The sequence below is a fragment of the Pteronotus mesoamericanus genome, unplaced genomic scaffold (genome assembly GCF_021234165.1).
Source record: "Pteronotus mesoamericanus isolate MK-2021 breed Mesoamerican mustached bat unplaced genomic scaffold, CSHL_Meso_final contig_164, whole genome shotgun sequence".
In the NCBI taxonomy this organism is placed as follows: Eukaryota; Metazoa; Chordata; class Mammalia; order Chiroptera; family Mormoopidae; genus Pteronotus; species Pteronotus mesoamericanus.
In genome coordinates, this window is record NW_026555065.1 from 25669938 (window position 1) to 25814116 (window position 144179).

At 40.6% G+C, this 144179-nt stretch overlaps 2 protein-coding genes across 2 annotated transcripts; one reads left to right on the top strand and one right to left on the bottom strand.

Annotated features, from left to right (window-relative positions):
* The first annotated feature begins 19534 nt into the window (after positions 1 to 19534).
* On the top strand, positions 19535 to 97956 carry RASGRP1 (RAS guanyl releasing protein 1). The gene is made up of 18 exons (XM_054564072.1): positions 19535 to 19684; positions 19798 to 19958; positions 23893 to 24077; positions 65259 to 65364; positions 71623 to 71685; positions 72577 to 72708; positions 74630 to 74783; positions 77856 to 78029; positions 78987 to 79103; positions 81371 to 81646; positions 83062 to 83142; positions 84448 to 84552; positions 85358 to 85467; positions 86188 to 86332; positions 87054 to 87090; positions 87813 to 87965; positions 89899 to 90284; positions 97437 to 97956. Exons 1-18 carry the CDS (start codon positions 19535 to 19537, stop codon positions 97569 to 97571), a joined length of 2670 nt encoding a protein of 889 aa, XP_054420047.1. The 3' UTR covers positions 97572 to 97956.
* Positions 97957 to 101896: 3940 nt separating this feature from the next.
* On the bottom strand, positions 101897 to 132291 carry FAM98B (family with sequence similarity 98 member B). Its single transcript, XM_054565601.1, has 8 exons — positions 132180 to 132291; positions 124351 to 124496; positions 123108 to 123242; positions 118380 to 118558; positions 115108 to 115188; positions 114336 to 114452; positions 106772 to 106939; positions 101897 to 103949 (listed from the first exon to the last, which is right to left on the bottom strand). The coding sequence occupies exons 1-8, from the start codon at positions 132248 to 132250 to the stop codon at positions 103596 to 103598; spliced, it is 1251 nt and encodes a 416-aa protein (XP_054421576.1). The 5' UTR covers positions 132251 to 132291; the 3' UTR covers positions 101897 to 103595.
* Between the last annotated feature and the right edge of the window lie 11888 nt (positions 132292 to 144179).

Below are 144179 nucleotides of genomic sequence, written 5' to 3' on the forward strand. Positions count from 1 at the left end.
TTAAGTAACCTGACCAAAAGTCTGCATTTAAACTCAGGCCATCTGACTTCAAGGTCCAAATCTCAGGCATCCATTCTCTAAGATTTACTGCACTGAAATGGCAGTTCAATTCGTCACCCCATCTCCTCCCTAACCTCAAGAAGTGTGTAAATTTGAGTTCAATGGGATTCACACACATGAAAAATTAGAGAACGATATAATATAGCAACAAGTGACAATCTCAGTGGTGTAGGAGAGGAAAGAAGTAACCGATGTGTTGAGTGTAAGGAAGGCAGTGGCGGGGGCGGTGACGCTGTCAAGAAGGCAGCAGGAGTTGGACCTCAAAGGAGGTGTGGGTTGGGGAGGCAGTGGAGAGCATGCTGACTGGTAGAGCACTTAGAGTTTTCGGGAAGAAAAATCTACTGGTATGTGACTTGGGCAAAGGGACGTGGCTTGGAATCCACTCTGGAGGAGTAAAGGGCTCCAGCCACATTCAACTTTAGGAGAGACTTTGAAGGTTGTTTTACCCACAAAACCATGCGTTCATGAGCTGCATTACAGTGGACTTCATGAGTCAAAAAACTTCTGAGCAAGGGAAACCCAATCCCATTGATAAACTTTAGAATTTTCCTAATGTGCTCTTATAACTACTGTCTGTGAGCTCCAATCTATAGCATTGTAAATGTCCAAGAGATGTTTACTATTGGTGGATTGGGAATTTCCCCTCCAAAATCATGGCAAGATCTCCTATAGATTTGGATTGGATGAAAGGTGGTGCTAGAGTTCAAACTCAAGGTAACGATGCACAGACCCTCATGTCTCTTCGCCCCCTAACCTCCCCAGGGATTACATCTCCATGCCTGCAGGTTGGGTGCCCAAGTCTTCTGAATGACTCCGTAGACTGGGACCTAAACCTCACGATCTCATGACGAGTGCCCGGGTTCCCCATCAGAGAGGACAGTGGTAGAATGGTGAACACTCGATGGCATCTCCCAGAGGACCCCGACTCGAGGAAGAGGGTTTCTCTTTATACCTCACACCACTACCTGTAGCACCAACTGTCATGCCGAGAGAGGACCTCTAAGGATGTGTTCTGGGCAGGTTTTCAGGTCATAGTCTCTTCCTAAATTGATGGGTCTGAATTAAATTGATGTGTTTATATATTATTTAGAGTCCTTCTGTCAATAGGTTCTTATTCCTCTTTTACCTTATTTAGTCTTAATATTACTTTTCAAATTCCTCTGCAACCCAATATTTAGGCAGCCGGTACCTTTCTAGATTAATACAATATATCTAAGTTGGGAAGGATGGCCTTTGGATAGAGAATGAGTTTAGGTTGTTGCAGCATCATCACTTACTGCTGACGCCTCTGGATCGAGGACTGAACTTGTGAGGACCTCATGTTCAAGGACCTCATGTTCCAGACTGCGCAATGTCCGTCCTGACCAGGGGAACACAGTAAAGAGAAGGTGCCGAGTTCATTGTCTGGCACATAATTGGTGTTTTGAATGTTAGTTTCTTCCTCCCTTCTGTCATTTTCCCTTTAGAAGGGGAGGGGAGGAGAATGTTCAACGGGAAAGCAGCGTTTTAATTCTCAGCATACCTGATTACGCCACTAAGTTACTGTGAGACCTACGGTGAGACTCTTACCTTCTCTGGTTCCTTTTTCTCATCTATAAAAATGAGAGGTTAGATTTGATATTCCCAAAGTCATCTGTATATTTAAAATTATGTTTTTATTATATACTGTCTACAGTATGTAAATATACAAATTCTGAGTCACAGGAATTCCCCCAATTCGTCTGTCACATCCAGACTCCCGAGTCATCTCCCTCAAGTGGGTGTAGCCCCGTGTCTTCCCTTTCAACTTGGCTTGCGGGATCCCTCCTGCTTCTAACCTGTTGTAAGATGGTTGCTATCTAAGATTAACAAGTACCTACTGCCCGCTTAGGGAGGGGGCACGACAGAGACCCAGCGATATGATCTCAGACCTGTCTAGACAGCCAGCCGTTCAATCAAAGCATCTGATAGCAATGATGTCATTGGAAAGGAATATCATGTCACCTCACCCCATGGCCTGCAAATTGTGTGCCTCAGAGACCTGAAGGTTCTTCACGGGCCCTAGCAGCTGAGGGCATGGGGAGGCAGAAACAGATCAGCCCAGCACCACTTCACCAGAGTGGGCTCACCTCCAGCTCACTTACTTCCCAGGTTTCTGCTGGGAGAGTCTACTGGCTAAAAAAGAACAGGAAGGAAAAACGCTTGAAAGTCACTGATTTCATCTTACCCTTTCACTTTACAAATAAGGAAACTGTACTTCATACTTCAAAAGCCTCAGAATGATTCCCGTACTCTTTAGATCCAGCAGTTCTACTTCAGGTAACTTTTATCCTAAGAAACTATTTTTGGATTTGGTACATAGTTTCAAGAAGGCACATTATACCGTGGTTTAAAATAGAGAAAAAAATTGGAAGCACCAGTAAGAGAGGAGTAGTTGGACACATATTGGTACATCTGCAAACATGAAATACTAGGAAGTTCCATATATCAGAGAAGGAAATAACTTACATGAAAAAAGCGTTCATAATATATTGCTAAGTGGAACACACACACGCACACGCACGCACGCCCGTCTGTTCTGCCTCTAATGCCTCCATTTCTTTCTTTGGGAGGGTTTCTGGGAGCCTCTAGATGGGACAGAAATGTGCCCAGGGTCATCTGCAGATCACCTGTGGCGCTCACCTGTCCCTGCTCTCACCTACCAGCTCTCTTTCATGCGCAACCTCTGCCACTGTAAGAACAAGCATGTCCATGTGACATGGCCACTTCCAGATGCTTCAGTGTTTCCGTTACTGCTACCTCAGGAGTCTGCTGGTTTCCTAGCAAAATTAGGTAATTCTGAGCCACATTTTCCCCTGATCCTAAAGCAGCTCTTCCTGTGCCCAGAGCCACACGGCCTTTCTGAAGTGGTTCCATCCCTCTCCTGCCATCAGCGCCAATTGAGCAGGTCTTAAGTCCACGTCTTCAGCCAGAACTCGAGTAGACATCACAGAACTTTCTGTTCACCCTTTCTGCTTTTCCCTCCTCCCCCTCCTGCCCACACACACACACACACAAACTCTTCACTGTTCCTCAGTGTATAACAATAAACATTTGCGTGTACAAAAATGGAGGTAAACGGATAATGGAATGTGTTTTTAGTTGCAAAGGTGTGATAGAATAACGGATATTCCCCAGATGTCCAAACCCTAATCCCTTACCTATGAATCTGCTGATTTACACATCAACAGGGACTTTGCAGATGGAGATGAAGGATCCTGAGATGAAAAGATTATTTTGGTAGGACCAATGTGATCACAAGCGTCCTTCTAATATGAGGCCAGAGGGGTAAAGTCAAAAACAGGAGATGGGACAATGAAGTAGAGATTGAAGTGCTATGCTTTCACCATGGAAGAAGGAACGGCAAGCCAAGGGGGGCTGGCAGCTTCGAGAAGCTGGAAAGGTTAAGAAAATTGATCCTTCCCTGGAGCATCCAGAAGGAACTTAACCCTGTCAACACCCTAATTTTAGCACCATAGGATTCATTTAGGACTTCTGACCCAGCAAACAGTAAGATTATAAGTCATTAAGAGTAATTGTTACAGCAGCACTAGGAAACTTATACAGGAATACAGGAGGACAGGAATAATATCATCACGCTTGGAGGAGCCAAATTATCCTATTGCGTAACAGCTGGGGTGGGGGTAGGAATTTTTTTTGCTTATCTGTATTTCTTATCTTTACTAAAATGAACACATGACTTTTATAATAAAAATGGGAAGTTGTTACTTTTAAAAAGAGAACTCTGGTGAACCATTTCCCTAAGTCCTAAAGGAGAGCAGGCCTGGAGTCTGGCATCCGCAGCTTAGTGGGAGATTCTCACACGCAGTCTGGAATGTTTCCAGCACCCACTGGTTGATCCAGGGCAACAAGGTCCAGGAACTTTTGAGAGATGGCCAAAATGGCACTCAGGGACACCAGGCTACCCCGAAGTGAACTGAAAGAATGAATTCAGGAAGAAAAGGGGGAAAAAGAGGGAAAAAATACATTAAGCTAAAAAAGAAACATCAAAATACACATGAAAGTGAATCCTCAGATGCTTTAAAAGTCTATGTGAAGGAGGCAGACAGCAAAGGCCAATCAACTGGCCTGCACTGAGCACACATATGGCATAGCGGGATGTTTATAGTAACTTCTTTTAGAAGGCTCTTTAGGCCCTCCCAAGAAGCAGCCTTTTCTGAGGATTTTTCCTAGCCTTTTCTTTCTGACCAAAATATGCCTATCTTATTCTAAGGACAACTGCCATAGACATGTCACTAAGTCAATATCATGAGGAAAAAAGAAAGGCACATTCTAGAATCAGCTCTGCCCAACAGAAATACAATGCAAGCCGCCTATGTCATTTTTAATCTTCTGGTGGGTTACATTTTTTAACAAAATAGAATAGATGAAATTAACTTTTATAATATATTTTATTTAACTCAATATAGCCAAAATATTATTTGTAACATTTAATCAAAGTTACAGTTATACTAATGAGATATTTTGCATTCTTTGTTTTTATGCTAAGTCTTCAGAATTTGATGTATGTTTTATACTTAAAGCACATCTCAATTTGGACTAGCAATCTTCCGAGTGTCCAACAGCTACATCTGGCTAGTAGCTGCTGTACTAGTCAGTGCAGTTCTAGGTTAAAAGAAATTAAAGAGATCTAATGACCAAGGTCAGTGAGTGATTCCGGTCTGTATCCTAGTTCTAAAGGATAGAGCTATAAAAGATAATTAGAGAACATTTGAATGAGCAATTGAGAACATTTGACTAAGAACTAAACAACTGGAAAAAAGAATTATGAGCTAGCTAGCTATTAGAGATTATTATAGAATGATTGTTAGTTATAAGTGAAGTGTGGGTATGTGGGAGAGTGTACTTATATTTAGGGGACTTCGACTGAAGTATTTAAGGGTAAAGAGTCATGATGTCTGCAAATAATATTTGATAAGAATACTTTTAAAAGAAAGACAGGAAATACGGCAAATTCCTAATAATTATTCAAGCTTAGATAGAGAGTAGATGGTAGTTCTATGTACTATTCTTTTAACTTCTCACTGTGTCTGAAATTCATAATAGACACTTGGGGAAAACAAATACACACATAAACAAACACACACATACCCTGCTGTAGATCCCATTCCAAACAGGGACCATTTATCTATTGAGTTCTGTTAACCTGCTGAATTAAATGTGCTAAGATGTTTATAAGATAGAATATTTTATGGAGGAGGCAGTGTGGTTAGTAGTAAGAACACTAAATTGAAAGACAAAAGAATCAAGATTCTAGTTCTAAATTTACCATTTACTAGTTATCTAATCTGAGTAGCCCTGTTTTGGAAGATGTGTATGTGTATGTGTGTGTGTGTAATGGAGAGATATATAATTATATATAATATCATTATATTCAAATATTATATATTATATGTAACCTTATACAATATGTATCTTTATAAAATGTTATAAATAACCTTATATATGTGAAATTTTATATACATGCATATATATGTATGACATCAAATTACTGCACGAAGAAAAACTAATATGGCCTTTCAAAAGGAACTTTAGAGGTCAACGGCTCTTTCTATAGGAATTTCAGGCCTTGGAGCCAAGTGAACGAGGAAGCTACTTTTGTTGGGAGGAATCCTGATGATAACAGTTCAGTATCTCTCTGGTTCATAGAGCCGGCATCCTGGAAAGAGAAATGTTCTGGGAAGCTCGTGTCCCTGGCCACATGCTCCTGAGCTGTGCAAGAAAGCCCTTGTCCTGAGCAAGTTTCAGCTCTGCTGCTCCAATGTTGACAGGCAGGACCATCAGCCAGAGATGGATGGGTGGGCTAGACTGACTGATAGCTGGACAGGGCTCTGAAACTATGAAACGCCAAATAATATCCGGAAGTAGAAAATTATAATATGGGAAGCAGGCATGCCTGTGGATGATGAACACTTGATCCGCACAAAAATACTTGTTTGGGAATAGTGTCCATTTACCCTCAGAGCACCACAGTCAGCGCAGGACGAAGAGAAAGCAGGCATGTGCTGGCCACATCTGTCATTTCAAACTCAGCCTTGGGGGAGTTACGCAATTTGTCAGCATCACAGGGCTCGTAAGAAAGACTACCAACCAGACTAAAAGCTCCTAGAGGAACTTTGCATGTCTATGTTCTTCCTAAAAACTGGTTGAATTGGAATTATTTTTTTTTACTCACTACCAGAGTCAGAAGTAGAATACAGGTCTCTTGTTCTAAGACACAAATCTCAGAATTCATGCGTTATCCCAAATATAAACACTATGCCAATGTAGAAATAACCATCTGCCTCAGAAATTCTACTGTGGTGGGTTCCATTTTTTTTTATTTGGCTAAAGATCTTAATATTTATGATGAAATAATGCCAGCTTCTTACATTCCCTTCTGTTTTTTATACTGTGAAGTCTTTCTTTCTTGCTCTTACTTAACTTCAGAATTCTCATATGATTTTTTTCCTTTTTCATAGAGGTAACTTCTGTTGCCTTGCTCTTGACCCTGGGTCTGCTTCCTTAAACTCCTTTGGCACTGCAATTTACCATCATAACCCACACACCTGCAGGGCACACACACTCAGACACATATAAACATGCACCTAAACAGACTCACACATTTGAAGTCCACACTTAAACCCAGAGGTTCTTAGATTGCCCTCAAAAAGTTAGGCTCCTATAAGTCACCCCAAACTTTGTAACATTATGACATCTAGTTAAACTTTTCGAGTTTGGACCATTTTTTTAAGTCTACAGAATGTCTTTAAGGATATGGAGTTTTGTGTGTTTTTATTTTTTAACTTCATAGAACATCATATATTAATTGAAGATTCTTTCAGAATGCTGCTCAGTCTACTTTGCTAAACTTCTCTGTAATTAGGTTAAAAGATATTTGCATCCTCAAAGGTAGTTTTCTTCTTAGCAGGTTAACTATTTGCTCCTACAATCATATGCTTAGGCTTAATAAACACTTTCTTCATATATGCACTAAGCTTCACCTCCTACCTCTGGATTTACTAGTCTCTAAAAGTATTGAGTCTGGATTAGTGATGCATTACTGTACCACTTATTTAATTGAAGAGCATGGAGTTCCGTCAGATTAGTAAGGTGAAAATTATCACCGATGCTACCAACTAGAGCACCTCTGGGGAGACCAAGATTTCAGAAGAAAGTGACTTGTCTAGTGTGTTAAAGAAACAAAGAGTTGAACTAAAAACCTGACACTAAATGTTTACTTAAAAACTGGGGGAAACTGCAAAACTCAAAGTCTAATGGCCCCTGACCCCTAACCAAGCCTTATCCCTTTAGAAACTACTTTACGGGTGTCCTGGCTGGGGCAGCTCCTGAGAAGGCAAGAGAAGGGACTAAACCTCTGAGCTGGCCCTTCCAGAAATTCATCAGATTCCTCATCTATGTTCTCAGGAATTTTTTCTCAGCAAAACAAGCTATGAAATTCAGACTTTCAACATTTATATTCATGGTAAAATATATGTATTTTCAGCTTATATTAAAAATCAAAAGTGACATATTTAAGATCAACATTAAAACTGCTGTTAAGAATCAAGTACCTGCTTCCCTAAACTATAAGACTAGATGCAACACAGAGCAAGTTGTTGCAATGGGGATGATTTCCAGGATGTAACAATTTTGATATGCTATTTTTATTTATTTTTATTACATAGATTCCTGCCTTTTTAATGAAACAAAATAGCTCAGCAGAGAGAGAGCATATAAAAATCAAATTGTATAATGTGGATCAAGTGCCAAGACTAATCAGGCATTTCAGATAGTACCTGTCAGAAACCAAGAAACAGAAATGAGATGAAGAAAGGCAAAGGCAAATGCTTTACTGTGTGTGATGTAATCATTTCAAGAAAGACTTGATGCTGTTCTGTCAAAAAGCCAAGCTAGACTTTGAAGATATGATACAATTCTCAATTTGTTAATGACTCACCCTGTGACCCAAAACAAAGCACTTGTCTCTGTCTGGGAAGGGCTCCTATGAGTAACGAACCAAGAACAGGCATGGAAAGTCCTTTGTGAATGAAGAGGAACCACCTGTCTACTGAAATTCCTGGAAGAATTCAGGAAGGTTTGGCATTTACCAGTTCTCAGCCTTGAAAGTCTGGAACTGCCCAGTTTTAGTCAGTCCCCTGTCATGAAGACTCGGTCTAAGATGTCTCCAGGGGACTCTCACAACCCTAAGCCTCTCCAGGGAACCTGTCCGTCTTAAATGTCCCCAAGCCCCTTGGAGGTCTCAGGGTGCTGGGCCTTTCCAGCCATGCCCTATGCAGGATCTCCTCCCTAAGGCCCATTCCACAATTGACAAGACCCTGCTGAGTTCTCTAGATGAGACTGGAGTTAAACTTTCTTAAAAAACAAGTAGACCTCAATAGCTTTCAAAATGAGTTAGAGAGAGAGAGAGAGAGAGAGAGAGAGAAACCTGGTAAAGTAGAATGATACTGTTTTCTGTTTGATAGTTACCTGTAAACAGCCACACCCCTCAAGAAATACAAGATGAGAATAAGTACAGATAAGACAGGAAAGGGTTACCTATTTCTTCCCCTTCCAGATAAACTTGATGCTGAGCAATGAGCACTTCACATCCCTCAATGGTGGCTAACCTCTCAATCCAAGTGTGCTCAGATTCCAGACAGCCCAGTTTCATGTGCTTGCTCCCTGCAAAATGAGCAACCTTGGTTCAGTGAGGGATGAAACCCTGAATACCAGGGGCTGAAAGGACTTTTGTTTTAGACCATCTTTTGAAACCTTTATTTTCTTTAGCTCTGGTCCTATTCATGTCACTCAACAATGACTTACTGTTCAGAAGGAGCTGCATCTGCCAAAAAGCATCGGGCCTGAGAGTCTGAATCAAAAGCTGTCCCTGATTCTCAGAAGCCTTTCCTAGGTTTGGGATATCCAGAGCCTTAGTCAAGTTAAAGTTATGGAATAAAAAATATTAAGACTGTCGTCAATCTTAGGCAGTTCAACCCCTGAGCCCCGGTGACGAGGACAAAAACACAAATCTGAGGGGAGAAAAAAGCTTTGCCTAGAAGAAAGAGTAGGGTGGGACGTAGTTAAATAATTGTGCAGAACCTGACCCTATCATGCTTCTTTGTAGCAGAAGCTAGAAAGCAGGTCAGCCATCCTACCTGCTGCATCTCCTTGCATTTCCTTATCTCTAGCCCCCTGTCTATTGCATAGGCATACAGGATAGTTGGCCATCTGACCCTTCCTTCATGGATTCCAGTGTTTGTAGGGACAGGATTTGGTATGCACTCTTGGGGCTAACAGAGATACCAGGCATCAGGTTACACAGCAGGTGAAATAGAAAGTAGTCCTTAAATGTTCTGGAAGAGAAAAAGAGAAAATGAGACACTGATGGACGAGTGGGAATAAAAGCCTAGGTGTCACCTGTGCGCCTTCCAGAGAGGCTGGGAACCAGGAAGGAAAGCAGTTCTGCTGAGCCAGGAATTTCCTGGCATGCAGTTTGCCCTGGGTTGAAAGCAAAGGAAGGAAGAGACCCCTTTTCTTCAGTGCTCAGATCTGTATCTGAAGCTGTGAGCAGGCTGGGGAGGGCAACTGGAATGAAGATGCTGAGAATGCTGGTTTCTGAGACGTTCCAGGAAATGACAGCCCAGGATGGGAACTTATGGGAGTGGACAAAATAACCCAAAAACCAGAAAAGTCAAAATCAGTCTTTACTCCTAATTTCAACACATTACTAAATGTCTGAATTTATATCTGTATATCAGAAAAAATGTTTGTACCTCTTAGAAGTGGAATTTGAAATTGGAGTACAATTGCATTAATAGCGTAGTCATGACAACTGTTTTAAAAGTACACAAGAGTTTCCCCTTACCCACGGCTTTTCCTTCTGCACTTTCAGATACCCGCAGCCCACTGCAGTCCACAAATACTAAATGGAAAATGCCACCTCACTTCGTTTCATTATACAGGCATGATATCACCTCACATCATCACAAGAAGAAGGGTGAGTACATACAGTATGACAAGATATTCTGAGAGAGAGAGAAAAACCACATTCACGTAACTTTTATTACTATATATCATTATAATTGTTCTATTTTATTATTACTTATTATTATTAGTCTCTTACTGTGTCTAATTTATAAATTAAATTTTATCGGAGGTACATATGCAAAGGAAAATCATAGCATATATGGGGTTCAGTAGTACCCACAGTTTCAGGTATCCACTGGGGGGCATCTTGGAACATATCCCCCATGGATATGGGGCTGGGGGGGCGGATTGCTGTAATAAAGAGCTAAAACTCCTGTTAAATAAATAAATAAATAAAACCTCCTGGGTTACAGCAAGAAAACCCTAAGGGATAAAACTTGAATCACTTCAGCTAATAAATCCCCATTTCTTAAAGAGAAAACACCCTAAAAACCCCTAAAAACAGAATCACAGAGAAGATAAGGTAGCAGGAACCAAATTTTCAGCCCAATCTGTTAGGGAAACATTCACACATGTAGATACTCACACAGGATGCGTACTGGTCACATAAGAACTGATACATAAAGGTAACATGACCCCGACCAGCACATTAATAGCACATTGACAACACTGATACTTTCACTTTTCAAATGACTGAAAGTGAAAACTTGGGGTAGGGTCTGAAAATGCCTCAAGTCAGTGGCTCTCCCTCCGCCACCAATGGCCAAGTCTTTTCAGAGGCAATTCTAGCTTGAGCTGGGCCAAGGAGCAGCTGCAACCAGACAGAAATTTTGACCTCCTAGGATGGTCTGGTTTGTAAGTTATAGTTAATTGAATAGTTAAAAGGTTAGCACCATTGAGACCATCAACAATATGCAGTAGTTAGTGCTGTTTATACCCTCTTTATCTCACCCAGATTTCATAGCGGGTAATACCTAACAAGCGCAACTGTTTTGGATACAAAATCTAATATATTATGAGCAGGCAGTGTAGCAAAATGGCGACCAGCTTGCCCTCCAGAATCACGCTGACTTGAAACCCAGCTTCACTGTTCCATGGCGATGTGTCCTTGGGTGAGTTACTCAACCTTTCTGAGCCTGAAATCCCCATCTCTAAAGTGGGGACAACGAGGGTAAATCATCATCGTTTTTTGTGTGGATGACATGAAGTAACGTACACTGATTTCCTGGCACAGTGCTTGACATGCAGGAAGTACCCAATATGTTAGCTCATATAATCATCATGAGGAACTGTGGGTAAACACACAAGGGATACAGAGAAACAAGTAAAAAGCATTCTGTATGATCCAGCGCAGCACAGCCTAACATGCTGACTACCGAGGGCGTGCAATAGTCCAGCCTACTTTCCTCAGTAGCCCCTGGGCTGTCAGCTTTATTCTCTCTGGGCCTCTGGGTAGATGGCTCCGAGTTCAAGTCTGACAGGGAAGCAATAGGTCCTTACTCCAGGACAACGCTCCTTAGTCACTGCCAACAGCTAGTTGGTCAGTAGGTACTACTTTTTTGGCCCCTCTATGCTGGCCCCTCTATGCTGGCCCCTCTGGCATTGAATGACCCTTTAGAGCCCCTAGTTTTAAAGGGGACCATGTGTTTATCTCTCTTCCACTGACGGGCCTTTGTTTTGCATCCCCTTCCTCACCTTACTGCTCTCCAGGCAATTGTTCATGTTCCTCCTTACCCCTTGTCCAAAAGAGACAGAGAGGGAGCACCTGTTCAAAATTACCTTTTCCCTTATTTTACACCATATATCAACACATATACACACAGAAAAAAACCTTTGTCTTTCCTGAAGGAGCAAGCCAGCCCCCAGGGCTGGCTAATCAAGGAGGTGCATTGCCTGGAGTCCGTAGTAATTATAGGGGCCCACGAAAATGTTTGAACTTAATTCCTTTTAAAATCTGAAGAAAAAAATGAATATGATGCGAATGAATGCATAACAATGAATCTAGTCCAGATAATATTTGTCTTTATGCCAACACAATGGTAAAATCTATCTTTATTATATTTTTATGGAGGAAGGGAACCACGACTGTCAAAAAGTGGCCCTCCCCCTCCTGCTGAACGCAGAGTGTTCCTAGCTAAGCGGGAGGGCCTGAGGCAAACGCATCCTCCTCCTACCTCCCACTTGACCTAGTTACTTTCTCTGGCTGGTGCAGTACAAAAGTCAGTGTAGATTTTTAAAAGAACTGTTTTAAACAATCACCAACATTGATTATATAAGACCTGTCTATTTCTGTCGCAAGTCTAACCCAGAGTTCATCGAGCCCCCACCCAAACACAAACTAACCACGTCAAAGCAATCATGCAACAGCAGGATCGCACCTGCAGGAGCCAAATGACGATCCAGCGTGAGGTGACCTTCCTCAGGGAGCAAAGCCTCACTTCCGAAGCACTTGAAAATCACACATATATGGGTGCTAACTGGGTTTATCACAACCTGTGGCGATGTTTTTCAGCGACTAATTTAATTTAAAATCAGTTAAGGTGGACACTTGGTTCACTATTTTGATTGACCAACAGACTTGGCAAGCTGTTATGCGGACTCCTCTAGCTCCACACTTTGTTCAGAGTTGCGCTCTGAGTTTGATACCAGATGTAAAACGAACAAACACACACAAAAAAACCCAACAAAATAAAAAACAAAGAAAAAGAAACATTTCTTTTACTGTAAATTTTGCCATCATTTGGATGGACTCTGAGAAATTACTTCGACCAAAATATTTTACTCAGTTGCCAGTTACACAGGGGGGCAGATCAATCTTGATTGATACTTGCAGCAAACTTAAGCTTTCGGTTTTGTTTTTAAATCACTTGGTGTGACTTTATTTTTTGTGAAACACAAATTCTGTACTCAGGGAGCACAGTTACCCATAGGGTTAAGACACACCCTCTGTAGTCCAGCTGACAGGGCCTCGCTTCCCACTTCCAAGGCCAGAGGATCATTAAAGATTATTCTATCCCAATGTATACTTTCCTAAGGCAGCTTTCTGGCCAGAAGAGTCGATCCCTATTCCTATGACAAAGAATCAGACTGAATACAGAGATACTCACACCCATGTGGTTGGGGAAGACTGGGCTTTGGCACAGAGGAGTGGGATGGGATATTAGAACTGCATTGTTAAAAGCAAGAGGTAAAATGCAAGTTGCATGTGAAATGGCCTACTTTAGTATTTCTGAGATATGAGTAAAACATGACCCCTTTTAAAGGGAAAAAATTTCTTTTAGACCCTTAAGGGTGCATCTGCAGATGATCCCAGTTTGAGAAGCACTGCCCATATTAATTTACAAGGATTTTCTCCACCGCTCACATGTAACAGTACCTATTAATACTTAAGAGTTTTCATTTCAATACAATGCTTATCACAGTACTTTCAAAAAGGCATGTTAAACAGTTGTTGTACCCGGAAAACCACATCCTTGGGCTGCTCCAGGCCATTTAAATCTTTCTATGAACGGTTTGTTTTTTTTGTTTTGTTTTGTTCTTTGTTTTTTCCCCCCAGCTTTTCCCAATGTGTCCTTGTAGGTGTTAAATTATTTAGTGTTAATGCTAGTATGGTGCTGGGTGCACACTAGGAGTTTCTAAAACAGTGGTTGAACTGCTGCTGTTTGATCACAATCCCAGCCACTTGAAAAGAAGCCCAGTGCTGAATATTAATTAACTCAGTCCTCCGTTCAGCAGCACTCACCTCAAGCACCCAAGAGCACACCTGAGAGTGGTGTTAATTAAATCACATCGAAAGTGGAGTGAGGGATCTAAGGAGCCCGTGGGACTCCTCAAGGTGTAAACTAGCCTCTTGGATTCTGCAAAGGCAATAAGATCAAGTCAGACTTGAGAACCTTATTTATATATTGATGGGGGTGGCGGTGTGGGGGGATCGGAATTAAGTTCCTGAGTCTTGTAGTTCAGCAAAGTACTTTGCTCTTCTCTCTCCTCACTTCTATCCATCTCACTCTGTCCATCTTAACCCATACACTTTACTTCCTCTGAGAAGTTGGCACCCATATCAACCAAGAACTAAGGTAAGTGTCCCTTGGATATGATCACATGGCATTCATTAGGTTCCTGAAACACACGTTGTGTGCCCACAGCCTGGCACAGAGTAATCACTCAAAACATTAACATGTCTTCAGTGGTTGTGACCTCCTACCATGGACACCACATGTCCATATAATCATTAGCAAAGTTTCATGAGGTAGGCCTTATTTGTACCCATTTTTGTAGATGTGGAAACTGAGGTTTAGAGAAGTTAACTTGCTCAAGGTCACACTCCTAGGAAGAATTAGGGCTGAAATTCAAAATCATTCTAGCTCCAGAGCTTTTAACCACTGTGCCATTCTGCCTTCCAAATATTTGTAGAAAAAAATATTGTTTGATATATTTTGATAAACTTGAACAAAGTAAATCTACTCACAACTTACTTTTGCCAGCCCCAGCCTCTGGTTTTGTAAAGCCATTCAGTTTGGAATTGGAAAGCAGGAAGGTTTTTGCACACTAATAATTTAAAATAGGATTTATTTATTGAATAGATGTGTGCACATAACACAAAAATAAAAATTACAAAAGGAGAAACAATGAAAAATGAAATGTTCCCCTACTTGACGCCACCTGGGTCCCATTTCCTGGGGTAACCATGGAGATCTATTGTTACCGTGAGAGGCTGACCGAGAGCTATTATTTCATAAACTATGAGCCCAACCCAGTAACGTATCACTTCAGTAGGTCCTGACTAGTATTTACTTTTTAATGTCACTAAACAAAGTTAAAAAGACTTCAAAGGATCAGCATGAACCACATATAGCAAGGGTGCTGTTGTTTCACATAGCCTGTGTTTCAGTTTTACATGTAGGGCAAACATACGTCTGAGTCAGAGAATGTAAAATGTGACTCGACTCTTCTTACCATGGAGTAATGTTCAAAACAATTTGAAAGCCACCAACCTGGCAGATCCACCCAGTTGGAAATTATAAAGGCACTTCCACCTAGAGGCTTCTGCCCTTGCTTCCCATGAATCGTGTTGGAACTCAGCAGCCTGAGGGACCCAATAAAGCAGAAGTCATATCTTGTCCCTCATCTGTTCCTAGGCCTCAAGGGACTCCCATCCTAGTACGAGTAAAAGCCATGAGACAACATGTATTTCTATTTGTTTGCTATGTTAGCATCTTAAAAAAAAACCCAAAATCAAATTTGAGGGCAATCTAACCAAAAATGTGGGCTTTGCGATAGGACTCTAGGAAGGGACTTCAGAGAGACAGGACACACCCTTTAAAGCAGCTGAAAACGAGAATGCATATTCACATTTAGGGTCTATATATAGGACTATCTCTCTTAAAATGAAATTTATGGGACAATCATAAAATTCTCTGTGGAGAATCCTGGGGATACTTCAAGGAAACAGACACTCTTCAGGACGGCTGGCCCATTGATGGAGAGACCCAGACAGGCCTGCTGCTGCATCCACGAGAAGACACCCAGACAAAAACAAGCGGGCCTCCAACCGCATGCCCACAATCTACAGGTACAGAGCCAAAGGAGCCGCTTCTCACATGGGAAGTTCCTCTGGCCTTGGTGCAGGGTTGAGCAGCAGCAGGAACTTGGTGTTCCATGTGCATCTATGTGGGACAGACAGTCACAATCATAAAATAACAGGGCCAATTCTGCCCGTCTCAGAAATAGGAGCAGGTCTCAGCAGGAGAGTGAAGGATGGTGCCCCACCCTCTCCCTCCTTTCCCTCTCCATTTCTCTCCAGTCTCCTCTGGAGCTATGTGCTCCTAAACGTGACAGCTTTGTTCTCACAGGTCCATGGAGAGGCCCCAACTGGGACATGTCCTGGTGCCCCCATGAGGGCAGGAGTGACGTGACTCTAAGGTGGTAGTTTCTGGAAATCAGGGCGTAAAACTGTGGTGTATTTGTTTATTTGTTGGCTTGGTTACTGTCTGTCAGATACTTAAACTGTTATGAACAAGGACCTTATGTCTTGTTCTCTACCAGATTCTCAATGACAAGGATAGCATCTGACACTAAGTAGGCACCAAGTGAAGACATCTTAAATGAATGAATCAATCAATGGCCGACAACAGAGTGGAAGCTGTGGTAGCCACAGGCAGGTTCTGAAAGGTGAGTCGGCACGCCTCTGCCCCGGGAGGCAATCCTGTGTGTGCCCTCTCGGGTGGCTTACCAGTTTGACATGTGTTTGGCATAACTATTTTTGTGTGTTTACCAGGCGAAAAGAGATGGCAGGCAGAAGGAGGTACACGGGCAAAAGCAACAACACTTGCAGGGGCTCAGGACACAGCAATTACCAGGAATGACCAGGGTGTAACCTAAGACGGCAGGTGCCTAGGAGGGCAGGGCTGGAGGCCAGGCTGGGCGGGTGAGGTCTAGCTGTGAAGATGCACAATGTTAAGAAGTTTGCACTTTATTCTGTAGGCAACTGGAGATTCTGTGGCAGTTTGGAAGCAGAGACATGACATAATCAGGTAAATCTAAAAGCAGCATGAAAGAAGGATCAGAGAAGAGGAGGTTCTGTAATTAGGGAGGCTAGTTACGAAGCTATTACACATGTCCAGATTCTGAGATAATGAGGGTCAAGGCCAACATGTGGCTGTGAAGATAGGGAGGAAGTCCTGCAGGATAATTAAAGCAAGTGACCGGCTAGAAATGTGGGTGTGGATATTAGATACCGAGGTTGTATATTCAAACATTAGAGTCATATGGGTCCTGTTGAAGCTACGGAGGAAAATAAAAACACCCAATTGGAGTAGTAGGGCATTTTGGAAATCTGATGAAAGCATGTATTTTAGTCTCAAAGGCTCCACAATACACATCAAAAAGCCAAATAAAAGTCCGTGGATATTAGTTAAAAATGCCTGATCAAAAGGAAGAACGACAGAGAAAGAATGCCGCAGAATCTCACCCAAGAGGCAGGCAGAGGCAGACAATGGCCTCCAGTCTTTCTCAGCTGCTACAGAAACATTGACAACTGCCCATGAAAGAGGTTAGAGACACAGAAGAGGGGGTTAGAGGAGAGAATGAGAGAGAAAAGAAGAAATGTGTTCCTAAGGTCGGAGGTGCCTCAGATGACACTCGGAAGACTAACCGCATGGCAGAAGATGACGGAAGCAATGGAGCTAACTTCTAATATTTTAGATGTCTGGAAAGGACAAATCACTCAAGTAGGAGCAGCCAGAAAGTGTCATCAAAGCTCAGGTGGGCCGAGAAATAGAATGAGGTGCAAGTGGAGTACAGAGTTCTCAGGAAGCCGGAGAGGAGGAAGCTTCCAGGCCTGAATCAGGCCTCTTTCTTTACAAAACTCAGCAAGACTTGTTTCTCAAATTCATAATAATGAATTATTTAGTTCATTATTAATGTACTAATAGTTTCTATACTTATACACATAATGGACTGCAGGTATATAGGTGTGTGCAGCTGCCTACATGTGTTTAGCATTGTGTGTATTCACCAAATAGTCTGTCTACGTATACAGACATCTACATATAGTTATGCACATAAAGAAAGGCATATGTTTATCCACTTGGCATGCAGACATATGAGTATAGAGTGTAATTCTAGAAAAGTGTTATTTAATATTTATTAAATATCCACATGCCACTTCTATATATATGCTATGACTGAGGGCTTAGTTTTTTCTATCACCCCAAAGTTCATGGGGATTCTTTAGATAGATTTCTTTCTGGTCTCAGTATCAAGAAGAGTCCATCTTCTCTTGAGCAATTTTCTTTTCTTTTCTTTTCTTTCTTTCTTTCTCTTTCTTTCTTTCTTTCTTTCTTTCCTTTTTTTGTCTTGCATGTGACAGGAATTGAACTTTAGTTGGCCTTCCTTTTGAACATGACTGCTAGAAATCCAGGTGAAAAGTTTTTGTCCTACTTGAAGCAAGTGTATTGGACTCTATGGGGAGCATTTTTAGAGAATGACTTTCATTTATGGCTCCATTTTATGTATCTTATTTTTCACTGTACATTTCACATACTTCTCTTGTAGGTTATGCAGATAAGCTATCTTGAATTATCTTTTTTTTTTTAAGGACAAGATGGTGTAAACATAAGGCAATGTATAAATGAAGTTGCAGGGGGAGGCTTGAAAGTCCAAACATTATGGCTAGGAAGAGTCCTATTGTTGTGGCTGGAGTTATGGCATGTGACAATGACAGCGGGTGTCTTATCAGGACAGTCCAGCAGTGATTACAGGGAGTCCGATCTCAGCCCAGTCATAGTTCTCTTTGCTGTTTACTAGTTGTGTAATGGGAGGCATATTATTCTCTAATCTTTAATTTTCTCATCTTTAATATAGTGACCTCTTGGTATTTGGGGGAGATGGAGTCAATGAGGCAATGTACAAAAAGCATTTAGCAAAACTCTCTCAACCAACAGTAGCTCTTCCTAGCATCACTTGCAAGCAGGGGCTTAGGCCGCCATTCCTAGCCAGGGCTGCTGAAACAAAATTCTCTCCGCCCTTCCCCATCCCTGTCCCCCTCTCCCCACAGCTACACCTACAGATGCCAGGCAGCTGTCTCCCACTAGATCACGCTCCCAGAGTGCACCTCCACAGCCGCTGCCTCTTAAACGGTACTGTACACGTATCTCCAGCCCAGTCTTGCAAATTGTTACCAAGAAGACACCCAGAGACTCAGACTAAGGCATATCCACAACTTTGTATTAGTTTCTTACCCCGCCCCAGCTCTGAACTCTAATACATTCAAAAGAGGCCTGCCAAGGGTCAAGGGGTTGTCAGGATCCGGGACTGAAATGCAGGCCTGCTGGGGTCGTGGTGGTGGTGGTGGTGTTCTCCCGGGAGCCGAACTGCCGGGCTAAGCCGGTTCCCTTAGGCTCACACCTGCTCTGCAGGCTCGGGTTTGGTGGGATATAGGGCACCCGGAGCCTTCCCAGCCCTCCAGCTCCCCTTGGGACCGCAACCTTGGGCTGGGAGAGGTAGAAAGGAAGAGTAGAAGGCGAGGACTTGGAGAGGCGCTGGCCTCGGCGCACTACCGAGTACTGGGGGCAGGTTTCAGAGAAGAGCCGAAGAGCGCCACACATTTCCTACAGCCGATAACATCAGCGGGTGTCAGGTGGTTGGTGCCGGAGAGTGTCAGTGCGCGCGTGCGCGCGCGGGCAAGGCGAGAGGCCCTGTACTTAAAGTTTGTGCCTGCGGGTGCGCGTCGGGCGGGCTCGCCCGGCTCCGAGAGCGGCAGGTGGGCGGCCCGAAGGCGGAGAGGCCCGGGGCGAAAGGGCGCGCTGGCAGCAGCAGGGGCAGCGCGGCGGCGATGCGATGTGCCCCGCCGAGCCCGTCCAGCTGCGCTAGGTGAAGCGGCTCACGAGAGCGGCTACAGCCATGGGTACCTTGGGCAAGGCGAGAGAGGCTCCTCGGTGAGTAGGGGCCCAGGCCCTGGGAAGCACCTATTTCCTTCCTTGGGGCGGGGGCCATTGTGCGGGCAGCCCCCTGAGGCCTCTCGGGGATGGGAAGTGGGGCGGACGACACGGGGCCCTCCTTTACGGGAAGTTGGGGGCCGGACTGCTGGGGGCAGCAAGCTGGGACCTTGGCTGACCACCGGGGAGTCGCGCGCAAGGGACACAAGCTCAAGAGACGGACGCGCCTGGAGTGTCCAGCGCGTCGCAACCGGGAAATGGGGGAATGATCTGGGTTGTGCGGTCCGCGCGGCTAGCGTTCGCCCGGCAAGCTCCGGAATTGCACTGACAGACCTCCTCCCCCAACTCCTAGCTGCCACGCACCTGGGACTCCCACTCGCGGACTTTCCAGGTCGCCAGCCGGCACCTGCTGCGGGGGGCAGGGCTCCCGCAGCGCCACCTGGCGGCCTCTATGGCCCTGCGGATCCCGGAGGGCCCTGAAAGGCCAACTACGCTTGCAGCAAGCAAGGGGAGGTCAGCGAGTCATATAACCTTCTGGGTGGGAACGTCTACCCCACTGTGATTTTAGAGAGATGTTTTAGGAGCGTCTTGGCGTGAAATAAGGTGAAGAGTGACAGTGAGTGAAAAGGTTCTTGTCAGGAGAGAGAGGCTTGGAGGGGCCGGGTAATTTTGAGTTTATCCCCCAAAGGGCTGGAACCAACCACTGCTTAGACAGCACCCTGGGCTGGGCACGTTGTGCACTTCCCCACCTCCTTCCACATGGACCCTAGTGTGACTGTCGTGCCCAGCCCTCACAAGCATGACCAGTAGAGGCAGGAAGCTTTGCCCTGCTGGACTTTATAGAGCTAAAGGTTCTCTGCGTTTTTTTGCACCTGCCTTGTGTCCCTGAGCGCCCAACACTGTATCTTGCACTATATTGGGGGTGGGGGGAGCTTCAGTAGGTTAAACTGAGCCATTAAGGAGCTGGGGAGGGGACAGGACAGGAAGGAATCCTCACTAGAAGCCACCTTCCACTGCAAAGAAAGTTGTGGAAGTTTCCATTATAAGTTGAACTGAGGTAACTTGTGCTTTGAGAGGATTTCACTTGAACCAGTCTGAATTTTGAGGGTCTCCTTCAGCAAACTTAATGGAGCCTTTGCCAATTTTAGCCTCAGAAAACACCTTCAAGTTAATTTATTTTTCCTAGGGGTTTGTTTGTTTGTTTAATTCACCAGGGAGCTGACCAGGAAACATTTGGCTACTATTGTTTAAAAATACGCCTTTGCAGACTAGAGGCTGTTCGGTCCATGGATTAAATTACCTTCAAGAACTGCCTATAATAAAGCATTTTATAAATCTCTGTCTATAGCCATTTATCCAGAAGAGACAGTTTTGGGGGTTTGTCACAAGCAGCAGCCAGTCAAGGAATTGCACGGCAGAAGAGCTGAGTTCCCTAGGTTATGGTGCAGATAACCCCCACCTACCTAGACCTTTCAGGTTGCAGTTTGGTTTTTAGTAGTTTCTCTTATCCCTGGTTTCTCATGCCGCAGACCTCGACTCTGTCTGGGCTCCATAGTTCCCAGGTTGCATCTTTCACCAATCGCCAAATACTCCCTTCCAGTTCTTTCTGCTTGAATGTACCGCAGTCCCTCCTAGTTCTGGTGAAAGCGTCTCATTTGTGAACCAAAGTGGCCTCCCCTACTGCTGACATGAGGAACCATTACTAGAATTAGAGCCAGGGCTGTTTTTGGAGTCCTCAATGGTCAATGCCACGGACTGAGAAAGTGGAATTTTCCTTCTATGCACCGACTGAGATACTGAGGTAGACGCCTCCTGGCCCCATACAGAGGAAAGAGCTGTATGTGGAGGCTCCACCTCTGGTTGCAGGTACCTCTTCTCCAGGGCCAGGGAGAAGTGATGTGGAGGGCCTAAGAGAAAAAGAGACTTGTGCTGAGAAGACCTTTATTTTTCTCTTTTCCACCTCTGCCTTGGGTAGAGATCTTAGTGATAAAAAGGCAGCAGGTAAGGCAGAAAGCTAATTACTCCCAGCACCTGACAACCAGCCCCAGGTTCTGAGATTGTTGTTGCTTCCGGAAGGGGAGGGAGCACAGGTAGGGAGCAAGACAGGGGCACAGGAGGCCTGGCTTCTACTTGTCTCGGCACTGGTGGCCGATCCCATGGCCCTACTGAGCCTGGGTCCCCGCACCTCTAGTGGAAGGGTTTGGATAATGACCACGGAGAGTCCGTGCAGCCCTCGGGTCTGAGGACTGTTCCAGAAACTTGCAGAAGGAATAGAGCCCAAGACTCAGCCTTTGTATTATCAGCTATGTTTTAGGAGAATGTTACCTTTGTTTTAAGCTGAATTGACCATTCCAGCCTCTCTTGCTAATTCTGATGTAGTGAAAGGTGCACAGTTCCAGGCACAGTAACTATTTATTAAGCAGATAGAGCCAGAGGGGCTCTCAGTACTAATCTCAGATCTAGAACACACGAGTTGTACTAGGCTATGTCATTTACCTCTTTTAGACTCAGTTCCAACATCACAAAGTGGAGATAAAATCTCTCTGGGGTGTAAGCTTTAAAGAACACGTAAACCCCCAGCACAGTGCCTGCCTGTCCTCGGCACTCCGTCCACGGTGGCCATTATCCTCTCATTTTCAGCTACCGATCTGATCCTGGGGCTATTGCAGGTGCCGGGTAAAAGTCAGTAACAGCCTGAAGAAACTCGATCACGTCCTGTAACACCAACTTCACCTTTTGGAAATCACTGCCTTGGAGTAGCAGACCCCCAATAGCCAGTTGCTGGTTCTGTCTCATTGGACCCACCAGGTCAAAACAGAGCCCCACAGCCGCTGCAGCCCAGCACCCCGGAGCGATCCTGAAATGCCACTGGCAGGGCAGGGTGTTCCCTGCACAAGTCCGGCTGTGCACTGAGTAGCCCCACAGTTCACTTGTCTTTTCGCAGGGTGGTCTCCAAAGTCCCCTGAGTGCCCCTGCATTTTATTTTGATCTCAGCACTTCTTCGGCCCCTTCTGGGTGAGATGATATCTTGTCAGAGCAGCTTTCCCCAACACTCCACCTGCAACCGATTCCCCCTCCTCTGAGAATATCACACCCCTTACCCATGGCACTTGCAGATTGATAGTTATCTTTTCATGCTCTGGGTTGGATTCTCCAACTAGATTTTTGTATTAAAGAACTATGACCTCTATACAGCAACAGCTAACATGTAATTAGTATGTTTTACAGTTTGCAGAGTGCCTCCTTATAGGCTGTCTCACTGGTCTTCTCTGACCTATGGAATGAGCAAGTACTGAATAATTGATGCCCTCATGTGTCTATCAAAGTATATAGTGAGTAGCTAACGTATAGATCTGAGATGTATTTACTTTTCTCTTTTTCTTGACTCCTTTTTGTAAACTATGAAATAACCAGGTCACAGTAGGGAGAGGAGAATTGACTATGTGCTCAAAGAAGTTTCCAGTGACAACACCTGCCACTAATAAACCTTCAAAGATTGCACAAATGTGTCTCTGTGTGTTTATCTCTTCTAATGAAAACAAAATGCTTAATCAATCTTCGTGTATCATTTTGCAAACGACTTATACTGAGAGGTCACGGCCAAAGGTAAAGCAAGGTGAGCGTGGACAGCAGTGACCGATAGGACCCCTGAGCCGTCCTATACCCAGGCTCGCTCTTTGGGATTCAGTTCTGGAATAAAGCTCTCTTGAGCTCTGCTCCCCACCCCCACCCTGGCCCCCAATAGGTAAAAACCCAAATACAGACTTGATGGACTGATGTTTAATGATAAAAATGACTCATGGTGGTTTTCTGTATTATAATTAATGAAAAACCGAATCTTCAAACCAATAGAGATTTGTCAGAAAGGCAGGACTAACTTAAAATCTAAATACCACCACCCTCACCCCCTGCACACCGGTCCTCAGTCTTTGACATTTCCCCCCAAAGGCCTTTAAAGATGTTTCTGAGGCCAGCTGGGCTTTTACAGCCTCTCTGCAGTTGTTCACATGAATGAATTTACCTGAAGATGGGACCACTTGAAACTTAATTCCTAAGACCCAAGTCCATGACGCTGAGGCTAAAATTTAAAAATTACTGTTAGGAGCTGAGGACGGCCAAGGCAGGCCTGCCGCTGCCTCTGCCTCTCTACTTTGGGAGATGGAGACAGCGGGTCAAAGCAGTCCTAACCCCAGGGGGACAAGCCCTAATTGCAACCCTGAAATCTCACCTTGTTATTTGCTTTGGGAGATGTCTCTTTAACAGCCAACCAGTCAGCTTGGTGCATGTGCCAAGTGGGAGGGGTATGTCTTCTATCAGCCCAACTCCCAGGATTAATTGTGTTATCTCTACTCCTTGCCTCTCCAGTCTGCCTTCAGAGCGTGGAGCTGCCAGTTTGTTGGTGCCCTGGCTGTTCTGCGTGCACTCACTGACTCCTCTCTTTCCTCAGGAAACCTTCTCATGGCTGCAGAACTGCCCCTAAAGCAAAACTAGAGGCGAAGCCAGCCAGCAGCCCCATCCCCTCCCATCCCAGCCTGGCCCAGATCACCCAGTTCCGAATGATGGTGTCTCTGGGACATTTGGCCAAAGGAGCCAGCCTGGACGATCTCATCGATAGCTGCATTCAGTCCTTTGGTGAGTTGGCTAACTGCCCACTTGCATTAAAAAAATCACTGTATTACTTTGTTTTTCCTTAAAAAGTGTGTTATAGAATAGCAACCTAGATTGCATTTTGGCTTTAAAAATAGCTTTTGAGCCTTTGAAACGTTGGAGACAGTGTGCAGTGCCTATGGCACATGACTGTGTGGGCGTAACAGGTCGTGATGAGAGGTGCGATTTAAGTGAGAAAAGTTACTGTGGAAAGTTTGCATTTCCATTTTTCTTTGCATGGAGGTTTCTCTTGTGAAAAATATCATAAAATGCTATTGTGCTTTTGGTACTTTGACTTTTTGTCCTTGTATTCTTGGAGCACACAAGAACTAGGTTACATGAGCAACCACTGTTATCAAACAGAAATTTGAAACTCTTTGAATCATTTGGACAAAAAGTCTTAATAGTTCCCTTTACACTCTGGATGGTCATTATGATGGAATAGGAAAAGATTGGGTAAAGCCAGAATGTCTGGGACTGGAAGATACTGGTTAATAAGAGTTGTGATTGGGGGTCGGAGACCTGGGAATGACGCAGACAGACTCACGTCAGCAGCGAGCTCTCTAGACGCCGGACTCCGTCATCACCTGAGGGGTGCAGATGAAGGATGCAGACCCTGGTGCGTCTGGCAGCAGTTATCTGCCAAGAGGCACTATTTTTTAAAGTCTTACAAGCACTGTGTTTCTTTTGATTGTTATTTGTGAAATAGCGATTGAAAGGTACTCAATATTTGCTCCCTTTAGAAAAAGGAATGGTTAAAGTTGATGGAAAAGTCATAGATTTCCAGAGTCGCTGCTCCCCCCTCAACCCCCCCCCCTTTGAAGCCCTCCTTCTCCCCCCATGAAGCAGATGAGCACCAGTGGCCCAGCGCAGAAGGGCCCGCCCCCAGAAGCCCCCTGGGGAAGCCTGCCCAGGTCCCAGGTAGCAGGACGTGCACATATGCTTGAACTCAGAACTAGGGACTGCTGGCCGGACTTGTCTAGTGCTTGGTCAGGCCTTATTTCTAGAATTGGGAAAGACTGGACATTTCAGAGATGCTTATTTAGTACACTTTATTACAACATGGAAAGATGATTTCCACACTGGTTTAAAACAATGATCTCAAATGTTAGTGCAGAACCACTTGGAGGTTTTCTTTATAACACAATTGCTTGGACGCCTGCCCCCCAAAGTTTCTGCTCCCGTAGGTCGGGGTTGGAGTCCAAGAATTTACATTTCTAACAGGCCACCTGGTGTTGCTAATGCAGCTGATCCAAGTACTGCACTTTGCTGTATTGTTTGTGGTAGACTCTGTAACTTGGAAAAGATGGAGCATTTTTATTGCTGGTTTACCCTTAAGTTTTAGATTTCTATTTACTTACACTTTATTCTTTCTGTTAAGGATGAATTTGGGAGCAGAATGAATGGTTTTCTATTTCAAAGAAATCTCCTTAGAAAATATGCATTTAAGGAGATACGCTAGGACTCAGTGGAGACTGGAGGAAGGGCAGCTATGATAAGTTCTTCTGTCACCTTGTTCCTGCTTCAACAAACTGCAAAGTCCCTTGCACAGGCCTGGTAGTCATATTTACTGGTCGTTAGCAGGGCACTATGACTATTTCATGAATAAAGACTTTTATTCCCTTTCCTTTTCACTATTGAGAAAACAGTGACCAGCAATGTCTTTGTCGCACCTCCTTTCTTTCTCCCATACCAACCATGTAGCCACTGGCTGAGCTCAGGGCTGCTTCCCTAACCTTCAGATAATCGCAACATCGCCCTGAAAACGACATGACCCATTCTGAAGTCCTTCCCGGAAAGGACCAAGCCTAATCCACTCCCTCCTGAAAAAATCCTACAAGGGCAAAAGATACATTATTTCCTGGAGTATGCTGACCGTTAAAGAAGTACCTTAAAATCCCATTGAGTCTAACAGTCTTTTATGCATTATCAGGAAGCGCTGATTAAGTCCCTGTTTGTCCCTGATGCTGTGCTGGGCGGTGCGTAAATGAGGATTACAGGGACTGAACCCCTGTTCCATTATTAGAGTTTAGAATACCTGAGAAGTGCATTGTTCAGGAGAAAAAAAATAGATACAAAAGACAGGGCAATAATAAGTTAAGGGCGGCAAGAATAAATTCTTTACACCCCATAAAGTTTGAGTAAGTTCACTTCAATACTGCCACAGACTTTACAAAGGGGCAAAATAGAGAAGATACCTTAGGTCCGGAGGGAACGGGAGACAGCACTTTGCCTGCGATTTTGAGGCGTTTATCAGTGGACATGTCTAGGTCGGGGAAGGGAGTGGCGCTGAGGCACGGAGGTCCGTGGGGCTGGGGAATGACAGCAGACAAAGAACATCCCACAGCCTCATGCTCCTGAGAAGCAGTCAGAGAATAGGATGGAGTGAGATTAATGTTTCTCTTGAACTTGATCTCACTGGTTATTTTCTCAGCCTTGTATAGAAAAGTTGTTCTATAGAATAAAGTGATCTAGTTTAGCTTTTTTGTTAGAGTTTTAATGCTGTCTGTTTAATAGCCATAAAAAAACAGAGAGAAACAGTACAGGGGTTTGGGAAACGGTGCTTATTTTTCAGTAATCTCTTACTTCAGACCTTGAATTTCGCCACTTCTTCCAACTTGGAAAAGAAAGAAAAAAATTACTTTGGCTAATTAGTTAATGCACACTCTCCTGCTTTCCCAATCTCCCCTTCATGTAGTTGCTTCGAAGAGGTTTGAATTGGCTAGAGCTATGCTGTCCAAATACGGTGGCCACTATACATGCGGCTATGTACATTCCAATTAATTACAATTAAATCAGGTGTAAAAGTTAGTTCCTAACCTCACTAGTCCTATTTCAAGTGGTCAACAGCCACAAGTGGTAACTGCCTATGAACAGAGTCAATAGGAAATATTTCCATCATTGCTGGACGTCCGTTGGGCCTGCGGGACAGGGTAGGTGACTGACTTGGAAGGGAGGAGCAACAGGCCAATTTTTCTGGAAACGGTGGGATTTGCATTTTTCTAGCACCCCTTGGTGATAATCTGAATACCCCTGAAGGCATCATGGGCATTTGGCAGCCTTAACTCTCTTGAGTATTATTAACCATTTGTTACCACCCACACTGTACTCAGAGGATGGACTTATTACAATGCTTTTAAGAATGGGCGATCAGTGTGTACAAATTAAGGGGACTCATGAAGGCATGTGGCAGGCCTCCCAGTGTCACATACAAGGTCACAGATTTGTGATTAGGAACTCAGAGTATTGAGTCAGTTCATTGCTTTAACCATGAAGCAACCCACCCCCACCTCTGTTTTATTAATTGGAGGTCATGCTTTACATTCTCAGCATATTATTACAAATTAAGCCTCTCTTCAGTGGAGCATAATGAGGCAAATCATCACAACCTGGTACATTTATGTCAAATGTACATGAATCACACCATCTGTCTCAGAGGTGGGAAAGACCTATGAGATCATCTAGGCTTTTTAAAACGTTTTCACTCTATGAGAGGGCTGCCAGCATTTGTGACCCAGCGGAAGGCTTCAGATGTCCAAATTCACTAATGTCCTTTTCTGAGTGCAAAACAACTTCTGACAGCCAAACGTATCCCAGAAAGGGACTGTCTGCAAGCAGCTCTCCTGCTCCCCAGCGGCGCGTGGGAGGAAACTCTACATCTTTGTCTTACCTGTCAGTGTGAAGGGAAATGCAGCTTAGCCTAGTATCTTATATTTTAGAATGTTGTTGCTCTTTCCACCCTTGGAATTCCATATGTATTGATTTCTTTTAAACTCAAAACAACTCTGAAATAGGCAGGTGAAGCGTTATTGTCTCCTTCGGAGAAACGACACAATAAACTGGCCTCATGTCCCTAGTTTAAGGAGAGAACATGCTGCGCACATTCTTCTTCCTCTGTCCCCAGCAGCCACCTGCAACCTGAGTCGGGCATGCTGGGGTCCCCCTCCTGGGACAGGCCTCCCTCGGTTCAGGGGAAACCGCGTGCCACACAGAACAGGCCTGCACCTGGGCTCACATTCTCTCCCAAATTAGAAACTAAAATCTATGAAATGTAAGAACCATATATTGGGCCCCATCTTTATACCAGGTGTCTGCCTGAAATTCTCTCTTGAACAAAGTGTTAATTGACTAAAATTATCATATGCATTGTACTAATGCTATCCAAAGACCTCCCAAACCAGAAATACCCGAGAAGTAATAGGTGTATTTCCCACACCATGGAGCAGTGGATGTTTAAAGCATTGTATAGACCTTAATTTATGAAGGCTAAAATGTTACACCTATTTTTAAAATCCAAGCCAAAGAAGGCAAACACACAGTTGTTGGGGCCACATGGTTCCCTCCGGGAAGGTCAGGCATCCCTTACCATTCTGCAACTTAGAGCCTATGCACCAAAGCGAGGTGCCCACAGGCAACAAGAGCATAAGGCCAGAAGCCGTGGGCAATGATATCCAAGGGCACTCGGACCCAAGAAAGGGCAACTCCAAGAAACAGAGCCAAGAGTAGGATCAGGGAGGTGCCCAAAGCCTTGGCCACTGTTGATGACAGGCCCTCCGTGAAGAAGACCACAGTCATCCCAGTCGCCTCCTTGGTGGAACCCCCAGTCACTGAAAGTCATGGCCACACAGTTGCACAAGTAAAGGATGGTCCTCTGGGCACACGCTTCCTAAGGCTTCTAGGCATCAGAGCAGCTCCCAGCCACGGCTGTCCTTAGCCTCTGGAGTGAATTAATTAACATTCTGTGATCAAGATGCTATTTATTCCCAGGAGCCTCTTTGCTGCATCTTTGACAGGCTGCCGTCGCCCCGTGCTCCAGGCTGGCGTGTCTGCCCTCTCATGGGTGTGGGTCACCGTGACAGCCACCCTTGAGAAATGCGAAGATGGGAAACCCCTCCTCTGTCTCATCTGTGCTCCTGTGGGGGGTATTCATAGCAGGCCTCCCACTGTAATAGAGAACAGAGGCAGTCAAAAATATTTATGCATGAGGTTGACAGTGTCTCAGGAATTCTGAGCATTTTGGTTCAGGAAGTTCATCCAGAGAGGCGAGATTGGCTGCTGAGAAGAGACAAGCAGACAGGCGGGTAGTAGACTGATGGTGGTTGGACACTTACTGTGGGCTCTATGGGCTGCTGGGCCTTTACCTGAATTGGTGCCATTGATTTTCACAACAACCCTGTGAGGTGGATGTTCTTTATTCTTTTAATTAATAGGAAATTGAAGTTCAGGGACATGAAAGAACCTAATAGGAAATTGAAGTTCAAGGACATGAAAGAACCTGTGGAAAGTGGCCCAGCTCATTAGTGAGAGAGCCACTGAAATCCGAACTCTGGGCATTTTTCTCTGAGGCTTACATTCTCTCCGTTCTACCGGAGACTCTCCAGCCTTAACGTGAGCAGAATCCTGAATTATGGGGCAGGGGGTGGCGTTCTACGTGCAGATTCCTGAGGGTCCACTCCAGAGATTTCCGTTCGGCCAGCAGCCACTGTGGTTTTGGTGGAGGTGACACGTGATCTGATTCTGAGAAATAGGGTCCCATGGCACGCTTGCTTCCTGGACGCCCCAGAGCATTTTCTTGGATTTTCTAGGAAAACGTGGAAAACCGGAAGGGTACAAATCCACTGAGAAACAACAGAGCCAAGTCGGGTTTTCAATTCCCTGAACTAGAAAAGCACGTGGTGAAGCCAGCCACCTGGGTGTCTCTAAAGCAGGCCCCAGATCTAATTAGACAACCCTGAACAGGCTTATGACCTTGGGCCCACTTCTTTCAGATTCTCCTGCTTTTCTATTCCTTCTCAACTATAGAAACTCCCTTCAAAACTTCCATCTTGTTCATCTTTGGCCATGGAAATAAATAGAATATGGGTGTCTGTTATTACTGTGGTTTCATTCTTTGCATTCAAAGGCCACATCCCTGTTCTGCATTTCTACCTTTAGGTTTGCTGTGGGGCTGTGGAGCCTTGCTCGCTAATGTATGTTATGTATGTATGCCCATCTCCCACGGGTCAGAGGCCGAAAGGAGGGCTTAGCTGCGGGGAGCGGTACGACAGGAGTGGGGGTCTGGAGAGGTGCTTCCAATGAGTACTTCTCCAAAAGTGCCCCTTGTTCAACAGACTTTTTTAAAGCCATTAGTTGACATGAGAGTTACTAAGTTTGTGATGGAAACACATTAGGTAATAGTGTGAAAGCAAAAGCCATGTATGTGCGCAGTAATTGACTGAAACAGCGGTGATTGGGCCACTGGAGACCCCTGGAGAAGGTCATCCAAAGTGCATGCCCCACCCCCAGACCCACCTCCTTGAGGTAGGACCTGCCCGTTTGTGCCTGGAGCAATTACAGCCACTGGGCATGGTGACTTGCTCGGCGGCAAGTCCCCTAGCTGGGGTCCTCCTAGAGTGGCCGTGAGGAAAACAGCAGGGGTGGCGGGCAAGGGGAAGCAGGGCCAGGGTCGCAGACACTCGGCCTGTGCAGACACGCAGGAAACCGCACTTGATTTAATGCTGTCACAGTCTTTGCAGATAGCAGAGTGTTAAATTTTCAGAAATTTTGTGAGCCAGCTATTAAACGCAGTCATCATTACAAATTAAATTGTATAAATTTACAAGATAAATCCTCAAAAATCATTATTTTCTACTATGGTACCATATTTTACTGTCATCTGTGCTCTTGAGATTGTCTGTTGACATTGACTATGTTGGGAGTATTTACATCGTGGAAATGGACAAGTACTGCTGACCAGGGCTTCCTCTTAAACCCCAAGATCACACCGCTTTCCCCGGCTGCACGGGTGCTTAGACAGCGAAGTGTCGAGGAGGGAAGGGAAGCTAAACCTGGAAATTTAATTCTGTATCACCGAATTAGGAGGAGGGACTCTTTGCTATTGTTTTGTTTTTTCATCTAAGTATCTTATGAAACAACTCTCCATGAGTTCTTTGAAAACAAAGAACATTATACCTTAGAGAAAAGGAACATTATACCTTAGTGAAGTTGAGAAATTTTCTTAAAAAAGTGACAGTAGAAGTTAAAAGCTAAGACTGAGATTCTCAGTCTGGAGTCAAAGTTATCACTCTGGGGTTTTTTTGTTTGTTTGTTATTGTTGTTGTTTGTTTTTTTTAATTTACCTCCTCTGGAAAGTCTCCATGGTTTAACAATCCCGTATTTCTGTCCTCCTAGACTTCAATTTTGTGAATTTCTGTTCTACATGTATTATATGCTGTCTCTATACATGTATACATGCTGTCTACATGCATTATATGCTTTGTTTCTGACTCCATCTGTTTAATCATTTGCCTTTATTTCATGCTACATAGTAACAGGTTTGCTAGATAGATAGATAGATAATATATGTGTCTCCAAGCTTTTGTTGAGTACATTTCCATAAGTTTGTTTGCTATATTTCCAAAGTTGTGAACTGTCTGTTCATATCCTTTACCTATTTACGACTTTCTATTCAATGTTTTTTTATTATTAGAGAGTTGCAAAAGCTTTTCATATTAAAAAAAGCTCATAACTCTTTGAATATCACTTGTTCCAAGCATTTTTTCCTTAGTCTCTTTTCCACTTTTATATTGGTTAGTGAATTTCAATGTATAGAAATTTTACATTTTTAATTTAATTAAACTTGTCCAAGTTTTCTGTTACCTTTGGGCAAGTGCACAAATGGCTTGAAAGAGTCTTCAAAAAAAATTCACTAAAGTCAAACACAGCCTCTCACACCACCACCAGCTGGCACACTGATACAGACGGGTTCCTAAAATATTCACCTAGTGGTGGCAGCCTGTGCAACAAGTACTACAAGGGGCCTGCCCTCCAGAAGATAATTCTGTTTTTTGGGGGGGTCGGGGAAGTCCCACCTTGTATACATATTCTTATTTAGTTCTCATTCTTTTCTAAGTTCTTGTATTTACAAAGACCTAATTGTAACTCAGCTCTTATATTTACTTCTTAAATAACTTTTAAAATTACTCATGCTCATTTTAGAAAACTTGGAAAATACAGACTAGCAAAAAGAAGAAAATTACAGCTATCCACTCTGCCACCAAGAGCAAGATAAGCATTGTTGGACCATCTTCCTAGATCCCATTTGTGCATATTCGCATGTACTGTAATCACATTAACTTTCCTATGGTAGATCACTGTAATTAACTCTGCTTTCCATAATTCACATTTTAAACAATTATGCTCTAAAATCAACATTAGTATTTATAAGGAGACATGCTAGCACAGAAAGTTGCTTATTCTATCCTAAAATTGATTTTAAAAAATAATTCTGGCATAATCCTTTCTTATATGGAACATAAAAATGAAAGTTGCTTGGCAACTAAAATTATTCCAATGAGGAATTAAACACATTACAAGAAGAGTAATTACTCATTTCTTCTCAAGGCCAAATGCTAAGTATGATAAGCAGGTAATTATAGTTATAACAAATGAAGGAAATTTTTAAAAAGCGCTTCCATTAACTTAAAATTTGAGGTGTGGGCTTTTTTTATGTATAGGAGAAGTTAGCTAGGTGTTGGGGAAGAGAAGCTTTGTGTTCGGAAACAATGAAAATATCTTGCGCCTTCATTAACTTTCTAAGAGACTCACAAAGTAGCAGCCAGGAAAGATGCATAACAGAGACCGAAGATGCTGCAGGATGCTGCCGTCTGGCGCCTCTCTGGCTGTTCACAGCTGTGGAGGACAAGGTGCGCAGTGGTGAGAGGGAGGCCAGTGGTGAGCTGAGCGCTGGGTCTCAGCAAGTGACGCTGGATTCACTTGATGATTTGACACTGCTTTAAACCCCAAAGAGAGAGCTCCCCACACTGTGCCTCAGGTCCCCCATTCTTCTCTGTCCCCAGTGACTTAGGGCCCTGTTACCTTGTCAGCAACCATCATCATCTACCTGAGGTGGGCATAGCTTCAGTAAACTGAGAAAGTGTGCCCTCAAAATTGCAAGGAAGATGGAGGAGGGTCCTCTCAGCTAAAAGAAACTCAAGGGACATTTCAACCTGTCATAGCATGCGAGCCTTTTTTTTTTCTATATTAGATTAGATTAGATTATTATTGGTACTTGGAAATATGTATGCTGACTGGATATTTGTTATTAGGAATTACTATTTTTTTGTTATAGGCGTGATGCATTGTATTTTTAGAGAGGCCTTATTTTTAAAAATATATAGTGAAATAGTTCCTGATGAAATATCATGTTTGGGATTTGTTTTACAGTAATGTGGAGGGAAAAGTGAACGGGATCACATGGGTCAAAATTGGCCATATGCTGATTATTGTTGAAGCTGGCTGAGTCCATGGAGTTTCCTTACATTGTTTTGCCTACTGTAGTATTTGCTTATAATTTTATTTTTAATTTTTGTTTTACTTTTCAATGACAGCTGACATACAATATCATATTAGTTTCAGGTATACAGTATAGTGGTTATATATCTTATGAAGTGATCACTCTGATAGTACCCATATGACAACATGCATAGTTACTACAATATTATTAACTATATTCCCTATGTTATACTTTATGTCCCTGAAGTTAATTTTATAACTGCCAATTTGTACTTCTTAATCCCTTCACCTCTTTTTCCCAGCCCCCTACTCCCCTCATCTGGCAAACCTCAATGTGTTCTTTGTATGTTTCTCTCTTGTTTTTTGGGATGGGTTTATCTTTTAGATTCCACCTATAAGTGAAATCATACAGTATTTGTCTTCCTCTGTCTAACTTATTTCAGTTAGTGTAACACCCTCTAGATCCCCCACGTTGTCACAAATGGCAAGATTTCATTCTCTTTTTTTATAGCTGAGTAGTATTTCATTGCACGTATGTACCACAACTTCTTTATCCATTGGTCTACTGATGGACACTTAGGTTGCTTCCATATCTTGGCTATTGCAAATAAAGCTGCAGAAAACATGAGGGTGCATATATCTTTTCAAATTAGTGTTTTGGATTTCTTTGGATACATACCCAAAAGTGGTATTGCTGGGTCATCCGGTAGTACTACTTTTAACTTTTTGAGGAAACTCCATACTGTTTTCTATAGTGGCTGCACCAATTTGCTATCCTACCAGCAGTTCACGAGGATTCCCTTTTCTCAGCATCTGTCCAGTGCTTGTTGTTTGTTGATTTACTGATGATGGCCATTCTGACAGGTGTAAGCTGTCTTCTGATTGTGGTTTTAATTTGCATTTGTTTGATGATTAGTGATGTCGAACATCTTTTCATATGTCTGTTGGACATCTGTATGTCCTCTTTGGAGAAGTGTCTATTCAGATCCATATTTTAATTGGGTTGTTTGTTTTGTTTTGTTTTGTTTTTGGTGTTAAATTGTTAGAGTTTATTATACATTCTGGATATTAACCCCTTATCTGATATATTACTGGTGAATATCTTCTCCAGTAGGTTGTTTTTTTTTTAAAAAAAATTTTAATTTATTGAGGCCACACTGGTTAATAAAATTATATAGGTTTCAGGAGTACAATTCTATAAAACATCATCTGTATATTGTATTATGTGTTCAGTACCGAAAGTCAAGCCCCCTTTAATAACCATTTATTCCCACTTTACCCTCTTCTGTGTCCCCCACCCTCCTCTCCCTCAGGTAATCACCCTACTGTTACCTGTGTCTGTGAGGGTTTTTGTTTGTTTAATCCCATCACCTTTTTCACCCGGTCCCCAAACCCAATCCCTTCTTTTGCTCATTACATTCCATATATAGGTAAAATCATGTCACACTTGTCTTTCTGACTGGCTAATTTCACTTAATACCCTCCATGTTTATCCATGCTGCCACAAAAGGTAAGATTTCCATCATTTTTGCAGTCCATTGTGTAAATGTACTACAGCTTTCTTATCTACTCATCTGCTGATGGGCAGTGGGACTGATTCCAAATCTTGGCTCTTGTAAATAATGTTGCGGTGAACATAGGGGAGCATATATTCTTTCGAATCAGTGTTTTCTGCGTTTCTTTGGATATATTCCCAGAAGTGGAATCCATGGGCCATGGGGAAGTTCCATTTTTAAGTTTTTGAGGAAAATGTTTATTTGTTGCTGGTTTCCTTTACTCTGCAAAAACATTTTAGTTTGATGTAGTCTTGTTTTTGTTTGTTTGTTCGTTTGGATAAGGACACATATCCAAAAATATACTGCTAAGACTGATGTCAAAGTTTACTGCCTGTGTTTTCTTATAGGAATTTTATGGTTTCAGGTCTTACATTCAAGTCATTAAATCATTTTTGTTATATTTCTTGTATGTGGTATAATAAAGTGGTTTAGTTTAATTTTTTTACATCTATCTCTTCAGTTTTGCCAACACCATTTATTGAAGAAACCGCCTTTCCCCTATTGTACATTTTTGCCACCTTTGTCATAGATCAGTTGACCATACAAGTGTGGGTTTATTCCTGGGCTCTTCATTCTGTTGAGCAACAGTGGTTAAAGTGGACATCCTTTTCTTGTTCCTGATCTTAAAGAAAAATCTTTCAGTTTTTCATCACTGAGCATGATGTTAGCTGTGGGTTTGTGTTATGTGGCCTTTATTGTGTGGAGGTATGTTCCTCTATTCGTACTTTTTTGAGAATTTTGATCATAAGTGGATGTTAGATTTTGTCAAATGGTTTTTCCACTGCATCTAGTGATGTTGTTCTTGTGATGTTTATCCTTCATTTGATTTATACGGTGTATTATCACATTAATTGATTTACAGACATTGAACCAACCTTGCTTCCCAGGAATAAATACCAATTGATTTTGGTGTATGGTCTCTATAATGTACTGCTAAATTCATTTTACTAATATTCTGTTGAGGATTTTTGCATCTGTGTTCATCAGGGATACTGGCTTATGTCTTTTTTTCATTTGTTTGTTTGGGGGTTTTTTGTAATGTCTTTGTCTGATTTAGGTTATGCAGGTAATGCTGGCCTTGTAAAATGAGTTTGGGAGACTTCCCTCCACTTCAGTTTTGAGAATGATAGGTATTAATTTTTTGAATAACTGGTAGACTTCATCCTGGTTCTGGACTTTTGTTTGTTGGGATTTTTTTAAATTGATGATTCAATTTCATTTCTAGTAATTGGTCAGTCCAGATTTCATGTTTCTTTCTGATGCTGTTTTGGAAGATGCCGTTGTTAGGAATTTATCCATTTCTTCTGTGTTGTACAATTTGTTGGCATATAGTTGCTCATAGTATTTTCTTAAAATGTTTTTTATTTCTGTGGTCTCATTTGTCACTTTTTCTTTTTTATTTCTGATTTTATTTATTCAGGCCACTCTCTTTTTTTCTTGATGAGTCTGGCTAAAGGTTTATCAATTTTGTATATATTTTCAAAGAACCAGCTCTTGGTTTCATTGATCTTTCCTATTGTTTTTTAGACTCTATTTTGTTTATTTCTGTTTTGATTTTTATTATTTTCTTCCTTCTATTCACTTTGGGTTTTGCATTTTCTTTGTTTCATAGTTTCTTTAGGTATAAGGTTGGATTGACTATTAGAGCTTTTTCTTGTTTCTTGAGATTGGCCTGCATTGCTTTGAATTTCTAGTTTAGAATTGCTTGGCTCTGACCATCACGTCCATCAATATTTGCCTTATAAACTTAGGTGCTCCTACATTGGGTGTGTAAATGCTTACAATAGTTACAGCCTCCTGTTGGATTGACCCCTTTATCATTACGAAACGCTCTTTGTCTCTTGTTACAGCCTTTGTTTTAAAGTCTATTTTATTTGATATAAATATTGCTTTTCCAGCCTTTTTTGTTTCCATTTTTCAGGAAATATCTTTTTCCATCCCTTTACATTCAGTTTGTGTTTTTTTCTTTCTGAAGTGGGTCTTTTTTAGGCAGTATATGTATGGGTCTTTTTTTCCCCCTTTAATCCATTGAGCCACCCTATGCCTTTTGATTGGAGCATTTAGCTCATTTATATTTAAAGCAATTATTGATAGGTATGTAACTATTGCCATTTTATTGTTTTCTGATTGTTTTTGTAGTTCTTCTCTGTCCCATTTTTTCCTTGCTCTCTTCTCTTGTATGCTGATGACTTCTTATACGGTTGTGTTTGGATATCATTCTCTTTTTTTCCTTGTATATGTCTTCTAGACTTTTGGTTTGTGGCTACCACGCACTTCATATATGCCAAGTTATGTTTATAACTGTCTATTTTAAGTTGATGGTTGCTTAAGTTTGAACACATTCTAAAATGGCTACAATGTTTTCTCACCCCTCCATGTTTGTTTTTTGTAATTATATTTTACCTCTTGTTTGTATGCTTGTGTATATCCCTTAACTTACTGTTGTAATTACACATGACCTTCCTACTTTTGCCTTTCAACTTTTGTACTAGCTGTGTAGTTGGCCGATCTACTGCTTTTACCAAATTTTTGCCTTTGTCAGTGACAAATCTTTTCTGTTTTCTTACTCATATTTTTGATCATTTCTTTTCTTCCTTAAAAAGTCACCTTAACATTTATTGCAATACTGATTAAGTGATGATGCACTCCTTTAGCTTTTTCTTGTCTGGAAAACTCTTTATCTCTCCTTTGATTCCAAATAATAGCTTTACTTGGTAGAAAAATCTTTTTTGTAGGTCCTTGCTTTTTATCACTTTGAATATTTCATGCCAGTCACTGTGGCCTGCAAAGTTGTTATTGAGAGGTTATCTGGTAATCTCCTTAATTGCTTTTCTCTGGCTACTTTTAAAGTTCTCTTTATTTTTATCTTTGGCATTTTAATTACGATGTGTCTTGTTGTGGGCCTTTTTGGAGTTATCTTGTCTGGGACTCTCGGAACTTCCTGGATTTGTATTTCTGCTTAGGGAAGTTTTCTGTCATTATTTCTTCAAATAGGTTTATAATCGATTGCTCTCTTTCTTCTTCTGGCACCCATGTGCTGCTAATGTTGGTGTGCTTGATGTTGTCCCAGGGTTCCTTTAAATGATACTCATTTGTTTTATTTTATTTTTTATTTTTACTGTTCTAATTGAGTATTTTCTCCTATCTTTTCCTCAAGATTGCTGATTCTATCCTATACTTTATCTAATTTGCAGTTGATTCCATCTAATGTATGCTTCATTTCAGTTACTGTATTTATGTTTCATTTCTGATTGGTTCTATTGTCATGTTTTCTTTCTCTTTGTTGAGGTTCTCACTGGGTTCATATGTTCTTTCCCTAAGTTCATTGAGTATCCATATAACCAGCGTTTTGAACTCTGTATCTGATAGATTGCCTGTTTCCATTCTGTTAGGTTTTTTTTCTGGAGTTTTGTCCTCTTTTGTCTGGAACATGTGTTTTTGTCTCCTCACTTTTGCTGACTGCTTGTATTTGTTTCTATGTATTGATATTGGGTAGATGTGCTACATCTCCCTGTCTTGACAGAGTGTCCATATATGGGAGGTGTCCTGTGGAGCCCAGTGGTGCAGGCCCCCTGGTCTCTTGACTCAGGCGCTCCAGGGGTATCCCTTGTGTGGGTTGTGAGTGTCCTTCATCGTAGGATGAGCCTCAGTTGCTGTTTGCATGTCAGCAGGTAGTGCTGGGCCTCAGTCTGTCTGATTGTGAGGGCTGGGCATGACTGCAGCAGGCAATCTGTCTTGTGGGGGCTGAACCAATGGAGTAGGAGTTGCTTAAGTGGGTCACTTGTGCCATTCGACTCTCCTTCAGCTATGTTGGTTGCAGAGCTGGTTGGGTGGTGCCCTGGTGTGGTCGAAAGCCAGCACACAGTGCCCTTCAGTGTGTTGGTTTTGGAGCCTCTTGGGAGGAGCTTCAGTGCAGGCCACAGTCAGCCATCGCTTGTACTGGGCTTGGGTCTGTCTGGTAGGAGGGACGACTTGATCTGCACTTGGTTACTGTTTGTATTCGACTTGGAGGTGGCTAGGAGAGGCTTTTCTGTGAACCAAAGATGGCTGCCACTTGTGCCAAGCTTGGGACCCTTTGGTGGGCATTACAATGTGGGCTGAAGTCAGCCACAATGTAGTGCCAGGCTTGTGGCCACTTATTTGAAGTTATGTTCCAAATCAAGGCTGGCTACTGCATATGCCAGTCTTGGGGCCACCTGCTGGAAGTTACAGTGCAAATGGAGACCAGTTACTGTTGTGTGTGGGACTTAGGGCCAATTACCAAGAAGTACAGGGCACACCAAAGCCAACCACTGCTTATTTGGGGTTTGTAGATTTGGGGAGACATTAGGAAAATCCTCAGCATGAGCCTAGACAGTTGCTTGTGTGGACTAGCTGCTGGAAGAGGCTTGGGTGGGTTGAATTGAGTGGGGTGGGGTCTCAGGGAATCACCAGGGTGGGGCAAACAGTGTTTGCCAGGTTAATAGAGACCCCAGAATTGGCACCTACCTGCACCAGTCAGCTGGGCGGGAAGGGACTTCATTAAGGGAACAGCGGTGCCCGCCAGCCCATCTGTCCCTGGAGAGAGCTCGCTTGCCCCCTGCCCCTCCCACCGTCTCCCTGAAGCTAGACAATTTAGTTACTCCCTCTGTATTTCTGGTGCTTCTCAAGCTGCATGCCCTGTGCTGGAGCTCAGAGTGAGTGAGCTTGTGAGTGAATGAATATGTTAGCAGGCTCCTCAAGAGGAGCACCACTGTCTCCATCAGCCCTCCATCTCACTTGAACACAATCTCTGCCAGTTTTCACAGCCAGATGTCATGGAGACTCCTCTTCCCAGCATCGGTAGCCCAGGCTGGGGAACCTGGTATGGGGCTGGGACCCCCTCACTCCTCAGGGGGTACCTCTGCAGCTGGGATTTCCCTCCCAGTTCTTAATTGCCACACGCTGGGTATGGGACCTGCCTGTTGCACTTCTACACCCTTCTTACCAATCTTGACATGGCTTCCTCTTTACAGTTATAGGAATTCCATTCAGCTAGTCTTCAGGTGGTTCTTAGAGATGGTTCTATAATTTAGTTGTAATTTTGATGTAATCATGGGAGGAGGCAAACTCAGCATTTACCTACTCCACCGTCTTGACCAAAAGTCTATTAATGTCCATAATCATAAAGAAGTGTCCTCAAAACCTAAGAAAAATAGGTAATTAAGAATTACAGAAAATTCAAAGAAATCTGTTGTTCTTGGTTTTTTTTGGATGATAAAGTCGAGTGCCATGTTTGTAATAAAGAGAGCAGAGTAAGGAATAAAATGGGGGACTTTGGTTACAAACCACTGAAGTAATTTATTCATGTCCTGCATTTAGCATCCAAATCTCATTAGCCCATTCCCTGCTCAACATTGAGATGTTGCATTTCTGGTTTCCAGAAAGACAAAAAATAAAAATAGAAATTTTAATCTCTAATATTATCAGAGGAGGGAGTAGTAGTTAAGTAAGTGAGAGAATGTAATGCTCTCCTCCCCACCCCACCCACTCCACACCCAGTTTTGAACAGGGAAAGGCCAGGGTTATGAGACAGCCTCAATTTAGCAAAGCAGTGAACAGATTGCATAGAAGGCCACAGGAGGCCACGTGGCATCATGGTCTTTGGAATCAAATTCTGACTCTACGAATTACCAAATATTGGCCTTAGGCAAATTATTTTACTGCAGTTTTCTCATTTGCAAATTGAATAATAAGGCTGAAAATGTTTTTATCAGTATAAGGAAAGTTATTTATTTATTTTAATTTTTTAAATTATAGTTGACATAGAGAATTATATTGGTTTCAGGTATATAACTTAGTGATTTGACATTTATAACTTCACAAAATGACCACCACAATAGTAACTATCAATCACTGTTCATACTTATTGTGATATTATTGACTGTATTCCCTATGCTGTACATTATATCCCTGTGACTTATTTTATAACAAAGTTTTTACTTCTTAATCCCCTTCACCTTTTCTCCCAGTGCCCTACATCTCCATCAGTTTCTGTATCTACGAGTTTTTCCTACTTCATTTTGTTTGTGTTTTTTTAGTTTGCACATATAAATAAAATCATATAGTATTTTTCTTTCTCTTTCTGACTTATTTTACTTAACATAATACACTCTAGATCCACCTATGTGGTTGCAAATGGCAAGACTGCATTCTTTTTTATGGCTGCATGTATATTTGTACCACTACTTCTTTATCCATTGGTCTATTGATGGACACTTAGATTGATTCCATGTCTTGACTATTGTAAATAATGCTGCAATGAACATAGGGGTGTGTATATATTTTTGAATTATTGTTTTTGTTTTCTTAGTATATATTCAAAGAAGTGAAATTGCTGGGTTGTACAGAGGTTCTATGTTTAATTTTTTGAGGAATTTCCATACTGTTTTCCACAGTGGCTGCACTAATTTGAATCCCACCAATAGGGCACAAGGGTCCCCTAATCTCTACATCCTTGCCAGCACTTGTGATTTGTTGTCTTTTGGGTAATAGCCATTCTGACAGGTGTGAGGTGATGTCTCATTGTGGTTTTGATTTGCATTTTTTTTTGATGTTTAGTGTTGGTGAACATATTTTCATGTGTCTGTTGGCCATCTGTATTTCTTATTTGGAGAAATGTCTATTCAGGTCCTCTGCCCATATTTTAATTGGATTTTTTTAAATGTTGAGTTTGTATGAGTTCTTTATATATTTTGGATATTAACCCCTTTTTGGCATTATCACTTGCAAATATCTCCAATTCAGCAGATTGACATTTCATCTTCTTGATGGTTTCCTTCACTGTGCAAAAGCTTTTTAGTTTAATGTAGTCCTGTTAGTTTACTTCTGCTTTTGTTGCCTTTTCCCCAAGGACATATCTAAAAAAATATTGTTAAGGCTGATTTCAAAGGGTTTACTACCTTTGTTTTCTGCTATGAGTTTTATGATTTCAGGTCTTAAATGTGTTTAATCTATTTTGAGTTTATTTCGTATATGCTGTAAGAAAGTGGTCTAGTTGTATTTTTGTTTTTTTGCATGTGCTTATCCAGTATTATTGAAAAGATAATTTTTTCCTCATTGTATATTATTGCCTCCTTGGTTGTAGATTACTTGACCATAGGAGTGTGGGGTGTTTTCTGGACTGTCTCTTCTGTTTCATTGATCTATGTGTTTTCTTTTTTGTGCTAGTACCATAGAGTTTTGATTATTAGAGCTTTGTAATATAGTTTTAAGCCAAGGAGCATGACACCTCCACTTTGTTCTTCCTTAAGATTTCTTTTGCTATTTGATATCTATTGTGATTTAATATACGTTTTAGGATTACTTGTTTTAGTTCTCTTGAAAATGCTGTTGGTATTTTGATAGGGATTGCAGTGAATCTGTACGTTGCTTGGGGTAGTATGGACATTTCAACACTATTAATTCTTCCTATTCAGTAGTATTGTATAGCCTTACATTTATTTGTGTCTTCTTCAGTTTCTTTCATCAATGCTTTATGCTTTTTACAATACATGTTTTTACTTCCTTTGTCAAGTGTATTGCTAAGTATCTTATTCTTTTTGATGCAATTATAAATGGGATTGTTTTCTTAATTTATCTTTCTAATACCTTGTTTGTATACAGGAATTTGACAGATTTCTGTATATAAATTTTGTATCCTGCCACTTTACTGAATTCATTTATTAATTCTTTTAGTTTTTTGTTAGAATCTTTCAAGTTTCCTATATATAGTATCATGTGATCTGCAAATAGTGGCAGTTATACCTCCTCTTTTCCAATTTTGATCCTTTTTATTTCTTTTTTTTGTCTATTCCAATACTAGGTTAAATAAGAGTTGTGAGGGTGGACATCCTTGTCTTGCTTTTGATCTTAGAGAAGTAGTTTTCAGCTTCTCACTGTTGAGCATAATGTTAGTTGTGGGTTTGTCACTTATGGCCTTTGTTATATTCAGCTATCTTCTTTTTTATACCCAGCTTGTTAAGAGTTTTTATCATAAAAGGATGTTAAATTATGTCTAATGCTTTTTATGCATCTAATTATATGATCATGGGATTTTTATCATTACTTTTGTTTATGTGGTGTATCATATTGATCGATTCATGAATATCGAACCATCTCTGCACCCCTGGATCAGGTATATGATGTTTTTAATCTATCATTGAATTCAGTGTGCTAAGATTTTGTTGAGGATTTTTGCATCCATGTTCATCAAGGATATTAGCTGTAAATTTCTTTTTGTTGCAGTGTCTTTGGTTCTGGTATCAGAGTAATGCTAGCTTTGTAGAATAAGTTTGGAAGCTTTCCCTTCTCTTCAATTTTTTTGGAATAGTTTGAGGATAGGTATTAATTCTTCTGTGAATGTTTGATAAATCCATCTGGTCCTGGACTTTTGTTTTTTTGAAGTTTTTGATTACTGATGTAACTTCATTTTTACTGATCAGTCTGTTCAAATTTTCTGTTTTTTCCTGATTAAATCTTGGAAGGTTATGTTTCTGGGAACTTATCCATTTTTTCTAGGTTGTCCAATTTGTTGGCTCAGTATTCTCTTATAACTCTTCATGTTTCTGAGATGTCAGTTATTAGTCCTCCTCTTTCATTTCTGATTTTATTTATTTGGGCTCTCTTTTTGTCCTAGATAAGTCTGGCTAAAAAATAATTGATTTTGTTTTTCTTTTCAAAGAGCTCAGCCTGGTCTTGTTAATCTTTTCTATTGGTTTTGTTTAGTGTCTATTTCGTTTATTTCTGCTCTGATCTTTATTACTTTTTCCACCTGCTTTGGTCTTTGTTCTTCTTTTTCTGGTTTCTTCAGATATAAGTTTAGATTATTTATTTGAGATTTTTCTTGTTTCATCAGGCAGGCTTGTATTGTTATGAACTGCTTTTGTTATTTCCTTATAATTTGAGAATGTTGTGTTTACATTTTCATTTCTTTCAAAACTTTTTAAATTTCCTCCTTGATTTCTTCATTAACGCATTGATTATTTAGTAGCATGATGTTCAGCCTCTACGTGTTTGGTTTTTTCACATTTTGTTCTTGTAATTGATTTCTAGTTTTATACCACTGTGATGAGAGAAGATGCTTCATTCGATTTGTCTTGTTAAATTTACTGAGACTTGATTTTTGGCCAAACTTGGACTGTCCTGTAAAAAAATATTCCATGTGCACTTGGAAAGAATGTGTATTCGTTGATTTGTGGAGAATGTTATGTAGATATCTGTTAACTCTTCCCGGTATAATATGTCATTTAAAGTCTCTTTTGTCGATTTTCAGCCTGGATGATGTATCCTTTGATGAAGTGCAGTGTTGAAGTCCCCTACTATTATTGTATTACTATCAGTGCCTCCTTTTATGTCTGTTAATATTTGCTTTATGTGTTTTGGTACTCCTAGATTGGATGTGGAGATATTTACAAGTGTTATATCCTCTTGTTAGATTGATCACTTTATTACAATATAAAACCCTTCTTTGTCTCTTGTTACAGTCTTCTTTTTAAATTCTGCTTTGTCTGGTATAAATGTTGCTACCTCTGCTTTCTTTTTGTTTCCTTTACATGAAATGTCTTTTTCCATTACTTCACTTTCAGTGTGTGTGTGTCTTTCAATCTGAAGTCAGTTGCTTCTAGGTAGTGTATGCATGGATCTTGCTTGTTAATATGCTGGGCTGGCCAAAAAGTCCATTTAGTTTTTTCTGTAAAATAAAGACACATATTTTTTATTTTCATCAATAATTTTATTGATTTGGATATTTTGAGTATGTTGGCTCTCTCCTGTGTGGTAAAATGTTGATTGTTCTCAATTAATGCCTCAGTTTGATCACTATCAACTTCAGCTGCCCTACCCAACCATGGAGCATTGTCCACTGAGAAATCTCGAGCACAAAACTTTGCAAACCACTTTTGACATGTTCAATCAGTCCCAGAATCTTCTCCATACACTGCACAAATCATTGCTTGTGCTTTTACCTTTCTGAAATTAATAAAGCATAATATGCTGAATGTGTTGCATATTTCCTTCCATTTTCCATGTTAAAATGGCTACACAAAAATTCACCAATTTTTGATGAATTTTTTTTTTAATGCACGCTGATATGACAGCTGTCACAGTAACCTAACAAAATTGTTTTGAGTGAAGTTAAAGACAATTAAGCACTGCTAGAGCCATCTTATGGGAGAAAACAAACTTTTTGGCCAACCCATAACTTCAGCTGCCCTACATCTTTTGATAGGAGCATTTAGTCTTTTTATGTTTAAAGTAATTATGGAGAGGTTATGTATTAATTGCCATTTTATTGTTTTCTGTTTGCTTTTTGTAGTTCTTTGTTCCTTTCTTGCTCTCTCTTCTTATACTTTGATGGCTTTAGTGGTTTATTTGCATTTATTTTTCTTATTTTCTTATTGTATCTATTATAGGTTTTTGGTTTGTGGTTACCATAAGATTCATATTTAACAAGCTATGTTCATAGCAGTCTATTTTAAGTTCAATATCATTTAAGTTCAAATGCATTCTAAAAGCACATTTTTTTACTCACCCCTCTTACATTTATGTTTTTGACATTATGTTTTATATCATGTGTGTCTCCCTTAATTTATTACTGTAGCTACACATGCTCTTACTACTTTTGTCTTTTAACTTTAACTTTTTTCTTTGCAGTTTTTGTTTATCTGCAAATAGAATAATGTGAAGAAGTTTAAAGGTCATTTTAGTTTGGGTGAAAATTAACGATTGTCTTATTTTGGTTTTTCCCAAACACAGATCCTGAGACAAAGATTTTAATACAGATAGTTTACTTTGCAAGATGATATTAGGAAAAATTGGCAGAGGGATAGAGAAGGAAGCTTATAAAGGTTGCATTGTCAAGTGAGTTCTACTCTGGCTCAGGGTAAAGGAGTTCAGAACTGTCCTCCTGCCCAAAGCAAAGGAGCCTGGGTATTTATATACCAAGTTTCCCTCAGTCATTGGTTAGGGTTGCTTTTAAGGGGTGTTAATTCTTGAGCATGCCTGGCTGTCTTGCACACAGTTTGGAGTGGAGTATACGCTGTAATGGTAATGCCTGAGAGCACGGAGGAGTACTGACCGGCTCTGCTATGAAGTCAAAAAGTAAATGCTCAGTAAATGGTAGGCAAATATAGACTATATAAAATCTAGATACACAGATTTATAGCTGGTTAATAATCATACTCAAAGTGTAGACATGCAGATGTGAGCACAGGTGGATGTCGCTCTGCAGGTATCAGTATTTATGAGTGGTTCTGTATGTTTTCATCAGGCTTAAACACAATGTTTTTGTTAGACTGACTGATGAAAATGGTGAATACATTACATGAAAATCAAAATTCAGGAAATCAATAAGGGAAAGCAAAGAACTCTGATAAACATCACATCTGTAAGAATAAATGTCTTGCACATAAGTTTTAAAATACTCATATATGTTTTGCATGGAGAAAAACTGGAGTAATTGCCATTCTCATGAAAAATACTAAAGGATTTTAGTAGACTGTAAATCTACTAAATTCAGTATGAGCCAGTATGAGACCATGTGTCTTCTCAAAAAGTTAAAATAACCTGAGATTGCATTAATAGCAATAGGCTCCCCAGGTTAAGGCCCCTCTACCCCAGTTGCACTGAGGCCCAGTTCTAATGCTGGCACACGGTAACTTTTGGCCCTTAGCAATTTCTTAATGTTGCTGAGACTCATGTTCTAGAAACATGAAAATTAATACACATTTTCTCTATTGTAGTGAAAGGTGTTATTAAATTCAGGTTTAGTCTCTGGATTTTAAGATAGGAATGGAAAGTCTAGAGTGAGTATAGAGGAGGTAAATAGTAAAGAAATGATACAGAAATAAAATTATGAGGCTATAAGAAGGCAATACTGAAAAGAAGACAAGTGGGTGCCTTTTTCTTCTTGGTCTTAACGTATGTTAAAGTGTTAAGCATATGTATGTCTTGATAGTGTTAAGAATAAAAGAGTTACTATTGAGTTATTTACCTCCAAAATAATGGGTAAAAAGTCTAAATGGATTCATATTTTGGCAAGAAACTATAGCTTCCCATTTATAAAGGTATTAAACATCAAAACAGGAACTTCCCATCCTGGTCATAATGGAATATTGGGTATTTTAATTATTTTCCTGCTATAACCAACTATAAAACTAGACAAAATAGGCGAAGCAAATATTTTCAGCTATTGTAAAACAGGACAGACTTGTGACTGTGTAGAAAATGAAGAGACATGAGGTAAACTCAAACTATATCTTGGTTTTACACCTGGGGGCACATTACAAATTCTGGTACAGGGAGCTAGATCCTGGAGAGCAGCATCTTGTTTGGCAGAGGAAACAGAGTTTGCATTCAGGGCTTCTGGGATTTCTAGGATTGCTGGAATTTGTGGAGTAGGGCACTGGAGAGGAGGGTTCTCCTTTACTCTTTGGCCAAATACTAAACTGTGAATGAATATGGTAAGACTCCATGACACCAATTAATGAACAGGGGTAAATGAGTCAGAGGAAGTCTCATAGTCTGGGAGCTATCACAGTTCCAACCACCAGAATGGAGAGATAAGATACCTTTGGCATTCAGCTGGGACATGAAAAAGACTGGAGTGTAGGAGCTGGGCTACTCTACCTCTAGAATAAGAGCTACCCTTGACCCACACTAGCCAAGCCTACACCCAAGCCTTGATAGTACCAATTTTAAGGCTCAAATAAAGTAAATGCCTTGACGTTTTATTCACAATGCCTAGCATGTAATATAAAATTAGAAGACATAAAAAAAATCCAGAAAATGTGACCCATAACCAGAAGAGAAAAGATTAATAGAAATGAACTCAGAGTTGCCATGACTCACATGGTTCAGGTGGTTGGACATCAACCCGCAAAACAATAGGTCACTGGTTTGATTCTTGATCAGGACATGTGCCTGGGTTGTGTGGTCCCTGGTTGAGGTGCACATGAGAGGCAACCGATTGATGTATCTCTCGCATCGATGTGTCTCTCCCTCTCTTTCTCTTTCCCTTCCCTTCTCTCTAAGAATAAATAAATAAACTATTTTTTAAAAGAAATTAGCTCAGAGTTGACACAGACATTGGAGTTAGTCCATAAAGAATTTAAAACAGCTATTGTAAATATGTTGAAGGATTTAAAGTAAGGTGAACAGATGTGTAACTTCAACAGAGAAATAGAAACAATTTAAAAAGCAAATGGAAACTCTAGAAGTGAAAAATGAAATATACCAAAAGAAAAAACTCACTGGATGGGCTTAATGCTCATTGGATACTGAAAAAGAAAAGATCATTGAATTTGAAGGCAACTCAATAATTCAGAAAGAAAAGACTGGAAAAAAAAAACCCCACTAGAGTTTCAGGTGATGCAACTGGAAATTATTTGGAAATGAAAGGACCTGAAATAGCCAAAACAATCTTTTTTTAAAAAAATCAATATAGCGGTCTTATTTTTTTCACACTTCTCATGCCACGAATTCCTAGGGAATGGGCTCCAGCGGCTCAGGCTCCTTTCCATTGGTTCTCACACCATGTGCTTCTCTGGGTCAAGCAGGCTGGCGCTTCAGCTGAACCCAGGTACCTTTCTCTTTGGCTTCCTACATTTTCTGATCACGCTTCAGGAAGCTCTCTTGGCTCTTAGAGTGCTTAATATGCTCAATATGTACATTAACTCTCTTGGCAAGAATCTTGCCCATAACTTGTTTGTTTACAAAATGCCCACTGCATGCTGGGTGACAATGTAGGCGCTCCTAGGGTTGCCATGGGAACATTCATGGAGGTTCCTTTTGAACAGCGTCCATTCCCTTGATGTCTACAATATGACCTTTCTTGTAGATTCATGGGTATGTGGCTAAAGGAGCAACTCTCTGTTTTCTAAAAGGCCAAGAGAACATACAGCGGGTGCCTGTCCTCTTTCCCTCTGTGTTAGTCATTTTGGTGAATTACTGGAAGATGGCAGTTCTGGCCAAAAAGCCCAACCAGTCTTGAAAAATAAAAATGAAGTTGGAAAATTTACACTACTGGATATACAAATTTACTATAAAGCTATAATAATCAAGGCCATATAAGGATAGACAAGTATATCAGTGGAGTAGAATAGTGAAATCAGAAATAAATCCACATATATGGGCGTTTGATCTTCACAAAGACACCAAGTAAGTCATGGTGACGGAAGAACTGATACCCAGGAAAAAACTGACAGTGACCTGTATTTCACATCATACACAAAAAACAATTAGAAATGAATCAGGGAGTTAAATATAAAATTAATGCAATAAGGCTTCTGAAAGGTAATATAGGAGAATATTTTTGCAAACTTTAGGTAGGCGTTTTTACACAGGATGCAAAGGACATGATGTAAATGATGTATTTAATAAGTTGGACTTCTAAACAATGGGAAATTTCTGCTCATAAAAAGAGCCTTTAAAGAAATGAAGGGCCAAGCCACAGAATGGGATAAAATACTTGGCAATACATATCTTTGACAAGAACTTTTATTCAAAATACAGGGACTGGCAGAAGTAATGCCTACTTGAATGCGGTTGGTAGGGTAATAATATGGGTGTAATAATTTAGTTTTAATTTGAACATTTCACCTAAAATGTCATATGGTATGCTTGAGCGTGGTAGTGTTATGTTACAGAATTACGTGCTTATGATTTTATACTAAAACGGGGTGTTATTTGTGCCAGACCCTGTATATAAAGTTCTCCAGCAACTCAGTAATAAAATCAATTAAAAATGTACAAAACAGTTGAATAGATATCACAAAGAAAGGTATATAAATGGAAATAAACACGTAAAAATCTTCAACATCATCGTGCACTAGAAAGTATGAATTATAATCACAATGAGATACCCCTGTACGCCCACTGAAAAGGCTGTCAGAACATAGACACCACCAGCTGTTGGTGAAGATGTGGAGCACCTGGAATGCTTAAGCATTACTGAGAGGATTGTAAAATGATACAGTCACGTTGGAAAACTGCTTAGCAGTTTCTTATGAAGTTAAATATTCATCTACCCTATGACCTACCAATTCCACTCCTGCTATTTATGCAGAAGGAAGGAAAACATGTCTGCAATGTAACTTTACAAGAATGTCCATCACAGCTTTAGCTATAAAAAATTTAAAACTGGAACAATGCATATATCAATCACTCAGCATCAAAAAGAATAATCAAAATGTTATTTATTCAACAGAATACGTACACATCGATAAAAAGGAATGAACCACTGATATAGTTAACATTGGTTAATCTCAAAAAAACATTTTGCTTCATGAAAGAAGCATTACACAAAAAAATACTACTGTATCATTTCAATTATATGAAATGCTAAAACAGGTAAAACTAATCTATTTTTTTTTTTTAAATAACGGCTTTTTGGTGGGATTGGTTTGGAGGAACTGACTGGGAATATTATGGAACTTACTGGGTCATAGAAAAATGCTATGTCTTGAAAGAGGTTTAAAAAGATAGAAAAGGTTATTTTAAAAAGCAAACAAACACCAAAACAGGCTTCCAGAAAAACTGGTGGAAGTTGCTTCTCTAGGAACTTTAAGTGACGAAAAATCTAATCACAACCTGTGCCCACGAGGTCGAGCTTGCTAGAAGGCGGCAGCAGGTGACGAGCGACAATGACTGTCTTCTGCTTTGCCTCTGGTTTAATCCTTTGGGTTCCTTTGTGATTGTGTGTGATCAGGTATGTGAGGGCCAAGCTATGAGGGACAAATGTCTAGTAATTCATAAACCAGGGACCCCTTCTGAGGACTCACTTGGTGGGGTCAGATGATAAACAAAACCCTGGGAGAAAGAATATCCTTATGTAGTCAGGTTACCTGCTGCTAATGAAATATTCTTTGGAACACCCCAAGAACTAAAGAGGTGATATGGCAAATTACTTGAAGGCTAAGTCACAAGACCATGCCAGTCCAGAAGAGGGGTTCATTGACATTTACCAAGAACCCACACATTTTAACCATCCCTTGGAGTCTGCTCCAATTGTTTTACCAGAAATACTATAAATAAATAACTGGTGTTCAGACTTCCTGTGGGCCTTCTCTTAGCACAAGTGTTACTAGTCGTGAAAGACCCAAAAGCTGGTGGCTGGAAAAGGAAAGAGAAATGCATTAGCATCCTGGATAAAATGCTCCTGTCCTACGTAGAGCAGAGCCATCTAGGGACAGAGCTTGTGGAGCCCCTTTATTACTGCCCGCAAAGTGACAGACCCTGGGGGACACTTCCTCAGGTAGCAGAGGCCGAGGGAGGAGAAGCCCGCCCAGGCACCTAGGCAAAGACCAGGAGCTGGGAAGGCCGCAGCACAGCGGACGTCTTGTGCTCAGACAGTAGGGAGGGCCTGCATATCCGGCTTCAGGGACAAAATACCTCCCGAGAACACGGCTGCCCAGGCCTGAGAGAGGACAGCTTTGCTCCTGTGGGGAACTCCCTGTGGCCCAGACCTTTTACCTTTGATCGTGGCCCTCTGGTTCACCCCAGGTTGATTTCTGATGTGCTTCTGTCTGTGCTTTATAAAAGGACTAGCCACGCCCCACCGAGGAGTCTGCGATATTGGCCATGTTGGCACCAAATCGCCTATTTGTTAAGTGCTTCCCTTTCATCCAGCCCTGAAAACAATTGATAGACCTCACCACCGATTTATGAAATTGGAAGTATCTTTCTGGGGTCATTTAGTAGCTTGGAGCCCTACCCCAGGGCAAGGAATGAACTAAATGGTCTAAATCAATAAATCAGCCCAATCAAACTTGACCGATTAACAGATCCCTAGAAAGAGTCTGAAAAATACAAATTCTATGCCCCATCCAATGATGTCTTGATGTGCTAGGTATGAAATAAAGACTTGCAGTTAATTTTGGGGGGGAGCATTGTTTGGCTTATTTTTGTTTTGTTTATTTTTAACCTACCCAGGAGGTCTTAAAGTCAATCAGATTTAACATATTTAGTTGATGCAGGATAAGCCTGAGCATATTCATCCTAAGACACAAAACAATTGGTCCTTTTCCTCCTGAAACTCTTCACTAACATCAAGGCCTCCTCACTAGAAAAAGGAGGGGAAAGCCCAAAATTTTACCTATGGTGAATTTTTTCTTTTCATTATGCTCTCTCCTCTCAGAGTGACTGTTATTATGCAAATATGACTTGCAGAATATTAAAGTCTCCAGGATATTAACAGAGGTAGATCTTTCCTCTGGTTTCCACGGGTAACCATGTGGTGTGCAGAAAGGTGAGAGGTAAAGGGGAAAAAAACACACCAAGTAGGGAAAGCATTGAAGTCCTCACTTACTTCACAATCTGCTCTAGACCAATTTGGACTGGCTGCAGGGTCATCGTTTTATTGAAAGCTATAGCATGGATCAGGGACAGATGTACCAGCTGGTGTGGATGAGGGATCGAAGATGAACTAACGGTATTTACCCCACTGTGCTAAAGCTCCTAGCAAAGCAGGGGAAGCCAGAGCCTTGCCAAACTTCAGCTCCTTCTGTGCTGTCTGTTTTCTGTACATTTTGGAGGGTCTGACTTTGAAGGCGAGTGACCCAGCATCCCTGCGATGGCCCCGGGGAGCCCTAGAGGCATTGCTCCCCATAATCATGGATGGTTTTCCGCATGGGTGCTCAGCTTCCAGGCAGGCAGGGAAGGATGTGGACGGTGAAGGAGACTGGAGGTTACGATACTAATGCTGGCAAAGGAAAAGAGTAACTGCAAGTAACCGAGCTCCCTAAATAACGAAATCAGCTGAGTTCAGCGAAACCAACCTTTATTTCATACTCTGATATGACCTCACTCTAACAGCAAGTGCGCACACATGTACACATACGTTCACACTCTCTTTAGCCTTCTCTTGGTGGCCTGTGTGGTTACGGAAAGATGTACAAGTAGAAATTAAAATAAAGTTCAAGGTTCTTTAGAAAGGCGCCACCATGAAAAGAGCCGTGGGGATGAGGTTTTGAGGTGCAACAGCCTAGCAATTTGAATAGAATACTAGGTCAGAGGATACTGCCTTTCTTTTTCTGTAGAGCCTTTGCTTTGGCAGAATTTTAAAGTAAAGATCAGAGTAAGAGCAACTCCCCAATTTAGTATGTGAGCTTCCCGCACTGTGACCCTGATCTACTTTCCCGCACTTCTCTCCCTGCCTAACAAGTGCTCTCTGGTTCAACCAAACTAAACGTTACACATTTCCCAAATATACTTGTAGCTCCCTCATCCAAAAGTAAAAACCATCTCTTCCCCTGCTCAGAACACCCTTACTTCCATCTTGGTCTGTCCAAATTTGACCCCTCCTTCAAGGCCCACCTGGAATGCCACCTCTTTGTGAAGGCTGAGCCATTACGTCTTGTCAGATCTGGCTTCCCTCCGTCTCCCCGCTGCCTTGGTGCTTCGTTTGCACCTCCCTGCAGGCCCATACTGTGTGCTCGACCATATTGTCACCAGTAGCTGCTTACTGCCTGGGACAGCAGCCTGGTTATCGGCCCGCTCCCCACAGTCCCTAGCATAACACTCTTCAAGCAAGGAACCTGGACCTGTGAAAAGAACATCAAGGCCTGGAACTCCGACTTTGCCACTTGTATTATCTATGGCCAGTTGCTTATCGGGGGTGATAGTCAAAATATTTAACTGCTGTAGCACAGGCCCCATCGATCTGAATAGATAGATGCCAGTTGGACAGACTGAACATCTGCCAACATCTGCTTTTGTCATCAGTAACATAGATACAGTCCCTGCCCACCTCAAGCCTGTGGTGAGGGTCAAGTGAGATCACACGTGTGAAAGTATTCAGTGAAGGGAAGCGTTGTGCAGATACAAGTCAGGGCTGTTCAGCGGTACTTCCGGGGCTTGCGCAGTGTTGGAGGCCCTGCCCTGAGCATCCCTCTGTGCTGCTCGGAGCAGGCCCCCAGCAGCGGACCCTGTCTGCTGCTCAGTCGGACAGGACCCGGCGCGGTGAGAACCCTTCGACCCAAACCGTCAGATCCCACAGGAAGTCAGGATACTAGCTTCTTTGAGCATCACCGTGTACATTTTCAAAAGTCCTGGAAATGTCAGTTTTTCAGTAGATAAGTTTTGGAAGATCTAATCAAAACCAAAAGCCTAGAAGAGGTTTTTTGAACTTTACGCATTTCTCACTTAAGGACACCTTGTTCTATTGCACAATGACCTTAGAATTCAGGATCCCTAAGGACATAGAGGAATCTCTGATTGTCATTGTGTGTCAAGGGGCTGCTCTGTCTATATCCGTAAATGGAATCAAATGCCAGTGACACTAACCTAGATCAAAATAAGTGTCTAAATCCTAGTTTCTGTTTTCTCTTTATATCTTCTTGCCTTTTTTTTTATCCTTTCTTCTTAAAAACTATTGATTTCTTTATTCAATTGATTTCTTTCATCAGTTCCCTACCTCCCCTCACATCCTTGGGTCCTACAAACCCTTAGCTATTTCTTCCTTCCAAACACACTTGACTCTACTCGTACTAAGTGTGCAGGGACTGTTTTGTGTTTCTCAATGGCTGCTCGTCGATACCTGATCTTCTGTCCTGTGATCAGAGTGGAGGAGATGGCCCCGGGGTAACGTGGACGGCAGGGGCCTGGAGGCTGCCGGGAACCGATGCGGAACAGACACAGCCTTTTCCTTACCCTCGAAAAGATTAAAAACTATGAACAATAAAATGGCAATAAATACACATCTATCAACAATGGAATCTAAAAAACAAAATAAACAAACAAGCAGAACAGAAACAGACTCATAGGTACCGAGAACATTTTGACGGTTGCCAGATAGGAGGGCGGTTTGAAGGATGGGTGAAAAGGTGAAGGGATTAAGAAGTACAAACTGGTTGTTACAGAATAGCCATGGGGATGTACGGTACAGCACAGGGAATGTGGTCGATAGTATTATAATAACTATGTGTGGTGTCAGATGGTACTGGATTCACCGGGACGATCACTTAGTAAGTTATATAATGTCTAATCACTAGGGTGTGCACCTGAAACTAATATAATATCACATAGCAACTGTAATTGTTTTTAAAGGCAGTGCAGGACTGTCACAGCCTAACATTCTTAGAATGGGAATGCTAAAGCAAGCAGGACAATAATTCGCAGTCCCTTCCTGCCACTTCCTAGCTGTGGGGCCACAGATGAGTTATTTTACTTCTCTTGGGTCTGTTTCTTCATGTGTGAAGCAGACACGTTTACCGAGCAGAGCTGTGGTGAAATTAGAATGTCTGTAACGTGGCCTCGCCTATCTCTGGCCCGCGGAATGCTCAGTACGGGGTGGGGAATACGGTTAGTACTCTCATATAGCATGTAGACTGGCTCCAGGAACCCCAAGTGCTGAGCCAAGGACGTGCCTCCCATCTGTGCAGCTCTCAGGACAAGGGGCAGTGGGATACGGTGGGCAGGGCAGGGCAGGGCTTGTCAGAAGATCAGAACTCAGGTCCCAACACTCACTCCTCTGGTCTGTGACTTTAGGCAGGTCACGTCATCTCACTCCCCATTTCCTTATTTATGAAATGATAGTCCTCACCCCATAGAGTTGTCTTGAGGCTCAAATGAGCTAACATGTGAGGAGAGGGCAGTCAGTGAGAAACCACTAATGATTGTATGCTATTCGTGCTCTAACAATAAGTGAGGGTTTATGTGCCTACGTGACAACTGCCTGTCAGGCAGCCTAGATATTCAAGACCCACAAGTCAACCAAAAGTCACAGTGGTTTAGGCTCAGTTCAAGAGCTTGTTCTCCCTGAAAGGTATGAAGGCTCCTTCTTTTGTTGACTGATTACCTGATTGTCCCTCTGCTGGGAGGGATGGGGGTAAAACATTGTCAAGCTCTCATTCTGCCAATGAACCACGTGAGGCTCAGACATGATCAGAGCTATCCCAAGGCTGTGCAGTCTGGGTTCAAGTCCCAGGTAAAGTTACCTTACCCTGTTTTTGCCTCAATTTTTTCCATCAGATGACAGTCATTCCACCTCCTTCATAGAGTTAACGCACATAAAGACCCTCTCAGGTGCACACGAAGTACTCCAGGTATGTCACCAAAAAGAGGGCAACAGAGAGAGACAGAAGGAGAGAGAATCAGGCTTACCTTTGAAAATGGCTTATTTCTTCAGTTGGATGCTACATGTCCTCCAACAATACCTAATATTTCTCCTGGCTCTTCCGTCTCCCAATTGGTGTCATGATCGTGAGTTTCAGTGTGCATTGGGGCTTTTTCTGTTAGAAGGTGACACAGCACCAATTCGTGACTTGGGTGTTTGGGAACATTCTTATTTGGCTCTTGGCTCCTGAGTAGAGGGCACTTTTCGTCTTTCCTTCAGATAGTAAGAGATTCCTGACCCGCCTGTGCAATTCTCTTTTTCACAGTAGTTCCCCAGGTCCTGTGCAGATTTCGCTCTCGCACTCCAGTAACCTCTAAGACATCCTTCCATCTTCAAGGCCTGAGGGGAGGGTGCACTTGAAACCCAGGATTGGAAGGGATTTGGACGGCCTCCAGCCAACTCTGCCATGGAGTAGGACCACGCTGCCGGGGAGGCCACGTCCAGCCTCATTGGCACGGGCAGTGTGACATGCAACAGTGGACGGCCACTCTTTGAGTTGTGGTTATAGTCACTGTTTCATGAAACATAGAGGTCCCATCTGGAAGAGCTGAAGGTTAACAGGAGCAAAGAGAAAAGCAGCCTTCCAAATTCAGCAAGAAAAAGGAGAACCATTCACTATTGTAGTGTGTCACAGTTTACTAAGCATGTTTCTATATTTAATCAAACATAATCTGATCCTAACTACAACTAAAGAAGGGGAGAGGAGACTTTCAGAATCACTTCTGATTATGAAAGACTTTGCACAGTGACTTTGATTTTCTGTGGCGATATGATGATATGTCTCTGGTGCAGGGCAGGTCACTGCAGAGAACTCTAAGTCAAGAACAGTTTTTATGGTAAAAGCCTGATTTGTGGGGAGGCTGTACCCAGTGTGTTGCTATTGTATGACACCATACCCCATTGCTTCAGTCCTGTTCTGTGCTGGAACGAGGTTCTCTGGGCACGTATGTCTGCTAGGGTGAAGCCACGCAGTGAGAAAAGCTTTCTGAAGAAGCCTGAGTTCGAGGCTGACCGGCCTCAGCGAGGCCTCATGTTATTTCACTTGGTGAGTCTTTGGAAAGTTCCCCGAGTGGCTCCTACCTACTTAGCCTGTCAACAAATATGCAGACAAGGCCCAGAGTGGAACAGATAAGAATGAAGCGATGGCAATGTGCTCCAGTGAGCAGGGAAGGAGTGCTGCCCTGATTTTCCTCCTTGTTGTGTTTGCATTGCTTTTCCTTCGAGCCCACTCCCCCTTTGCTGGCCTCTCTCCCTGCCACCTGCTGGCAGCTCTCCCTGCCCTCTGTGCCCTGCCGCCCTGTTCGCCCTGCCAGGCACATTCCGATGGTGATGTGGCAGGAATGATCACTGCATGTGAGCCAAGTAGGCTGCATCGCCAAAGACTCCAGTCCCAGCTGAACTACTACCCAGCCAGATCATTGATTGTTCCCAGGGAGTTTGATGGGCCCCAAATAAGCAGCCACCCTGGGTGTTCAATGGGTGCTACTGTCCAACAGTGGCTCTGAGAGTTTGAGGTCAGCATTGTCCCAGAGTCAGATCACTGGGTCTCCCCAGGACCGGTCACACCTCCTTCCCTCCTCTGGTTTTTTTGTGCCAGCTGAGCCTCCCAACCCTCACCCCCCGAACTGTAGCCAGTTTGCAGAACTGAAGAGGACAGCTGCCCTCGTGACCTCCCAGTTCCCTGATTCTTCAGACGTGACAGGTCCAGTCCAGATGGCAGTCCCCAAGGAAGGCCGGCTGTCTTGCTCAGCAGAGGCAACACAGCTAAAAGCTCTTTTTCACTTTAGGCAACTCATGCGCTTGGTTAGGCATTTATAGATTGTAGTCACTCATCCAAAAAATCTAGGTCATCCTTTACACAGAGCTTCGTCTTCTGAAGAAACGCCATGCCCGGGGAGGGACGCTCCTGTTGCCGTCTGGCCTGGCAGAGGGAGTGGCGTGTCCGCTGCAGGAGAGGGGAGGGAAGGAGAGGTGGGCCCGCACGCTCTCTGGGGGCTTGGTGTTTTCACCCACACGGCCCCTGCACAGGCCCTCTGATTTCATGTTGTCCTAGCTAAACGGTGCCAGCAATAGCTTCCTTGTCATGATGTCATGGCTTTAAGGGTTTGGATCTCCAGAGAGATTTTTAGAGTATAGGTACCATGATCGCAGTGAGAAGGGTGAAGAGGTTGGTCTGTAAGGGTGTAGGGCTTCCTGGGGAGAAACAGAAGTGGGTGGGGGCTTTAGCTTTGTCGCACGGGTGGCTGAAAGTTCCAGCTCTTCGCTGTACAACTAGTCTACTGTACTCATCTACTAATCCCTAAGGATAGGCAGGTGCCAAGGAAAGAGCCCTGGGCTGGGGGGCCAGGTGGCCATTCCTGTCAGGGGCCTCCACTCCCCAGCCCTGGGACCACGGCCAAAGCACAATACCTCGGTCTCCTCATCTGTAAAACGGAGCCCACAGGCCCTGCTACCACACAGAGGTGTGCACCTCCTGTGTTTAATACAGGCAACTCTTTGTAGAACCTAAGTGCTATAAAAACACAATACACTGCTGTCAGGTGTCCTCATCTCAGGAGAATGGTGGTTCTCCAGGGCTGGCTGGCTTCAGGAACGGCTTGTGTGCATGTATCTAGATGCTGTGCCCCGCAAAACGCCTGCCCTTCCCCCACCCCCCACTTTTCTGACCCAGCAGGACAGTGACTCAATAGCAGTAGAACAAAGGGAGGAGGCACAGGTCCTTTTCCTTCACCAAGTGTCTCCCTGGTTGGCCTCTCTGGGACAGGAGTTGAGCGAGGCCTGATTAGACCAAATCCCCTTCATGTAGGGGTTGATTGGCCAGGCTTTTCCCTCCTCTGAGTCCCTGGCCTTGACCACCATCACCCCCCAGGGGTTGGGTGCGAGAGAGAGCAGAGGGGAGCCTGCCCAGCCCCTTTGCCACTTTAAGGCTCTGCTTGAAGGCCTGTGGCAGAAGTTTGAAACTGCAGGTCATGGGTCAACTGAGGCTTGTGTACTGTCCACCATGGTATCCCCTGGCCATTTCAAATAAACAATTAAAAGCTAATTATAACCAACATACTCAGAGATCCTGGACACTGTACTGAGCCAAGGAATAGACAATGTTCCATAGACATACACGTCCTCACGCACATGGAAGCCCCGCACCCTCGGCCTGGGTATGACATACCAGGGTGTCCCCGAGGGAATGAGAGCTGGGCGAGATTAATGAGGAACTGGGAGCTTTCCTTCTCCCAGGTCTCACCTTACATTAAAAATTTTGTCCTTGGGTTCGAGCACTAACCACTCTGAGAAATCACTGTTGCGATGCAGATGTTCTGGAAGGATTCACCCTGGAGGTCCTTCTGTCCACCAGAGGGACTGGTCAATGGGGTTAACTCCTCCATCAGTCACCAGGCAAGGCCCAGAGGGCATGGGGCTAGGAGTGAGCTGAAGAGCACAGTGGGTTCAGGAGCACCTGGGAGCAAGGCCACCAGGCAGGAAGGAAAACAACAGGAAGGTGCACAAGCACCAACCTTTTGACCTCAGGTCCGCTGCCAGGATGCAGCTGTGGCATTTGGAGACCTGACTACAAGCATCTCTCCCCAGCTCCACCTTCGGTGCCTTCACATTGGTGGCTTGGAACTGTCCTAGTGGGAGAGTTCCCACCACAGAAATCTGCCAATGCCACAAATCAGGGTCCCTTTCACCCCAGCCCCCGGGAGAGCTGTTCCTTAATCTCTTACCAGCACACCACTGACAGCGACCAGACTGATTCTCACACTTACTCTGTGATACTCCAGCCTTAGCCAAACAGTTGCTTTTTCCTGATTGTTCTCTTCCCCCATCTTGAGGGGCTGGGAACATGCACGCGTGCATGTATGAATCTGTCAGGTTTTTCCCGGAGCCAATCTTCTCATTTAGGGAGACATTGACCTCCATTGGCTGCTTCAGCCCTGCCCTAGGTTGCAGATCCAGCTCTGCCCACATGCGTTTCTGACACGCACTTTCCCGTGATCATTTTCTGGTCCCTGGTTTTGACACATCTGTTACTTTGTGTTATGCCTCGTATGCTGAGAACCTGCCTACCCTCAATATACCAAATTCTGACATTGTGCCTTGAGTACACTCAAAATCCATTACACATCAAAAAGATTTCCATGGAAACTAAAACAAAGGAGAATAAAAGACTGTTCTAGGGTTTCTCTGGTGTGCGACACACTTTATGTCCATTCTTCAGAGAGCCGTTGCCCCCTCATCCCCGAGGCGGCCCCGATCGCAGGACAGCCGCCCACCTGCCGTCAGCACGGAGCAGGCCTGGCACGCAGCCCTGGGCAAGTTTGCTGTCACAGGGTTCCGATCATCAGGGAGCCGTTCATCGCTCTCACAGGCAAATCGCTTATTTAAGATTAAACCACAGAAAAGAAAAGAAAAAAAAAAAAAGGTGTGCAGGCTGATTGAGAGGAAGAGGTCTGGGCCATAGGTCCTCTTGAATCTTGAAGATCTGGGTCACTTCACCATGGATATCAGACACTTCCTGAACCGCCGCACCAGGAAGGACCTGAACGTGACCGCTCCTCAGAGTGACCTCCGTGGCTTCACTCTCATATTCACTGCCCGGTTTCCGGGTGTGTGTCATGTTCCCCAACTAGACTGCGAGCTCCTCAGTGACAAGTTTTTTAACTTCTCTTTAGCTCTCCTTGGGGACCTAGGACAGTGCCTTGCACAGAGTAGATTAATTATCTATATTGGCTAATTGTACCCACAACTGGCTTTGATTGTAATAGAATGAAAAGTCGCTTTATGGAATAGGGAGCTCTGTGCTCTCATTGGAAGAGTACATATAGAGGCTAGCTAGCCACTTACCTGTGACACTTTTAGGAGGAAGTATGTATTGGATGGAAGGTTAAGGTAGATTAGATGTCTCCGGTCTTTTCCACCCCAAGTGTAGCTGTGATTCCATGAAGTGTAGCTGTTGCGACCACTGAGTCTAACCATGGAAAATGGGCTGTCGCTTCACAGGCAAATGACTCTCCAGAAGCCACATGACTTTCCTGTCTGTTCCGTGGAGCAAATGGTCCACAGTCTGTGTGGGTCTTTATGAGTATGGTTCTCTAGCAGCCAGTGCACCCCAAGTCAAGTGAGATTGACGTTCTGTACCCCACTGAGGTTTCAACCCTTTCGAGAAGTCTTCCCCTGAAGTGCAAGGAGAAGCAGGTGGTAATGAGAAAATCTGCACATTTACTTATTAAAATTTGTAGTATAACATCCTGCATTTTTAAAAAGCTTCAAGATGCAAACAAAATCAAATTATGCATTGAAATATTTAAATCAGCTACAGCAATCACATCAAAATATCAAAATCCAACAGCTTGGAAGGCAGATTCCCTTTGACTTTCAAAAGAAGTCTCTTCCCCTCAAAAAGGAAGAAGTGCCTGCTTTATGAGGGGAGGTCAGGAAGGGAATGAGTCCTTGTTGAGGTCATGTGAGGGGGGGTGGAAGGTCATGTAGGGGAGAGATAGTGACAGGAATGAGGTCAAGTGATATGCCAAGACATCCTCCTGGTGGGAAAGAGAGCCGGGAAGGGGTCCCTGGACCCAGGTGCAGAGGAGCTTCTTCCTTCACCCCGTCTCTGCCTCCCTTTGCCGGGTGGATCCTCCCGTCCTGGCTTTGCCGTTCGCCGGCCCTCCCTGCCCAGAGAGCATGTGGGCAAGAGGGGGTGAAGGGTAAAATGGAGTGTGAACATGATTGTGAATTTTAGGCGCAGCACCCTTCTTACCTTAAAGATAACTTTAATGATCAGTATCAATTAACCGAGGCTTACAAGAGATTTTCAAAAATCACTGGAGTCCAAATGTGCATCGGTTCCAATCCAATGTCCCTGTGGCCTCTCTTTGACTTGTAGCCCTAAGGACTGGAAGAGACCTTACAGCTCATCCACCTCAGCACGCGCCCCGCCCCCCGCCCCGCATAACACTGGAATCCCTGTCTTGAGACATGGCCAGGCCGCGTGCAGCCAGTGTGGTGGGAAGAGCACGGGCTCGGAGAGCGGCCGGCCTGGAGCCAGAGCCCAGCTCCTGCCCCCATTGTCTCTCAGACACAGAAGAGTGACCTACTCTCTCCATGCTTTACTTTTCTCAGCTGTAAGTCGTGAACAATACCAACAGTGCAGACTTGTTGTGAGAATTAGAAATAACATTGTTAAAAGATGGTAGCCAGCCAGAAAGAAGAGTCACAAGTCTTAGATTCTGTCCATACTGGAAAAGCCCGTGACTCTGTCCATAGCTCCTCTGGACATTCAAATGCATACCCTACAAAGATATTTCCCATTTCTCTTGCTTTTTACCATAGTATATGGGAATATTAACAATACTAGCTCTGTGAGGAAAGCTGCATTATAAAAACCGTATGTCAGTGCTGAATTGAAAACTCACCTTCCTATAATTGCAGGAGACTTGATTGCATAATTAGAGATGTGGAGAGGAGTAACAGTGTATGAAATATGAAACACAGTGGGAACTAGTAGAAGGGGCCAGAACATGGGGAACTCCATTGGCCATCATAAGGAGTTTGTGTTTTATTACTAGTATAATGGAATTCATTAAAGTATATTAAGCACATGACCTGTTGTATGATTTTGAGGAGCTTGCTCCTGACCTCTGGGTGGAGAGGGGATTGTAGGTGGACCAAAGTAGAAGCAGGAAGGTAATTTGAGCTGTTGAATTGTGATCATGGCTACAACTAACATGATGGCAAGGAGGCAGAGAAATGGCAGGTTTGCGATGTATTTTGAAAGTAGAATCAGGACTTGCTGATGGATTGGGTGTGTGGGAAAGTGAGGAGTAAAGGGTGACTCCTAGGTTTTTGGTTTGGATAACTGAGAGGGTGGTTGGCGGTGCCGCTTGCTGAGATGAAGAGTGAATGAGAAATGAACTGGGGGAGGGGGAGGTTAGGCGTTTTGTTCGAATGAGTTGAGTTTGACATTAGACATCTGAGTGGATATACCAGGTATGTTGGACAGACGAATTTGATCCTCAGGCCTGAAGCTATAAGTTGAGCAAATCATCAGCATATAGATGATATTTTAGCCAAAGGACTAGATGAATTCACTTATGAAAAAAAAAAAGTTTTAATTTAAAATTGAAAAAAGTTTTAAATTTAAAAAATTGTTAGAAAAAAAGGCGTGGGAGGAATAAGCCACAGAGCACGGTGACATTTAAACGCTCAGTAGAGGAAGAAGAGACAGCAGAAGAGCCTGAGAAAGAAGCTGAGAAAGTGTGATGTGATGGAAGCCGAGAGAAGAAAGTGTTCCAGGAAAGAGAGGGTTGTTGATGTGGGTTGGGTTGAAAGCAACTTGAGTCATGAAGTAAGATGAGGACAGAGGCATAAACTATTGGATTTGGCAGTGTGACCTTGAAAATAAAATATGTAGTGGAATGATAGAGTTAAAAGTCAAAATGGAGTTGAGAAATTCATGACAGTGAGGTTTTGCTGAAAAGGAGAAATGGAGAGATAGCTGGAGAGGGCGTGAGTTTAAGGTTTTATTTCATTTTGTTTCAAATAGGAGATTCTGAGGCATGTTTAAATGCCAGTGGAAGTAAAGCCGGGGGGCGGGGGGGAGAGAGAGAGAGAGAGAGAGAGAGAGGTTGATAACAAAGGGAAGAAAGTAGACACAGGCAGGATCCAAGTCCTTGAGAGAGGAGACCTGTGCGCAGCAGTGGAGGCCTTGGCCGTGGGAGGAAGCAGGGAAGGCAGGCCACAGCAGAATGGGGGTAGACTGGAGGGTCTGGCAACGCGACAATTTACTTTCCTTTACTTTCAGCTTACTTACATTTTCTCAAGGAACTATGACTTCAGGCCATCTTGTGAGAGTGAGCCAGGACTTCTGAATCCTGCGCTTAAACGCATTATGTCTTTTATTTACCACTTGAACACTTGGGAAGAGCAAAAATGACAACGTCTTTTGTATAATATATTTTAAAGAGCTATCAATGATAAAGCAATTCATGTTTATTCTTTCTTTTGATACTCTACTCTGAGTAATTCCAGTTCCCTGCAGGAAATAGAATTCACATGGTTTGTTTAAATGAAGACGCTTCAATGAAGGAACTATTTGAAGAGATGAGAGTGGATTTAGAGATGCTACGCCCAGAGACTCTCGACAGCCAGAAGTCATTGCCACGCTTAGGGCCCCAGGGAGGGAGCTGAGTGGTGTTAGATCCCAGGGAAAGACAGAGTCATGAACGAGGGGCCAACAGTGCGATGGCGCATGGAAGAGACCCGCAGCTCCTAGCAGGGAAGTGGGACCAAAGCAGAGGGGGACTGAGAGGACATATCCTGTCCTGACTTCTCTCTTCTCCCATCTCTTGCGGCTGCTTCCCGATGCCCGGATGCGGCTGGAAGCCAGCCGACACTGGCAGTACAGTCCACGTGAAGGACAGCGACGGGGTCTGGCAGCGAGCAACCGGCACAGCCCCTAGTACTTCATGCCATAACTGGTGAAAAGATTTGGAACCCCCTGTAAGGGCAGTCTTTATACTCAGTGTCAGTGTATAGAATGCATCTTATTGTGTGGCACCAGCCGGGATTTGGAACACTTAGCTAATCATGTTTGTGGATACATGTTATCGTGGATACCTATAACCCAGCCATAGTCTCCAAATACAATGTTGGTCCATAGTCTCCCTTCTCTACTTCCACCCAGAGGCATACGGCGCATAAAACTGAGGAAGCTTGTGTCAGGACCAGGGAGGAGCCACAGGAATGTATTTAGAAGGTCGCGTGTCTTTGCAAAAATTGCAAAAGACAGGTATTTTAATTGTAACCTATTAAGCCTATAACTTTTTTTACTCTGACCCTAGAAAGGACCCTCCTCCCTCCATTGTATGCGCTTAGGGCCTCACAAAACCTGGATCTGCCTCTGCTTTCACTAGAGACTCAAGCGCACGGTGCAAATTTTATCCCTTTCCCAAGATTCCACCACCTTCCCAGGGGGGGTGCCTAATGGCCATCAAAATGGACATTCTGGGAAGGGGAGAGAATAATTATAGCAGGAGGCTAAGAAAAGCAAAGAAGGGAGGGCCTTCTTTGTGGTGCTAGAGGCCGTGGAAGAAAAGCACTGTGCCCAAAGAACCCACCATCTGGGCCTGCGCCATCCGGGAACCGGGAACCAAGGATCGTTGCCGGGGGGGCCCCCCCAGGTGACTGATTGCTCTCCGGGGCTTTGCTCAGGTGCCGCTCTTTATGTTACAGATGCAGATGGAAACCTGTGTCGAAGTAACCAGCTGTTGCAAGTCATGCTGACCATGCACCGAATTATCATTTCCTCTGCGGGCCTGCTCCAAAAAGTGATCACCCTATATCCTTTCAGAGCATTGACTGGCAATCCCAAAATGGGATTCTTTGAAAAGTGTCTTGACATTGAAAGTATGCTTTTATTTTGATTTGGTTTGGAATAATCCTGAGTGATTAATGGGTTCATATGTCATAAGTCCTCTTACGGATATGGGGGGTGTGTGTGGGTGTGTGTGTGTGTGTATGTGCGCGTGTGTGTGTGTGTACATATGTACACGTATCTTCCATTGGGCAGGGCAACATTATTAATGTTGATTGTTTTGGAAAGTAGTCAAATCAGCAATACAAACAATCTTCTTCAGCATTCTGGCTAGTAAAAATACTTCTCTTGTGGATTCATCAAAATTCATCCTGTGCAGATTGACAAGGGTGCCAGCATGACTCAAATGATGACAAGCATTCTGGCTTTTCTGTCCAATTCTGGAAACTTCCCCAGGTTCTGATGAAAACTTCCTGGTGCCACAGCATCTGGAGGATCTGCTGGTGCCTTTTGCTTCAGGCAGCAAACCCCACTGGATTTGAACCTTCTTACAGGGTGTGAACTGAGTAGGGTGGAGGGAGCACCTTCCCTCTCCCTCTCACTGACGACGCTGTGAGCTGTGGCCCCAAAGAGAAGCTGTAGGTGGGGTGAGACTGTTTAGCGCCTGAAGCCCAGATCCCTGGCACTGAGTCATGACTTGCGGCTCCTCTAATCTTTACCACTCCCCTGACCCCTGCCTTTTCATCTGATGGCGCATGCCCAGTCCCTTCTCTCACCCTGCTTATAAATCTTTTCCTCTCATCTTGGAGGAGGTGTTTCCAGCGGCATTCCAAGGGCAGCGCGTAGGGAGGGGTCTGCATCCTAAGAGAGGCAGGTAGTAAGTGGGTGTCTCATCTACAGAGAATTTTAAAAGCATAAAAAACCCGACTCAACGTTGGTCTGCTTTTTAACATTAATGTCACATACCAGCAGCTCTAAACAATGTCAGGGATTAAGTATTTCTCACTGGAAAAATTGTTTGTTGTTTGGGAAAATTGTTTGATGTGGGGACTAAATTGTACCTGGAGTGCTCACCCACGGGGCGCATGGAACCCCCTCTCCTTCCCATCCTCCCTGCTGCTGCCCACAGAATCTTACCCCCTCAGCGACCTCTCCTCTCTCCTATACTTTTAAACTCTGCCTCTTCAGTGGCACCTAGCCCTTGGCCTGAAACGCATTCAGATCTCCCCAGTCGAAAAATAAACTCCCAGCCCTGCCTCCCTTTCATTCCATTGTTAGGTTAGAAATCTGATGTGCCTTAACGTTGTCTGCGCCCACTTACCTCCAGTCTCTTCCCTCCCACTCGCTCCTTAGTTCAGCTGTGGCCCCCAGCTCTGTACTCCGACTTTCCCCTCATGGCGCTAGGGACCTCCCAGGCGCCAAGCCCATGGCCTTTTCCCATTTCTGTTCACGCTGACCTCCCAGAAGCACGGGGCTTTGTGGACACCCCCCGCCTCTCCAGCTGTCCCTCCAGGGCTCCCAGCCCCGCGGGGGCTGGCCCTCCGCGCCCAGGCTGGCCGTGCTCCAGCTTCCCAACTGGCATCTTCTTTGCATACCCCTTACACGCTGGGATGACATCCTGGCTTTTTTCTCACTCTTCTTTCCCCGGGTGATGTCTCGCCAGGATTTTCACCACCATCCTTCTGTGTTGATGACTTTCAAGTCTCTATTTCTCTAATCCAAACCATTTTTTTAAAATGCTGGGAGTACTTTGTCCTGCAGACACTTCAATCTTTATATGTTCGGAAGTTAACTCATTAACTCACCACCCCCTCTCTCCAACTACTACCCCATTCATTCTGCGTCGACACCTGTATTCTCGCTTTCGGTTTCAGTGAATGGTGTCGTTACCCATTCAGTTGCCTAAAGCAGAAACATCTGAAGTGCTCTCAGCTCTGTCCTGCCTTTCACCTCCTACAGGGGCCATCACCCATTCCCAGGGTTTCGACTTCAGAAATGACTCTCCCCCGGTCTCTGCTCTCCGTTCCCATGCCACTGCCACAGTCTGGGCCCCAAGGGCTCTCTCCGAAGCCTCTGTCCCATGGTCTTCTCATCTACACGCCTCCACCTCCTGTGTATTATCCACCTCTGAAGTTACGTTCCTGAGAAATCAGGTAACCATTGCCTCAGAACCTCCGCACGCCAGAGGGGTAATGTCAGGCGCTCAGTTGCCAGGAAGTGGCCCTCCAGGGCCTCCTGCAGCTCAGAAACGCTCCGCTCCCCACTGAACTTCTCCACGCTCCAGACTGCAATGAATCGTCTTGTAGTTCCCGGGGCTGGAATGCCTTCTCTCTCTCTCAACATGCTCTGTAAAGTCTTTCCTGACCTTTCCACCTCCTACCCCTTTAAAAATACATCTAGTGTTTTAGGCCCTAGCTGGGTAGCTCAGTTGGTTAAAGTATTCACCCAATAGACCAAGGTTGTTGGTTCGATTCCTGGTCACAGCCCACACAACAATCAACAAGTAGACCAATTAATGAATACTTCTGTCTCTCTCTCTCAAAATCAATAGAAATTTTAAAAAATGCATCTAATATTTTAAAACAGTGTTATTGATTTGAAAAACCTATTTAATTTCTGTGACTTTATTTCATAGTGCGTAAGTCAACGTATGTCTCTCCTGTCTCTGGCCTGGCTGTCGTCTGCCTTGAAAAGCTTTTCATCTGTGATCGCAGAAGGTGTGAAGTGTTTCCACTCTGCTTAGCTCAGCGAGTTCAACCTTGTTCACCTCATGGTACACATAAACTAATTACTAAAATTCTGCAGCCCATCAAAAGATAGATATTTTTGCCAATCTGACCAAAAAAATAGGTATAATTTTGACTTGTTCACACCAGATAGCTATTGTTGTGTGGCTGTTATCATCTTTTTATTTGACAGTCTAAGGGAAAAAGAGGTCAGTGCCCCTCACTAAATAGTCAGGTATTGCACATTTTAACAATTCTTGTGGCACACCAGTTGAAAATCACTGTTAGCTAAATAAATCAATCTGCCTAAACTTTAGTCTGTAAATTTTGAAATGTAATACCTATATATTCGGATATTTGGAGATGACTTATTTTAAGTCATCTGTAAATCAAACCTTTGTATCTAGGTGCTGTAGTTTGAATTGTGTTAGTAATACAGAATTTTGCAAGGGTACTGAAAAATTAAATTACACATTACTTTAAGAAAAAATCTATAGTTTCAACATATATACATACATCATGTTGTAGCTTAGCTATTTACGTGTTGTCTCTCACACTAGACTCTCCCTCAAGGGGAGGAACCAAGGTTTATTTATCTTTGTTTCTCAAGAACTAAGTTTAGTGACCACCTCATGGTAGGACACAATGAATGTCACATTACTGTGGGTGCAAAACATTGGGATACTTTTTCTGTATCTCTCAGGACCTTTAGGTGAGAAATCTGGGCTTTCCTCAAGTCTGGCATATGGGGGGAGGGATTCTAAGAAGGGAATATGAAGACTCCCAGTCATCAAAACCCAGGTTAAACACAGCAGGCAAAACAATTTTTTCTTCATGCTTACTTTCCCTGCTCTCTGACTTGGAAGTAACAGAATTGTTAGTTAAATAAGCTAAGATGGTTTCCTATTTTTCCACTGCGAGAGAGAGAGAGAGAGAGAGAGAGAGAGAGAGAATTTAAACATGCTTTGAATAGTTCAGATGCCTGAAAAGTATAGTCAGAATGGCCCTGGCACTTCCCAGGCGCAGTACTAGCCGTGAAGAGAAGGAAAAGGTGTGGAGCCCGAACGGCGAGCCGCAGGGACCTTCACCCCGGGTCAAGCAGACACCTGAGCCTTGTATGGCCAGCCTGTGTTGTGAGCTTTGGCTTCATCTCCTCAAATGACAGAGTGGGTGCCGTGCCTCACCTCAGGCTGCCTTCGCTAGGCCTAGGGGCTCTGGTGACCTTGGAAGGCTCTGCCATTCTGCCTGGCCTTCTGCCTGCCCACACAGGCTCAGCACTGGAACTCAGGCCAACCGGATTTACATAGACCCGATGCCCACGCCCCGATTGCAGCCATGTGCCCTACCAGAAGGGATGTTTGAAGAGAAGGATAAGAAACCACCAGGAGGAAGATAAGCTCCACATCAAGGGTGCCATGTTGATTTATATGTCCATTTGGTTGTTTTAAAAGAGATTGGCTTTTGTGCCTTATTCAATAGGAAGAATAAAAATTTCAACAAGCTGATCAAATAATTAAAAATATAGACTCTAAGACCTATTTATCTGAACTGTGCCTTATGCTTGAATATCTTGGCATCAAGGGGATGCACTTTCTTAGTGATATGGCATAACGATTTTTGTAACCTCATTCTCATTCCTGCTTTTTATACCCCAGAAAAGGCAGGTGTCAGAACCTGTTACTTCATGAAGTTTGCCAGTAGCCTGGGCTTCTTTTCATTTTGATTGCATTTGTTGATGTGTGTGTGGTTTTGTGTTTCTGTTTTAGGGTCCTCAAGGACAGATTTCATAAGCAGCAAATCCATTACAATATGTTTTTAAAATTAAAGTCATCTTATTGAAAGTACAGATTTCACAACCATAGTTTTTCTTTAGGGGTTGAAGTTTAGCTTGTAAACCTTATTCTTTCTATAAGTCTTGCATGTTCCACCAAACATTTTTAAGGGGCCTTGAAAAATGTTTGAATAATGCTAATTAAACACTTCCAATGTTTTTAAACAATTGTGAATTTTACATTTTAGATTATTTTTAAATATTCCAGAGGCCTTTCTGAATTCAAAATAGCTTTTATAATTCTAGTAGTTTGAAGTTATAAGCAGTAAAGCTAACATTATCTTAGATGTTCCAAAGTCATGCATAAACCTAAGATACCAATTTAAAACCACAAGTCTAAAACACTTAATTATACATTCCAAATTGAAGTTTCAAGGCTATCCTTCTAATGTACTCTTACTCAACAGGTATAGATGGATGCATTCCTAATAAAAACATCAGTAATACGATTTGGACTGTCTCTGCTATGCTTAACCCTGAATTTCCCAGGGGTTACAGTGTGCACGCCCACTGAAGGAAGACTGCTCCTGCCCTAGTTAGTAACTGAGATCTCTGCCGGCTTCTCCCCCGATTCATCACGGCGGCCACGCTGCAGTTCACTGAGAGCTGCATTGCAGTTGTCATGGTGGCGCTTTTAGAAGAGGAAGAGGGCAGATTCTTGAAGGCACGCAGGCCAGACACCCCAACTGCTCGTTCTGTATATGGAAGAGAGTAGAGCCCACCCAGGTCCAGTAGAGAGTGGATCGGATTTTGCATTTCTTCCACTCTTAAGTGAATATTCTTTCCATACAGCTCTAGAGCAGCAATTTTCAACCTTTTCATCTCATGGCACACATAAACCAATTGCTAAAATTCTGTGGCACACCAAAAATATATTTTTTGCTAATCTAACCAAAAAAAGTGTATTTTTGATTCACTCACACCAGGTAGCTATTGTTGTCTTGGCTGTTGCCATTTTTTTTTTTTTTTTTTTTGGCAGTCTAAGGGAAAAGAGATCAGTGTCCCTGACTAATCAGGTATTGCCTGTTTTAAAAATCCTTGTGGCACACTGATTGAAAATCACTGCTCTAGAGACATGTGAACTTGATGGAATCTTAATGCTCTTTTATAGTCTTAGGATGGCACCATTCTCATGGAACGCTCCAAGTAATACGGATCCTTAACGTGGTCTCCATTTGTGTTTTGGATTGTTCACATGGCTTTGTCTGACTTACCATCGCACCTTACAAGGTCACGCTACTGACATCCTCTAGGTGTATATTATCATTTTCATATTTTTGTCATGACAGTAAACCTCAGTGCTTATTCCTTCCCCTTCCTCTCTGATTCACTGCACAAATTGTTTATCAGTTACTGGAAACATTTTCAAGACAAGAAGGGGCTGCTCTTTTTAACTTGTCTCCATTGGACTCCTGGTCTCCTGGGCATGGGCAGGGGGTCTTTTGTCCCTTCTTCACTTCCTACTGGTCACCTGTGCTGGGGCTTTCCACACCGCTGACTTCCTAGTCTACTTCTGCAGAAGAGGTGCTGTGGCCTCCCTCCATTGCCGTTTGAGCATGATTTAGATAGAACGTCACCATATCACCCATCTAAACATGGCCGCACCAGTCAAGTTGGTTTTTATCTGAGAGATAAGAAAACATTTTCATTTAAAAGAAATTTCGGGGGTGGGCAATGGTTTTGTTTCCGTACCAGAGGCTTCCATTTCCCTTAACTGCAGCCCACGTATGAGGATGCCTTGGCGAAGAATTCACCAGGGCTTTGCCTGAAGATCTGCTATTTTGTGAGGTAACCGTTCTGCATGCATTTGGGACTTTGTGGAGCAGGGTGCCCCGTTCCCTCCATGGCTTCCCTGCCATCCCCATCCTGAGCGCCTGTCTGTAGATCACCTCTGGGCAGCTGGGAAGGGCAGCCGGGGCTGCCTGCAGAGGAGCAGAGTCCGTTTCTTTCACTGTGCCTGAGCTTATGTTGTATACCAGCGTTTGCCTCTGACAGCACTTTGGTATCCAGTGACATAGAGAGAGGTTATCTCGTTTTTTTTTTTTTAGTCCTAATTATAAAAGTAATATAGCTCAGATTAGTGCATTTTGAAAATACAGAAAAAAAATGTAACTGTAGTAATAATCACTCATCTCTAACTACCTATTTTGGTATATTTCCTTTGCCTTTTTTTCCAAGCAGATTTTAAAAACATAGTTGAGACCAAAACACATACGAAGTTTTATATCCCATAGTGTTAACTTTAATATCATTGAAAACTTCTCTAGTAATTTAAACCTTTTTGTGATATTATGTTCATGGCCATATACTGTTCTAAGATAGGATGAAGCGTAACTTACAGATATATTGCCCCATGACGGGACACTTGGTTTTGTCTGTAGCTGTCTTATTTATGACTATCTTTGATACTCATGACTGTGCCTAACCCTCTGTGGTGGCTCCTTTGATCATGATGCGCCTTATCCTAGCAGAGCATTAAATGTATAGAGGGACAGAGGGTTGTTGACAGGTGGTCTTCTTCCCTCCCTGGCTCCTCCACCCTGGCTCCTTATATTCTATATCCCCAGGAATCTGAAAGGGCAAACCAGCCCCTTTTTCTCAGTCCTCTGTGGGAAGAGCCCACCAAAGTGTGGGTCCTTGCCTTTGGTTTTGGATTGTTTTTTGACTCCCACCTTGCAGGTATTGGATAACAGAATTCTGGATCATGTTTAAAACGGATGCCAGCTTGACAAACACTATGGAGGAGTTTCAGGAACTGGTGAAGGCTAAGGGGGAGGAGCTACACTGCCGCCTGATCGACACGACTCAAATGTGAGTGTCCAGGTTTTGAGGAGTCGCTCCAACCACCTCCCTCCTAGGGCAGCACCCAGTCTGCTCAGCCAGCCTGGCTCCTGCTGTGCCTGCCGCGCAGTCCCTGCTGGGAGATGCCCCGCAGACAGGCAGGTGCAAATCACCTCACCCAAGTGGAAAGCTTGACATTTAACAAGTGAGCAGAGAAGCCCCCTGGTGATAAAGCTGTGGGTGACTAATGTTCACAGCAGAAAAAATGTAAGACTCAGTCAGAAAGAAATTGGATAGCAAGATACTGACTAAAATGTGTTCAGATCGTGAGAAACTGAAATCACAGTGACTAAACTCTGGCTTCTTGCCAGCTAATGCCTGGAGGACGTCCTGAACTTGAAAATGTGGAAGGGACAGCTGAAAATGTATTGAGCAGAGGGCTTATGACACATTTGGAGTCTATGAAAGACACTTAGACTTCAGGAGCTGGGAGAGAGTGTAGGAATATTTCACACTGTTTCTTGGATTTCTTATTTATAAGGTTGGCTCACTCTGGAAAATGAGTGCCTTCCCTAATTTGGGAGAGGAGGGCGCACACGTTGTATACTAAGATTTTCACAGTGTGTGGCCACATTATTTTGGGATAGTGCAGACCCCTAAGATGTAGATTTCTAGAACGTTTTGAAACTCTAGAGACCATGTCATCCAACATCCTGTGAAACTGAGGCTCAGCAAGGTTGTGTGACCTGTCTGGGGTCACACCACGGGGTAAGTAGTGGCAGAGCAGAAGCTGCGCTCTACAGTTCCTCGGTGCACTGTGTCAGAGCCACGCAGGAATGATTTAAAAATCACGTTTCATAGCCCCAAACAAATCAGTTTATCAGTTTGGATTCTCTGCTCCTCTCTGCTAAGAATAATACAATTTGAAAGGTAAAAGAGATTTTCAAGTAACAATTTCCTCATTTTTAAGATGCAGAGCCTAGGCCCCGGGGCAGTTCTCAAACCCAGATCTCCGTCCCAGCACGCCCCCAGGTGGCTTTCCTCTGCTGATGTTTCCCCCAGTCTGTTCTTTAGGAATTAGTCAGTGATATTGCCTGACCAGGTATATTAAACTTGCAAAATCTGCAGTGCACCTCAGGCTCTGTAATTTGCTCATTGGCCAATGGGGCTACAGAATTTGTAGCGTTTGCCAAACTCGACCACAGAACCCTTCTGTCAAGAGACAAGGTTCTCAGCAATACCAGTTTGGGAATCACAGATCTGCAACCCGCTAGCTCTCAAAACAGCTGCCTCACTTTGCTTTAGCGTAATTGAAACTAAATCAGAAACACATGGGTTGGTTATTAGAAAATAGTGGTGGTTGGGGGGTACCCCAGGGTCAGTAGGCTTCCTTGGGGACATCAGCTGCACCAGCTGGGGACATTGAGGCAATGCCCCAAGTCTGCTTCCAGTGCCAACATGTTCCTACACGATTCCCTGCAGCGTGACATCTCGCATGGTTCTCTGTGCTCTTCTGGCGTGAAAACTTACTCCTACCTTGAGATTTCCAACCAGTCAGAGAACCCCTGTTACCCTTATGAGAATGAGGGGACACACAGTAGACATGCGGAGGCACACATGCCAGGCACTAGAGAAAGGAGCCCAGACCAAATGCCAGGAAATGGTGGCCAAGACCTGAGACTGGCCTTCCCATGGCCTTAAAGTGAACACCTTTTACCCAATTCCCACGGCATGTTCAGAAGGTTCATAGGAAACCAGCAAGGCTCCCTAGCTGCAACCATAGGAAAAATTGATTTGGGAAACTGGTAATGCATTGTTTTCACCAAGGAAAGTTAGCTAATGGTTCTTTATATATTCTTGTGAAAAACGTCAGTGGATTGACTTGCAATCAGAAGCAATTTTGATTTATTCTTTTTCCCCATCTTCTCTCTTTCACGTTTAACCACAAAAGCAATTCCCGTGACTGGTCCAGGAAACTTACTCAAAGGATAAAATCAAACACCAGCAAGAAACGGAAAGTCTCCCTGCTCTTTGACCATCTGGAACCAGAAGAGCTGTCAGAGCACCTCACCTACCTGGAGTTCAAGTCCTTCCGGAGGATATCCGTATGTACCCAAGGGGCAGGAGAAAAACTTCCCTGGGGTGTTTCTGAACTTAAGCAGAGAAATTCAACAGTTTGTTCACCTCGTAACCACAGAAGCCACCCCGGGGCTGGTAGGTCTTCCTGGCAGACTTTGTACAGTCCAGAGGGTCAGTGTACTCCGAATTCCTGTGTCCTCCCTCCATCTTCCATGCCCGCCCCACCCCTCGCTCAGGTGACAATACAGTGGGCACACATGCATATGTGAGTGTACATGCACACATGCCCCTTTGACCTCTGATAGTCATTAGGCTGCCAGAAACTTTGTTTTTTAATTTTTCTCCAATAAAGTGGAGATATGTCCTCTACGAGACTGAGTTCATTCTAGGATAGGTTCTGAATAGCTCTAGGACATCCCAAAATAAACCAGATGTTGCCCGTCCAGCTCAGAATATCCTAAACCCTTGAAATGGTGCTGATATGGACCAGCAGTCACTGATGATTCTAGAGATAGTGATGCTCACCCAGACTTGCTCTTTAAAACTTCGTACTTGATCCCAAAGAGGACTGATTCCATACAAAAGAACTTGTCAACATCAGATGCCAACAGGCCCTCAAGGGCCCATATGCTTTCCTGAGAAGTGACCTTTACTCAGCCCCTGTCTATCCTGAAAAATAGTCTTCAGCTTTGTTCTAAATGGAGACTAGTTGCTGCAGGTGTGTTGACCTGTTTCGCCAGATGAGGGAATGGCGGCCCAGAGGGGTGGCTCAGCAAGGTCGCACGGCTTATTGGATTAAGATCTGGGGCTAGAGGCATGTGCCTGTCTTGGTCACTCAGCGCCAACTTACTGAGCCTGGGTCTGTTTGAAAGGAATTCTGCAAACCAGGTTACAGAGGTTATTTCATCTTTTCTCCCATAATGCTGATGTCTGTTTTTGCATAGCTCTTTGCCCAGCCAGCCCAGGACCCCCAGCTCCCATTTGGAAATAAGTCTCCAAGCAGTAATCTGTGCTAGCCCCGTGTTCACCTCACTGGCCCCCCTCAGGCCAGAGCCACAGGACCCTGCTGGGAGGCGCCGCCTGGGTAGTTTCCACTTGGCAGTGCCTCCCCTGCCACGGGGAGGGACACCGAAAGGAGCCATTTATCACGCTGCCGATCTGCGCTGTGCTGGGGCCCAGCTGGCAGGGCTGCCGGGTCGGGCCTGCAGGGTGTCTGCCGCTGCCGGGGCTCACTCAGACCGGCAGGGCAGCCGTGGAAGGTCGGCGCGGAACAAGGCCTCTGGCCCGCGCTGCCCCGCGGCTGAGCCAGTGTTCTGTTTGCAAGAGAGAGCATCACTTGGGACCTTCATTTCTTTTGAACAGCATAGTCTCCTCAGAGAAAAATACTTTTGAGGGGACTTTTTGTTTTTCCTACATGGTTATCAGTTTTCCCAAACAATTATTTTTCCGCCTACATGAGATTGGAGGGACATTTCTCCCTGCTGTGAATTGAGTGACATTTGATCTTTTCTGTTTATTATAATACTTGGGGAGGGGGGCATGGTGGTGATATAACTGGGATAATCCTTTTAAAAATAGTTGAATATGTTACGTTTATAGTGGGAGGGGTATATAAATGAGTTCACTGGAATGAGTCATGGGAATTTTCTCATAGAACCAGTAAGATTTTTGCTTTGTCTGTCTCTCCTAAGTAGTAGTTTTGGTCCTGCTCATAGTTTTCTACTCGTGAGTAATCACAGCACAATAAATGGGGCCCAGTTAATTTGCATTTACATTATTTAGGTTGTGAGGTTTTCTCATCAGTGTATTACTAGTCGGGCAGGATAAAGCACGGATACTGAAGTAACAGCCCCCCCCCCCCCCCCCCCCCCCCCACTCCTCCCCCACAATCTCAGTGGCCTAACAGCAAAAGTGCACCTTTCCACTCACACTACTTGTCTAACACGTGTCAACAGGGGCCTCTGCTGGTCACAGTCGCTCAGGGACAGGATTTGGGGAGCTTCATCTTCACACCAACTTCCATGCTCTCGGCAGCCATGGAAACGCAACATGGCAAAACATTCAGTGGCTCTTGTATCTTCCCCTCAAAAGTCACATCACTTCCACTCACATGCTGCTAGCTAAACTATGCTACATAGTTACACCTGATTTCAAAGGGGCAAATTGAGAAGCAAAGAGCTGAAAATACCTGCACCAAAAACTTCCACAGGCGCACTGGAGCAGGTAGACTGCTCCTCCCTCTTGGTTATCTTACTTGAGCAGAAGGACTGTTAGGACAGGGACATGAAAGCTACAGTCCTCACTTACACAGTGATCTGGGACATTTCCAGTTTCACATATGCTGTTTAATTGTCAGCCATAGTCAGTGCTGTTGTCCAGTTGGGAAACTATGGTCACAGAATTAGCTAATCAGGTTTCTTGTGCCCAACTCATTTGGCCTCTGTTCAAGTTCAAAGTAAATTCAAACAGGTTTGTTTGAGCACGAAGGTAATAATTATCCTATTCGTACCGCCTCACATTTATGTAACACTTTGAAAAGTTAAAGTGGTTTCACACCTTACGTTTGATCTCCATAACAATTCCATGTGCTCCATAGAGCAGATTTTATTATCCTATTCTTAAAGTTAGAAAAGAGCTGGGGGACTAAGAGAGGAAAGGAGAGAGGGAGGGAGTGGAGAGCATGCGAGTGAGGCGGAGAGGAGAATGATAGTCTTTTGTGAATCCCTTTTTCCCCTTCCAACTTCAGCAGCAGAGGTGGAATTAGTACTGAGACTTTTCTTCTATTCTGTATTCTTTAGAATTTAGAAGTACCAGTATCTACCCAAATACAATATTTGAATTAACTAGTGTGTTGGATTAACTAGTACACATCCGCTATGCCTCATGACTTTTGGTGGAGAGAGACCATGCTGTGGGCAAAATCAGGAAGATTTCCTGCCTGCCATTTTTTGTCTGCCAAGTAGAAGACAAACAGGAGAGGAGGGCCAGGAGCTCCTCGGGCCTATGGCAGTTCTGGGCCATCAACTGAAAAGAGGTGACATGCCCTCAGATCTCCCAGAACATCAGAGCAGCAGCCTGATGGGTTTCTTTCCCACCAGTTCTCCGATTACCAGAATTACCTGGTGAACAGCTGCGTGAAGGAGAATCCCACCATGGAGCGGTCCATAGCCCTGTGCAACGGCATCTCCCAGTGGGTGCAGCTGATGGTGCTCAGCCGCCCTACCCCGCAGCTGCGAGCTGAAGTCTTCATCAAGTTCATCCAGGTGGCTCAGGTGAGTGACAGAGTAAGAGTGTGGCTTGGGCTACGAGGGAAACTATCCCCTCTTCTGCAGCCAAGTCTTTCCCCTCCTGAGCCAGGTGAGGTTAGCATGCCTTGAACTGTCCTGGCATCTCATCAATGTTATAATGAAATGATGTTGACTGAAACAATGTTATTCAAGGACCTACAGTCTTATGAATACACGCCTGAAATTTCCCAGAGATTCTAGCTTCTCTATCCCAATTTCTGACCTATATAGGCACTGACATTGAAAAGCAGAAGACAGTCCTTGCTCTCAAAAATGAAACAACCTGGTTAACTCCATATAAAAGATATATAAGAGTATGCTTAATCTTACATTTTTCCAGTTCTAGATGGTCTAGATCAGTGTTTCTCAAAGTTGGTACACAGACTACCTGCTCTGATATTAACTAAAGGTGTATTAAAAGCACAGATCCCTAAGTTCAGCCCCAGAACCGGGCAATCAGACTATCAGGGCTTGGGTATAGAAATCTTTATTTTATTTTATTTACTTTTAAAGAGAGGGTAAGGGAGGAAGAAAGGGAGGCAGAGAAACAATGATCGGCTGCCTCTAGAACCATGTCCCAGCCAAGCACTGAACTACCAACCTAGGCATGTGCGGAACGGTACCCAACTGAGCCATTACTGGTCAGAGTGGGTCCAGAAACCTTTGTGTTAAACAAGTGTTTTGGGCGATTCTTAGAAACCACTGACCTAGATGGTAGTCCGAAGACCAGCAGCACAAAGGGAGGGAGATGTGATGCCTTGCTAGACTGAGGATCTACTGGTCTGGAATTAAGCCTAAGGGGAGAAGTGAACAGTAAATGACAACACCTGATAGCTAGTGTTTGACCAATATAAGAAAGGGGGGGAAGAGAAGAGGCAGCCTCTGAGCTCTCATGTAACTGACATGTTCAGTGACTGTTCTCATCTGTTTTGTATATCATAGAAGCTCCACCAACTACAGAACTTCAATACTTTGATGGCTGTGATAGGTGGCCTATGTCACAGCTCAATCTCCAGGCTCAAGGAGACAAGTTCACACGTTCCACATGAAATCAATAAGGTCAGTGCTACTGTCTCTTCTGAAGCTTCTTAGCAGCATCCCTAGGACCAGTGTCAACATTTCCCCCTTGAGGGGGTGACCCAGGAAGCATCTGCAAACCACACCACCCTGTCAACCAGGAAAAATACCAAGGAGGCAACCCCCAAGAAAACCCACAGGATGGGGACGTCACAGATTTGAAAGTGACTGTGATTCAGTCTTGCCTCAGTGTCACTGCACATGTTCTTGCTGTTTAGTTTAATAATGTGCGCCTCTCTCCCGTGCTCATAGACCGCAGAACATTCAGGCACCATCTTTGATACTGACTCCCTTGCTCCAAAATGTTTTCCCAAAAGGAATAGTGGCTCAGTTTGCCAAGTGTATTTATATAGTGATGCTTTAAAACCCTAGATCTCCAGATCCCCTGAAGAATGATATTCCAGTTGGTTGGATTTTCCCAGATAATTGCAAATCAGCTTTTCAGGTGCCATTTTGTAATAGGGTTTCACTGAGGAATATTTTTCTTAAGTATCCTTTTTCCTACATTCTTAGATTTTACAGACATGATTTTAATACTTTATAACATAAGGCTGTTATAAAGATAGGCCACTGTGATATATTGAAATATCTGTGCAGCCAAGTGTGGTAGGGGTTAGAAAATGACTGCTCTTTGAGCATTTTCATCTCATTTAAGAGGACCAACTCTCCCTTCCTAGATGCACGCTGGCACAAGACTCTCTTCTTAGGGAGAGAGACATCTGTGCCTCTTTCTCCCAGCCATTTTCCCCAGGTGTTCAGCCTCCTTTGGGGTCTCTAATTAATCATCCTGCTCTCATACATGGCTCTGAGAATGCTGACCCACCCAATTCTGGTGGTCTGGTCACCTTATAATTCCCTAATAGTTCTGCTGGGACCTTGTGGAACAACCGAAAAGATTGGCCATGTCTCAGAGGTGACAGAAGGAAATAGTCACAAGATAAACATGCCTTTGTGTCGTTTCACTTATAAGACATAGTTTGCTCCTCTTAAGCTGGGGGACCCCACACTAGTGCTTTCTCGTCTGTAGCTGCTGGCCCCCAGGGTGGTTGGCAGAGTGAATCAGTTAAGTCCACCTTAAAGCAAGCATCTCCCAGTAGTTTATTTCACCTTCAAAAGAGAACAAAAATATATTATTTTTTGCTGTTAATCTCTCATCTGTGAGCACCTTCCATACTCACACCACCTGTGCTATTTGTGGGACGAGGAGGCTCTCCCGCCAGGTCAAAGTGACTGAGGAAGGCTAGCTCCAGAACCTCAAGTTCTTCTCGGGGTGGGGGTGGGGGGAGGGCAGGGGGAAATGGTACATCTTAGGCCACAATTTTATTAAACTAATTTCTGGCAGTGTTTAAGAGGATAATTTTGTGTTGTAACATGATTGGCAGTCTGTACCTCCTGTCTTCGCTTCTGAGAAAGCTGGTCATCACACGTGGGCAACGTGGTTCTGTGAACTGCTTGCTGACACGAGCCAGGCGTGTTTGGCAAGAACGCCAGATCTGGCTGGTCCCTCTTCCCGCTGATTGATGAGCAGCTGTGTGCCTTCCCTGTGCCTTGGAAGAAGAGCTCCCTGGGGCCTCTGCCTCATCCTCCCCATGTCCTTTGCTGGGAATCGATCTATTCAGTCTTTCCAGATCAGGGTTTCAGTCAGTGAATGGAGTATCACCTGCTTCCTAGCCATAGGCCCGTTTTGAGAATGATTAAGATAATAAGGCCCAGACAGCACAGCATTAAGACTCAAACATGCAACAGACTATGGAGGCTCTCCGTGCTTTTCCCCACACCAGCAACCCAGTCAGCACTCCTAATATCACGTTCCAAGTGTTAGGTAATGTGGTGTCTCTGGAAGGGCTCAGAAGCCACCGGGGAAGCGATCTGCATGGCTTGGGGCAAAGGTCAGAGGGACACAGTCACTGTACACTCCTGTACCTTTGATTTTTATATCAGGTGTTTTCTAATTTTATAAAAGAATAATTTTAGTGCCAAAGTGATAAGGCCTCATTTAAAATTGTTCACTTATGTAGTAGAATAAAGGAAAGAACACCTATGTTTTTAAGTACACTCTGTGGCATTTCATACACGCTGGAGTTTACATTTGAGAGTCATAATCTGCACCTTCTAGATGAATCTCCCCCTGCCTGACAGATTGGGGATGGGGTGAAATCATGGTAGAGGCTGAAAGTAAACAACGTGACCACTGCAGACAATACTACCTGCCTGGCAGGTAACAGTGATCGGGTCTCTCCTCTTCACAGGTCCTGGGTGAGATGACTGAGCTGCTGTCCTCCTGCAGAAACTACGACAACTACCGGCGAGCCTACGGGGAGTGCACCCACTTCAAGATCCCCATCCTGGGGGTGCACCTCAAGGACCTCATCTCCCTGTATGAAGCCATGCCTGACTACCTGGAGGATGGGAAGGTGAACGTCCACAAGCTGCTGGCCCTTTACAATCATATCAACGAACTGGTCCAGCTGCAAGAGGTGGCCCCGCCCTTGGAGGCCAACAAGGACTTGGTGCACCTGCTGACGGTGAGGCTCGCCTGGGAGATGACTAAGCGCATTGTGTGCCAGCCACCACTCTCTGTGCCTTACCACATATTAGCTCGGTTAACCCTCATAAAAACTACGAAGTCAATACTGCTGTTATCTCCATTTTATGGATGGGAATAGGGAGGCACAAAGACATGATTTTCTAGAGGATGAGACATTAGTTAGCAGCAGAGCCTGGGTTCAGACCCAGGAGGTAGCACCCAGTGGCTGCATTCCTAAGCAGGATGCCCTTCTGGCTCCTAGGGGCGTTTCCCTCTCCCTGCGAGAGCAGTCCTCGCCTCTCTGGGAGGAGCTGAGAGCAAATCATGATACAGGCTTGGTAAGAGACAGAGACAGCGTGTTCTCATAATAAAGGACAAGGCAATGAGTCAAAAAAGAAAAAAGAAAGAGAAAGAGAGAGAGAAAGAGAGAAAGAGAGAGAGAAAGAGCGAGAGAAAGAAAGAAAAGAAAGAAAAGCAGGTTCATTATTTGGATTCCTGTTCCTGGAAGCCTTTCAGCTGAGGGAAGGCAAACACTTGCAATGGTGCAGGAAACCAAAGCTTGCATTTCAGGTGCAGAGGGAGAGCAGATGAACTCCCTTCCCAACTTGCAGTACTGTAGGTTCACCAGCTGTGTCACTGTGGGCATGAAACCCCGAGCCCTGTTTTCTCCTCTGTAAAATCAGAGGGGTTAGTCTGTGAGATGACTTCTCTTGCAGTGTAAAATACAATTTTTAATGTGCTTCTTTCTAATGGCGAGGTGACCTTGGACTTGGCCTTAGACATTATCATCTGTGGAAACACGCACTGAATCTTAACTTTTGGGGATCACAAATCCTGTGATAAAAGCTGTGAACAGTCTTCCCAGAAAAATATACAAAAGTCATATACACAAAAATACTTTTGAGTTCTGAATTTCCTGAAGGCCGTTCATAGATCATAAGTTCAAAACAAGATTGTAAGGCCTCTGTCCTCTAAAATTTTATAGTTCTAATATGTGTGGAATTTATTAACTTTCACTATTGTTTAATGATACCTGTTACTTAAACTAGGTTCTGGTGCAGGAGTCAAATTTTAATAGTATCAGGCCATGCAAACTATCCTTCCAGACCATCTGTCTGCTTTAGGAAAGAACAAGCGAGGTGTGGAGCATCTGCCCACACAGGGCCTAAGCTCTACATAAGGGCTTAGAGATTAAATTGTAGTTTTAATGAGGGCATTTTGAAATTTCTCCAATATCTAAAAACATTTTAACAAAAAGAGTTAATGTGTGCCCTATTGCAGTAGTAGATTCACCCTCCAGACTTTGTGAACTTAAAAAAGAAACTACTAATAGCCTAGAAAAGTAAACCACTGGAGATAAAAAACCGAGAAATACAGCATCCTAGCTATTAACCCTGTTGTTGCAATCTGCAGTTATCCCTAGATCTCTACTACACTGAGGATGAAATCTACGAGCTTTCCTACGCCCGGGAACCAAGGAACCACAAAGCCCCAGTGAGTTTTCATATTAAGATCCTTGCAGGTAACAGGTGCATTCATCTGAAAGGACAGACTTTTAAGTTTAGTCTCGTAAGAGTATTGTGCTTCTACTGTGTGCCCAACTTTGTTGGATAGTTCCTGACCATAAAGAGCATACAGTCTTCTTGACGGGATAAGACTGATGTGTGAACAGTAAATAAGTAAATGCCATAGAGCATCAGAATGGGTGGTGGAATCAGTAGGTGGTTTGCAAATTAGACAAAGGAGATAGTATTGTGAGCCAGAGTGGCCTCTCCCTCCTATTTATTATAAAGTGGTGCCACATCAATTTCCCTTCTGTGACTCACTGATGATAATGTGAGCAATATGCACACTATCAGAGCTAACTCCAGAGGATTTTCCAGCCTGACAGATAGAAAAGCCCCATCATTCTGTAGCCATCTGGGCAGAAAGAGCAGTCTACTCAGTCCTGTGACCTCCTGTGTAGAGACCTCAAATAGCACAATCCTAGCACGGCATAGTTGGAACATCACAGGTTTTCTGGCCCCACCTCTCCAACAGGTAGGCTTAATAATTCCAGTCTTCCTTCTGAATGACCAATAATCCACCAGTGTCCTGGGAAGCTTCCCAGCCCCCAAACAAGTGGTACCCAAGGGGAGAGAGTTGCCCCCACATAAGAAATTTAGCCACCTGAAAGAAATTTAGCTTACCTGTTCAGGTGGCTAAATTTCATCGTCCCTATACAGAAGATCAAGTTCTACCTTCCTATTGTAATGAAAGATGTTGGAAGGCATTTCAGTGGAAAGGGTACCATCTCCTATCTTTAGAAAAGATTTTAATTTAGGCCAAGTCTTATATACTTAAAAGCAGGCTCTCATCTCAGCTTGTCTAGGCTTCAGGTTTAATTTTCTTATGTGTCTTCCTACCTTTTAGCTATTTTTCTCCTCATCCATAGCTCTACTAAATAGTACGGAGAGAACAGAGAGGAAATTCAAGTGACCCATTTTACTCTTGGTTAATAGCTTTGGCAAAAGGTTTAATAGAGAAGGAACTGAAATGTAGTTAAGTCAAGAAGTTTAAATTATCTGTAGATGGAGATAATGTACAGGCGGAGCATTTCGTAGAGAGCAGAACACAGTCCTTGCGCTAGCCGAGATTACTGTTCTAAATTTCAATACGGGGCTGTCTGCTTCTTGCCACAGCATGTAGTTGGGAGCTGTCTGCCGCTGTCAAGCAGTGGCAGCCATCAGTGGGAAAGCAAGGAGCTGTAGATTATATTGCATAATAATCATGAGAATTTCTCTGATTATTTCATTTTAGCCACTAACACCTTCAAAGCCACCAGTAGTAGTGGACTGGGCCTCTGGAGTATCTCCCAAACCTGACCCAAAGACTATAAGTAAACACGTCCAGAGGATGGTGGATGTAAGTACCGCTGTTTCTGCAGACAAAGGGAGAAAGGGAGAGGGCACAATAGTAGAAACACAAGGTGTATTGAACCTGGTTCCTATGTGAGCTCAGGAAACCACTTCTCAAGCTCTGGGTCAGAAGAGTTCTGAGGCTACACTGTATCAATACACTTAGGCTTTACATGGGGGGAAGTGAACCTCCTCTTAAAGACCTAGCAGGAGAGTATATATTTGACAGTTGTCAGTTGATTTGGAGGCAGAGAGGTGTTGGAAAAAGTTTAAGTGAAAGGTAATGAGAACCTAAAACGGAAAATTTTGGCACTACTTGATTCAGTTCACTGTGCTATGCATGCTGAGGGGGCAGTACATACGTTCATATTTCTGCATTTATCCTGGTGAATCATGCCAGTGAAACGATAGAAAAGGGCCAGAAAATGACAGGACAATGAGTAGGTGAGGATTAAGAGGGGAAAGGGAGCATTTGCAGCTGAGCTGAAGCTTCACAGAGAAGGTGCAATCTGAGCTGAGCGATGGAAGGGCAGAGCCGGGGAACACCCCTCTCGGTGCCGGGTGGAGGGGGCGGGGGAGTGCACTAGGCGGCTGATGTCCTAACCGACATGCTAATTGATGGAAAGCCCCTGGCCGCCCTGCGCTTGTGACCCACCTACCTTTGCAGCAGCCCAATGAGCCTGTTCCCTGGTTCCTTTCATTCAGGCTGAGGAGAGGCTTTTTTGAGCCGCTCCAGCCCCTTTGTCATTTGGCTAAAAGGTGAGATGATTGGTTTCTCTTTGGTAATCACCAAGGAAACCTCTTTTTTCCAGTCTGTCTTCAAGAACTATGATCATGACCAAGATGGATACATTTCTCAAGAAGAATTTGAAAAAATTGCCGCGAGTTTTCCATTTTCCTTTTGTGTGATGGACAAAGACAGGTGGGGACTATGTGGATATGAGCCCTTCCATAAAAACTGTTTGTGGATGTGTCACTAGGAGAACTTGTAAACTTGGATGTGCTGCTGCTATGATCACTTAATGAATATTTGGGCTAAGATATTGGGGCTAAGAGAGCAGTCATCAAATTAAGGCTTCTCTTGCTTTGGTTTGGACCACATTAGACCATGAAGCCAGGTTAGGAATAATCGACTATAAACTTTAAAAAGTTTAGTCTTCCTTCTTGTTTTGTCCTTACAGATTATGAAACATTAGTATGTATTAATAATGTGCTTATTCACTTTTCACAAGGTTACATAAGTTCTATTTGTTTTTCTGTGTAAAACCAAATGTATGGTTGGTGGGTTCCAGTTATATTATGTACTGTCTGAAGTCAGAAACTGCAGCATAAAGTATTTCTCTTTCTACACACATAATTTCCATCGTTTCTTTTTCAAGTCCTTAGATGGTGGTTAAATTAGTTGGAAAAACCTAGTTTAGCCAAAGAACAACTATATAAGAATGAGTAGTGCCATCTCAACTACTCATTACAAGCTATTCATGTGTGCTTATTAAGGGGCGGGTGGGGGGGGGCTCATGGAAGAAATTACCAGGTACTACATACTGTACTCCCACTCGAGACGAAAAAGAAAGGTGAGTTTCTAAGGTGAGAAGGCACCCTTGCTTCCCCCCTCACGTCCTTGTCTGTCATTGGCCAGCAGGGAAGGCCTCATCAGCAGGGACGAGATCACAGCCTACTTCATGAGGGCCAGCTCAATCTACTCCAAGCTGGGCCTGGGCTTTCCTCACAACTTCCAAGAGACAACCTACCTGAAGCCTACTTTCTGTGACAACTGTGCTGGATTTGTAAGTTGTTCCTAGAGTGCTTCAGCGTTGAACTTGGAGAAGAGTATGAGACATGTTAAAATGACTAAGCCGGGCACAGACTTCACAACCCATATCAACACATCCTAGCTTGGGGCCTAAGCAAGCACCTAGAATAGCCTAGTCTTCAAGTGCATGTTTTTGTACTTGCGCTCATCTTTTCCCATTCCTTCCTGATGTTTTCCCTCTGGTTCATGAGGCCTTGGATAAATGTTAAATTTGGGATATTTTTTTTTAAGTGTTATATATTCATATGCTGTTTTAAATGTTAGGAAAAAGAAACGAGAGATCTTCACCCCCAGATCCCCGCCCCTTCAAAAGGAACTACCTTTAAGAAGTCACCTGGGCTCTGTCCCACCCCTGATCAGCAGTTTCTGCCCATACCCAGACCCTGACACCAGGATTCTGTAGATTTGTTTTTTAGTTTGGGGTCCCGAGAAGCCTCTTTGTCCTGTGATTCAAATTCTGGCCTAGAGAAGGCCTGACTCGAATCCTAGGAGTTTCCGGAGAACACATGACTCTGATCAGCACAAACTTCCTGTTTTCAATTTAAGGTCAGGAGGGACAATACATATGAAAATGAGGTTTCCCTCCCCCTCGAGGCAGAAAGTAGAATGAGGGAAAATCAAGAGTGGATGTGAAGGCCTAGCCTCCTGCCAGACAGATGAATGACATATGGTGCATTCTGTCTCTTGTCTCACAGCTCTGGGGAGTGATCAAGCAAGGACACCGATGTAAAGGTAAGGCTCAGCTTTATCAAATGCACTGTTTTCCTTGGTCTTAGGTGTGCTCCTATAAAGCACTGTTTCCCCACAATAGTTGCCCATTCAGTTCACAACTTCTCAGCACAGCCGCATCCTCAAACTGACTTTCCTAGAGGACCCTGAGAGTGACAGCCACCATACAGAAAACAGGAGGACCGTGACCAGTTATGCAGCTGTCCTTTCAAGGTCCTCTCTCTGCCCTGGATGTAGGGATGGCTGGTAGGAGGTGATGCTCTCAAACGGTCATGGAGAGAGGGAAGGCATAGAATCACTTTTGGGACAGAAGCGACTACCAAAGGCCGTTGCCAGCTTTCCTTTTATCAGCAGCTACCTGCTTGTGACTAAAAAAATTCAGGACTGAAGGAAAGGAGACCTTTTAATGCAAGGAATAAAGAATAAGATGTAACTGCTGGGAGCCTCCAGAGGGTCCCCTTAGAGTAGGAAGTATGAGTGGGATACCTCTTCCCCCCAAGGTAAGAGGATGCTGCTTCTGCGTCTGAGTCTCATGGTAAGGGCTACAACAAGACTCTGAGATCCAGGACTGACTGAGTGAGAATGCTGGGTTCATTGGGAATATTAGATGTCCCAGCTCCGAAGATAGGACAGGCATATGTGACTACAGGGCCCTGTACAAATATGGTTTTGAGACACTGGAAAAGACAGGGAAAGATTTTCTGACCAGGCTGTCTTGTCTACAGACTGCGGGATGAATTGCCACAAACAATGCAAAGATCTGGTTGTGTTTGAGTGCAAGAAGCGCGCCAAGAACTCAGCAGCTTCCACAGAGAACAGCGCCTCTGTGGGGCCAGCATTCAACCTTTGCTCACTGGGAGGCAAAGATCTGCTCCACGGTAAGTAGGCACTGGGAACATTCATCTTGGAAGTGAAATGGGAAGGGTGAAGATTTCAGGGAGGAAAGATTACCTTTACCCTTCTCCTTCTTAATGGAAACCAGCACAGATACCGTTATGGAAGACATGCCTGTATGTTATGCACCCTGTATTTTAACATTTACATATCATCTTTGGGCACCACAGTTGTCACAAAAAAATCCAAATTTTCATGAAAGAAAAATGACAGAGAACAGCATAAAGGACTGGGGCCTCAGCGTGAAGTCTGGAAAGGGGGGCTCTGTGTTTTTATACTTTGCTACTTTGTGTTTTTTAAAAAAATTTCCGACTCTTCTGACTTTTTTAACACTGTGCTGTCCTAGAACGTGTCCTTCTGTTTTGAGAACTTGTCCTGTTGCTTTTTTATTTGCTTTCTTCTAAAAAGATAATGCCTAAGACTCTATCCCAAGCTTTTAGTATGTCTAGGAATTTGACTGAATAGTAGAAGAGTTTACAATTTGGGCTGGTAAGAGGAGTATAACTGTGTTACAGAAAAGTTTGAAAACAGAAATATAAAAAAATCCTCACCCATAAAACTGATCCAAAAGAGACAGTATAATTCTTGTAGAGCTAATAGAACATTTTATTCTGGTACTTAAATAACAGTATACTGTATTCCGCCATATATAATGCACACCCATGTCTTTGGCCCAAACTTTTCAGGAAAAAAACTTTTAATTTTTTAATTCAATATTTTGCTTAAATATAAAACCAATTATCATATTCCAGGGTATTACTTTGCTTACAGATATTGTCATTGCTTTCTAGAGTACACTTTTAACATAAGCATAAGAATTAAAAACATATAGATAGAGAATTAGTACTACCCATGTATAATGCACATCCTTATTTTTCCCCTCAAAAATTTGGGCAAAAAAGTGTGCATTATACACAAATATGGTAATTATAGTTTTGAGCTTTATTTGGGTAAATATTTAATGTTAATTTAAATTATGTTCCCCTAAGAAAAAATTAAACTAGGATCCTTATAAGGTTTCTTGTATTAAAACTGTTTTGATTCAGATTACAAATGCTAAGTAGAGAACTTCAGTTGTTGTCCAGAAGCCATTTTGACTATACCAATCCAGTGTCTTGGCTGCAAACTTTGGTAATAGAAATATATATGCAACATTTTAATAGAAAAGCATACTTTAAAATTACAGCTGAGTCTTTGCAAAACAGTAAACATAGATGATCTGCTATCTTAAAGCCTACCACCGATGTTAAATATATCTGCCCCTACTCTGTTTTTCCAGGAACTTCTTTTAGTTAATATCTAGGCCAGGTCCTGGGTTAGGATGCTGGTTTGAGAAAAACCAGAACAGCTCTTCTCTCCTTTTCTAATCAGTATCAGATGAAGGCAATACATTTTGATACACTTCCACAAAACCAGCAATTCCCTCTCAAAGTTAAGCTGTGCCTATGGTACAAATGGGCAAATAGGTGCCACAGAGAATAGGTACCTACCAGCTGATCAAGGCTACCTGAATCAGGACCAAATCCCAGGGCCTACTGAAGGTGTTTCTGAAATGTTGTCTGTCTATACATCAACCCTGCCCTCTTTATTTTACAAAACATTATAGCATTGAGGCAGCAGGGGCATCAGCTTTTCTGGAGAAACAGAAACCCTCCAGGCAGCCGTGGTGCAAATAGAAAACAGATGCCCTTTCCTCAGGGCGGATGGAGCCTGATACCAGTGGCCACAGCATGGCCAGCAAAGCCCCAGAATTTCAGTCCCCTTCACCCCCTAAATTGGGTGCCTGAAAATGAGCCCATTTTGGGCCTGTGGAATTCCTGTAACAATAAGAAAGATCTCATTTGAAGCTAAAGTGTCAATCTTGAGTTCCCTGCTTTTTTGAAGGAGAGTACTAATGCGCCGTGTATCTCCCCACAGCACCCGAGGAAGGACCTTTTACATTCCCTAATGGGGAGGCTGTGGAACAAGGTGAAGAAAGTAAGGATCGGACCATCATGCTCATGGGAGTGTCCTCACAGAAGATTTCTGTTCGGCTGAAGAGGACTGTGGCCCACAAGGCCACCCAGACTGAATTACTGTCCTGGATTGGCAGCGAGGGCCCTTCTGGTCCTTTTGCACTGTCTTCCCCGCGGAAGACAGCCCACGACACTCTGTATGTGCTTCCCAGTCCTACATCTCCATGCCCCAGCCCAGTGTTGGTCAGAAAGCGGGCTTTTGTCAAGTGGGAGAATAAAGACTCCCTCATAAAATCAAAGGAGGAGCTCCGTCACCTCAGACTCCCGACCTACCAAGAGCTGGAACAGGTACCTTTTCCTTTTTTTCCAGACTTTCTGAGAAGTAGGGCTGAGCTGGGGAAGGTCAGGTAAACTGAAGATTCAGACCAGGTTGATTACTAGGAGAATAAAGAAAAAAAGAAAGAAAAAAGAAAGGAAAGAAAGGATTCTGGCTTTCTCTCAAAGAAACCAGTGTAGGCCTTGATTTACCTACAGGAATAGAACACAGTATATACAGGGCTCCCTATCGCCACAGAGGTACCATTTCAAAGTGCCAGTGCCCGTGCCCAACACTGCTCACAGTAGGCTCCTTGAGAAAAAAAAAGTTTCTACTGATCAGTTTTACTGTGCTAGCGCCACACCCCTTTTCTAGATGGAACTTAAAATGAACTTACCTAAATCCTTCTTCCTTATAATTTTTACTGTTCATCAGGGTTGTGTTTTGGGACCTTCATGGTTACCTAGGCATCTTCCTAAAAGGAGGTAGGTGATCTTTGTTACCAGAAAGAAAAAGTGTATTATAGCTCACCAAAGAAAAAGCCTCCCCGTTAATATAAATGAGGGAAATCATTTCTAATACATCAGGTAATGTGCTGATCTTCTATATATATTAAAATAGCTAAATCAATAGTAGCTGGCAAATGCATAGCTGAATATAACATATAGCAATATACTCTATAAAATGGTAAAAACTGTGCTTCTGGGAGCTGCTTTTTTCTGTTAGGCTCACAATGTCTAAGAAGGTATCGAATGGAAGCAAAATGAGGTTTACCAAGAAAAGGAGAACAGGAGTTTAGGAATATGGTGCCAAAGATTTGAGAGATGGGGATAATGAGGTTTTTAAAAAAAAAAGAAGATAGGAAAGCTAGGAAAGTAGGAGATGGAACAACAGGCAGTTTCCAAATACTCCACTCTGTAAGGTCAATTACTAAGGTAGTTCTTTTTTATTTAGAGTGCGAAGCCTACGGTGAGCTGGCTTAGACCTCTTGTCATGGGGTCAGTAGTTTTTGTGGTTTTTTAACTGATACTGAATTTTGCCATGTATAATGCCCACATTTTTGCCCAAATTTTTGAGGGAAAAATAAGGATGTGCACTCTACATGGGTATAATGATTACATACCATGGATGTAATAATGGGCATAATAATCCCGTGTATAATACACACAAAACTGTGGGAGCACATTATACACAGCAAAATACTGTAAGTCATTTTCGAGTAGGCTACATTAGATCCAGCATTATCATTCCGTTTATTAACGGGGTGGAATGCCTCTCTGCCTTCCCCTCGCCCCCAAAGCATTGAGGCTGGCAGTGTGTTTTCGGAGGCCTATCATTATGAATATAAACCGACATACACCTAGGCAGAATTCCTTAAATGCCCTTCCATACTACACAGCAAAACTGCAAGGCGGCCTCAGGACTCCCCACCTTGTTCTCAGTGTTGTACCTGCCCTGTCTGACTCCCAGGAACTGAGTGAGAGGCACATTTGAAGAAACAAGTTACATACGTAATACAACAAGAAACTCTTGGTTTGGTGCCTGGGACAAAAAGACATACTATTAGGAAGAACATACGAAAAAAGAACAGATTTTCTGGGTGAAAAGTACTCTCTGCTCAGAGTATTTTTTAGACATTCTTTAAGTCAATCAAAAGCTGGCAAAATGTGGGCTACACATAGGCCCCTCTCTCTTTAGAAGTAGAAACTACCAAAAGTAACTTTTAATAAAAACAAAAGACATCTTGAAAAGTGAACTCAACAGATGGAAAGAACTTCACAAAGAATTTGTACGTATAGCCCCAGATGTTTCTTAAAACTAGCTATTAAATTCTGTGACCTGTTTGGTCCTCTGTAAAATACAGGGCCAGGATTCTTCTGTATGCTCTTATGGTTTGCTTTGGATCTTGACATGTTACATGCCTATGAAAAGGAAAAATGTAGTGGGCAATGACTGCTTGATGTAAGAAGTGGGTGGTTGAAATATTTCAGAAGAGGGAGGTCCAGAATAATTCCCACCTACTAATACCAGAACTCATAAGCTCTGTCACCATCTTCCCAGTTGCCTCTCTTTTATCCTTGTCATAAGGACCTAGGGACAAGAATTCACAATTACGTTTTAGAAAAACAAGGAGTTCCACTTTCCCGTTAAGTAAAATCCTTACCAGGGCCTGTCTATATGTAATTCAATAGCGCCCTGCACAGCTCACTGTGAGCTTTGACCTCTAAACAGAAAAAGTACATTGGCCCTACAGAAGGGAATATTTGGATAACTGCCTGTTAGCTCCAGTGGTTCCCCTCACCTACTTTCTTACACTACTCTAGTAAAGGTGAAAAATAAACTGTCAAAATTAGAAAACTAACTACATATTAGTTGTGTTAACCACTTAATGATAGTGTAAAGACTTAAGAAGTATTATCTAATTTCTCAGTGAATTCACAGCATAAAATGAGGTAAATTGTGACATCAAAAACATAAAAGGGGAGGAGTAAAACGGTGGAAACTTTATATGCAAATGAAGGTGCTACCAACATTAAAAGGACTATTTTATCTATGCTATATTTTTCATAAGCCACATGGTAACCACAAAGCAAAAATCTAAAGTAGAGTTATGAGACATGAAAAGAGAAGGCTGAGCTAATTACCATGGAAAGCTACCACTTGACGAAGGTAAACAGGGAGAAAGAAACAAATGGAGATACAAAACAACCAGAAGGCAAACAATAAGATGGCAGTTAATAATAATGAAAAGGAGTTAAGTCCTTTATAAGTCAATAATCACTCTAAATATAAACAGACTGAATTCACCAATCAAAAGGCACAGAGTGGCCATATGGATTTAAAAAAAAAAAAAAGACCCATTTATATGCTACCTCTCAGAAGCTCATTTTAGCTCAAAAAACACACAGGCTCAAGGTGAAGAGATGGGAGAGGATATTCCATGTGAACAGAAACTAAAACAAAGTGGTCATAGCCATTCTCATATCAGACAAAACAGGCTTCAAACCAAAAACAATAATGAGATAAAGAAGGTACAACTCTAAATATATATGCAGCCATCATTGGAGCAATGAAATATATCACACAAATACTTACAGATCTACAGGGAGAAACAGTCCATACAATAATAGTAGGGGATTTCAATACCCCACTGTCAACAATGGGCAAATCATCCAGTCAGAAAATTAACAAGGAAATGTTAAATTGAAACACACTCCACAAATCAGCTTAACAGACGCATACACAGAAAAGCCTATCCATGAGCAGGAGAATATACATTCTTCTTGTGTTCACAGGGAACTTTTTCCAGGATAAACCTTATGATAGGGCACAAAACAAAACTCAGCAAACTTAAAGACTGAAATCATACCAACTATATTTTCAGACCACAGTGGTATGAAATTAGAAATCAAGAGGAAAACTGAAAATTTACAAATATATGGAGACTAAACAATCAATGGGTCAAAGAAATCAAATGGGAAATAAAAAATTATCTCAAAACAAATGAAAATGGAATACAACGTATCAAAACTTATGGGATACAGCAAAAGCAGTTCTGAGAGGAAAGTTTATAGCAACAAATGCATATCTTAAGAAGTTAGAAAGATCTCAAACAAACAACCTAACTTTATACCTCCTGGGAATTAAAAACAAACAAATTAAGCCCAAAGTCAGGAGAAAGAAGGAAATCAAAGATCAGAGTGGAAATAAGTGACTTAGAGACAAGAAAAACAACAGAAAGACTCAATGAAAATAAAAGCTGGTTCTTTGAGAAGATAAACAGAATCGACCGGATTTTAGCCAGACTAAGGAAAAAAGAAGACTCAAAATTAGAAATGTAAAAGGAGACACTGCAACTGTTACCACACAAAAAAATACATTAAGACCATAGAGATTATTATGAACAATTATATGCCAACAAATTAGATAACCTAAAAGAAATGGATAAATGTCTAGAAACACACAACCTATACCCAGACAGAATCAGGAAGAAACAGAAATCTGAACTGACCGTTAATGAGCAGAAGACTGAATAGTAATGAAAAACCTCCCAACACAGAAAACCCCAGGATCAAATGGCTTCACTAGCAAATTTCACCAAACATTCAAAGAGGAATTAACACCAAGTCTTCTCAAACTCAAAAAATTGAGGAGGGAATACTTCCAAACTCACTCTACAAGGGCAGCATTACCCTGACATCAAAGACAGATAAGGACACAAGAAAACTATAGGCCAATATCACAGATAAATACAGATACAAAAATTATCAACAAAATATTAGCAAGTCAAATTCAAGAACATGTGAAAAAGGATTGTACACCATAACCAAGTGGGATTTATCCCCGAGATGCAAGGATGGTTCAACATATGCAAATCAATAAATATAATACATCACATTAATTAAATGAAAAGTAAGAATCACATGATCATCTCAATGCAGAAATGCATTTGACAAAACCAGCAGATTGGGTACAGAAGGAACATAACTCAACATAATAAGTGCCATATATAACAAACCCACAGCTAATGTTATACTCAAAAGAGAAAAATTTGGAGCTTTTCCTTAAGATCAGAAACAGACAAGGAAGCGTTCTCTCACCACTCTTATTCAATATAGTGCTGGAAGTCATAGCTAGAAAGATTAGGAAAAGAAAAAGAAAAAGAAATAAATGTCATCCAAAACAGGAAAGAAGTAAAACTGTCATTATCTGTATAATATGATCTGTATATAGAACCCCAATGATGTAACCAAAAACTGTTGGAACTAATCAATAATTTCCATGAAATTGCAGGATACAGAAATCAGTTCCATTTTTATACATCTAAAACAGAAATAAAACTATCCCATTGACAATAGCATCAAAAACAATAAAATACTTGGAATACATTTAACCAAGGAAGTGAAAGATCTGTATGATGAAAACTACAAGACTTTGCTGAAAGAAACTGAAGAGGACGCAAACAAATAGATACCTGTGTTCATGAATTAGAGAATGAATACTATTATATCCACACTGCCCAAAACAATCTATAGATTCAGTGTAATCCCTGTCAAAACACCAATGGCATTCTTCAAAAAATGGAAAACAATCCTAAAAATTGTATGGAACCACACAAGACCCCAAATAGTCAAAGCAATCCTGATAAAAAATAAAAATAAAAACAAAGTTTGAGGGATCATACTTCCTGATTTCAAGCTATATTACAAAGCTACAGTAATAAAACAGTATGGTACTGGCACAAAAATAAACATGTAGACCAATGGAACAGCAAAGAGGGCCCAGAATTAAATCCCTGTTTATGCAGTCAGCTAATATTTGACAAGGATGCCTAGGTCACCTAATGAGGAAATATAGTCTCTTCAACAAATGATTTTGGGAATACTAGAAAAATACATGAAGAATAATGAAACTGGACATTTATCTTACACCACTCACAAAAATTAACTCAAAATGGACCAAAAAGTTAAATGTAAGACCTGATACTATAAAACTCCTGAAAATAAAAAACGTAAGGAAGAAGCTTATTGATACTGCTCTCGGCAATTACCTTTTTGAATATGACGCCAAAAGCAAAAACAATAGTAAAAATCAACAAATGATACATTAAACTTAAAAGCTTTTGCAAAGGAGAAGAAACAACAAAATGATAAAGGCAACCTACAGAATGGGAGAAAATTTTTGCAAACTGTATATCATATAAGGAGTTAATACCAAAATATTGATATACAAAAAACTCATAAATCCCTAACAAAAAATTACAATTAAAAAATGGACAGAAGAATTAAACAGACATTTTTCCAGAGAAGACATACAGATGCCCAACAGGTACATGAAAATGTGCTCATTAGCACCATCATCAGGAAAATGCAAATGAAAACCACAATGAAATATCACCTCACACCTGTTAGAATGGCTGTCATCAAGAAGACAAGTTGTAAGTGCTGATGAAGATGTAGAAAAAAGGGAAGAAAAATAGAACTATCATATGATCCAGCAATTCCACTTCTGGGTATTGACCTGAAGAAAACAAAGACACTAACTCAAAAATATAATACACCACCATGTTCACTGCAGCATTATCTACAATAGCCAAGATATGCAACAACCTAAGTGTCTACTGATGGATGAATGGATAAAGAAAATGTAGTACACATATATAATGGACTATTATTCAGCTATAAAAAAGAATGAAATCTTCCTATTTGTAACAACATGGATGGACCTTGAGCACATTATGCTAAGGGAGATAAGTCAGAGAACAACAAATACTTACTGTATCACTTATATATAGAATTTTAAAAAACCAAACTTGTAAAATCAGAGAAAAAAATTATGGTTACCAGGCAATGGGGGCAGTAGTGGAGAACAGGATAGGTATTAAGGCTACAAATTCAGAAGTGGTAAATAAGCCTTGGAGATACAATGCACAGTACAGAGATTATAGATAACAATGTTGTATTAAAATCATCAAACTTGCTAAGACTAGAATTATTCCAACTACTAAAAAGGATAATTATGTAACATGATAGAGGTATTAATTATAGCTACAATGGCAAATCATACAACTATCGAATTAAAATGTTGTACACCTTAAAATTTACATAATGTTACGTGTCAAATATATTTCAATTTTTTAAAAAAGTCAAAATTGGAAACCACCTGCTGTCCCTATAATTAAAATCACTGAAAATTAGATAACTAGACTCCAGTTTAGAAGATGGGATAAAATTCCTACTTTTACCAAAAGAGTCTATTTGTTTTCAATGGTTTGTGGTAAAAGCACTTATAAATGAACTATGCTATCTCATATTACAGTATTCTGAGTCACTGCTTTCATACCTTAAACCTGACAAAGGTTTAGGTCTGCCAAGTTTAGGTCTCCTGCTCCACAATCTCCAAGGTTTTGTCTCCATCCACCTATTGCTCGGGAATGGTGTATTCTGCCAGTGAGCCACTCCTATTTGATATGATTAACAAAAACTAATTGTTGTTTGCACATGCTCATTTGATATTTAACTTGTTATTTTCTATTCAGGGTAAAATAACTGTCATGAAAATAGTTTTTAATGCTCAGCCACAATGAACAGATTACACCAATCATGTGTAATACTCCTGATATTGTAACTGATTTGCTATTCATTGCTGCTTTATTAACACACTTCATTTTATTTTCCCTGTAGGAAATAAATACACTGAAAGCAGACAATGATGCTCTAAAGAACCAACTGAAATATGCACAGAAGAAAATAGAAAGCCTCCAACTTGCAAAAAGCAATCATGTTTTCGCTCAGATGGAACAAGGTGACTGTTCTTAGCCCTGAAAGTCAAGGAGCACAATCTGTGGAAGAGTGTGTCAAGAGACCTCATCTCACAACCGATTAACAGACAGACACACCAGGGAACCGCAGTGACCAGCTTTAAAAGGGGTACTTTAAAAAGAAAACCTGTTCTTTTTTCCCCAATATGTGGTATTGTTTTTTCTTCCACTCAGTTCAAAGGGGAAGAAAACTGAAGAATGCAGTATTTTTGCCATTCATACCACAAACTTTTTTCCCTGAGACTAACAGAAAATGTGTGACAAAAACATCTCTCTAGTTTTTTGACAAGCTATCTATCTTCTATGTGGCCTCCCTGGCTGCTTCTTCCTTAGAACTAAAATCCTTGGACAGTAAATTTGCCTAGAGTTTTCTGTGAACTGAGGGATTTACTCTGTTCCATCCAAAGCTTGCTTAGGAGATTCACTTCCTCTCCATTTCCAGCATTCTTTATGAATCTGGTTCCCAATTCACTACCTCAAATCTAATTAGTTAGCCTTTCCCTGCTCCTTCCTTACTACGCTCTTACACCTGAGGACATCTACCTGGAACTGAACTTCTAGAGAAGTAGGCAAAAACTGTGGGGGGCCTGTTAAACAACATGACATTATCCTGTTGCAGATCAACTCATAGTTTTAGTCTCACAGTCATAATAAAATCAGTAAGCAAATTAAATACCTGAAAACATGGCCAATATCTCATAGATGACTGGCTAATTAGCTAAACATAACACAAACATATTTGTCCTCATATAATCTAGAGTAGACAGAATTAGGACTTTATGGCTGTTGTTTTTAAACAGAGTCTATTTAGCTCTTTATGTGCCATCTTTACCTTTTTTTTTTTTGAAGTATTGTAACTATTTTTGAGCTGAATATGTGCTTATACTGCCTTCACTATTAATATTACTTAGAAATAAGCTAATTGGATCAGAGCCTTCAAAAACAGCTAACAGAATGTACATATGTATATTTATTATGTATATACAATATCAGGCATGCATGTGACTTGGAATTTTGTTTCCTCAAAATGTAGAAGTGAATTAAACAACTTTTAGTCATTTACACAAAATCACAGGTATAAAGTTCAGCTTGTTACAAGGAGAAGAATTTGCTCACAGTATAAACTGTATTGTTTGGCAAAATCACAAGAGACCTAGCCATGGGTTATCTATTAATTAAGGTAAATGATAGATGAGCTAATTTAGTTGTCCAGGCAACTGTTCATAAATTCCTTTGTCAGGCTTTTTTTTTCTGTAAAAAGTTCATACTATCATTTTTTCTTTTTTGGGGGGTGGGGACAAAAGGGGACTTACCTTCCATGCTTGGAAAATCTGGTACCAAACTGACTTGAAATTAATAAACAAGTTGACCAACATGCCAAGAACATAGTCTCATTAGAAGTTCCAAACCTAAAGCCAGCAACACCAAGTCTTAATCAGAATACAAAGTACATAATATACAGTGTAGCTTCCTTGGAGAATTCAGACCATTTAAGAAGTTTCCTTGAGGAATAACTCGTTCCCATTTGCATATCTCCTTATATTGAGCTTTAGTGACAAAGTTAGTGATTAGCTTTCAGTTGTGTTTTAAAGAATCACTTGACACCCAAACTAACCCTTTCCTAAATCCAAACTGAAAAACCCCACCACTTGGTATGTAAATTTATATAAACACTTTGCTATTTACCTTATATGGAACAATATGTGTTTATGATAATCTTTAAAATTCATATTCTTCACTATTATTCCTCTGATAAAGACCAAAAACAGTACAGCTCAATTTTCTTTAAACATAGTCATGTAACAAATTTTTTCATCCCCTCTACCCCAAATACAGATTCCAGGTTAGTTTCTATGTAAATAATCTATAATTCATAGGAACTCAAAAGGTCACAGTCCCTTTAGTCACATTAACAAGGCTAGAGGATCTCAAACACTGCAGAACTCATCAGTAAAATGGATAGGAAGCAAGAATTTCATCACAGATTTTTACAACCCCGAGGGCCAAGAAGTACAATGTGTAAATTAATATTATTGGCGTGAATCTACAGAAATAATCTGGAATAGATTTTTGGTTAAGCCTAGGATACAAAATTTTGTGTCTTGTACCGACTTGAAATAAGTTTGGGCATATGTTTATTTGCCAAAACAATGACAAATCTTGCCTTGTTAATAGCAATGTCACTTCTCATTTACTTTGGTAATTCACTTTCCTTTTTACTATTTGTGAATTTCTGTCTAAAGATGTATTATGTAAAAGGACTACAAGGAAAAAACATGTACAGATTGTAAAGTTTTTTTTATACTTAATGTAAGTTTTCTTTGTGTAATATTTATATGATAAAAAGACATTAGAATCCCTACAACATAGATGTCTTGTATTTCTTCTAGTTCATGAATATGTAGAAGCTTCACCTGAATTTTTACTATAATCCACAGCATAGACCATTCCCCTATTTTATTAACCAAACAATTCTCCTGGAAGGAAAAGCAAAGCACCTAATTATTCAGTATAATTTTTTCTAAATCTCTTTATAACACAAAGAAGTAACAGTACAGAAATATTCAACCTTCTCCATCTTACTGTATAATGACTTACAGTGATCCCCAAATATTAAGTCTGTAAATACTTAACACTGAAGGAGAAAAATTTGAGGTTGTCATTTCTCTGTGGCTTTGGACTTTAATTCTACAATTCTATCTAAGAAAACAAGTAAGGAAAGAAACGTTGAAGCTGTGGGTGAAATTGGTAGAGGATGGTTCAATTTAGTGTACAGACCAACCAGAGCAATTCATTTGTGCTCATGATTATTTAGTAATTAGAGAGTGCCACGATTCCCTTTATTCCCCAGCCAACTTCTGTTTAACCGACCAATGAAGAAGAGAGGAAAATTCCAGTCACTCAAATTCCAGCATTGAATGCATTCTGATACACTTGGATGTGGGTGTATATATCATTTTGTCAATTCATGATACTTCATACAAAGTAATGAAGTCACTCTGATAACCTGAACCTAAAGAAGAGATTAAACCTCCTCTCCTCCAGCCCTGATTCCCATCCCAGTTATGTGTATCCTGTGCTTCTTACAAGATAATAGTATCATGGCTCAGAACATTCTCTGGTCACAGATCTTTCCTGGATTTTCAAAACTTAACACAAATATGGGCAATTCAATGTTTTTGGTTTAAAAATTTTTTTTTCTGTTTAGTGAGGCAAGATTTCCCTGATCTGCAAAACACAAAGAAATAGGTTCAAAGAAAACACCCGACCCCTTCTTTTGCTGAGAGCTGACGTGTAATGGTGTGGTAGGTTATATGTTGACAGGACTTATGTTTGTTTTTTAATCCTTATCCAAGGACATGCTTGTTGATTTTAAAGAGAGGGGAAGGGAGGGAGGGAGAGAGAGACGGAAGGAAAAATCAAAGTGAGAAACATCAATCAGTTGCCCCTTGTACACACCCCAGAAGGAACCAAACGCACAACCTAGGCATGTACTCTGACAGGGAATCAAACCCGCAACCTTTCGGTTTATGGGATGGTGCTTCAACCAACTGGGCCCCAACAGCCAGGGTGGGCTTATGTTCTTTTTATGGTCCAGATGTGAGAGTAGTTATCATCTTTAATCCAGAAACTCCCAGTCAAGATATATCTAGAGATGCCATTAGATCCCAGAGGCTATAACAAGGCAAGAAAAAGAGAAAAAAAAAAAAAGGAGGGAAAATGAGGTAATAGGTAAAAATGAAGATGAGAACTGGGCAAAAAGGAATGAAGATGAGGCACAAAGGTGCTGGACCTTAGGGAGCAGAAGGACTGTTTATCATACTCTACATGTTTTGCATTCAATTTATAAAACATTTTCACATCATGGCCTTTCACATTAAGGCCCCAGATTATCTTACTACTATTTTAGTTATTGCTTAGCGCACACTTCTACAACTGAAAGTTTTACTGAACAAAGGTTTTCATGCAAATCTTAGAAGAAAGGGTAAGATATCTGAGTCTAGACTACGCAGCTTTTTAATCAAGTGAAGTTTATAGTAATGTGTAAATATGTGTGGTTCCAGCTCCAACATGATTCCAGCAGCAAATACTAAACTTGGATAAGATTTACAATGAGTCCTGTGGATAATCCAACAGTACCCCTATGAAGGTACAAAGAAATCTTACAGAAATTGATAATGTTTCTGTCATTATTCATAAATCTCCATCGATAAAAATTGGAGAAGTTGTAAAGCCCTCCTGTGTCAGCAACTAAAGCTCCCGAAAGGAAATGAAACAGAAATGTAAAAGTTTTAAATGAACGTTTTCTGTTTTAACTAATAACTCTCTTGAAATATTTTACTCCACTGGTCTCTGCTTACATATTTTTAAAAATTCTTTTTCAGAGTTCACAGATACTGATAAAAGTGTTTTCTTAATTATGGAAAACATTCTCTGCCAATCACAAATAAAATTAAGTCTCTTCATTAACTATAAACACATTAAAAAATAAGTTTAAAAATAACAAAAAAAAAATTGTCTTCTTATCCTGAGCAAATTTCTTTGAAGGGTTATCTTGAAAAACACATGGCCAAGACTGAAGTACACACAATATTTACTGTTAAAGTTTTAGCATTATTTTAGATTTCACCACAGGGTTTTCTATAAAACAAAACAAAACAACAAAACTGCCAAATATCAAATACCATCGTCCACTGGTAGTCAGCTTTCTACCTACTGAGTTGGTTAGAGCACAGAAAGTTGTTGCGCACAAGTGTTGACCAGAAGCCTACACTGGGACACAGACTTTACAGTGGGAATTAAAAAAAATTTGCGTGGCTATCTCTTTTTCTCTCTCTTCTCACTAAGAGAAAAATGCATTACTTGGCCCACCTCTTAAACCATTCACAATAGGCCCGCTATAAATTCTCAACAAATTTCTCAAAAAATACTCAAGTGTTTATGAAACAACCTGAGTAGGACTCATGCATTACAAGTGAGGAAATATCAACCCTTGAGACCTTTTGATCATCTTAGCCCATAGCACCCCAGCACTAGTGCCATGATTCAAATTCACAGCTCCTGTTCACCAAGCCTTTGACTGCTTCAACGACCGAACCACATATAAGCCTTCACTAACCCTGTGTTTTTCAAATCTAGCTGTCAGTCGGAATTGTCAAGGGATGCCTTGGTCCTACTTATGATCTATTAAAACTGGAAATCAGTGCTCTAATCCTACATAATACAGTTCATCCTGCTTTTTAATACTCTGATATGTAAACTAATGGCCCAGAGGATGAAGAAACAATTTATAGGAATATTTTTTACACCATCATGTAAAACTAGTTTATGTCTCTGTCCCTTTCGAGTAATTCTAAACTCAATCTAACTTTGCTTTGCCAAACAAAATCACAAATTTCAAATGTAGTTGGAGAATAAATCAAATATGCATACCAAAAAGTAGACTCAGTCTTCAGTTAATGGAACTTTAACAGAAACCTGGGCAGAGGAATCATTTCCAATAAAAGAAAAAAACAAGTCGTGACAACTACCTATTGAACAAAACTATTAGTCCCTTTCCCTATTTTGTAAAGTAAAATTAACAAATACAAAACACAGGAATACAGATGAGGCAACAGTCTAATAACAAGTGGGCTCATTTATGTGTCTCAGACCTGAATAAAATACAGGTAACAATCTCAATTCAATCATGACAATAAAATACTTTCCATTTCCCAAGTCTGATGGTAATAAATATTTACATTTTTAAAAATAGTTTTTGCTCATTTTTTGATTTTGTTTTTTTAAAAAGACATTAACATGCTCAAGAGTACACAAAATGATGGAAAAAAAATCATCATTCTGTCCAAGAGATGAAATGGTAGTATAAAACAATACTCTTACATAATAACCCAATTCGAGAATGTTATCGAGGAATTTAACATGGTGTTTACTTCAAAGGTGACATTCAAGTATGTTATTTAAAACACTATACCTAATGTATCTATCAACAAGTAAGCACTGCTATCTATTTTTGTAGTTATTAATATCTTCTATATCCACCACCACCTCCTCCATACGGATCTCCATAACCTCTCCCGCCGTAGCCCCCTCTCCCACCGTAGCCCCCTCTTCCACCATAATCTCCCCTGCCTTGGAAACCTCCTCCTCTGCCGCCCCCTCCCCCACCCCCTCCCCACCCTCCACCCCCTCCCCCACCCCCTCCCCACCCTCCGCCCCCTCTTCCACCCCCGCCACCTCCTCTACCACCACCTCCACCACCCCAACCACCCCTGCCGCCGCCTTCTTGTCTCTTTTGCCAAGGGGGCATTTCAGGAGGTGGTGGTTCGATTTCATTCGGCCGTCCTCCCCTGTCAGGCACCCTTCCCATCAGCACCTGTTTGAAGAAACATTTTCTTTCAGTTTCTAGTATTTTAAAATTTAAAATTTACTTAAAGGAGTCAAGTAATATTGAAATTATGGTTGTAATAAAGAAGTCAAATACTTAAGGACATGAAAATATCTGACAGGGCAGTATGAATTAATAATGAAAATATAAATGTGTTATATGACAAATTCCTCACAATGTGGCATTATTTTTAAACAATCTAGAGAAATATTTCTGAAACTTAAAGCCTTGTCATTTTCTCTTGTTTAAATTTGTTTAGTAAATTTTGCAACCAATGTAGTACTCAGCACACTAAGAAAGTTTTTTATTTGTGCAACTCTGGACTTTCCATTGCCACTGATTTGATAATAGACTATCCAATGACAGATTATATTTCTAAGCACGTTTTATTTCAACAAAGTATGAAGTATTTGTGGTAACATATGGATATCATGAGGTCAGAGATGAATATGATTATAATCCAAAGTAGCACCACAAAGAGATACTAGGATTCTCAATGAAGTATTCCTTCCTTGTGAGAAACTGATGGTCAAGTTCGATGATGGTCTAGTTAGTGTATTTTAGGGAAAATAAAGACTTGATATCCTTCCTTAACCATGCATTACAATACTTTGAAGGATAAACCAAGAACCTGTTTTAAGATCCCAGACTTCTGCCGGAAGGCTCTACTCTATACGCCATGAACAAAGAAAGACAGCAGTGAAGAGGGTGCCCTCCCACCCACCACAGGCCAAGAGTTTCCTGCTAGTCTCTTTCAGGAAAGAAGGTAAAGCAGTAACTTCCTCAACCAAACTGACCTATGAATCAGTTAGGATCTACTTCCATCGATCCTCACCAAAACTGTTTTAGTAATTTACAGGTCATAAATAAGAGACAAAAAGTACAATACTCTCAACTTTGGGGCAAGTTTCAAAGTATGTAAACATTCTTTGAAAGTCAGCAATAATGTCCTAATTACCAAATCCAAAAATAGCTTTTCTTGGTTGTTACTCTCATTGATCTCTCCACCAGACATGCTATGTTGGTGGGTATACAGGGACGCTGCTCCAAGAACTGACCATAAGACTGCCCTCAAACGGATGTTCTAACAATTCCTCTGTTCATCTGTGTGGCCCCCAAAAGTCTCAGAAAGAACCCATCAACGTTTCTCCCCAATGCTTAGGTTTCTGAGATACAGTTCTGTTCTATATCACTTTATTAGCCTCTGAGAAGTATTTAGAAAATCTGGAGTTTAAAATTGCATTCTGCCATGTTGCTATTTTAGTATAATAAATTAGGAAGACTGACGTAGCTACAGGGCCACATAACAGGTAACGCATATGATAGCATCACAGATTTGATTAAAGTTGCTACCATGTGCCTTGATACCACACAATATGTGCTGGGTTGGATATGTGCACACTTTCTACCCTGGAATAAGATTTATAAACTTTCTCTTAGCTTTGCATTATGTCCAAAGGGGTACATTTGGGTTGGTTTATATCTGCAACAGAGAAGGAAAAGCCATTGGGAAGGAAAGGGATGGGAGACACCTGCTGGTGAGGGGTCAGAAGATACCCATGCTGAATGCTGTCATTCTTTTGTTTATCCCAAACCAGTCATGGGCTTCTACATACACTGGCTTTGTTCGACCCTCTTATTTCCCTTGAAGGTATAAGTTCAGCCATATTCTGTCAACCGTTTCAGTTTCAGTTTCTGGTTTATTATAACAATAAATCATTCTCTTAAATGCAAAAAAAAATTGTCCTCAAATAATTAGACTATAAATTATAAATTCAGAAAAGGGATGGGCAATTTCACTTAAAGAAGCAGAACTCTTGATGTAGCAAGAGTAAATAATATGATGCAAGATATTAAGTAACATACAGGGTGGGGCAAAAATAGGTTTACAGTTGTTCATATAGAAAATAATACAATAAATAATACAAGAATAAACTGTGTTTTGTGTATTCACAACTGTGAACCTACTTTTTGCCCCAGCGCTGTATTTAAAGAAGAGGTTGATCTAAAATAGAAGTAGGAGGCATGAACACTTGTGCCTAACTAAGCAATAATTAGGCAAACTGACTTTTTAAACAACCATCCCTCTGGCAAAGGTATCCTACATCAAGAATACCTTTCTCACTACACTGAGTGAAAAATGATGTTTTAAAATTACCTAAATTGCTTACTTCTGATTTTTTCACTTCTTTGTAATTAAGTCTGTCACAGAGTGTTTTGTCTAAATGAAGAGTACATTCTAGTTGCGCTAACAAACATTCCAGATTAGTTTATTGTTGTTGTTGCTGTTAAAGTAAAAAATTCAGACTCTGAGCTTAAGATTACTTCTAGATAAATGGATCTATACTCTGAATCAGGAAACCTCTGTGAGATTCAGTAACTTGCCCATGGTGATTCTTTTACATAAATGACAGAGCTAGGATGTGTACCCAGATTTGTATGACTCCAAAACATGTACTCTTCCCTCTATAACAAGGATATAGGCATCTGTCAGTACCTGAAACAATTTCTAAAGATTTTCAATGACAAAGAATGATTACTTTCTTGGAAAGATAAATAACTCTTCTTAAAGCTATTAATAAAAACAATTATTAATTCCTCTAATTCAGATAAAACTTTGGTTTAATTTACAAATACAGAAATTCAAATGAACATGCACACACAAAACTAAGCCTAGATGAACTGAAGCCCTTCTACCACTCTCTCTTCTAGTTCACCAGAACATAAAAGAAAAATGGATTAAAACCTGTCAAAACATCAAATGAGGATATTAAAGATTCATTCTCCACTGTACTGAAAGGAAAACCAACCTTATTAATGGCACATGCTGTCTTCTCCCGGCTGGAACCACTACTTGTCCTAATGATCTTGGATAGATCTTCACGAGCAGCGAGTAAATGTGCCAAAGTAATCGTTGTCTTGGGTGACAAAGCATAACGCTTAGGCTGATAAATTCTTGCTATGTCATCTGTTTTCACCTACATGACAAAAGTTAGGGGGAAAAGGAAGCAAAGAACATTTCAATAAAAGAGCAATGGCAATCATAAATATCTAACACTTTGTATACAGAATGAAAAAAGTAAACCAACAGATGTTAAAGAATATACAACTACCAGTATCAACTCATTAAAACCTAACATAGATTTTTAAAGTGAGAATCCAAGATGGTGGAGGAGTAAGTGGAAGCTACACTAACCTCCTCCCAGGACCAATCTGGAATTACAACTAAATTGTAGAGAAATCATCAAGAATAACCAACTGAACACTAGCTGGAGAAAAGCCTTATAACCACAGACAGAAGAAAACACTTCACCACTATGTGACTGGTAGATACTGAGGGAGAGAAGCAAGAGTGCTGGCCGGGCTCGCACTGGCAGCAGCTGAGGTGCCAGAGGGATATTTCAGCAGCCACGGGGATCCCCCTGAGAAGTGTGGGGTCTAAACCCCAAGGTGGGCTCCCCGGCCTAAAGCACCAGAGCCAGAAAGGAACCCAGGTAACATCCAGCTGTGAAAAGCAGCAGGGTCTCTGTCTGCCAGGGAGAAACCACTGGAAACCCTTTTAAGGCAGAGAGCCTCTTAAAGGGCCAATGCATAAAATTTCATTTGTAGCCACTTACCCTGGGCTCCAGCAAAGGGAGGGCAGAGAGCACTAGAGACACTTGAGGAGAGTCTGGGGTTGAATGCTCTGGGGAGAGAACTAAAGGAACAACCACTAGGATCCCTGTGCTGAATCATTCCCCATACTGGAGGAGCCATCTCTCTCAGAGCACCCCCCTCCAAGTGCCATCCACCTCAGGGGAAGCAACACCCTCTCCCACAAAATTACTCTGCTCACCTGCATCCTTAAGACCAGCTGCTGGTTACAGCTTGATTAGATTAATGACTGATTGGCTTGGTGTCTGATTAGTTTAACAGCTAAGGCCAAAACTACAAAGAGGAGTCAAAATGGGAAGACAAAGAAACAGACCCCAAATGAAAGAACAAGTAAATTCTCCAGAAGCACTAGATGAAATGGAGACAAGCAATTTATCAGATAGAGCTTAGAGTAATGATTATAAGGATACTCACCAGCATGAAAAAAGACATAAAAACCATAAAAAAGAACTAGTCAGAAATAAAGAATGCAATATCTGAAATACATAATTCATTGGAAGGTATAAACAGTGTGTTAGATGAAGCAGAGGACCGAATCAGTGCTTTGGAATACAAGAAAGAAAAAAATACCCAGGCAGAGCAGCAAAAGGGAAAAAGAATTAAAAAAAATGGGGAGACTTTAACATTTTAGACAACATGAAGCATAACAACATTCACATCATAGGTATACCTAAAGGAGAAGAGAGCAAACAAGGGATTGAGAACTTATTTGAAGAAATAATGACTGAAAACTTCCCTAATCTGGTGAAGGAAAAAGTCACACAAGTCTAGGAAGCTCAGAGAGTCCCAAACAAAGTGGACCCAAAGAGGCCTACAACAAGACACATCATAATTAAAATGACAAGGCTTAAACACAGGGAGAGAATCCTAAAAGCTGCAAGAGAAAAGCAGGTAGTTACTAACAAGGGAGCACCAATTAGACTGTCAACCGATTTCTCAACAGAAATATTTCAGGCTAGAAGGGAGTGCCATGAAATACGGTGATGAAAAGCAAGGACCTACAACCAAGGCTATTTTACTCAGCAAAGCTATCATTTAAAATTGAAGGAGGAGTTTCCCAGACAAGAAACAGCTAAAGCAATTTGTTAACACCAAACTAAAGTGCCTGCCTGAAGAAGAAGAAAAAGAAAAAGAAAAAAACCAGAGGAAAACAGTCTAACAATAAAATAGCACTACAGTATGTATCTATCAATAATTACCTTATATGTAAATGGCTTAAATGCTCCCATCAAAAGACAGAGGGTAGCTAAAGGGATAAGAAAACAAGACCCATATATATGCTACCTCCAAGAGATCCATCTCAGATTGAAAGATGCACACAGACTAAAAGTAAAGTGGTGGAAAAGATATTTCATGCATATGGAAAAGGAAAAAAAGCTGGGGTAGCAGTACTTATATCTGACAAAATATACTTTAAAACCAAGGCTACAGTAAAAGACAAAGGATACTACAGAATGATAAATGGAACAAACCAACAACAGGATATAATCCTAGTAAACATCTACACACCAAGCATAAGAACACCTAAATATGTAAATCTTCATGGACATAAAGGGAGAGACCAAGAGAAATACAGTCATAGTTAGGGATTTTAACATCCCATTGACTTCAATAGATAGAGCTCCCAGATAGAAAATCAACAAGGAGACTGTGGCCTTAAATGACACACCAGATCAAATGAATTTAATTGATATCTTCAGAGCATTTCACCCCAAAGCAGCAGAATATCTGTATTTTTCAAGTGCACATGGAATGTTTTCTAGGATAGGACACATGTTAGGATGCAGAACAAGTCTCAATAAATTAGAGGAGATTGAAATCATATAAAGCATCTTTCTGACCATAATGCTATGAAACTAGAAATCAATCGCAAGAAGAACACTGAAAAACAGCAAAGACATGAAAGCTAAATAACGTTATTAAACAATGAATGGGTCAACAACAAGAAAAAGGAAGAAAACAAAAGACAGCATGAAACAAATGAAAATGAGAACACAACAATCCAAAATCAGTGGGGCACTGGGAAAGCAATCCAAAGAGGGAAATTTATAGCACTATAGCCCTAGCTGAAGAAACAAGAAAAAGCTCAAATAATCTAACTTTATACTTAAAGGAACTTGAAAAAGAAAAACAAAAACAAAAAACCCCCACAGTGAGTAGAAGGAAGGAAATAATAAAGATCAGAGCAGAAACAAACAAAAGAGTCTTAAAAAAATGATAAAAAAGATCAATGAATCCAATAGATGGTTCTTTGAAAAGATAAACAAGATTGACAAACGTTTAACCAGACTCATCAAGGAAAAACAAGAGAGGCTCTCAATGTCAATCAATAGAATATATTTTTATGTGATAAAATTTTCTGTAAAGTTTTAAAATGCTGTAGAACAATATTTGATGAGTCATTCAATAATATCAGACATACTGTATAGGGGGATAGTGATAAAGAAAGATTAAATTTACAGGATATTTAACAAGAAAACTCAGGGTATAAATGTATACGCTGATATAATCAAGTGAAAAGGATCAAATGAAAGGCCTAAATTGACCTGTAAATAGCTTAAAGAAAAAAAATTAAAAATTTTTTTCACACTAAGGAGAAAAAAACAACAACAAAAACCCTCCTGTTCTAAAACATGATAAAAAAGAAAAAGACCATGAGAAGATAAACTACCAAGATATTTCCTACAGGCCTATTTCCTCAAAGTCCCCAAGTCTAAGGCCAGTAAAGAATCAACATGCCCATAATTCCATGCCACTAGGAAGGTTCAAAGAAAGGAACATGTCAAAACTCTTTTGTTTGGGATTCCTCTGTAAACTTAAGGTAAACACTGACAACATCCTCTCAGCTCCTATGTTAAGATACTTTTAATGTACTGCCTTTCACTGCTGTCCTTGTATACCTAGATTTCTTTTTCTCACTAAAATTCCATCAGGTTAAACTGAAGACCCAACATGTACACAACCTCTATTAAGTTTTCAGAGGTCAGCATGATGAGTCCCTCCCATACATCGCAACTCGATGGTCAGCAATCATGTCTCCTCCTTCTTTGGTAACTTACAGCTCTTAGAGCAACTGGGCTTGCATACAACAGTCACTTCAATGACATGGACACACACTCTCCCATCTCTGGGGTTTATCCTGGTATACATGCAGAAGAGAAACAGGATTTAAGCATGTGACCATCTGATTAGGTATTACAAATACAGAAATCTGCTAAGAATATTCCTCACCTAACCATACAGGGTACGGAAATGCTCATCCAGAACCGGGGACATCATACTGCTTGACACATGAGATGATGGAACAAGTGTTTATTAAAAGAAAATACATAAATGACAGTCTTCAACTTTGACTTGTAACTACTCTATTAATATACTAAAAAAAAGTTCCCTGAAATAATAATAGTGTTCATTTTACCAGCAACTCTGTTCTAATCATTCTTCAATTTTCTGTATCTGTCAGGTGTTTGGAAGGAGACTCTATGTACAAATACATGAAGGAGTTTTTCTAGGTAAATGAGTCAGATTGGCCATATTAAATTATAACAAGGTATACATATACTACAAAGAGGATGGAAAAGAGGGATACAGATAAGAAAGGAACCAACATCTCAGAAAATGAAATCTGGAGCCAAAAATAGGAGTTAACTCAGTTTATTTGTAGAACAGTATACTCCTCCAGCCCCTGGTGCCGCCCTCCATTCCTGCTCCCCTGGCCAAAGAAAAAGAACTGTATTAAAAAAAAAAAAAAAATGAGGTTTCCCTTATTAAAAAAACTGAACAGCTACTGAGAAAAGACTTCTGCAAGTCAGCATTAGGAATTCCCACAGCACAACAGCCAACTCCAAAGCCTCATGTCAACAATTCTAATCCAATCAATGACTGGAGTTTACCATCAGTTTTTCACTGTCTTGCTCTTTAAAATGAACAACGAGTAACCATCCTGCATTTGAAGGAAAACACCACAAGAGAGAAAAACAAACAAAAAATTAAATGTAGAGAACGAAAATAACTGAAGGCAAAAAAAAGGGAGGTTTTGTTGTTGTTGTTGTTGTTGTTGTTGGGGGAAGGGTTTGACATTTTTTATCCTCATTCAAGAGGACAGCATATCCCCCTGGCTGGGAAGCTCAGTTGATTAGAGCATCATGCCCACACACCAAGGTTGCGGGTTCAATCCCTGGTCAGGGCACATACACGAAGCAACCAAATGAATGCATAAACAAGTGGAACAACAAATCGATGTCTGTCTGTCTGTCAGGCTCTCTCTTCCTTGCTAAAATAAAAATAAAAACTTAAAAAAAGATAGTATATCCATAAAATAAGAAAAAATATAAAAAAGAAAAACTCAAGAATCAAAAAGAATTTATGGAAATTAAAAAATGAGAGCAGAAACAAAAATTCAACACCAAGGACATTTCTGAGAAAATTAATCTAAGTGGGAAAGAGAAAGAATATGAGCGAGTAAACAAAGCAATTTAAGTGGATCTACCATGGATGTCCAATATCTGACTAACAAGAGTTTCAGAAAGAGAAAACGCAGAAAACAAAAGGCAGGAAATTGATAAAGAAAAACAAAAGCTAAGGTCTACAGATTTAAAGATCCACCTAGTGAATGAACAAAGTCTCAAACTGACATCTAATGTGAACTTTCAGAACTCTTAAGGATAAAGAAGAGAATCCAAAAGCTCCCAGAGGAAAAATAAAAGGTCATCCAAAAACACAGGAAGTGGAATCAGGTTTCTCAAAAGCAGCACTAAATGCTAAAAAAAAACCACCTTCAATAGTCTTATAGAAAAAATGTTTTCGACCTAGAATTTTATATTTACCCAAACTATCAACCAAATATGACAACAGATATATGTATATTCAGAATTCAAGGATTCAGAAAAATCACTCAAATATACCCTTTGTTAGGAGTTTTTGTGGATTTACAGAATGAGAGAATAAACAATGAAAGAGGGGGTCACTGGATCCAGAAATAGTGGTGTAGCCAAGAAGAGACGTGTAAGCAGCAGGGTTGCAATAGCAGGACAGAAGCTTTGGGGGGGAGGCATACAGAAAATGGAGAACTCTAACATTGGTTAGGCAACCTGATTTTTAAAAAACATATTTTAAAAAAAGAAAACAAAAAAAGCAGCAGCATATGGTAGTGAAATATAATACAAGAAAAAATAAAATAATTAGGAGGAAGATGGGACACCTGGTAAATTAAATAATGACCCCGCAAAGATGTCTACAGTCTAACCCCTGGAACCTGTGAATGTGTGATCAAGTTAAGGATCTTGAAATGGGAAGATTATCCTGGGTTATCTGGGTGGGCCAGTGTAATCACAAGGATCTTTATAGGAAAGACAGGCCCAGCCTGGGTTTGATCCCTGGCCGGGGTGCATTCGAGAGTTAACCAATCAATGCTTCTCTCTCCCCCCACCCCACTTCCCATCTCTCTAAAATCAGTAAGCGTGTCTTTGGGTGAGGATGAAAAAAAGAGAGAGAGTAGGAGTATCCAAAACAGGAGTAGGCAAAGTGACAATGAAAGCAGAGAAAGAAAGTTCAGAAGATCCTACACTACTGGTTTTGAAGATAGAGGATGAGGTAAAGAGCCAAGGTACACAGTTGTCATCCGGAAGCTAGGAAACAATGAGGAAACAGGTTCTCCTCTGAGGCCTCCAGAAGGAATGCAACCCTGCCAATATTTTCATTTTGGGACATCTGATCCCTGGAACTGTAAGTGAATAAATGTATATTATATAAGCCACTAAGTTTGTGGTAATTTGTTTCTGCAGCCATAGGAAACCCATACAAAGCACCACATGGGGGGACCACACCAGAGCCAAGAAGACAACAGAAGCAGAGCCCACATATGTGAGACAAGCAGCTTGGATATTCTAGCCCAGCCCAGGCACCAGCTGGATGAAGCTGCATAAATGACCCCAGCTGATACAACATGGGGCAGAAGAACTGCCCAGTTAATACAAAGAATGTAATAATACTATCAGAGAGTAAGATGCACCAGAATTATTCTGCCACCTGAAACAACCTTAAAACTGGACAGCCCATGTAAAACGGTGATTTTTCAGGCACTGGACATGATGGAGCACAGGACAATATTCCCTGAAACAGAGGAAGCAAATGATTTCCTACAGCTGTCCCAGCTTATTGTCTGGAGAGTTTCCAGGCTATGTTGCAAGGCAGGACAGGGGATCCCCGGCAAAGCCTGGGCACAGGTTAAAGGCATAAAATGGGAGTGACAGGAGATAGCTCCCTAGAAAGCTACCTGAAGAGATTCTATTTGTGGATGACCCCAGCCTCCAGCCCCCTTTTTAAACGGATCACACTCCACCGCCTTAAGACACTTTTAAGAAGACTTGTTCATACATCCGTACTACCTGTATCTACTCCTATATCCTGCTTTCTTGACCAGATGCTCATTATATTTCTCTCACTTCTCATAAGATACCTTCTTCTTTGCAATCCTAGCATAAATCACAACAGCCATGAGTTTAAAATAAATGTGAACGATTTGGTAGAAACTGAGATACCTCCAAACAGGGATATACATAGGGCCAGGAACACTACAGAAGGCCAGTAGTTGGCCTAGGCATGTGCTTCAGATAGAGTGATAAAGTGCAAATGTGTGGCACAGTTACATAACAGACAAGAGAGCCTGAAAAGCTGTCACAGAGTACCACCTACAGGACACAAATGGGAAAACAGCCTCACCTTTGCTCTATCAGACCATCCAAAAGACTGCACTGTTACATCCAGTCGTTTCATCAGCATCCGCCGGCGGCACTCATATTCACAGGAAAGAGCATCATTGATTCTTTCCAGTTGTTCCTAAAGAATTTGGAAACAAGTATCAAAAATTTTAGGCTCTTTTATTATGCACAAAAAAGAAATTTGAAAATTATGGTAAATCCTTCCTACTGATTCAAAAGATATCGTACTTGATGACCATTTTCTGATGCTATGAGACTTTATAGTAAATTATTTAAATAATAAAGAGTATTTGATAGAACATTTATGATATTCAGAAGATATTAAACAACGAAACTTCACAACTGGTAAATTTACCTCATCTTCAATCAAATATATTAAGTAAAACAACTTCATGCTAAGTAGTAGGGACCATACTCTGGTTTCTCTTCAGATCATATAAATCTTGCACCTTTTACTAAGTAGTAGGGATCAATATGGAAAGAAAATACCAATAACTTCCCATCTTGCTGGCTTTGATCACTATCCTTTTCAAATCACAACCATGCTAATATATTGGTCACGATAAAAACAGCCAGATATTTTTGCAATTAATAATCTGATTGAAAAAATGTTTGGACCTATTACTCTAGAACATCAATTCATTTTAACTCTCCAAAATAATAAATGCATGCTACACACTGTAAAATCTAGATGTCCATTTATAAAATTAAGTCATATTCACTAACTGAATTACATAAAACTAATAAAAGGCAGTGGTGGGGTGGACACTTACCGCCTGTTCCCGATTTAAATCGATTTTTAGCAGTGGTTTTCCCACATGATTTTTCTGGACTTTTGAGAGAACAGCTTTCACCTAAAAGCAAATATAAAAGATTGTGAAAATGTACTATCACTAATTTAAAACAATCTTATTCTTGCTTAAAATGTTATTGTTTAATGCTAGAGAATAAATAAAATGTTAGGGTGAAATAATTAAAATACACCTTTATATACTGGGAAAGAATATTACTACAGGGCGGAATATCTTTTTTCAAAGAGCATTAGTTATATTAATTCAAGCTACAGCACACCTTTTTTCTAGAATAAGAAATAATGTACATAGACAACTAAAGTAGCCACTAAAAGGTTTTGTTATGAAGATTGTGTGGTTTTTTAAAAATAATTTTGGAGTTTGTTCTTAAGATGGCACTCTCTTATATCCTGATAAATTCTCATTAAGGATACTGACACCTCTGATGAACACATTGATTTTTCTCAATTAAGTACTATGTACACTTTCCAATTGTAAATATCCTGGCTTCATTGTTCAGCAAAACAACACAGGAGAGAGAACCTTCTCAATTATAGTCACCATATACATAATGAAAATATGTATGGTGAAATTATTTTCATTATTTTGCAAAGCCACTGATTTAAATTACTTAAAACATTTTTATTTTCATGAACAAGATATTATGTATTTGCTTTTGCTTTAGCAATATCAAGGATCATTCCAATAACAGTCATTTATCCTGAAGAAAATGACCAAGAAATGACAGCCTAAGTTGGACTTACCCTTCTAGCTGGTGAATCCTTTCTGATCTAAAGAAAGTGTTTCAAAACAAAATGAACTATTTACAGTTTCTTAGTTACAGGTAAGTAGGGAAACCAATCAGGAGCAGTTCAGATTGTCAGGGGTATGAAGCTTATTTAATGTTGGGAGTTATTTTTTAAGAAAAAGAATTAAAAATTGTCAACATAAAATTAGCTTGCAGATTGGTGGTGGTGAGGGGGAGTGACTATAAACGGGCACAAGGTTTCTTCTGAGGGTGACAGAAATACTCTGAAGTTTGATTTTGATGATGGTTGTACTCTAAAACTACACTAAAATTCATTGAATTGTATACTTAAAATGGGTGAATTTTTAAAACGGTTTTATTTATTTTCAGAGAGGGGAAGGGAGGAAGAGAAACACTGACGTGCGACAGAAACATTAATTGGTTGCCCCTTGCAGGGGCCCCAGCTGGGGACCTGGCCCAGGACCCAGGCATGTGCCCTGACCAGGATCAAACTGGCAACCTTTCGTTTTGGAGGATGATGCCCAACCCACTGAGCCAAGCTGGTGAATTTTATGACACGTAAATTATATCTTGAGAAGGCTGTTTTTAAAAACTTAGCTTCAAAAGAAGTGTAAATGAGGGGTCCCAAAGCTTAAGCTTTATTAGCATCACAGCAAATCTACCTCTGCAATAATAATTCAATTACTGATACAATTCTTACATATTGTAAAGAATTAACTTATTTTCTTGAAACATACTTTTTTGTAGATTCCACAATTATTGTAAATATCTCCAATTTGATTATTTCATATATTCCTAAACATTTTAGTTGTAATTCCTCACTCAAGAGGGATTCTAAATGCATATTTGCAGTTTCTTACATGTAATCACATTCCCAGGATTTCAACATTAGATAACAGTTTCAGTAAGTCTGAGAGTGACTTGTGATGTAGTCAGAGAGTGAAGAGTATGGACTGTGAAGGACTGCTTAGGTTCCGATCTCAGGTCTACCATTACTAGTTTGTCTAATTTATAAAATCTTTAGTACCTCAGTTGCCACTTGTAGCTGTTACAGACAGTAACAAAATACCTACCCCATTACAGGTGATCTAAGAATTCAATGAATGTTACATATAAACAGTTAGGACAGTAAATGCTATGTATCTGCTATCGGTACTACTATCATTACTTTAGATTCACATTTAAACGGCTTTAAGTTACCAAATAATAATTTTCCTCCCAACGGTGACAAAGTCTCTTCTGCATACATCACACATAAAAGAAAAAAATAAAGGGAAATATTTGCTTTGATAGGAACTAAATGGAGAAGGAAGTCCTTTAGGACCTATTTAGTCACAATGGCCATGGTAACAACTCCCTTACAATGAGCCCACCAGCATTTGAACATGGGCTGCTTTAAGTCAGAAAAAGAGAGGTTTGGGGATATTATTAATACTAACTGAAACCCACAAAAGAAAAAGCCTTTTTGGATTAAATATGTAAAAGCATTATTAAAAAGAGCCCAGAAATCTTCTCATTCTGAAATAGTCCCTGATATTTTAGCCAACACCAGACCATTCTTAATCCAGGGGAAAAGAGAAGAAAACTCTGAAGGGTAATATAATTCCAGAACAATGTTTTTGAGCTGAGATTCACCAACTTAATCTTTGGTTTGCAAGTTCTATTGCCCCTGCCCTGAAAAAAAATTTTTTAATATTGTGTTTTCATCTTAATGCTACTAAAATCCTCTCATGAAGACAAATCTTTCTTATTTTTCAGTTCATAAATTAGCAATGCAAAAAACAGTACTCAAGAATTTAGTTTAAAGTAATGTGTCTAAAAAGAGAGTTTAAGTACCTATTCTTGAGGGTGAGAATTTTCTTTTCCTTTAAAATGAACCCTGTTATTATTCCCTTACAGGGCTCCTACATAACCTAGGAATTAGGCCAGAATTTGGTCTGTGTGAGTAGCAGTCTCTCTAAGATACAGCTCCACTAGGATAAAGGATAGTTTAATAACAGAAAAAACTCAGAAAGCTTGAGCACATAGTTTGTGGTTGTTTTTACTCAATCAGGATACTCATTCATTCACTCTACAACAAACACTAAACACTTATCCACCAGAAATTGTGCTTGTTCAGTGTCAAAGACAACACATTCCAATTCAATTAACAATATCTGTTAAAAAAATTTAGTTTGCCTTTGACTTTATAGGATAACTCTACTTGTTTCATTAAACTGTATTTCAACCTTGTTTAGGAAAGCAATCTTTACATTTGCAAAATGATTTCTATTATGTAACTCTCACAAGGCCTGAGTATTAACTATAGGCAGACTAGGTCACATGCATATTCATTCCAAATCCAAAGTGTTGCTTTCATGAAGATAAACTTTTCTTGAAATGGAATGTATATCTTATACTTAAAGGAATTATTTTAATTTTTAATACAACATTTACATGTCAGCACTGAGTTGAATTTTGGGGGAAAAAAAAATAAATACAATACCTTTGACTCCACTTGGTTTAACAGAAGTGGAATGTCAGAAGTTGTTGACTTGGGAACGCCAAGGGTATCACAGATAGCTTGAACTTCCTGATAAATTTCACTATTTTTATCTAATTGAGAAGTTTTACATTTCTTGTTCTGTAATATCTGTAAAGCTTGAAGCTCTGTACTTAAAAATACTGTAAGAAAAGGGAAAAACAAATAATTTTAAAATGTACACAAACTCCTTAAAAATCCCACTTTTGGGAGTATATATCCAAAGAAATTGCAGTCAGGATCTCAAAGAGACCTGCACTACCATGTTCTTCGTCATGCTGTTCACAATAACCAAGACATAGGTAAGTTTTCTTTGACAGATAAGTGGATAAAGAAAATGTAGAACAGACATATAATGGAATCTTATTCAGCCTGTAAAAAGGAAATCCAGCCATTTGCAACACCACGGATGAACCTGGAGGACGCTGTGCAAAGCGAAATAAGCCAGACACAGGAGCACAAATACTATATATCATTTTGATGAGAATATCAAAGTCAAACAAGTCATCTAAAACAGTCATCTAAAACAGTCAAACCTATAACGCAGAAAGTAAAATGGTGGTTGCCAAAGGAGGAGGGAGAAACAGGGAGTTATTAGTCAAATATAAATTTTCAAGAACTGGTGAACTGTTTAAATGAAGTTTTGCAATCAGAGGGACCTTGGCATAGTCCCCATAAGCCAAGTTGGATACATACTGATCAGTTACACAAAAGAAGTCCTAGTGATCTACTACTTTATAGCACAGTGCCTACAGGTAACAATACAGTACCGTAATTTTTAGATACTTAAAAGTTTGCTAAGAGGAGAGATCTAATGCTGTTATCATAAAATACTACTACTAATAATAAAGAGGGCAGGAGGAAATTTAAAAAAACAACAGTGCCTACCCACAGAGTTTAAAGTCCAGTAGGAGAGACACACCAGTAAATTAATAATTTAAGAATAAATAAAAACGTGTAAGGCTCTGATAAAGTATTCTCTCTTCCACATGCAGAGTGCTCAAGCCAGGGGAAAACATACAGCTCTAACTAATTTATAAGCAGATAATCAGAGTAATTATTTGCCTTCAGGATAGACCACCCCTTTACTGTCACCATTTCATTTAGTCTTTTCAACTGCCTTATTAAGGAAAATTACTCAAAATCTTGTATGGTTATAGTCTTATTTTAAATTAACTTTCACTACAGCAGTTTTTATTTGCTTGAAGTTACACACACACACACACACACACACAATTTAATACAGTAATTTAAACTTCAGCTGAGCAGAAGAAATATCTAAGAAACCTTTGAAGTACAGGTGTCAGGGTCTCACCCTCAGAGATTCTGAACCAGGTGTGAAGTAGGAGTAGGGCATCTGTGTGGTTTATTTTATACCCAAGGTGATTTTCACGGGCAGGCAGAATTGACATTCACTAATTTAAAGACTTTTCCATGCAATCTATATGTGTCAGACAGTCTAAAAAGCCCACAAAAAGTTAAGACCAGTAAATACTAAAGTTGGCTTATGAGGAATATGCCAAGGTCCCTCTAATTTCAAAACTTCATTAAAACAGATCACCAGTTCTTCATAATTTGTATTCTGGATAGAAACTTGGCTGAAGCCCACCTTTGTTCTATGGAAACATGCTCTATGTAATAGCACAAACAAGGGTTCAGTCTAGCCTATAAAATGCTAGTCCATGCATGTGGTAAACAGTACAGTGAAAACTCTTCTTACTCCCACAGATCCTCAGATTCCCCTTCCCCTGAGGCAATCACCATTATTAGTTTCCTGGCTATCTTTTTAGGCACATATTTGTATGTATATTTAGTATACATATCTACTATCTATGCACTTTTCTACAAGACACACTACACATATTCTGTATATTCATTTTCTATTTACCAATATATCAGTGATCATTCCATATCAACATAGTTGATCAGTTTTCATTTTAATGGCTATAAAACGGTATCATTGCAAAGATGAATCATTCCTAGCTAACTATTACAAACACCACCATAGTGAACATCCTTTTCATGTATCTTTGTACACTTGGGGAAACAAATATCTTTTCCTAGCCATGATATTGCCAAACCAAAAGGCAGGTGAATTTCAATTGTTATATTAATAATTTTGCCCTTTCAAAGGTTATACCAGTTACTCTCCCACCACACACTAATACCTATAGTATATGAAAATGCTTATTCCCCCAAACTTTGTAAGAACTTAAAAAAAAATTTTTTTTATGTATTTGCTAGCCTGGTAAAGGAAAAACATTAGTATCCTATCATTTTATTTTTTTATAACATTTTAACTTTGAAGGATACTGTGCATCTTTTCACATTTAAAAGTAATTAAAATTTTTTTTTCTATAGAAGACCTTTTTCTTGTCTTACATGCTTTATGTATTTTTCCAGTGAGTTTTTCTTTTTCTTCTTGATTTACAAAAGCTCTCCACATAGTAAGGAATTTCGCCCTTTTAATTTTATACATGTTGCAAACACTTCCAAGAAGATGAAGAAGCTTCTAAACATGTTTTCAAGACAGTCAAACTAAAGATAAAGATGGAATAGATGCTGGTAAAATCGAGATCTGGTATAACCTTTCCGGAGCAAAAAAGGGCAATATATACCTATATCAAAGATTTTTTTTTTTTTAATGTTCAAATCTTTGTCTAAGTAAAAGTAATCCAAAATTATAAACAAAGAAATTAATATAAAATAAAAAACAACGAAGTACCCTTAAATATGAAATTTATTAAACATAACATAGAATGTTAGGTAGCCAATTTAACTTTTTTAAATATTAAGTGATGGGGACATGCTCACAATATATTAAATGAAGAGAAAGAGGAAGAGGAACTTAATCTGTAACAAGATTTCAGTCATGTTTAAATATGTGTGTGTAAAGTAAAAACAAAAGGAACAAGAAACACACCAGAAAGTTATTCATGATTTTCTCTGGGGAATGAAATTATAAATGATTTTGTTATTTATAATTTTACCTATTTTGTAAGATTTCTATAATAAACATGCAATTCTTAACATGTAAGATAACATAAAATTTACTATTCTTTTTTTGAGATTTTCTTTATTTATTTTTAGAGAGAGAGGGGAAGGGAGCAAGAAAGAGAGGGAGAGAAACACCAATGTGTGAGAGAAACATCAATCAGTTGCCTCTCTCATAACGCTCCCCACCCCCCAACCAGCGACCTGGGTCACAACCCAGGCACATGCCCCGACTGGGAATCGAACTGGCGACCTTTCAGTTTGCAAGACGATGCCCAACCCACTGACCCACACCAGTCAGGGCTAAAATTTACCATCTATTTTTAAGTGTACATTGGCATTAAGTATGTCCACGCTGTTGTGCAATCATCACCACCATCCACCTCCAGAAATTCTGCGTCTTTCCCAGCTAAAACTCTGTACCCATTTACCATGAACTCCCCATCTTCACCTCCCGAGCATGTATATTCATAATCAGAAAAAACTATACCAACTTCTCTTACATTTTCTCTTTACTTTTACTTGTACCAGAAACCTTTCTTACTACTACTGCTGAGCTTCTTAGCAAGTAAGGCAAACAGGGAACAATGATGAATCACATAGCTCTCACCGACTGACAAAGGATGGGCAAGCTCCTGTGGGCCATGCCGCTTGCTTCCTTTCTGTCCCAATATGCCTAAGGGTTACTACGACCTCCCATTAATAACAGTGGTTCATTAAATCAATGACCCACACTGAATGGAAGGAAGATGAGGAAAGAGTATAAGAAATGAAGGGGGAGACGTAATTCTACCCCCCCAAACACATACCATGCAATTTAAATGCCAACACTTCTATCATCATCACTAGTTAAACACATCCATACTATTTCTGCTCTAGTGCAACAAACATTACTAACACTAGAGCCTAGAAGGAGTGTATCACATGGATCTTTTTGTAAATGGTACAACCTAAAATAACAGAAATCTTCAATAATAGATGTTAGAAAATGCATTCATATGGTCATTGTTTGCAGAACTTTCAAAAGAGTATGAAATTTAACTGAACTAAAAAAACTTTTGAAGGGACCCAATACAAATAAATGAATTTTTATTTATGGTAATTGTTTGGATACAGGATAATTTTACTCCAAATTAACCCCTGATGAAAATAAGCCATACTCACTAGAACTCCAGTGGCCCAAGGATGCAATTTTTTTTTTTTTAAATGGTATCCCTAATGCCTAGAGTAGTTTCTGGTACAATTTTAAGTGATCAAAATGTATTTTTGAACTCACTATCACTCAGTGCCTATTACTAAAACAAGATCTAATAAACTGCTTAGTAGCCTAGTTTCAAAGAGTTTTAAGATTAAACAGGAGTTTAGAGATCACCAGCTTTAGCCATCTAGTCATAAATGCTAAGAGATGAATTAGGTGAAGGAAAAATTACTAAAATACTATATAAATCACAAGCACAGGAAATTCTAGATTGGCCAAATAAATCATTAAGTGTTAGAAATCTTGGAGAGTACATTAGTAGAATTTATACTACATTTATATAAATATTTGAGTCAGCTTCAAATTTTAAGTCAAATATCAAAGCCTTTTATATACACAAGATACCTAACGTTTAATGAAATTTCATAAATTTTGACTTGAAAAGTAACAAAAACCACACCAAACACATGCATTTAAATGTTCAAAGAAAGGCAACTTACAAAGAAGTTTCAAGCAGTCATCCTTCTTTTTTAAACGGTCTTTAACATCTCCTGATATGAGTACAGAATATGGACATGCCATTTCTTTTAAAAAACCACTTATCTCAAGCTGGAAGCTTTCTAGATCATCTCTCCCTTTAAAAAAGAAAAATCATAAAACATTTACTGAATATTTATCATATAATCTGATATTATAAAATCTACCACTTGTTCACTTCAATTTTGCATTCAATTCTAAATTTTTTCTTGACATTAAATCCTTACATGTGTGACCCCAGAGCTTACATAAAGGTAACCAAACAATTTCTATATTCAAACACTTAACTCAGAAATATAAGTATCAATTTAAGAATACAAATACGTAATCATGAGATTATAAGTATTTTTACATTTAAATCCAATAAGTATTTTCCAAAGTATGTCCCATAAAAGTAGATAAAATGAATAATTTTGTGTTAGTAACTAAAATATTAAAAGTATTATTACAACTATAATTATTAACTGGCTTCAGAGCAAATGATCCATTTCTATGACATGTCTATGGATTCAGATAATAAATGCAATCATCTAATGAAGCCTCACTGCTTTTCTTTCTTTTATAATCTAATTATATGGGAGCCTGTGTCGTATGTTTTGAATTTAGCTTATTTTATTTTGTATCAAGTGAATTCTATTAGATTTGGCATGGGGAAAAACAATTTGAAAGGGCAGCTTCAAAAGAGAAGGCTACTTTGTCTCCTAGCAAATGACCAATACTTTTTATTTTTCATTTTATTACACTATCTGAAATTCTACCAAAGACCTACAACAACTCCAGTTACCGAGATAGTAATGAATTAAACTTTATGAAGTAGTACAGGAATTTTTTATAAAAGCATTCCTATGTGAATACATGTCCTGGGTCATAGGCTTGGTAATATAACTTAAAACAAAAAAAAAAACCTTAATTCAAAACAAGCAGTATTCAAAAGTTAAACTTTTTAAATAACCAAATTCAGGCTCTTTTTCTAAAAAATACTAAGGTTGGGACAGCAGATAAGCAGTAATTGTTTATAATCTTATGCAAAGTTAAGAACAAATTTTGGATTAAGTTAACATTTAATCCAAAGATATTTAATATAACATACTGAAGTTCTTCATATTAATGATTTTTCTTTGTACATTGCACACATTGTAGGTAAATCATAAGCTATCATTTCACTTTCCTATTAAACAAACAAGTAGATAAACATAATGGCAATACCAGCTGAAGTGATACTTTCTTCCAAGTTGCACAGTGATTTTATTTGAGAGCCTAACCAAACACAGAGCTCTGAAAACTCAGGTGAAGACAGTCCACCCTCAGCTGCCTTGGTAAGGGCTTGCTCTTCTAACAGTGGTCCCTTATACCTAGAAAGAAAGACATGAAAGGTTAAAAATAAGAAAGAAAACAAGAAAGCCTCATACTCTTTATCATAGCCTGCTGTCCGTTTTTGCAAATAGTTTTATTGGAACACAGCTGATAAATGTGTCCATTTACAGTCTGTCTCTGGTGCTTCCACACTGGAAGGGCAGCGAGCTGAGTAGGTTCGGGAAGAGACAGTATGGCCAGCAAAGCCAAAAATTGTTCCTATCTGGCCTGTTACAGAAATGGTATGCTGATTTCTGCTCTATAAATTAACATTTGGCTTTTTTCTATATTCTAAAATTTTTTAGTAAAATTATTAACCAATTTTAAGAGAAAAATTACACATAACAAAGTCAAATAGAACTAAGTCTAGTACTACTTACAAGAATAAGAAAAAAGTACTGAAAAAACAGATGAAAATTTTAAGTTTAAAAAAATTAAAGCTGAAAAACACCTGTGAAATAATTTAACCTAACCATTTATTTTATAATTTTATATTTTCAAACACTGCTACAGTGTATTTGAATAGAACCTTAAATCTTGTCATCATTTTATATATTACCTTAATTGAATTAGATACCAGTTTCCTACTTTTATTGGTCTTTCTGAAACTGAGCTTCTTTTCCACATTATAAACTTATAGATTTTAACATATTTGATGAGTTTTAATCCATTGCAGCTATTTTGCTTTTCAAACAGTCCTATCTTTGGTTAATGGGAAGCCATTCATGTTGCCTTATCTTCAGTATTCTCTGAACACTTTCCTTGATTTCTTTGACAAGATGTTCCTGTTCTTTAGGTGTAACTGGCCATTTCTCCAAGAAGCTCTGGTTTTTTTCCATGGTATTTGGAATACCCAACCTGGTACTAAAAGTTAGTCACTGCATCTGTGTCTTTTTAAGATAAATTACATCAGGAGATCACACTGCTATTTTCAATTCAAACTCAGAATTGTGGAGTTTTTACTTACTTCTTTTTACATATTTACCTATTTTCTCTAAAATTCTTGTTTTCATCTATTTTGATCTATTTTCAATAAAAATCTGGTTTCTAACGATATTTACATAATCCTAGTAAAAATAAATATAAATTACATATAGTTTCAAAGCAAGAAAACCAGCATTATTACTAACAATAAAATCACTGAAAACAATTTATATTTTTATCTTTAGAATATATTCCAGAAAGGATGCATTTCTAAAAATTCCTTTCCATGTGATTAAACCACCTACTCAATATATTAGCAGAACTTTGTTTCATTTTGCTTTTAATTTTCAGGATATGTCTCTCTTTTTTGGTTCTGATTTCATTCCTAATTTTGCTTTATAATTATGTAAAACATTTATGTAGTTTCAAAGTCTAATTTACAAAGCAAGGTACCTTCAGACAAATCTCATTTACAATCTTAATCTTGTTCGTCCTACTCTGTTCCCTCATTCCCCCATCAACACCATATTTATTAGTTTGGGGTTGTCATTCCATAATGTTTTAAAATACAAACATATATACACTTTTCCTTTTTTAAATAAAAGGTAACCAACTGTATACTGACCTATTCCTTGGTTTAAACACATACACACTCACACACACATATTTACATATACTAGAGATCAGTAGAAATACTACTCAATCATTTTTATTGTTACTATACAATAAAGTTATCCTAATTCTGGATAAGAAAACAGGGCACTCCTCTGTCTGAATGCACCATATTTTATTCACTATGCCCCAACTGAAGAGCACTTGAGTTAATACAGTATTTTGCTATTATAATAAAGTTGGCAGATTTTTGCACATCAGGGATAGATTCCTAGAGTTGGGGCTGTTAGGTCAAAGAGTAAGTGAATAAGTAACTTTGCTAGATACTATTCTATTTTTTTCTACAGGGGTTGTACCATCAGGTATAAGGGTACCCATTCCCCCACAATGCACCAAAGTTATCAAACATTTGGATTTCTGACCATCTGGTATCTCATATACTTTTAATTTACATTTCTCTTATGAGCAAGGCTGTACATCTTTTCATATGTTTACAGGCCATTTGCATGTCTTTTTCTCTGAATTCTCTGGTTATAGCTCATGAAGGATATTTTCAAATCCCCATTTTGCAGATAAGAAATTAAGGGTTAATGAGGTTAGGATACCTGCTTTAAGTAGCAGGCCAGGCACAGTGTTAGTCAATAAATTGTTTATTTACAATTCATTTAATCTTTATAGCAATTCTTTGAGGTTGGTATTATCCAGTTTTGGATCAGAAAATAACTACATGACGATACGCGGATTTAAGCCCAGATTTGACCCCAAATGCTCCATGTGAACTGTTAAACTTCTGTCTACACTAATAAGGAAGCTAAGCAAATAACCCGGCCAGGCTGTACAGCCAGGTAAAGGCAGAGCTGGGACGAGACCAGTGTCTTTGCTCCTCTATCCAAGACTGGTTTCTCTATGCAGTTACCTTTCCTCCCTGTCTTACAGTGCCTCTGGTGATAAGTTATTATCACTCAAGTGCCCACCATAATTCAACAAAAATTGATTTAGTCACCAGAAATAAGGAATTTAGAGGGAGAAAACCCCACAATCCTTAATGCCTCACTTCATGAAAGCAGATAAAGATCAAAAGAAAAAAATAAATGCATTTAACAAACTTAACATCTAAGAAAAATCACAATCATAATACAACTAAAATTTATAAACTGCTTTTATGGTAGGCCAGTGCTACATGCTTTATGTATATTACCCCACTTAATTGCCATAATGTCCTCAAAAGTATTATTATGATGCTCTTAGTTTGTTCTATAAATTCTTACTTAATTAGGAAAGTGCTCCTCTTATTTCAAACATCGGTGATATCTCCCCTAGGCCCCGACTCTCCCAGGAGCTCCATACACTGGAACCACAGCAGCTCGGCTGACACTTCCAAGTGGGTAAGCCAGTCTTCCGTCTGTTAGTGCCACTGGCAAACTTCCACAAAGACAGAGCCAGGGCCTAATTTACTTGTTTTCTGTTTTTATTACCCAACATATAAAATATGAGACCCTTTCTCCTGTCATTTGCCCGCCCTATTGGTTTGCCTCTGATCCGGCACCGCACTTCTCCCTGCTTCCCAAATTCTCCCACTGTGTTCCATTCATAAACAACAACTCTCTTATATTGTCCATCTCTTTTCAGAAAGACTATCCCTACCACCTCTAGCTTTGGCTAGTTTACTCGCTCCACGAGATGGCAGCAATTGTTCTCCTTGCTTCCTAATATAAGATCTGTACCCTTGCTCCCTCATTTTCTTGTAAATATCTCCTGCTCTCTCCAGGCTCAAGCCAGTCTGATTTGCCACCCTTTCTCTTGGGATTTTCATCTACCAATCTCTTCGGCACTCCCCAACATTCACTGTGCTCACTTTTCCTTCCCATCCCCATGTTTGCAATTATGTTAAGTTTCTTCAAAGTTGTATGTATAGCCTATCCAGTGCCCTGAGATCTTAGTTCCCTAACTTCCTCTTTTCCAGCCTCTGCCACTACATGTCAGTGAACTACCCTCTTGCTATCATCACCTGGAACTACTCCAACCTGGAATCACCAATTCAGATATGATACTCGCAGTCCACAACCTACTACCTTTTCTTTCAGCTTGCTTTTTAAACCAGTCACCTACAACTATTCTTTAATATCATCTCTACCTCCGTTTCATTGGTCCATCCGCATTCTCTGTATTGACTAGCTCCCTGCTGTTTTCACTTTCTCCCCTATTCATTTTAGATTCCAGGGTACATCATTTCATTTTGGAGCTAAATAAATACCTACTGCAGAAATGAATCTTTAATACCATCATCTCCTTCAGCTCTAATATGCAGTCAGCCACTAAGTCCCCTAATGCACTTCTTTCCATGTTCACAGCCAAAAAGCAACCATCGCTTCTTGCCTAAATTCTCCAATCCACTCTCCATCTCACTGACAAAGGTAACTTTTCAAACTAGACATTTAATCCGTCCCTTTTTTATTTAAAATCCTTCAATTAGCCCTGGCTGGTGTGGCTCAGTGGACTGAGTGCCAGCCTGAGAACATAAGGGCTGCCAGTCAGATTCTCAGTCAGGACACAGGCCTGGGTTGTGGGCCAGGTCCCCAGTAGGGGGCACATGAGAGGCAACCATACGTTGATGTTTCTCTCCCTCTTTCTTCCTTCGTTCCCCTATAAAATAAAATTAAATTAAAATAAATTAAAATAAAATAAAATCCTTCAATCATGCCCCACTGCTGTTATGACAAAGAAAAAAATTTACTGGGTTGGCCAAAAAGTTCGTTTGTTTCTTTTCCATAAGATTTGCTTATTTTCCAACTAGCTCTTAGTTGTCTTTGACTTCATTTGAAACAATTTTGTTAGATTGTATTGTGACAACTGTTATATCAGTGTGCATTCTTTAAAAAACATCAAAATTGGTGATTTTTATGTAGCCATTTTAACATAAAAATGGAAGAAAATATGCAACATTTTCAGCATATTATGCTTTATTATTTCAAGAAAGGTAAAAATGCAGCTGAAACGCAATGAAAGATTTGTGCAGTGTGTGGAGAAGGTGCTGTGACTGATAGAAGGTGTCAAAAGTGGTTTGCGAAGTTTTGTGCCGGAAATTTCTAGCTAGATGATGCTCCACGGTTGGGCAGACCACGTGAAGTCGACAGCCATCAAATAGAGACATAAACTGAGGACAATCAACGTTATACCACATGGCAGATAGAGGACATACTCAAAATATCCAAATCAATAAAGTTATTGGTGAAAATGAAAAATGTGTCTTTTATTTGGTGGTGAAAAAAACTAAACAGACTTTTTGGCCAACCCAATACAGTATAGCCAGAAAAGTGCTGCATGCCCTGACCTTACCGTAACTCTCCAATCCAATCTTCCAATACTCTGGCCTTTGCTCTGTGCCCGCCACTCACTTAGCCGACTTCTAGTTCTTCTAACACAGCATTCTCCTTTCAACCGTAAGGACACCTTTGTCCTCCTTTCCCACTCAGCCTCACCTAGTTAACGCCTACTGACGGTTCCTATATCAACTCAAATGCCACTTCCTCAGAAATCTATCACTAACCCCTAAAAGACTATAGGTCCTACTATTATCTTATGTCATCCAGTTCTTGTCCTTTAAAGCACTTGTAGTTAATAAATATCCGCGTGATCATGTCTTCCTGCACTAGACTGTAGCTCCATAGGGACGGGGAATAATTCTATTTTGGTCACTTCTGACTTCTCAGACAGTGTCTAATATAGAGTTATACTCAATAAATATTTGAAATAAACTTCTCTCCATAATGGTGGTTCTTAATCTAGGCTGTGAAGCTTTCTAAAAAATGCATGCTTATACTGCGTCCCCCAAAAAGATCATGATCCAGTCAGTTTGCAATGTATACTAGACTGGAACTTTTTTTTCCAAGCTCCATACATGATTTTGATCCACAATCAGGGTTGAGATTCACTGTTCTACAAAATCAGACTATCATAACTGAGAGAAACTTCTGAAATAATCTGCTCCAGCCTGCTCCTTTCATAGATAAGTAAACTAAGTTATATCTAGCCTGTTTTCATTTATAACAGACCATATCACTAAACTGTTCTTTTACATAGATGTTCACTTCTAATTCCTCCCTTTAATTTCTTAGTTTATCTGATTCATGACAGCTCATATTTTTATCACAATAGAAATGTATTATTCACAATCTACATAGATGGCATTTTAAAACAGTGTTCAATTATAACACCTATTTTAAATAAACAATTACTTTTTTTCCTACATTTCATTATCCTTATAGGAAAATTTAAACTTCAAAATTTTTTGCTCTCAGGTATTCCCGGAAAAATCAACTCTAACGTGTAAAATTTTACTTTACATATTGAACACCCTGAAACTAATCTTCCTTAATAAAAGTCAATTAGAGCAAACTTCATTTTTTAAATACCTATAATACAAACAAATGCAAGGAATAAAGGGAGGGGGAAAAAAGGACTAACTTTCCCTTTTTTATAAACTATTTACAGAATCCCACCATTCTTTTTTTTTTTTTTAATCCTCACCCAAAGACATGCTTATGGATTTTTAGAGAGAGGAGAAAGGAGGGAGAGAGAAAGGGAAAGAAATATCAACTGGTTGCCTCTTGTATATGCCCCAACCAGGGACTAAACCTACAACCTGGGCAAGTGCCCTGAGCAGGAATCGAACTCTCAACATTTTGGTTTGTGGGAGAATCCTCCAACAAACTGAACTGTACCACCAAGACCAAAATCCCACCATTCTTATCTGGAGTACTTGGGAGCTTAAATTGTTTGAGGGCTAAACATTTCAACTAAGTATTTTAACTTCCTGTTTTCGTTCCTCCCTTAACCAAGTAAAGTGAAAATTTCCAAGGGATTTCACAGACCTAAAAAAATGCCCCCTAATTAATCACTACTCTTTCCTTCATTTGGCAAACATTCAGGAGCTAAGTGCAAGGCTCTGTAACAGTGGGTCATTGCAAGGTAGGTATTATCAGGATCCAAAGTTGCAGTTGATGGAGAAGCAAGTGCAGCTTCAGGAAAAGATAGAGGGAGCTGCGGGTTTCATGCTTCATAATAACCCTCCAAAGGCACAGGCTAATCCATTCAAGCAACTCCAGCATGTGGCAAGGCAAACAATTGTACAGATGACTCCAATGTCTTTAACGTGTATTTTTTGACTCTCAACTATGTGGCCCTATGCTTACCTCTGTGCCTGCTCGTCTTTGATCTTTTCTTCATTCATTCAAACACGATTTATTGTACCAGACACCATGGTAGTATGATGCTGGGAACAAGAGAGGAAAGGCACCTGTTTTCCTGGAGCTGACTAGGGATAGGGGCAGGGACATTCAAGAGATAATGTGCAGGTCAAGATCGTTTGGGAAAGGAATATGGCTGTGAAGAAAAACAGGAAAAGGCTGTAGGAAAGCTATGTTGCACGTATTGCTCCCCATGCCTGGAAGTATTCGCATCATCCCAGTATTCTCATAACAATTATCACTCTGAATTGTATATACTATGTAGCCCCCAGGACTATGTAAACTGCTAGTAATCTGAAACTGACTTTTCCTAGGTATAGCACATAAATATGCACTAATGAACACATATTAACACCATGTAAACATGTTGCTTAAGAACAGATGGAATGGTTGAATGAATGGACTGAACTAAAACATTTTCAGTCAAGGAAGCAGGAGAGATTTGCTCCCGCGGCCTAATTAAGCCATGGTTGTACACAGTAGGAGACAACAGTCCACAGCAGCACCCTGGGTTCCAGCAGCTCCCCCGCCAGGGCGCGGCAACGACAGAAACAAAAATAACACCCGCGGGGTAGGGACATGCTTCCCGGGAGGGCTGACGCCGGCCGGGTCACTTCGCGCCAGTACTGCGAGTCCTGGCCGCGGAGTTCGCAGGCAAAGAGTTTGGAAGAGGGGGCCACGCGCCCCAGCTCTCCGGCCTTACTCCACCCCCAACCCTCCAAACGGATTTTTTTCCCGCCTCCCCTCTTAACTCCGTAGGCGCCGGAGGGAGCGACGCAGGGAAGGAGGCCTGCACCCAGCTGCCTGAGCCCCGTAGAGGCCCGCAGGATGCAGACTGCAGCAGCCAGGCCGAGGGACAGCTTAGGTTTTCGAGGGAAAGACGTCCCTAGGAATACTCACCCCAGCGCCTCCAGTGTATCCAGCACGTCCCCCTCCATCGTAGGTTCGGGACCCGGCTCCGGCCCTTTCATGGTCCTTGGGCCCAACGCTGTTCACCACTCTAAGGAGCCCGCCGGAAACTAGCGTTAACGCGCCAAGGTTCCGGTCGGGATCTTGACCAGGACTGCTTAGGAGAGCCTCTGACTGGGGACCCTAAGGTTCCGGCTAAGAGACAATCAATACTCGGTGCCTTAAACGGTTTTATGTAACAATAATAACTTTTTTAAATAATAGAAATAATAGTAATAAAAAGCATTCTTTGTGTTAGGTCTTATCTGTGTTGAAATCAATATTGGCAAACATAGTGATTCTACACACATTGTTCTCAACCTATCAGACTACCAGACCTCTCAATTTACAAAAATCTTGAAATGGAATAATAATTATCTTGAGCTAAAATTAGTACGTAATATCATGTACCTACACAAATAATTTTTACACAAATATACACAACAATGCTCCAACTTTAAAAAATAAAGTGCAGCTAATTTATAATTATATTGTTTCATTATGAAATGTAGAAGATTGATGAAGTGATCAGATGTTTGCATTTGTGATCTTATACATAAATACTATGTGCTGTATTGCTGATAAAATATAAATGAGTTGTATATGAAACAATAAGAGTTGCATGTCGCCATCATTAGTGTATTCACTAAAGGAATAATCAAATGTTGTAAAACATAACTAATAACTAAGAAAAGGTGAAAATAGAATAATCAAAGAACATTAGATTAAATTTAAAAATAGGCAAAAGAGAAAATAAACCATAACATAGGTAGGTAGAAATATTAACATCAGAAAAAAACAGCTGCTAATGAAAGAAGTATCAGAGAGATATAAATAGGGACATTTCATAATGATAAAAGTATCAGAACCTCAGGGAGCTATAACAATTGTAAATGTTTATTTGCTTAGTCACCAACCTCAAAATATATAAATAAAAAAAACCAAATGAACTTAAAGGAGAAATAGGTCCAGAATTACAGAGGAAGATTTTAAACATATATCTCTAATTGATATAACAGTCAAAACATCGGTGAACATATATAAATCTTGAAAACCATGATTTAAATTTTTGACCTAATTGATATACATAGTTCACTGCTCCCCAAAGCTTCAGAATATATATATTTCAAGTGCATATGTGTCATTAAAACTTAGCCATAGACCACCAAGAACAAACTCGTAGTCTGACAAAATCAGATGTATTGATTTGCAATGAGGGAACACACTGCAGAGAAACTTTATTAGTCAAGATTCTTCAGAGAAATAGAACCAGTAGGATATATATAAGATTTATTATAGGAATTGGTTCCTGTGGTTATGGAGGCCAAATCTCACAATCTGCTGCTTGTAAACTGAGAACCAGGGAAGTTGGTGGTATAATTCAGTCAGAGTTCAAGAATAGGAGCTCAGTGTCTGAGGGTAGGAGATGGGTAACCAGCTCAAGAGAGAGAATTTTCCCTTCTTCCACCTTTTTGTTCTATTTGGGCTCTCACCAGATTAAATGATGCCTGTCTACATTGTTGAGGTCTATCTTCTTCACTCAGTCTACTGAATCAAATGGTAATCTCTTCTGGAAATATCCCTCAAACACTCAGAAATAATAATTTACCAGCTATCTGGACATTCATTAGCACAGTCAAGATGACACATAAAATTAAAAATCACAGGAACTGCGGCATGCCACTCAATGAAAAAAAGAAGGAAATGTTTTGAGTAAGGTTTGCATCCCACTGAAGGATTCTAGAAAGTGGTCATCAATTCTGGAATGCATGCTTATGTGCATGGGGGAGGAGAGGGTGCATTTCATAGTACCTGCAATGCTTTGCTTTGGTGTTGAAGACTTACCATTCAAATCCACATACTCCTGACATTTATATGACATTATAATTTGAAGAAACTAATAAATAAGCATCAGACATTCAACAAATTGACTCTGTTTATTGAGCACGCATTTTGTATTGGGTTGACCAAACACTGTTAAGTTTTTTTCCATATGATGGCTCTAGTACTGCTTAGTTGTCTTTAACTTCATTTAAAACAATTTTGTTAGGTTGTATTGTGACAGCTGTCACATCAGCATGCATTTTTAAAAACTTATCAAGATTGGTGAATTTTTGTGCAGCCATTTTAATATTGAAGATGGAAGAAAACACACATTTTCAGTGTATTATGCTTTATTATTTCAAGAAAGCTAAAAATGCAATTGAAACACCAAAAAAGACATGTGCATTGTATAGAGAAGATGCTGTGACTGATTGAAAGTGTCAAAGTGGTTTGCAAAGCTTCTTGATAGTACTGATATTTTGGCCAAGTAATTCTTTGCTGTGGGGCTGCATTATGCATTGGAAGATGTTTAGCAGCACCCCTGGTTCTACCCACTAGAAGTTGACAGTGGGAGATAGACCACATACTCAAAATATCTGAATCAATAAAGTTATTGGTGAGAATGAAAAATGTGTCTTTTATTTTATGGAAAAATAGTAAGGACTTTTTGGCCAACCCAATACCACAGCAAGAAATCATCTCAGCTGCATTCTGGTTTCTAGCTTTTCGGTGTTATTTGACTAAAAGTACAAAACCATGGATTTCAATTAGTTCACCTGCACTGGCCCAGAAAGAAGAGGTGTCTGCCACTGAGAACCGCCTTGAGAGCTTTCTACACAAAGATTCACCTAGGATCCATCCTCAGAGATTCTGACCCAGTAAAAGAGGTGGGGCCTAGGAATCCGTACACAATTGGCCTTTCAACAATGCAGATTTGAACTGCATGGGCTGCTATATGCAAATATTTTAAATAAATACATACAGTACTCTAAATGTATTTTCTATTCTTTATGATATTCCTTTTTTACTGCCTAGTACTCATATCACTTTTTATTGTATTATTTTGCATTACCATTTAGCTCCCTTATATCCCACCCCCCACAATAACCATCCTGTTGTCCGTGTCTTTGAGTCCTTTTTTCTGTTTGCTCAATCCCTCCACACCCCACTCATACCACCCTTACCTGTCATCCTGCTCTCTATCTATGAGTCTGTCTCTATTTTGCTTGTTAATTCAGTTTGTTCATTAGATTCCACATATGAGGGAAATCATATGGCATATGTCTTTCTCTAACTGGCTTATTTCACTTAGCATAATGTTCTCCAGGTCCACCCATTCTGTCCAAAAGCCAACATTTTCTTCTTTTTTATAGCAGAGTAGTACTCCATTCTGTAAATGTCCCATAGTTGTTTTATATACTCATCTACTAATGGACACTGGGGCTGCTTTCATATCTTAGTGGTTGTAAATAATGCTTCAGTGAACACAGGGGTGCTTACAGTCTTTCGTATTAGTGTTTCAGCTACCTTCAGTATATTCCCAGAAGTGGTATCACTGGGTCAAAAGGCAGATCAATCTTTAATTTTCTGAGGCATCTCCATACTGCTTTTTACAGTGGCTGCACCAATCTGCATTGTCACCAACAGTACTAAAGGGTTCCCCTTTCTCCACATGCTGGCCAGCACTTGTTGCTTGTTGATTTATTGATGATAGCCATTCTGTCCGATGTAAGATGATATCTCACTGTGGTTTTAATTTGCATTTTTCTGATGATTAGTGACATTGAGCATCTTCTCATATGTCTATTGGCCATCTGTATGTCCTCTTTGGGGAAATATCTACTCAGGTCCTTTGCCCATTTTTTAATGTGTTGTTTTTTGTTTTTGTTTTTGTTTTCATGGTGTTGAGTTTTGTAAGTACTTTATAAATTTTGGATATTAACTGCTTATCAGGTGTATTGGCAAATACGTTCTCCCATTCTATGTATTGTTTTTCTATTTTGTTAGTGTTTTCCATTGCTGTGCAAAAACTTTTTAGTTTGATGAAGTCCCATTTGTTTATTTTTTCTTTTGTTTCCCTTGCCTGGGGTGATATACCTGATAAAATATTGCTAAGAGCTTTGCCCAAGATTTTGCTGCATATGTTTTCTTCTAGGATTTTTATGGGTTTGGGTCTAATATTTGTCTCTAATCTATTTTGAATGTATTCTGTGTGATGTTAGAAGGTGGTCTGGTCTGCACATATCTATCCATTTTCTCCCAACACCAATAGAGAGTTTACTATTGAATAAACTATCTTTAGCCCACATTATGTGCTTGCTTCTTCTGTCAAATGTTAATTGACTATGAAGGTGTGGATTTATTTCTGGGCTCTCTAATGTGTTCCATTGATCTACATGTCTGTTTTTATGCCAGTACTATGCTGTTTTGATTTCGGTGGACTTATAATATAGTTTAATATTAGGTAGCATGATTCCTCCTACCTTGTTAGTTCTCAGAATCGCTGTTGGTATGTGGGGCCTTTTGTGTTTCCATATAAATTTTTGAAATATTTGTTTTGGTCCTGTGTAATACGTCACTGAAATCTTGATAGGAATTGCATTGAATCTATGGATTGCTTTGGGTAGTATGGACATTTTAATGATGTTTATTCTTCTTACCAATGAACCACAAGTAAGTGGTATATGCTTTCACTTACTTGTATCTTCTTCAATTTCTTTCTTCAGTGTCTCATAATTTTCTGAGTACTGGTCTTTTACATCCTTGGTTAAGTTTATTCCTAGGTATTTTGTTCTTTTTGAAGCAATTGTGAATTGGATTGTTTTGTTGATTTCCACTTCTGTTAGATTGTTATTGGCATACAAAAATGCAACTGATTTCTGGATGTTAATTTTGTATCCTGCCACTTTGCTGAATTTGTTTATCAGTTTTAGTAGTTCCTTGGTGGAATCTTTGAGATTCTCTATGTACGATATCACGTCACCTGCAAATAAAGACAGTTTTACTTCTTCTTTTCCAATTTGGATGCTTTTTATTTCTTCTTCTTGTCCGATTGCTGTGGCTAGGACTTCCAGAACGATGCTGAATAAGAGAGGTGAAAGCAGACATTCCTGTCTTGTTACCCATCTTAATATTTTCCTGTTGTGTTCATAATATTTTCTTACAATCTTTTGTATTTCTTTGGTATCAGTTATTATTTCTCCTGTTTCATTTCTGATTTTTTAAAAAAGATTTTTCTTTATTTATTTTTAGACAGAGAGAAAGGTAGGGAGAAAGAGAGGGAGAGAAACATCATTGTGTGGTTGCCTCTCATGCACCCCCTACTGGGGACCTGGCCACCATACAGCTGTGCCCTGACTGGGAATCAAACCGGCAACTCTTTGGTTCTTAGGCAAGCACTCAATCCACAGAGCCATATCGGCCATGGTCATTTCTGATTTTATTTATTGGGGCCCTCTCCCTTTTTCTCTTGATGTGTGTAATTAAAAGTTTGTTAGTCTTGTTTATCTTTTCAAAAAAACAGCTCTTAGATTCATTGATTTTTTTGTATCACTTTTTTAGACTGTCTTTTGTTTGTTTCTGCTCTGATCTTTATTATTTCCTTCCTTCTACTCACTTTGGGATGTGTTTGTTGTTCCCTTTCAAATTCCTTTAAGTGTAAAGTTAGATTTTTTTTAGCTTTCTCTTGTTTTTTGAGACAGGCCTGTAATGCTATGAATTTCCCTCATAGGATTGCTTTCCCAGTATCCCACAGATTTTGGATGATTGTGTCCTCATTTTCATTTGTTTCAGGTATCTTTTGATTTCTTCCATGATCTCATTGTTGGCCCATTAATCATTTAATAACATGTTATTTAGCTTCCATGTCTTTATGTATTTTTCAGTGTTTTTCTTGCAATTGATTTCTAGTTACATAGCATTGTGGTCAGAAAAGATGCTTGATATGATCTCAGTCTTCTTGAATTTATTGAGACTTGTTCTATGTCCTAACATGTGGTATATCCTAGAAAACATGTGCACTTGAAAGGTACTGCTGCTTTGGGGTGAAATACTCTGAAGATATCAATTAAATTCATTGATCTAGTGTATCATTTAAGGCTGCTGTCTCCTTGTTGATTTTTCTGCCTGGAAGATCTATCCATTGAAGTCAGCTATGACTATATTTCTGTGGGTCCCTCCCTTTATGTCCATCAATATTTGCTTTACATATTTAGATGCTCCTATGTTGGGTACCTAAATGTCTACTAGGGTTATATCCTCTTGTAGGATTGTTCCCTTTATCTTTATGTAGTGTCCTTTGTTTTTTACTGTAGCCTTGGTTTTAAAGTGTATTTTTCCAGATATAAGTTCTGCTACCCCAGCTTATTTCCCCTTTCCATTTGCATGAAATATCTTTTCCAATGCTTTACTTTTAGTCTGTGTGAATCTTTAGATTTGAAGTGGGCCCCTCGAAGGCAGCATATGTATTGTTTTCTTATCCATTCAGCTACTCTGTCTTTTGGTTGGAGCATTTAAGCCATTTACATCTAAGGTGATTATTAGTAGGTACTTATTAGTGCCTATTATTGTTAGACTGTTTTCCTCTTTTTTTTTCTTTCTCCTCTTTTCCTCCTCCTTCTTCCTCTTCTTCTTTTTCAAGCAAGTCCCTTAACATTTGTTGCAGTACTGGTTTGGTGTTAACAAACTCCTTTAGCTTTTTCTTGTCTGCAAAGCTCATTCTTCTCCTTCAGTTTTAAATTATAGCCTTTCTGAGTAAAGTAGCCTTGGTTGTAGGTCCTTGCTTTTCATCACCTTGAATATTTCAGGTCCCTCCCTTGTAGCCTGAAATGTTTCTGTTGAGAAATCAGATGACAGATAATTGGTGCTCCCTTGTAAGTAACTACCTGCTTTTCTCTTGCAGCTTTTAGGATTCTCTCCTTGTGTTTAAGCCTTGTCATTTTAATTATGATGTGTCTTGTTGTAGGCTTCTTTGGGTCGAACTTGTTTGGGATTCTCTAAGCTTCCTGGACTTTTGTGTTTTTTTCTTTACCAGATTGGGGAAGTTTTGGGTCATTATTTCTTCAAGTAGGTTCTCAGGCCCTTGCTCACTTTCTTCTCCTTGTGGTATTCTAATTTTGTGGATGTGGTTATACTTCATGTTGTCCAAAATGTTTCTTAGGCTCTTCTCAGCTTTTAAAATTCTTTTTTCTTTTTGCTGCTCTGTTTGCATATGTTTTTTCTACCTTGTCTTCCAAATCACTGATTTGATCCTCTAGTAGGTTTCTTCTAACCTACTGTTTATTCCTTCCAGTGTATTATTTACTTCAGATATTGCATTCTTTATTTCTGACTGGTATGATTTTTTATGGCTTTTATATCTTTTTTCACACTGTTGAGTATCCTTATAATCATGACTCTAAATTCTCTGTCTTATAAATTGCTTGCTTCTCTTTCATCTCTTTCTTCTTCTGGAGAACTCTCTTCTCTCATTTGGGGATTGTTTCTTTGTTTTCCCATTTTGGCTGCCTCTTTGTGTTTTGTTCTATGCAATTGGTAGATCTGCAAGACTCCAGTACAGACCTAAGATAAACCCAGACTGTGACTGGCCCTGAACAACCTGTTTGGAGCTATCAGCATTCTACAGCTTGTGGCTCCCTCTGCTGGTCCTGGCTTTGTGCAGAAAGAACCAGGCTACTCAACAAGGCTGGCTTTTATCTGCACCAGGCCTGGGTGATCTGCCTCTGCCGGCAGGCTTTCTGTAGGGTTAATCTGTGAACATCTTGCAGCTGTATTCCTCAGCAGCAGGGCTTGTGTACCACAGGGTGGGCAGAATAATTCCTGAGGGTGAGGCTATTGCTTCCCTCAGGCTGATGCCACTTGGAGCACAGTGCTCTTCCTGAGAAAGATGGCCCTTGCGGATGGGGGATGACTCAGGATGGGGATCCTGGTGGCTGTTCCTTCAGAACCCTCCCCAGAGACACCAGCCCCAGATTCTCCTCAAGCGTCTCTAGTCCACACTGCCCTCCCTCTGCCAGAGCCCAGGGTAAGTGTCTACAAATGGAATTTTGTATGCTGGCCCTTGAAGAGGTCCTCTGCAACTCCAGCCATCTCTCCCTGGTGGATAGCAATTCTGATGTTTTTTACAGTGGTATGCTATTTGAGTTCATCTCCCGGTTCTGGTGCTGTAGGGTAGGGAGCCCAGCTTGGGTTTAGTCCCCACGCTTCCTAAGGGGAATTCCCCCAGCTACTGAAATATTCTTCTAGCACTTCAGCTGCTGCCAGTGGGAGCCCAACTAGTTCTCTCTTGCCTCCTCCATATTCCCTACTGGTCTTGTTGGGGTGATGTGGTTTCTGTCTGTCCGTGGATATAAGCCTTCTCTCCAGGTAGTGTTTGGTTGGTTATTCAGGATGGTTTTTCTATAATTTAATTGTAATTCCAGGTTGGTACTGCGAAGAGGTTAGTGTAACTTCAACTTACTCTTCCTCCATCTTCTATGCCCCGATTTTCTTAATAACATTTTCTTTTCTCTAACTTATTGTAAGAATATAGTATATAATACATACAACAAACAAAATATGTGTTAACTGTTTATGTTATCAATGAGGCTTCCAGTCAGCAGGCTGTTAGTAGTTAAGTTTTGGGGAAGTCAAAAGTTACACAAGGAGTTTTGGCTGCCTGGGGGTCAACACCCCTAATCTCTGCATTGGTTAAGGGTCAACTATATTTTAAACTTCTTCAGAGAATTCTAATGAAGAGTCAGCGTTGGAAACTACTAATGTACTAAATGTTTACATATATTTTGAATTTAAACAGTAGCATAAATATATGAGCTAACTTCCCCCCCTTTAAGTTGTACATATTAAAATATTAAAAAATAAAATTTAAAAATGTTTTGAACATGTTGGGCGGGAAAGGAAGGTAAAAATACTTAATGGGGTGCCTTTCCTTATGCTTCAGCCTTTCCAGTTCTCCTCAAAACATGCACACAGATATCCTTCTCTCTGCCAACTGGTCACCACATGCAACTTTCATGTCTGTGTTTTTTAGTCTGTAATACTTAATTTTTTCTGTTTCTGTTTTTGTTTTCTTTCTTTTTTTTCCAATCTGAGCTCCAATGGCTACTGAGCCTTTGTTGTTAACGAGGCCAGCAACTCTCCTGCCCCTGCCAGGCTCTTATAGGCTACTCAGGTGACTCAAATGGCCAGCCAGATTTGGGAACTGCAGTCTTAGTGCTATTTTCAACAGCCTTCCTATCTTAACACTGGAAACAGTATTGTGTCCTTTCCAGGTGAATGATACTACAAGAGATAAACCCTGTTCCTTTGGAAGATGTTGAAACAAATCGATAAAACAAAACACATTTCTTCACACAGATAGCAAGAGCCATGCAAAATCTAAACCCTAAATAAGTGCATTAATTGAAATCTATATTCCCTTCACTGGTCAGTGTGGATCAGTGGACTGAGTGCCGGACTGTGAACCAAAGGGTATCCAGTTCGATTCCCAGTCAGAACACATGTCTGGGTTGTGGGCCAGGTTCAAGTAGGTGGCACTTGAGAGGCAACCACACATTGATGTTTGTCTCCCTCTTTTTCCCTTCCTTCCTCTTTCTAAAAATTAATAAATAAAATCTTAAAGAAAAAGAAACCTATTTTCCCACACATTAAAGAAGATATAAGACCTTCCTATGGGTAGGTTTGTGAGGAAAGTGGGATTTCAGTTATGAAGTTTTCTACACTAAATTATGAATATGAATAATGTGAACTTAATTCCAATTGATTAAAAGCAGTTCTTTCACATTTCACTGGGTAGTTCTGATATGATTGGATATGTAACTGGAAGGCAGCAAGTCTTGAATTCAAAGTATTTCTTAAAGACAAAACAAACAAATGCTTACATGCATCAATTTAAATTTTGCTCAGCCAGCAGCTATTTCTGAAAATATCTATTAGAAAGATGAATGTTTCACACTTTTTAGAGCAAAGTGAAATTTCTGATTACAAAGGTTTTGTTAAGGGGATTTTTGTGTTCTTGGAGGCTTAATATGTCTAAATAAACATTTATTTTTCAATTTCTAGGATGTAGAAGAAAAGATTAACATTAGCGATAAATATACAATTTGATTCCCTCAATTGAAATAACCATTGAATTCAGGAAGAAAAAGTGCAAGGATATTTTAAACATTTCATGCTAGATAAAAACTATTTCGAGCTTGTGTTAGTAGTGATGGAAAAGGTCTGAGAATTTAATGCAAGTTAAAAAGATTTGTACATATTAAACTCTGTAATTAAAACATGGGTCAGATTAAAGTGTAACTGGTAATAGGCCATGATTATTAAGAAAAATAATACAGCATACATTTCCTTAATTATAATGTAACATTGCTTGGAAGATGCATTATAGATCTAACAGCAATTTTTATCAAGGTGCAGAATGTATATGAAGATTGCAAGATTTTCAAATAGCAAGACATCCAAATAGTGTACATAATAAAGCCCAGGAAGTAGGATAATTTGTTCATAAATAGTCTTTAAAAATGGCATAAGGACTAAAAGGTGTCAAAATGGACAAGTTCAAAAACTGTTTTAAGCAGTAGAAAAAGTTCTCGATAGATGTATTGCGTTACATGGAGAGTATTTTGAAGGTGACTGAAGTTTAAACATGTAAGAATAAATACACATTTTTTATAAATAAATTCTGGGTTTTTGGGGTTGCCCCTCATAGTTGACATTTAATATTATATTAGTTTCAGGCCTACAATGTAGTGATTAGCCATCCAAATAACTTTAGAAGTGGTGACACCGATAAGTCTAGTACCCATCGAACAGCACACACGGTTATTGCAATGTTATTGACTATATTCTTTATACTGTACATTACATCCCCATAACTGTTTTTATAACTGGCAATTTGAACATCTTAATCCCTTCCTCTCTTTCACCCATCCCCCCATTCCCCTTCCACCGGGTCACCATCAAAATGTTCTCTGTATCTATGAGTTTGTTTCTGTTTTGTTTGTTCATATATTTTGTTTTTTAGATTTCACCTGTAAGTAAAATTATATAGTATTTGTCTTTGTTTGACTTATTTCACTTAGCATAATACCCTCTAGGTCCATCCATGTTGTCACAAATAGCAAGATTTCATTCTTTTTATGGCTGAATAATATTCCATTGTATATATGTACCATGTTTTTTTAAATCCACTTGTCTATCAATGGACACTTAGGTGCCTCCATATTTTGACTGTTGTAAATAATGCTGCAATGAACATAGGGATGCATATGTCTTTTTGAATTAGTGTTTTGGGTTTCTTTGGATAAATATCCAGAAGTGAAATTGCTGTGTCCTTTCTTGCCTTTTGTTATAGACTTTATTTTAAAGTCTGTTTTGTCTGGTATAAGTATTGCTACCCAGTTTTTTTCTTTTTCATTTGCATGAAATATCTTTTTCCATCCCTTTCCTTCCAATCTGTGTGTGTCTTTCATTCTGAAGTGGGCCTCTCGCAGGCAGCGTATGGGTCTTGTTTTCTCATCTATTAAGCAACCCTATGTCTTTCGATTGGAGCACTATAATCTTTTACATTTAAAGTAATTATTGATAAGTTAGTAATTATTGCCATTTTATCAGTCATATTTTTTTCTTTTTATTCCTTTTTCTTCTTAAAGAAGTCCCTTTAACATTTCTTGTAATACTGGTTTAGTGGTGATGAACTCCTTTAGCTTTTTCTTATCCAGGAAGCTCTTTATCGCTCTTTCTCTCCTTCAGTTGTACATGATAGCTTTGCTGGATAGAATAATCTCGGTTGTAGGCCGTCATGTTTATCATGTTGAAAATTTCATGCCAATCCATTCTTGCTTGATAAAGGAGAGTGAGAAAGGGGTGTTACATACTGACCCTGAAAACTCAAGCATAGAATTTCAGCTTTTTCTTCAATTCCATGAGCTATCTCCAATTTTTCAAAACTTTATTTTTAGCTTAAGGTAGTTTCTGCTGCTTGCAACCTTCCAAAGCAAATGGAAATATTACTCAATAAATATTTAACTGAAACTAAAATTTATAATAAAATAACATTAAACTCATTGGTATATGTCATAGGATAATACTTAGATGCATTTAAAAGCAAAGAGTGCCTTTACCAAGAGTCCT

Coding starts and splice junctions, on each gene's coding strand:
- FAM98B (XM_054565601.1), bottom strand. CDS start 132,250: ATGAAAGGGCCGGAGCCGGGTCCCGAACCTACGATGGAGGGGGACGTG. Junction 124,497..132,179: donor GATACACTGGAGGCGCTGGG/GTGAGTATTCCT, acceptor CTTTCTTTCTAG/GTATAAGGGACCACTGTTAG. Junction 103,950..106,771: donor CAGCATGTGCCATTAATAAG/GTTGGTTTTCCT, acceptor TTCTTCAAACAG/GTGCTGATGGGAAGGGTGCC.
- RASGRP1 (XM_054564072.1), top strand. CDS start 19,535: ATGGGAAGTGGGGCGGACGACACGGGGCCCTCCTTTACGGGAAGTTGG. Junction 86,333..87,053: donor GTGACAACTGTGCTGGATTT/GTAAGTTGTTCC, acceptor CTTGTCTCACAG/CTCTGGGGAGTGATCAAGCA. Junction 87,966..89,898: donor AGGCAAAGATCTGCTCCACG/GTAAGTAGGCAC, acceptor ATCTCCCCACAG/CACCCGAGGAAGGACCTTTT.